Source organism: Tachypleus tridentatus, chromosome 7 (genome assembly GCF_004210375.1).
Source record: "Tachypleus tridentatus isolate NWPU-2018 chromosome 7, ASM421037v1, whole genome shotgun sequence".
NCBI classification, from domain to species: Eukaryota; Metazoa; Arthropoda; class Merostomata; order Xiphosura; family Limulidae; genus Tachypleus; species Tachypleus tridentatus.
In genome coordinates, this window is record NC_134831.1 from 157634345 (window position 1) to 157749995 (window position 115651).

Consider the following 115651-nt stretch of genomic DNA (forward strand, 5'->3'; position numbering starts at 1 on the left):
CTGTTCTTTAGTAACTAGTTTTTTGTAGCATAAAACCTGTATCTGATGCATCAGGTGGAACTAACTTGTTTAGATCTTAACGCCGACGATGGAATTTAAGGAAATTTTGAAGCATCGGCATTAAATAAGTTTTAATATTACTGTATTTTAAACATCTATTATAAAAAGTATCCAGTCATGTGTATCATAATACCTTAGTATTGGGTCTTACATCTTTAAACACTACATTCTTAAATTAGTCCTTTAGGGAATTTCTAGAACAAAAGTTTATGACAACAGTATTCCAACCACACAATATTTGTCATATTTGTTGCCGATGACGTGTTGTGCTCAATTCAGAGGTCTTTATTGTAGCTGCTAATACACAATAGTCGAACGACTGGAAACTTATATAAGAAGCTAAGCTTACGAAATACGACTACTAACCCTTTCAGATAAATTATAATGAATTACAATTTAAAAAATGTTTTATTAATAGTTGTCATACAGTTACGTTACATTCCAAATTACCTACTGTGTGTCATTTTAAAATGATAGCGTGAAAATACTGTTTTTACTAAAATCTTTTATTTAATGCAACGAATCAACACGTTGTAATACTTGTAATACAGCATCCCTGAACTCTTTATGTGTGTTTAGCTAACATACCAAGCAATAGATGTCGCTAGATTTGTTTGTCTAATGATAGCATTATTTGTTTTCCTTTTTGTTGTTTATTTTTCTTAAAAATATTTGCTCCAATATAATTTTATATTCTATTACTCACTTTAATTACATTTTTGTTAGATATATCTACTCCAACTCTTAAATAAAATAGATAACGCTCTACTGATAACACTACTCTCTAGTACATATAGTGAAGGTATTGCTATCTTGAGCATTCCAATTAACTAAAAGTATGAGTGGGTGATTAGGATACTCGAATCCCGTCACCAAACATGCTCGCCCTTACAGCGGTGAAGGCGTTATAACGTAATGATCAATCCCACTATGTTTTTACCAAAAATTAACCGAACACGAGCAGTAGGTTGTATTGACTAGCTTCTTTCCTTGTAGTCTATTACTTCTAAATTAGGGACCGCTATAGTAGGTGGCTCATGAATTTCAACAAAAACAAATAACATAAATATTTTAACAGTTTTAAACGAATACAAATTCAAATAATAAACTTTTAATAGAGATAAGAATACTTTAGAGCTGTAGGTTTCACCATAATAAAGTGTATGAATAATATAACGGTGGTAAATAATCTCCATTAATATATCATATTACACTGATTTTCGTTACTGTTTAAGACCTATGTAGGTCTGCTCTTTGAGATCGTTACGATATGATGAAATGATCACTTATGTTCGTCATGTTTATCCAGGAAATGGTTAGACATGGTTATTTTTACTGACTTTTAAATCTTCATTTGATGCTCCTCTCAGTGACGTTACCATAAAAGACACCTCCCTGCATAAAAAGTAACTGGGCCCTTTACATGTATTCCTTTTGTACATAATTTTTAAATTTGTAAGCTCTTCGCTCCCATCGCTTTTGTATTGGCTGTGGTGATATATGTACGCCATTGACTTCTCTAAATAAAATGTTTTGTGTAATTAAAAAGACCATAACAGTGGTTTCCAAACTGTGCGCCGCGTAATATTTCAAATTTATCGAAATATCGACATCTGTCAGACACCGAACGAACTACTAGCTTGAGGTAGTTTACAGTTTTAACATTAGATCGCGCTACATTCCTTTCTATGACGTTCTCGAATGTTTGATATGTTTTTGTTTACTTGTACTTTCGGTTACGCCATAAACTTCTCAAACTTTTTCGATTCTGTGTATAAAAAACCTGTCGACTCTCTGGGTCCGTTAGTAATCGAAATAACTGAAAGGTGTTGTGATCAAGTGTATGCGAGGTCAGGAGAGATTGAGTGAATTATTTTGATGATTTTTAGTCCTTGTGCATAAAAATAGAAAGCTTTTTGAACATTAATAAGAAGTGTGGGAGTGAAGAAAAGGATGACAAACCACAGACGGAAATATGACGATAGTTATCTAGATTTTGGTTTTAATTCGGTAGATGTCAATCATGAAGAACGTCTGCAGAGTGTATTATGTTTAAAAGTTTGGGTTCCAGAGTGCATGCTTCCAAATAAACTAAAACGCCACTCACAGACCAATCATTCTAAAATGGCTAGTAAATCTCTTGATTATTTTACTAAAATGTTAAAATAGTTGAAAGAACAAAAAAGTACATTTTTGAAACAAGCATAAATACCAAGCAATGATTTACTAGCATCTTACAAGGTGGCCTATAGGGTCCAGAAAAGTAGAAAGTATCACACCATCGCAGAAGAACTGATTTTACTGGCTGCAGTGGATATGATGAACATTATGGTGATGAATCTGCGGAAAGACTGCTTTAAAAGGTGTCTTTATCCAACAATACTATCAGTCACAGAATCCAACACATGGCCGAAGACCTCAATGATCAGCTAATTGAAAAATAGAAAGGGATAGTAACAAGGATGCTACACACGGTTTATGGATGGTGACAAAATTGTGGAATACCTTCTCTTTTGTAAAAGTACCACTGCAAGTACAAAGGCTCAAGACTTGTTTGAAATCCTTGACACTTTTATGTGTGAAAACATTTTAGACTGGACTAAATGCGATGGCGTCTGTACCGATGACGGTCGCTCTATGTCCAGCTATTATGGAGGATTGTAGGCATTCATACGAAGCAAAGCTCTTGATGTATTGTGGATCCACTTCATAATCCATAGGGAAGCCCTTGCGTCAAAGCACTTGAGTCTTCCACTGAACCTAGTCCTTGAAAGTGTGTTGAAGTTGGTGAATTTTATAAAACGTCGGCCACAAAAGACAAGGTTTTTAAAAACTTGTGAGGATATGAGATCTGAGCACACATCTTTGTTGTACTACTGTAGCTCGCGATGGCTCTCCCATGAGAAAATACTGTCCCGTGTATTCGAATTATGACAGGAACTCTACTCTTATCTCGAAGAAGAAGAACACGAATATGCCAAAAACTTCTTGGAAACTGAATTTTTGTCAAAATTAGCATACCCGTGTGATCTCTTCGAAAAACTGAATGCATTGAATCTCTCTCTGCTGAAAAGTAACACGCACATTCTGAAATTCGCAGTAAATGTTTCAGCCTTCAGAAGAAAGTTACTGCTATGGAGAAGAAAAGTGAATGAAGATGGTAGCAAAGATTGTGTCCTCCTATTGCAGCAGATTTGTTACATCCAACTAAAATCTGTTTTAGAGGAACACCTAACACAGCTCAATGACTGATTTAAAAATTACCTTCCAGAAGATATGGAGAGGTTTGCCTGGATCCAAGACCCATCTGAATTTACCTCAGCAGAAGAAGAAAATCTTATAGAGCTATTTTGTGACAAAACTTTAAAAACAAAATTTGGCAGCATGGAACTAGCTGCGTTTTGGATATCAGTGAAAGATGAATATCAGCTGATAGATGCTAGAGCTCAGCGAATCCTAATTCCATTTGTGACGACATATCTCTGCGAAGCTGGGTTTTTGGCGATTGCTGTGATAAAAAGCAAGTACCGCGTGAAAATCAATGTTGAACAGGAAATGAGGCCGGCGGTGTCCAAACTGATTCCAAGGTTTGAGAACCTGTTCAGTGTTCAACAGGCGCGCAATCCTATTCATAATTGTGGTTATTTAAAATATTAATGAAAACATTATTTCTACTTTCAATTTACGTGTATTATTCTTTCAAACGGCTACTAAGTTGTTAAGACATAAATACTTATTAGGTTGTTTGGACCTATATACATAATAAACAAAACTGTAAGATTTTTCTTTTTGCCTAGGGCGCTGTGAAAATATTGCTGAGATACTAGGAGCGCCGTGAACTGAAAAGGTTTGGGATACGCTGCATTACAATTAATCTACCAACATGGTGTTATTAGCAATTCCCAACAAAGGTCACTAGCGTCGAAGACTTTACTTTATTCTAGTTTAAGTTCCGAATATACATGTATATCTTTGAAATGTGCGTTACTAAATAAAAACATGTTTTGAGAATATTTTTACCATAATATGATAGACGTTAGTTTAATAAATTCAAAGGACTTAACGGTATGTTTTATGGCAATTAGCTTAACCAAATAATTCACAGCAACCTCCTTTTTTTCATTTAAAAAAATCAATCAAAGTACAGTTAACTTTCCGTCCACTAATGTCGAATGATAGCTATTCCTTTGTTCTGTGAAATTATAATAGTCAACTATAAATAAAATTAGTATCTATTTCCACTTTTGTCAGGTTCTACATAATGTTTTTCCAAACGAAAGATGCCACAGCTTTAATTGTCTCGAATTATGGCGCTTTTTGTTTTGTTTTATAAAACACATAAACATTAATACTAATAAATATTTTACCAATAACTAAAACATGTCTTTCTAGCGATATGTGTTGAAAATTCTAGATAGCGCTGCAATCAATGTCTCTGGTCACGGCGTTATTTAGTATTCGTTAAAATGAATATTAAATTACATGATGTTTGGAAATAAACTAAGATATATGGACTTCTCGTCATAATCAGTTTTCTTATGACACAATATTTCTTGAACGTTTATATACGATTTGGTGATCTATCTACTGTTTCATATCGGAATTTCCCTTGACTTATATGACCAATGTAATATTACGTAGGGCCTGGCATAGCCAGGTGGTTTAGGTACTCGACTTGTAATCCGAAAGTCGCGGCTACGAATCCCAGTCGCACCAAACATGCTCGCCCTTTCAGCCGTGGGGGCGTTATTATGTGACGTTAATCCTACTATTCGTTGGTAAAAAAGTAGCCCAAGAATTGGCAGTGGATGGTGACGACTAGCTGCTTTCCCTCTTGTATTACACTGCTAAATTAGAGACAGCTAGTGCAGATAGCCCTCGTGTAGCTTTGTGCGAAATTTAAAAAAAAATTATGTTAGAGAAGAAACAATAATATGTGTATTTATGTTAAACGTTTATTTTTAATTGCATCGTTAGGAAAGTATAATATTATACAATACAATTGGATCCTGTACTTCGTATTATCTTGGCTCACGTATAAATGAATGCATGAACAAGGATCCAGCTCAGGTCACGTGCGACGCATTTGCAGTAAATCCCACGTGACGAACAGGTCAGTTGTTGTCATAGTAACATAATTGATGATTTTACGCTATACAACTACGACTTCTACGACGAAACAGCTGCGCAGTACAATGCTTGTAGCCCCGTTCGCTGTATAATACATGTGCATTGCAGTTTTCGCCCTTACAATTTCTGCCACGCTTACCAGATGAAAGATAGACAGAGGTCTCTGGCGTTGCTGCGCTACCAGAAAGCGGCTTTATGAATCTGACTAGACATATATAAAGTAAGATTAGATACCTGAAAAGAACGAGGTGGGTCTCACTGTCACGTAAAGTGAGCCACAAAGGACGTAAAGTAGCTGAAGTGTAAGTATGCTTTTTTCTTGTACATTTGTGATAGACAACCTAGAAAGATGTTTTTAAGATCATATTACTTATTCATGTCTTATTTGCTGTAGTTCTAGGTGCGGTGGTAGTCTTTTAACGTAAAGTTGCACAATGGCCTATCTGGGCTGTGCCAACCACGGGGAATCACACTCTGGATTTTAGTTACATAATTATTTTATAGTAAGCAATCATGGATACGATTCTAGACTGTGATGTTTATAGTTTTTACCTCGTATAATTAACATATTTTAATATAATAGAAATGTTCATAAATCAGACATGAATTGTAAATATTCAATTTTAGTATTCTGTTATTTTTTATAAAACGACAAATAATGCGTTCTTTTTCTCCACAATTACTTTCATTTACGCATGTAAAGCAGAAATATAATTTTAAAAAATCATTTTTTTGTCATCATGACGCATATGTGTACACATAAATACATACATTTGTTATCGGTTCATACTACTAGATAAGGTCATTAACTTAGTTCCTTACAAGTGAATTATTTTCTATAGTTTATTCATTGTCTTACTCTCCCAGACACTATTAGTGACTTCAAATACATGCAAGGCGATATTTAACTGCTTTTAACTCAAATAATAGTTCGTAAAGTATTTATTTTGAAATTTTGCAGAACCCAGATTTTCATACAACGACATACAAGGACAAAAAAACTATCAGCATTTCTTATCTTGGGTCGGGTCTGGCATGGCCTAGCGCGTTAAGGCGTGCGCTTCGTAATCTGAGGGTCGCGGGTTCGCGCCCGAGTCCCGCCAAACATGCTAGCCCTCCCAGCCGTGGGGGCGTTATAATGTTACGGTCAATCCCACTATTCGTTGGTAAAAGAGCAGCCCAAGAGTTGGCGGTGGGTGGTGATGACTAGCTGCCTTCCCTCTAGTCTTACACTGCTAAATTAGGAACGGCTAGCACAGATAGCCCTCGAGTAGCTTTGTGCGAAATTCCAAAACAAACAAACAAAATCTTGGGTCGACGTAGATGAAGAAAAATGAATGTGTTTGTGTGTGTATGTGTTTCAAATGTGCTTTATTATCCTTGCGTAATTGTAAATAAAAGATTCCTGGCGGCGAGATAATACAGAAATCATTTGAAGATGATTTACAGTAAGTTACCTACTCTTTGAGTAGGCCTACTTGAGGAGTTCGGTAAAATTTAAAGCACACGGGTACATAACAGTTATTACCTTCTGAGATAAGTTGTAGATCAAAACGCTAATGGTAGATAGTTGGTGTAAAAACAATCTCTTTAAGTATATATACATATATATATATATTTAGAACCGATAAGATTTGTGTACTTTATTTAGCGATAATCTAACCTTAGGATTATATCTTGTCTCAAACGACTTCAACAACGAAGCCACTCGTTCACGTCGATAAGTACAATTTACACATATTTGAGACCGGCATGGCCAGGTAGTTAGGGCGATCGACTGGTAATCTGAGGGTTAAGGGGTTTGAATCAAGTTTACACCAAAAATGCTCATCCTTTCAACCGTATGAACATTATAAGTGATGGTCAGTTTTACTATTCGTTGGTAAAGGAGTAGTCCAAGAGTTGGGAGTGGGTGGTAATGACTAGCTGTCTTCTTTGTAGTCTTACAATGCTAAATTAGGGACGGCTAGTGCAGATAGCACTCTTGTAGATTTGCGCGAAATTCAAAACATTTTGTTAGTGCTACGTGCTTGCTACACAGAAACACAGAATTAAGCGTTAAATATTCCCTTTTCATTATTCAAGTTACAGTTACACGTTATTTTTGTGTCAAAGTATTTTCACACATACGTGCACAAGATGAGAGGCTCTGCACCATAATATTGGCCATTTATTAGAACTCGGGCACATTTCAACGACAAACAAACTATTAACCAATTACTTTAAATCGTTTCAGAAAAGACTAAATTACTTTTCCTCTCGTAAAAAAAAAAGCTTCGAGCAAAAAAGCCCCGTACACAAAAGTCTCTCATACGCCAATGTCTGTTCTTATGTAAAGAACTGTTCTGAGCAAACTTTCAACATTGTTCACGTTTATTTGTGTATGTACATAATATTATATACTCTTTATTAATTTTTTCTACAGGTTTCATGACTTTGAAGGTAACTCTTGAGGAAATAGTTTTAGTGATGATCTATAACAGGGGTGTGCAACATTTTTCGTCGGTGGGCCATATAACCAACTTCATCAATCAAGCGGGGCCACTTAAAAAACAAGCTTATTCGTGTACATGCACAATAAATTAAAAAAAAATTCTCAAAATGCAAGCAATAATATTTTATATTTTTGCATGAGTGATCATTTTAGTGCGACACTTGAAATTTAGAGTCCTTGCAGAGCTTGTCAATATCAGCTTTGACAGAAGTGGTTGCCACTCTTAACTGACTGGTCAAATGTTCATCAGTCAGCTGACTTCTACATTTGGTTTTGATGAGCTTCATTTTGGAGAAAAATTGCTACCAAAAAGGGAGGCAATTCTTTGTGCATGACGGACAATTTGGGAAACTTTTCACGTACACAGAGTTTGTAAAGTCTAGCAAACTGTTTTCAGAGAATTTCCTTTAGTGTCCATGTCAGCCTGCAGTTCAATGAGTTCCATTTGGCAATCATCAGGACTGTCTTCCACTGCCAAATCAAAGGTTGAGCGAACAATTTCAATCTAATTTCAGTTTGTCTGAAATCTGGAAATCTGTTTGCAAACTCATCACGCAGCTTTTGTACACTGGTTCCATATTTGGTGCAATCCAGATTAGGAAATTCCAGTTTCCTGGTTGCAAGACATGTAAAATGGGTCAATATGGCTCTTCTCAACTGAACCTGGAAAAGTTCCAATTTCTTCTCAAAAGCACAAATATGCTCAAACAACTTATTCACAAGTTGACTTTTCCCTTGTAGTTTTAAGTTTAAATCAGACAGATGCTGTGTAATGTCTGTGAGGAATGCTAAGTCATTCAGCCAGTTCTCATTGCTCAAGAAGTCCACATTCTGACGTTTGCTTTCCATGAAGAACTTAATCTCCTCTCGCAGATTCCAGAATCTCTTCAAAGTAGCAGCTCTACTAAGCCAACGTACAGCAGAGAAGTACAAAACATCTGAATAATCACTGTCCAGCTCATCTAAAAAAGTTTTAAATTGTCGATGATTTAATCCTCGTGTTCGAATATAATTTACGCATTGGACGACATTTTTCATGACTTCTGCAAAATCCAGAACTTTGGTGCACAAGCTCTCTTGGTGAATAATGCAATGGCTTACAACTACGTCTTGTGCTCCAATTGCAGTTAGAAATTTCTTGGTGAATCCATTTGTCCTACCTGTCATGGAAGGAGCACCATCTGTTGTAACACCACATAATTTATAAGGATTCAGTTCAAACTTTTCTACAACCTTAAGCACTTGTTCACAAATATCCTGTCCTGTGGTTGTGGAGGAAAGGCTTGCCATATCTAAAACTCTTCGAAAACATCAAAGCCTGCAGTAACAGCTCTGATGAAAATGACAAGTTGGGATGTGTCATTGATATCAGTGCTTTCATCCAAAGCTAGACTGAAAGCTTCACACGAATTCAATCTCTCTTTCAAAGTTTCTTTGATGTCCTCTGAAAGATCTTTTGTCCTGCGTGAGACAGTAAAGCGGGAAAGGCTAGTTTGCTCCACCAAATATTTTTCTCTGGACATGCATATTCTGTGAATATTGTTAAACAATTTTAATAAATTCTCCATCACTGAAAGGCTTTCCCTTTTCTGCCATACATTCACAAAGCTTAAAACTCAGTTTTGTCACCAGTTCTGAATTTTTCTTGAAAGTGGTAAAACACCTTGTTGCTTTTCAATGGATGTTTTAAATGTTCAATTTTGTCCTTTCGTGCCTGACCAACAATTTCATCAAACTGGGAGGAGTGCTTAGTTGCGTAATGTCGCTTAATATTGTACTCTTTCATGACTGCAATTGTAGTTTGACAGACGAGGCAGACAACACCTTGATTATGTGGGACAACAAGATATTTTGTGCACCATTCACTGTTGAATAACCTTCCCTCATCATCAATTTTTCGTTTCTTAACTGCTGACATTTTACTAGCCCTGAAATCAAAACAAAAATTATTCTCACGAAAATAGCAAAGTAGAAAAAAACATAGAATTTATTTACACATGGAACCTCTTATGGACAGAAACACATGTTTCTAAATTGGCATCCCGATCATAGCCTTCCGGTACTTAAATTAATTGAGAATAGCAAAATACAGTGTGATCTCGCCTATTCGCGGTTCGCCATTCGCGGCCCCGCATATTCGCGGGTTATGCGCGAACTGCGTTTTGTAGGTCACAGAGACTGAAAGGGCTTTTCGAGGAGATTTCTGTTGTATTTACTCAATCAAGCCGTTTTATCAATTGTCGTCTTCACCAAACAAGATTGGACTGCTATTGGCTGACTGCCTTAGCTTCCCCAACAACGCAAACGGCAAAGCACAGCCCGGTAACGCACGGTACAATTTAGTGAAATACATAACAGTATGCAATATTGCTACATTATTACTGCATCAATGAGTATAAGTATCATTAGTGTTTGGGAAGCATTTCATATAGTATATAATCGCATACATATACGTTTTAAAACTGCATCCAATATTCGCGGTTTTCGCTATTCGCGGGAGGGTAAAGAACGTAACCCCGCGAATAACGAGGTCACACTGTACATAGAATCAGATGCATCTGAAAGCAAAAATTTTAATAAATTCAGTAAAGTCACAACAATATGCTAAATAATAATCAATTTACCTTCAATCTCTTGTAGTAACTGTAAAAGGTAATAAAATTTTCACCAATAATGAATGACGGACAGCAGAGGTTAGGGAAAATTGTCGCCAGCGGGCGAAGGCGAGGTTCAGGACATGACGTTGAGTCGTAGACAATAGTGCTAGTGCACGTCACCTATTCATGCCCTAAGGAGGCCGACCAATCGAATTCGGCCTGCTCCTCTCTAGCAAAGATAATTTTAGAAGTTTGTCGAGTCGAAGCCTGGGAATCCCGTAGGATCGATGCTTTTAAAAATATTCCATTTGCGTTGGATTACAGATCAGGCCACATGGTTAGATTACAACAACTAGGGTCACACTAAATGGCTTGGCGGGCCGGGTTGTGGCCCGCGGGCCGCCTGTTGCACACCCCTGATCTATAACAAAAACATACCAATACCGCTTTTCAACTAAACATAAATCTAAATTAAATACATGTATTTTCCAAATGTACAAACATGTGTACATATGTATTATCATTGCTGGTGCTGTTTCACTTCAGTAAATTGTGGGGTTGCTGACGTCATGTAGATGGACGTAAGATTAAAGTACCTTAAACCGTTTTTCCGGTATACTACCTCTGTAATGCTAAGTAACATACTGTCAGAGAGTAAAGGGGTTCAGATTCAAAATTTTTGATAAAGTAAAAATATTTATTAGTGGGTGGGAAATTGGTACCCTCTCATAAATCATTCTAATTAATTTGTTGTTATAATCTACTGATCAAAACTACGAACAGAAGTATAGTAATCTAAATATAATATTTTAAATGTTCATCGCTTGGTTTGTTTTGAATTTCGCGCAAAGCAACTAGAGGCCTATCTGCGCTAGCCGTTTCTAATTTTGTAGTATAAGACTAAAGGGAAGGCAGCTAATCATCACCACCCACCGCCAACTCATGGGTTACTCTTTTACCAACGAACAGTAAGATTGACCATCACATTATAACGCCCCCACGGCTGAAAGGGCGAGCCTGTCTGGTGTGACGGGGAGTCAAACCCGTGACCATCATATCACGAGTCGAGTACCTTAACCACCTGGCCAAGCCGGGCCGACGTTCATTGTATCTTATCAACAGTTAAATGTATTTGATCCATTCACCATTTGTGATGTTTTAAAAGCTTTGTTAGTAATATAAAGACATCGGTGAGTATAACAGTATTGAAATATGATATCAAAGATAGCTGAAACTGTTTCTGTGCTTATTTGTAGGTGCTCCGAAATTTAACATACGTTCAATAGAAAATGTCTTCTCCAACGTCGTCTGTGTCCAGTTTGCCGGGGAGCCAGCAAGGAACGCCACAAAGACGGGTGAAACCTAATTCTTTTTTCTCTACCATTTCTGATCCTCACGAGCTGAAATCCATTAAAATTGGTGAAGATTCTGTCTACCATCAACAAGGAGGACCGATACAGAGCCCGCCTGCAGCGGACCAATCACCGAAAAAAGAAACTGATACAACGGAGAAAAAAATCGAAAAATCTCCAGAAAACACTTGTCTTGAAGAGACTATTAGAAGGGAGAAAATAGACGATATTGAAGCTAGACCATGGGCTGGTGTGAAGCCAATTAGGGTATTGGAATTTTCTTAATTATTTATTAAGTTTATAATCGGTGCTGGCCAAAAAACACGAATACACTTAAGGTCAATGAATTTCAGATGAACATTACCGACTTGATAAAATACACACACATACATAATTTGTAATGATTAAATTTTATTAAATTTGAATCGTGATGGACAAAACAAAGACAATGTGATGGATTCATACTTTTGTTGCTTTTCTTCGAATGGGCTAATTTTCTCTTCCTTTTATTTCGTTCCGCACGACATTAACTAAATATTTAGGTGCTGTAATCTGTAAGCGGTATGAACTCCCAATGTTCTCGTTTCCCTAATTTTCTAAGTTTTGTTTGAAAGTATTTTTTATGAGTTAGGGCATCAGAATTATCTTCCTAAAAACATTTTGTCATGAGGTCAAGTTGAACCATTTTAAAGGCCTCCTGTCACCTGTTTACAAACATTTTTTTTTTATAGTAGCTCAAATTTACAACAATTTGTTTATGGTACATCAGAGGATTTACTTGATACTTCAAAAACTGTAGCAAATGTGTTCCAAGTTGGAGCCAAATTCCTTATAAAGACACACGTCAGATTTTAACTTATGTCTTGGAGAAAACATAATATTTTCAGTAGCACTCTTTTTTATTTTAGCCTTGTAGTACTTGGTTACCATTTATTTGAAGCGCATAACGGCACGATGATCTGTTTGTGCTGGGCTCATTGCAAGGATCGAACCCCGAATTTTACTGTTATAAGCCTAATAGATTACTAACACTCTAGCAATCGTTCTGGGTTACGAATTTGCTGGTAGTTTGGTTCATTATTGTGTGAAATTACTCTGAAGGTAATATCAGAAAATAAGGCCTTGCAGTAGCTTTCAAGTCTACCCTAAATATGTACAATTTCTTGCGCTTTTATCCTTTTTTTTTACTCAGGAACAAACTCGTAGAAATTAGACTGTGAAACTCCTTTCATGCACGCACCCACATAAACCTCAGAAGTTACGCCTTAAATATATATTACTAGGGTTTTAAATAAAGTGTATTTTACGTAACTCTTCTCTTTCATTCAGAAAAACAGGAACTCAGTTAATTTTCGAAACTATATTTGCTACCACAATACTGCTGCACTGTGCTGGTGTTTAAAGGCATAGTACTATATCCAGAAGTTCATATAAATACATAACATTACTTTTATTGACTTCCACCATTTATTAACTTAATAAACAAACATTCCTATGGTTTTGTAGGAGCCGTAGTTTACTCGATTTCATAACTTTCTACATTTGATCAATATACAGGATGATGATAAAGATACCTCCAGATTAAAACTAATTATGTCTTAAAAGCAGTGTATCCTGATGGTTTGTTTTTAGTTTCGCACACAGCTACACGAGGGCTATCTGCGCTAGCTGTCCCTAATTTAGCAGTGTAAGACTAGAGGGAAGGCAGCCAGTCATCATAACCCACCGCCAACTCTTGTGGTACTCTTTTACCAACGAATAGTGAGATTTGCCGTCGCATTATAAGGCCCCCACGGCTGAAACGGCAAGCATGTTTGGTGTGACGGAAATTCAAACCCGCAACTCTCAAATTGCGAATCGATCGCCCTAACCATCTAGACATGCCGGGCCAAATCATGAGGGAATAAATTCCACTAAAATCATGTTTTACATAATGAAGTTTGAAAACTTTCAAGACTATATTTTTACTGTATATCTAAATTACCCTTACCAAACTAATCAATAATTTCCATTGCCAACTCCTAGGCTACTTTCTTCTGATCTAATAGTGGGATTTGGCCGTCAACCTTATAGTGCACCTCTGATTCCAAAGTGTGGAGCGCATTTTTATGGTAAGAGGCCGAGAACCATGAAACCTAAGGTTTCATCATCCTTGTAGCCTAGCCACTAGGTCATCAATCTACTTAAATTAGCATAACGACCAGAAGACTTCTGGTGACAATAAATATGTAAATTAGTATTACAGAAGCTAAAACTTCTCATTCGTTTAGAGTTTGGCATGGCTTGGTGGTCAGGGTGCTCGACTCGCAATTGAAATCCATTGCCAAACACGCTCGTCCTTTCAGCTGTAGGGGCTTTTTTGTGACTATAGATCTAACTATTCGTTGATCAGATTTGTTTCATTGTTCTTTGTTTCAGCGTAATCTACCTTCTTCCACAACGGTAATCGAACTTTGGATCTTAGAGTTGCAAGTCTGTAAATATACCGCTGACCTACTAGAGGACCATTGGTAGAGAGCAGTCCCAAAGGTGTTAATATTTGATGTTGACTAACTCACTTCTTTCAAGATTAACAATTAAAAATTAGAGATGGCTAGCAGAAATGGGCCTTGTACTGATTTGCGCCAAACCCGACAAACAAACACATATTTACATAATGTTAAATTAATACAAAACAAGTTACAACACAACAAAGACATGTTTAGACGTGTTCCAGTAATAATACAGCAAAGAGATGGTTGCTTGTCTTCTGGTACAGAGTAATAAAGACATGACTAGTCACAACAACAATACAACAAAGACATTATTAAACTGGTTCTCATTACATTTCTAGTCAAAGTTTGTTTATTTTCAATTTCATGCAAAGCTACACGTGGACTATCCGCGCTAGACATCCCTAATTTAGCAGTGTAAGACTAAAGGGAAGGCAGTTTGTCATTACCATCCATCGCCAACTCTTGGGCTACTCTTTTACCAACGAATAGTGAGATTGATCGTGATATTATAACATCCTCACGGATGAAAGGGCGAACATGTTTGATGTGACGGGAATTCGAACCCGCGACCCACAGATTACGAGTTGATTGCCCTAACCACCTGACTATTCAGAGCCACTAGTTAAAGTAGAAACATTCATGAAGCCATGTGTTATCACCTGCATCATGAATACATTTTATAAGCTCGTTGCGAATTAAGCCATACAGCTTTTTAAAATACTAACACTTAGGAGATTGTAGATTATTATCTGTTTTGGAATGACGTAAAAGGTCTTGTGGGATTTCAGACAGAATAGACATCACGAGATTTCAAACATTATACTGAATCCGTCTATCTAGAGATTTTGTGTTCCCGCCTATATTACCTGATTTCAGTACATAATCGTGTATCTTATCTATTACCCAAAATAATATTCAAACAAGAAAATGAAATATGAATGTTACACTAATACGCATTATGTGTTCTTCATTAGGCTCGGCATGGCCAGGTAGTTAAGGCACTTGACTTGTAATCTGAGGGTCGCGGGTTCGAATCCCCGTTGCTCAAAACATGCTTGTCCTTTCATCCGTGAGGATGTTATAATATCACGATCAATCTCACTATTCATTGGTAAAAGAATAGCCCAAGAGTTGGCGGTGGGTGGTAATGACTAGCTGCCTTCCTATTAGTCTTACACTGCTAAATTAAGGATGGCTAGTGCAGATAGCTTTCATGAAGCTTTGCGCGAAATTCAAACCAAACCACACAAACAAACAATTCTCTTCATTAATTCCATTACTATGTCATATTATAAACAGTGTATTCTGTAAACTTAATATTCCAATGCAGTTATGTGATTGACCATAAAACTTCCAAAAGAACCAATGTCCTGATTAAAAGAGTCTAATATCAAATTAGTAATTTATTACTTACTTTTTCTATCATTCTATCCTCCTTCTCTCTAGGCCCGGCATGGCCAGGTGGATTAAGACGTTCGACTCGTAATATGAGGGTCGCGGGTTCGAATCTCTGTCACACCAAACATGCTCGCCTTTTCAGCCGTGGGGCGTTATAATGATATGGTCAATCCCACTATTCGTTGGTAAAAGAGTTGGCGGTGGGTGGTGATGACTAGCTGTCTTCCCTCTAGTCTTACACTTCTAAATTAGGGACGGCTAGCACAGATAGCCCTTGAGTAGCTTTGCGCGAAATTCAAAACAAACCAAAACCAATCCTTCTCTCTATACATATACATTTGTAATTCTTTGTATACTGTCAAGTATGACATTATGATCATGACCTTGGATTTAAACAGAGTATTCACAAATTAAACGTTAATGCAATTTCGTCACACTATCAAGCCAGGCCACCTGCTGGTCACGTGACTCGTACCGCGTCACGAACTAAATGGCAATTATAATGTATTTTTCACCATCATTCTAAACACTATTTCACACCCGTAAAAAAAAAGGAAAAAAAAAAAATTCCATCCCACCATATAAGCTAAACATTTTATTCTAGTGGTAATGTTTTGGCAGCCACAAGCTTCTTTGCACATGATCCATGTAGACAAAAAACACACACACTTGCTGACCAGTGATGTTCACCTTGTATGAATTTTAGGGGGAGGTGGATAGAGAAAAGATTTAAGAAATAGTTTATAAAAACACAAGTACTTTGCCGGTAGTCTTTCTTTAAGATTATTTGCCATATAATGCAGCTATACAGAGGATTATAACACTGAAAGGATAGTGCAATCCGTCCTCCTGAAAGCTTTCAAAATTATTAATTCTGGATGGAGGATTAGATTCAACTCGAAAATGTTCAGTGCCTAATTGGCTACGAAATTGTATTTAAAATCAAAAACTGAAGGAAGGCAATAGGCTAGAATTTGTAACTCACCAATAGTTTGTTTTGCCTTTGAACTAGGCATGTATAAGTGAATTTTGATTAGCTATTGGTGTAAGTCCTTACAAATAACGTACTTTATAAAACGTAGAGTACAAAACTATGATATTTTAAAATTCTATAAATTTCAACTTTTAAAAAGTTATGATTTATAGCGTACACGAGGTTTAGATGTATTCCGATTATTCCAAATAATGTTGAGTAACCTATTTACTACCAAACATTAAAGGTAACGCATCGAGATTTAGGAACGATTCCGCAGAGTTACACAAGGAGTTGTCTCTGCTCTATCCACCAGGGGGAATCGAATCCCGAATTTCAGCGTTATGAGTCCGTAAAATCTCTGCTGTCCTACTGGAAGATTATCAGGTTCTAGGTCTAGGAGAGATCTGCACTCCTAACTCGGATGATTTGTGAACGCTGAACATCTGGTAAGCCTACTGTAAACACAATGGGTGATTTTACTAAACCTTCCATTACGTAACAAGCAGGTGATACTAAATGTGAGAAATTTGTATTATTTATTTAAATTTTGAAGAATACTATTATTTCTTCAGAACAGGGTATCTATTACTTCATGAAACAAAAACAAATATTCTTGGAATTTTTTATTTACGTTTACTGCCACGTGAGAGATATTTTCTATTCACGCACGCAAAATATAATTACATTTGCAGGTGCGCATACACTCATTATCCTTTTTTTTTTCTCACCCCGTCCTGTAATGCCACTGAAAGTTCACAAAGTCTTTAGTGAGAGCCTCGTGCAACTTACGTCGTGATTTCTGGCTCCCTTCATCCTACAACACTTAACCAATCAAGTAACATTTAGAAATATCTAATAGTATTGCTCAGTGGTAAGTAGACAGGTTTACGACGCTAAAATTGGGTTTCGATACCCGTAATAGACGGAACACAGATAACCTATTGCATAGCTTTGTGTCAGAAGACATTATTCCCATATAAATATTGTTATCAAGGATTTTATAGCAGAAACAGAAAGAAAATTTGTTTGTTTATGTTTTTTGAATTTCGCACAAAGCTACTCGAGGTCTATCTGTGCTAGCCGCCCCTAATTGAGCAGTGTAAGACTAGAGGGAAGGCAGCCAGTCATCACCACCCACCGCCAACTCTTGGGCTACTCTTTTACCAACGAATAGTGGGACTGACCGTCACATTATAACGCCCCCACGGCTGAAAGGGCGAGCATGTTTGGCGCGACGGGGATGCGAACTCGCGACCCTCAGATTACGAGTCGCACGCCGTAACACGCTTGGCCATGCCGGGCCTAAGAAAGAAAACAACATTATTTCAGTAAAGAAAGGGGTGATATAAGTATTCATTAGTAGAAATAACCATTATTAGAGTTAATTATTGAGTTTGAATATACAGGAACTGACTCAAAGTATTAAAGGAATTAATAGATTTGCTGTTTGCAAATGTATATTTTCAGTAGAGAATTGATTTTCATCATAGAGTCAGTAGACTCTGCTTGTAGGGATTGCCAATAAGCATAATACATAAATTGCATGCTAAAACATCAACGCTATAAGGTGCGAAATAAATGTTTTTTTTTTAAACTTGAACACCAGTGTAAGCTTATAATGATTGCATACCAACTGGTATTAATGCTTGAGAATTTTAAGATTGGAATTTTAAAGTTAACTTATTTCATTGTACTTAAAAATGAGTTTGTTGCCTGTATAGAAAATGTACAAGATCAAAAGAAAAACAGTGGACAAGTTTTATTCAATTGCAATCGAAGTACTTGCAATGCTAATAAAATGTTAATAGCTTTCGCATGTTATTCGGTTATGCATTGACATTTCTTTCAATTAGCTTGATTCAATCTTTTTGTTATTACGTTTACATCGTTGAATAAGATTGATCTTCGAGAATGTAGCCGTTGGTTTATAAGAGTGGTTATCGCGCCGGGCCGTGGGCTGCAAGGTGAAGGAATTCCGTCTCGATAGAGTTAAACATGCTTACGCACGTACAAATGTACATGCGTTATAAGACTTGCAGTCAACCCATTATTCAAGTCAAAGCCGAAACAAGCTCTTTTGGCGGTGAGTGCTGCGCAATGGCTGCTTTCTATCTACTAAGTTCCTCGAAGCGAGGGTCGGATATATCTGAACATTAGGATCTTCTGACCTAACCGTTTAGCTCATGTGTCGCATAAGATAGTAGTCACGTCGAAAAGATGAAATATTTTATTGTTTGAACCATGTTTATTACAGCTATGTTCAATGAGCACCAGAATCATTGTCTTATATCGAGAGTTCTAAATTAGATTTAAAGTTCAGTATGCGTATGTACGAACTGAATAAACTACAAAAATAGTTGTGTAAACTATCTAAGCTTAATAAATGTTATGGTGATAGTTTTAAGATAAAATAAGCGAGGATTTTCTATACTTTTTTTAGGCTTAAATAACTAAAGACGAATTTATTTACTGATATAATTTCCAGTTTTTTTAAAGAGTGAAAAGTCGTTATACGTTGTTGTTATCAGTTAAAACCGTTATTCTCAAAGACTCAGGCCTAAAGTTAATTTACGAGAAGGTGATATAGCTTCGAGTAGTACAGAAGTATTATCTTGACCTTACGAAACTTAGAAAATAATTAATTCGAATCGTTAATTAAGGAATTTTCGTACTGTTTGGTGGTTAAATTAAAAACGACTTATCTAATACAAGAGTGTTGATTTACTATAACAATTTAATAAAACAAAGTAAAATAATGAAATTCAAATAAACTCTACATGTTTCAATCGGACCATTCATCCACTCGTCCTCAGAACAACAGTAAGCTGTGGAAAGTGAAATGGAGCTCCATGTTCATTTTTCTTTTGAGGATGACCTGGTTATAAACTTTGCAATTTAATGCGAGTGTTTCTTAGTAACAAAATATTTGGGTCAGCACATCTACTCAGAGCAGATTCTGGATGTTAATTGTTACAAACAAATGCTGAAAGAAATATTAGCTTTTCTCTATAAATTTTCTGCAGAGTCGGTGGTACAAGATTTTCCAGAACTTCTACAGCATGACATTAGTTTCACTGCGCATCACGGTTTAGAAAATACGGCCATATCTACAAAGACGTCTTGATTATCGTTGGACTGATGCTCGTTCTTCTAAAACAGTACTGTTCATTACTCCAAGTAATAGTTTGTTTACTTGTTTTTCCGCCTGAGTTTCACATTTGAAAAGCTCAGTAGGAATAAATGTGTGGTTTATGACACACGCTTTTATGTATTACCGATGAATGGCGAGTAAATGTGTTATTATGCACTTCTGGATGATGAATTTAACGCCAGACGTGTGTTTCCATTTCACATTTCGCGGGAATCGAGGAGAGATTGTTGTTGGTGGCTGCTCGATGTTCCAGACAAGCATCTCAGCTCTGCAGCACACATTATTCACTGTTGATTTGGCGGGATATTCACGCCAATCATTATTCGTTTTATAAGATTCAAAATGCCTTTTGCCCGTGCTATCTTGACTCCACCTGTTCTGTCTATTTGTAACAGCGGCTTTATCTCTATAAATTCCATGCCGCAGCGCACCATGGGCTATATAAAAATTCTGTGAAGGCTAATCCATTACTATATGTGATATGTTATTGCAATACGTTTTGGGAATATATCGTAATTGCCTGTGTAGATGTTTCTCAAATTAAAACTGTTTATTCTGAAGGTCAAAAGATCGTGTTCAGTCTGTGATAAATAACAAAAAAGAAAAGAAATAATAAACCATATTTTTATATTATATAAATGTTATTTTTCATAACCAATGTTTCTATGATGTGTTTTTTTTTAAGTTGCCTTCCCCATTTGAGATGTTTATTCAAAAGCAAACTCATTTCAGATATCTGTCTATGAGCTTTAACGTTTTATATCTTAAATTTGAGTTTTGTTTTATCTATATGCATTTTTATGTACTTATTTTCCCTCTCAACTATTTGTATGAAGATTCCAATTAATAATATTTACACTTAGGTTTAACAGAAGTTAAAGAAAATTATGGAAGAGACGAAAATGATCACTAGATGTCGCGGTACAATAGCATCTTTCCATATAATTATCAAGATTCATGCATTTGACGGTAATTTTTCTCATCACACTGTGTAAATACTTTTAAAGGTTAACAGTGTTTAACTGTTACAAAACGTAACAGCAATCTGTGATTATAACCATTAATGTAGTAGAACTAGGATATTTTTAAAGCAAATACTTGTAATAAATTGTAGTTGGTTTGAAGTTAAACATAAAGCTACACAAAGGGCTATCTATAATCTGCCCATCACGGGTATCGAATCGCGGTTTCTAGCATAGCAACTCCGAAGACATATCACTGTGCCACTAGAGAACCAAAAGCTTTTATGATGCTATATAAATTTCTGATAATACATGAATTGTATTATGAGTCAAACATACTACACCACTTATATAAGTTTATATGAAAAATGGTTTATAATTATAAACAAATGAAATGATTGAAATGCGACCTAAATATATATGTATATATTTAATTAATATAATTAATATTTAGTGTGTGTGTTTTGTTGTTCTTGTTTTACTGGTACACCACTGATCGTGACTATTTATTTTCAATGTTTCTTTTATTTCCATGTTTATAGTTTGGCTTATCACTGATATTAGTTCTTTTACAGTACGTTAGTGAGCTTGGCTGCGGTTCGAACCGTGATATGCTGGTGATCATACTCTGTATTTCCAACTGTGGAAGAGTTATAATAGTGACAGTAAAATCCGTCATTTGGCTAAGAGTAATTGCACAGACTACTGACTAAGTGCCCACATTCTGGTCAACAGTTCTAAGTTATTGATGGCTTTATCTGACATCTGTGGATCTCTCTGTCTTGGCAATTTTAATAGATGCGTCACGTAAAGTATTGTTCAAGTTGGAAATACCAATCTCCAAATTACATTGGATTATCAGCATCGGAAATTAGTTTAAAATGCACAGGAAACCGTATTTAGAGGATAAAGTATATTTTTACACATCTTGGCCCAAAACCCTGACACTGAATTTATCCTTTGAAAAATATTTATCGTTTGTACCATTAACCAATGTTATCTCTAATGTTTTCAATCCATGTGCGTAATTCATTTTTTTTTACTAGTATCAAGACAATGTGCAGAGGTGCGCTACCGTTTTTTGGGGAGTGGGAAGTATTTTTAGACCACTGATCCTATTTTGATCATTAGGCCGCTTTGCATGTTGGTTACTTGGGCTTAAAGCCTATCGACTGCCAAAATCGTTAAGGTTCCTAACCATTAGTGCGCAGCTGTAATAATGAAGTGCGTGGCCGCACAGCTTAGAGGGAACACTGATCTGCACTCTGATAAAGAAGTGAAAGTGTTCTCCTATTATACCACATGCACTCAATGAAAAGTTAATAAACATACGGTATGCATTAATGGAAAAACAAATAAACATACTGTGTTTATTCATGCTAAGTTTGGTTGTTGTTAAGCATAAAACTGCACAATGGTCGATCTGTGCTGTGGCCACAAAGGGGATGAAACCCGGATTTTAGCGTTATAAGCCTTCAGATTTACAACTGAGCCACTAGGGGGTTTCCTTAAAAAGTTTGTTTTTGAATTTCGCACAAAGCTACTCGAGGGCTATCTGTGCTAGCCGTCCCTAATTTAGCAGTGTAAGACTAGAGGGAAGGCAGGTAGTCATCACCACCCACCGCCAACTCTTGGGATACTCTTTTACCAACGAATTTTGACCGTCACATTATAACGCCCCCACGGCTGAAAGGGCGAGCATGTTTGGCGCGACCGGGATGCGAACACGCGACCCTCAGATTACGAATCGAACGTCTTAACACGCTTGGCCATGCCGGCCTCTTTAAAAAGTAAATAAGTATGTTTATCACGGTGTTTAACTTTTTAAGAATTATTCAAACCAAGATCCATAAACAAATTCGATCAGACAGACATTGAAACTCATGATTATTGTTACCTATTTAACTTCGTGCATGTCCAGTACATCAGCAAACGATATGGTTTGTTTGCAATTAAGCACAAAGCTACACAATGTGCATTTTCCCACCTCGATAATCGAAACACGATTTTTAGCGTTGTAAGTCTAAAGATATTACGCTGTGTCACTAGAGAGGGCATCAACATACGAAAAATAAATATTTTATAGCAAACAAACAAACACACACACACGTAGGTATATAAAGAAAGATTGTTTAATGTTGGACGTAAAGCTACATAAGGGGATATTTGTGTTACACCTGCCATGGGTATCGAAACACGAGTTATAGTGTTATAAGTTTTCAGACTTAGCGCCAAACCACATAGGGAGAGAGAATATTTTGTCGCTATTAATAAGCATATAGTAGCCTTGAACATGTCCAAGCTTTCCACATAACTTCTATTAAGCCCAGTACGTAAATATACGTTTTAAAATTTACATTAAGTTACTGCTGCACTTTTTAATTCTTGATCTATTACCTTCTGTAATTTTAATGTATTAGTTCCTGTAATAATTTGTTATCAAATGATCTAAAAAAATCCTTGTAACAATATTTTCGTGAGACACGATTGCTGTTTCCATACAGTAAGAATCTTTGGATAAAAGTTCCTTAAATTTCTTTAAAAATTACATACGGGTTCTTGTTTTTTCATTCCCTACTTCTAAAATTTTATATTGTGCAGTTCGCTCCAATTTTACTATTACTAAAGTACGAATGCCTTTTTAAATATTGTTTCATTCAAAGCAAACACGATACTGGTTCGGAGACCAGAACATAGTTATTTTTTCGAATACCATTTCCAGAAAATCAATGTTGAAATTTGATATAATTCTCTAGTATTATCTGAATTATCTAATGATGAAGTAAGTCGTTCTGATGACATGCGATATTCCATGTTTTCAACTTTAAATAACCAGACAACAAAGCTGTGATCTTCAAAGAACTGGTTAGCTCGCTAGGTTGCTTTCTAACAGACTGAAAAAAGGATGATGTCATTTGTATTTAATCACGACTGGAGTCAAAAGTCAAAAATATAATACCTACAATCCTGTGCAGGTGTGTTACTTGCGTTGTAACCTTTCTAATAAATCTTCAACATGTGCTAAGGTGCTTCTGGTGAAGATTCGTAGTTCGTGTTTTTCTTTTCTTTTTCTTAAGACAAATGTGATCTGTGCCATTCTCTGATTGGTTCCCTAAATTATGCTGTAGGTTGGTGACTTTGAAGCTCTCTTAAGAAGTTTGTTCATTTCTAGCCAATCTCAAAGAAAACGTGCTGAAAAGGTACGAACATGAAGGAAGAAATGTTCACTGTTCAGGCACCTGCCCGTCTACAGGTAGGGTTATCTATATCCGTCTATATAGGTAGGGTTAACTACTCAGTCTTTCCATTTGTACAGGAATAAAAAAACGGAAACTGTTTCTGTTGATATGTCTTTATGCCGCGATAATTTATTTTGTACCTGGTAAAAATCAAACAAACCACCGGATGTTTGATGTTCTCTGATCCAAGAAAACAAGCAACCGTTTACCCATTGTGTTCACAGGACGAAGATAACAAACCTTTAAAGACAAATAACTTATAACTGATAAACTGCTGTTTTAATATGAGCCTCGTAGAAAACTGTTGTTGAAACGTCATCAGTTATCAATCTCTAACGAAAAATAACGATTATGAACGTTGCTTTAAATTATTTCTGTTTTACAATCAAAAGCTGATAAGCTGCAATTGTTTTTCATTTTGGCACTTTTTTATTTGGCGTCTTTGATTAATAAATATAAATTATGTAGGTTACAAAAATTAGTTAGATGTTTGATACAACTATACTATCATGTGAATTAAAAATGATTAAACTTATGCATACATGAGGTAGATAACTAACGTCGTGAATCAAACCTAAAGTAAAACATTTATACTTAAATAACTTTTTTAGAGATAATAAACTATTGAAATCTTAGGCAAAAATCGAGGACTTTTAATTATCTGTTATTTAACTTTCCCTTTTATGCGTTCAACTCCATGATAACGTTCATCACTTAAAATTCCTTGTTATCTGTTCTGCTGAATGATAAACGACATCATTTAAAATTATTATTTACTTATTCTACTGAATGGTAAAGTTCATCACTGAAATTTCATTTTACTTGTTCTACTGAATGATAAGGTTCATCACTTAAAATTCCCTTTCATTTTTATACCGAATGAAAAGTTAATCACTCATAAAATTCCTTTTTACGTGTTCTGCTGAATGATAAATAACATCACTTATGATTATCTTTTACTTGTCCTACTAAATGATAAAGTTCATCATTTATAATTCTCTTTTATCTTTTCTACTATATGATAAAGCTCATGACTTAAAATTATCTTTTACCTCTTCTGCTGAATGATGAGATTCAAGCTTTCATTACATTAATCAGTTAGCGTGAAAACACGACACAGGTCAGTGTACGAGAGTCCTTGTATACCTTGAAATCCATCGAAAAATCACCCATACTAGACTATACATTCCTCGGGACTCAGCACATGAAACAAAACAAAAACTCGACATACTAAGAAACCAAATAAACACAGCCATAAAACTATGCTCACCAGATAAAATTAACGATGAATTAGACAAAATAAAACAATACTTCATCAACATCAATAAGTTTCCTCCACAAACCGTAGAAAACATTATACGCACACACTTAGACAGAAAGCAAAATCAACCAACAAAAGTAAATATATCTCACGAATCAAAAAATCACGAAACCATATACTGCTGCATACCATATATTCCCGACATCAGCAAACAAATAACCAACATTTGTCAAAACTAGTAACAAAATATGACATTCCAGTTAATATCAAATTTATTCAAAAACCAGGCACAAAATTGAGGTCTATACAATGTAAAAACTACACTGACAAACACCACACCAACATTATTTATAAAATACAATGTGATAACTGCCACGATTTCTATATTGGAGAAACAAGTAGAAAAATGGAAACCAGATTCAAAGAACATAAAAGTCACCTTCACACGTTTTCGAACACTGCAAGTCAAATAAACACAACATAATCATAGAAATCACTCAAATACTAAATAAAGAAACAAACATAAACAAACGCAAAATTAAAGAAGCCTTACTTATACAACAACTTAAACCCAAAATAAACCAATATAAAGGGACGCCCTTATACCTATATTAAATATAATAAAATAAAATTATATATTCAAACATCTAACACCGCCCTCTACATTTTGACACTCAGTTACACAACCCCTTCCAAACATGTGGTCAGCTTCCGGTCAGTTACCTCTTTCTTTCTTTGTGAACCTGACGATGACCGAAGAAGGTCGAAACGTTGTTCGCTCTTCTACGTAAAATATTTTCTCAACCCAAACGAGCCGTTTTTGCATATATATTCCTTGTATACCTGAGCTATGTAGTTTAATAAACGTTGTCTTTAAACGTCACTACTTGATTTAGTTCATTAACATTAATCGCATTCGTTTAACAATACCTCATGAACAATATAGTAATAGTTTTGTTTTATTATCTGTGTACTTATTATGAACTTTCTTACCCATGAATGAACTTATTCCACACGTATAATTCTAATAACTTATTAATTATGGTGCTGCACAACTATATTAACGTTTAACTGAAAAGGGAGTTAAACTGCGGCTTTTACGTTACACTAGGTGTGGCTCAGAATACTTTTATTAGAGCAGTCATACCAATATTTATATACTATTAACAAACTGTTCAACGTGTTTTAACGCTTTTGTGGTAATTTTGTATCCGCATTACAATTTCTTTATGATAAAAATTAAGATAGTATTAATGTGTTTATTAACTCCAACAAAGGACTAAAGCTAAAGCATCAAGGAATATGTTGGTATGTTAACTTCTTGTTCAAGTGGTTTGCCTTTAAAGGCTTCGGTCGTAGAGCTTCAACATCAGTCATGACGTCAGAAAAATCGTGTCCGTTTATCGTTACATACCGAGACAGCTGTAAATGTATGTATCCTCATTTCTCATGTTAGAGACTGCTATAAGTAACTTCTGATCGAAAGTAATCTGTATATAAATCGGAACCAAAAAATAACTTTTAAATTAATCAGATTGTTACATTTTAGTCACGAGATTTGGCCTGCTTAAAAGATTTAATTTAGGCCAAAATCTATATATTAAGCTAACGATTTGTTTGTTTATTTTGAATTTCGCACAAAGCTACTCGAGGGCTATCTGTGCTAGCCGTCCCTAATTTAGCAGTGTAAGACTAGAGGGAAGGCAGCTAGTCATCACCACCCACCGCCAACTCTTGGGCTACTCTTTTTACCAACGAATAGTGGGATTAACTGTCACATTATAACGCCCCCACGGCTGAAAGGGCGAGCATGTTTGGTGCGACGGGGATGCAAACCTGCGACCCTCAGATTAGGAGCCGCACACCTTAACACGCTTGGCCATGCCGGGCCATTAAGCTAACGACCGAAAATAATCTCCATGAATGTAACGCGTGAATATAACAATGGAGTTGAAAATGAATTTTAAAAGTATAACTAATAACATTAAAGAAACTACCTTAAAAGAAAATGAAGCGTATTGTTGTTTATAAAACACAAAAAACCAGGTGTTTATATAGATTTGATAATAAATCTTCTGAACTACAAACGTTCTAAAAAAGAGAGATGCAACTAAAACTTCCTGCATATTTTAAAGTCCACTAACCACATATTTAATAAAACAATTTTAAAAAAAATGGGTGATAATTGTTGTTCTTTAAAATACAAGGTAATTTTCTTGATGTGAAAATTTTATAATGTGGCAAATTTTAGATAACATATGGGGTTAAACGAAAAGACAGAAGGATGCAAGGTTTCGGTTTATTCAGCACATGAAGAGGGTACGCGTTACATCTCTCTCAAAACCGGGTCCTAAAAAGATACGTTAGTGTCTCAATGGTCTTGAGTCCGACAGTGGATAGGGAGTAAGTTTAGGGACTTAGAGCTCTAAAATACGTAGTTCGGTTCCCGATATTTCTCTGGGAGTTGTGCTGAAATAGTGCTGATAGCCTTTTGTACAGCTCTGCCATAGAACTCCGGAGAGTGGACAATGAAATTTGTTGGGACCCCGGTTCAAATTAAAGTATTAGTTTCAAAACTTCAATGAATGAGAAATTAGGAAAACTTTTCACAAGCATTTTCCAATATTGAAAGAAAATATGCAGTGTTGATTATGAGAATGTAATGAATGAGAGTGAAAAATCGTTCTAATAATAGGTTGACCACATTATATCTGCTATATTCAGTGCCTGCAAAAGTATAAATTTTCATTATCTGATGTTTGTGTACAAGAGTACCTAAATCAAGCGAGAAATATGGTTATCATCTCATTATTAATAAAATATTCTCGAGTAAGAAGTTCTCTGTTTTCTTACTTTATTGGAACTTCGCACTAGAAAGGTTTCTTGCACTTTAGATACATATTCCAAAACTCCAGTCATACTAAGTGGAAAAACCACGTTACCGAGTCACATTCTTTTATGAAGTTTTGGATTCAATGAAACATGTTATTGATCCACCGATTGTTTAGTGTGTCTAAATGTGGAGTCAAATCCTATGTTGCAAGTCCTGGTGGCTTTCTATGTAGTCAACGTCAACTGTGGAATTCTGGTTTCTGAATACAAATTGTTTTCTTGATAGGTTGTTAAAGTCGTCAAGCCTCTAAAACAGAAAGAATTTTGTCATATTTTCTTACCTATGATAAAGGACAGAAATGTGTCCAAACATAGGCTTTCTTTTTCACTTGACTATAACTCTGCCAATTATTTTGGCGAGTACTTCTCTGTTGTAAAGCTTGTCAAGGGCTCTGTAGCACCACGTCAGAGTAGTGTTTCAGTATTTGGTGGTGTTGGTTAAGTGACTATATGTGTTATTCATGATCGTTTCTGGAATTACTTTACTCTTGATCATCAGTGAAGATAATTTTTCGCCCGTTGTTTGTTTAATGTTTTCGCTGTGTTTATCATGTGAACATGTTGTACGAGCTCTTAATATGTATATTGTTCCCTGTACCAATTATACAGATACCTATACAGAACATTTTGGCCTACACTATGATACGTACTTCTGTTATATAAAATTTCTCACTTATCATATATATAAAGACGGAACTTCTACACTTTCTAGCTGCATATAGCCGAGAAAATACATGTACAAATAATTTTGTTTCAGTATCCTCAAAATACATCATTGCGCAATGCTCCCTCATACACACACACACATCTTCCTTGAAGGCTCAAAGCGTTTTTTCCTCTGTGAAATTATCATTAGAAAGTAGACGTAACGGATCGAAAGTGTTTTATTTTTCTTTCTGATCTATACATGAAAAGGCACATGTTAAGGGACAGAAACATCATTCGTCTGTAATTTGTTGACAAAAAGGTACGTGTTACTGGATCGAAACGATGCTCTTCTGTGAGTTGTTATTAAGAAGAGACACGTTAACGAATTGAAACGATATTTCTCTATGAGTTGTTAATAAGAAAGTACACGTTAATGGATTGAAACGATGATCTTCTGTAGTTTGTTAATGACAATGTACACGTTACTGGATCGAAACAATGCTCTTTTGTGACCTACTTAGTAGAAGGAATGTGTTAGGAAATTGAATATAATTCCCTCTGTGACATGTTCATCAGAAGTTTACATGTGAGAAGACCGAAACGTCGTTTCTAGGTGTCGTTCCTTGACTGTCTTATCAGCAAGCTGCAAATTCAAGGCCTTTGCAACCTCATCACCAGTTCAATACTGTTATTAACTCGTAACAACATTAAATATCATCTATTAACCTGAAACAACAGTTATTCACCATTAACCTTTAATATCAACTGATATCATTCGTTATCCTATATTGAACACTGTAATGAGGAGATATCAAAAGAAAAGCCCCCCAGTGGCACATCGGTATGTCTGCGGACTTACAAAGCTAGAAACAGGGTTTCGATACCCGAGTTTGGTAGAGCACAGATAGCCCTTTGTGTAGTCTTGTAGTTAAATAAAATACAAAACAAAGACAGGTGGCTACAAAACTAATGTAGCATTGGATTGGTGGATTTGTAGAAATCAATATTATGTGTGTTTGATGTCGATGAATAGTGAGACTTACAAGTGAGAACCTAAATGATTTTTAAAGATGAAAAAAACAAAATAAAAACTAGTAAATAAATGGCCTTTTAACGGACGATTGAGGTTAAAAATAATGAAAAATGAAATCTTCGAGTGACCATCTACCAGGTGATTTAGGAATGAAAAGCGCGAATTACGACCAACAAAACTTGTTTTGGTTTTGATACAATGTGAATATGAAATCTTCATATGATCATCAACCATCGGATAAACGTAAAAATCATAAGAACACTAGAGTTACTGGTGGTAAATGTGATTCAAGTAGAGACAGATTACGAATGTTCATTTCGTATTTCCAGAGATGCCAACCATTACGATTTGAGCGTAATCATTACGATTTTGGTGTATACATTACGACTATACACTCATACAAACAAATATTACAACTTGTTGCAACTCCCAAATTATTATATATTAAATAGGCCTATACAATAAAGTGATAAATTGTTCCCCCAGAAAAGGTGTGAAAAGAAAATTTCTAGTGAGATACAAATAAATTTTGATAATAAATAAAAGACATAGTTCAAATGGCTACTTGCGATAATCATGTTTGTGCTTGAAATAATAAAAATATTTGTATCTCCGACGTCTACCAATATTTTGAGTGCGGTGCTCTTCCATACTGGGTACATGGGGAATCCATAGTTACGTCATCAGTGCTTGTCAGCCAATCAGCGCTCGCGTAGATGGGTATTTCTCATTTTCTAAGCGGCATAGAAACACCAATGCGATTGTTCACAAGATGGAGAAAGAGGCCTCGTTCACCAGATTGTCTTGTTTCTGACAAATCTAAAAGGACTAAAACTTTGAATCAAAAATTTAGGAAAGAGTATAGTGCAAAATATCCGGTCATTGCATCAAAAGTCTGTGACAGTCATGCGTTTTGTACAGTTTGTCACATCGATGTTTCTGTGGCGCATGGCGGGATAAACGATTGTTCCAGACATACAAAATCAGTATCTCACCAACAAATGGCTGAGGCGAAGACAAAAACGATGCAGATAACAGTTATGAGTAATAATTCAGAATATGAAACTATAAATACAGAAGAGATGTTCACGCAATTTGTCATTGTTTATGATTTACCCCTAGCTGTAGCCGATCATGCAGGACATCTATTCAGAAAAATGTTCTCAGACTCTGATATAGCGAAAAAATATGGCTGTGCTAGAACCAAAACTACAGCTATTGTACAAATGTTGGGTTGTGAAAATGACAAAATGATTTTAAGCATACTTACTAACAGTGTTTACAGTTTAGTCACAGATAGATCCACAAACATGGATGACTCAAAACTGTATCCAGTGGTTGTACGATATCTTGATCCTTTGCTTAGAAAAATTGTTTGTTCCCTTTTGACAATGGTGGAATGGAAAGAAGCTTCAATGGGAGAGAATATTTTCAAGCTTTAGGACCATGAACTGACAAAGAGAAAAATTCCATGGGAGAACTGTGTTAGTTTTTCTTCAGACAATGCCTCAGTTATGTCTGGTATAGGTAAAGGTGTGATGGGACACATATCAAGACGACAGTCTAGCATTTACCTCATGGGCTGTGCCTGTCACCTCATGAATATTGCTGCCCAGAAAGCTTCCAGAGAACTGCCCTGCCCAGTTTTTGATATATTGATAGATATCTACTATTTTCTGGACAAAAGTGCTAGCAGAAAACATTTCAAAGAGTTTCAAGGATTGTATGACAAAGAAACAAGAAAAATTCTACAACTTGTTAACACAAAATGGCTATGACATGGGGTGTGCCTCAACAGAATATTGGACATGTGGAAGCCATTGAAGAAGTATTTTCATTGTGAAAAGGAAATATTAGATTCAAAAGGATCTAAACGTCAGGCAGCTCAGTCAGGTAGCAAGGCTTTAACAGCCAGGATATCCTCTCAGTCACACAGGAACACAGTCAAGACATCCTCTCAGCCACACAGGGACACAAGATAACAGTCTCTAAAGGCAGACAAAGAAACATTTTATATAACTCAATATATGTTTAGGCAGTCTGACCTTGAACTAAAGAGGAAACAGTCAATGAAAAAAGAGAAGACGAAAGCTAGCAAGGAAGTAACCAAGAAAAGTTATGCATAGAGCAAGTTAGATAAGTTAACAGTTTTCTTGGACAACAAAATGAACTTGTTATTTTGCCTTTTTCTTCAGTCTGCAATTCCTCTATTTGAGCAAACCAATTTGATATTGCAAAGAGAAGAACCTTGCATACACATTATGCATAGAACTCTGATTACACAAGATAAAAATATACTTGTCAGATACATCAAGCCAGAATATCTTGAAAGCAACATCACTGAACTTGACTACTTACACAAGTCTGATGAAGCAGTTTCTATTGGAAATGTTGCCAAGGAATACATTGTTAAATATGAAAAGGACCTGGATCTGATCAGCTTCTACACAAGTGTCAAGAAATACCATATTGCAGCGACAAATTACGTGATGAAACATTTCTCTCTAAATGATGAACTTCTGATTCACCAAGTGGTTGCTGATCCAAAACTGAAAGTCAGCAAAGATTTCTCTTCTTTACGCTTCTTCACAGACAAGTATCCTGTCCTTGTCAATACACATGAGCACGACACTATTGACAAGTTGGAAAGGCAATATTTGAACTATCAAATTGATACTTTCTCAGAAACTGTCAGAAACACGTTTTGGGTTCAGCTGTCTGCAGTTAAGGATGGAAATGGCAACCAGAAGTACGACATTCTGTGTAGGGTTATGCTTGGAATTCTTACAATCTTCCATTCTAATGCTGACAGTAAAAGGGTATTTAGTTTAGTGACTAAAAACAAAAGCAAGTTCAGACCAAACTTGAGCACCTCAGTTTTGAACAGTATTATAACACACAAAATGTGTATGCAGTCAAATGGACAATGTTGTTATAACTCCTAACCATCCAGAGACATTTTCATGAAAGCAAAGGCTGCAACAGCTGCAAAACTATTGCAATAAGTGTCATAAACATGATATAAACTAGTCCTTACACAAAGGCTTTTTCTGCTTACTCTTTGTGCATGTTGAATGTTGTTTTACCAGTATGTTAGTTAGTTAGTTATCACCCTTAGATTCCATCTAGGAACATAGGGGCCGCAATCGCTTGCGGATTCTTCAACAAGTATTTAAGTGAGTAGGTTGTTAGCCCACTGCACCGAGCCGTCCCTAATTTAGCAGTGTAAGACTAGAGGGAAGGCAGATAGTCATCACCACCCACCGCCAAGTCTTGGGCTACTCTTTTACCAACGAATAGTGGGATTGACCGTCACATTATAACGCCCCCACGGCTGGGAGGGCGAGCATGTTTGGCGCGACGCGGGCGCGAACCCGCGACCCTCGGATTACGAGTCGCACGCCTTACGCGCTTGGCCATGCCAGGCCTAGTATGTTTGTTATTCTGAACTAAATAAAAGACATAATTTCAAAATATTTTTTAAAATTTATTTATTGAATACACAAAACACAGTCATAAATGAGCAATCTATAGCAGTAATAAATAATAATAGTTATAATAATAATATAGTAATAAACAGCTTAGAGACATTTGTCAGGCCTAGTAGCCGCAAATGATAAAGGGCTCTGTCTACAATCATTACGCTCAGTCATTTGAAATAGTTGGCATCTCTGTATTTCATTGAAAAAAGATCCCAGTAGAATACGTCCTGTAACTTTTCAGTAATTTGTAAATATAGTAAATTTTCAAGACTGTTTGTTATTAAGCACAAATCTATACAATATGTTATCTATATTCACCCCACTACTGGTATTTAACCCTGATGTTTAGCGTTATAGGTTCACAGACTTACCGCTGATTCACCGGAGGCTTTTCATCCACGAACGCCAATACATGTGAGGGCAAGGAAGGTACATGCTCATGCGTGTGTGTGTATGGGGCCTCTAACATATGACTTGTTCACAACATGAACGTGCATAATATTTGCTGTGTACATCTTAAGTTTTACTTATGATAAATTATGAGATACAAATGCTGTCTTTCAATCAGTTCGGTGTATTATATGTACATGTAGCTGTTTATAAATATCTGTTACCAGAGTCTAAATTACAATGACTAAAACTGAAGCTATAGTCTTTATGACGTAACATCTAGCTTAATTTTGTTATATTTTTTACCCTTCTTTTTATGATTCACAAACTTCTTCCCTCGCACGAGGAACATAATTTTCGCTGCCGGTAAAGCAAACGAATACGTGAAAAGGAAACTCGTCACTGAAATTATTACTAGAGGACAAACGGGAGAGACAGCTAGAAACCACCGCCTCCTACATGACAGTGCAACACCTACATTTCACAGGTTATAAATCAATTCAATTCTCAGTTTAGGACTAGGCTATATAATGTTTTCAAAAGATTTCCGCTGCTTGTGCTTTCTGACTTCTTCACATAAATCTCACTCATTGTTCTTTCTGTGATTATCGAATATTCACTAACATTCACACTATATTTGCCACGTCCAATGCCGATGAGGCCTTTCGTTAATACCAGAATTTATCATACTGGCTGGAAGTGGCCTTTGTTCACACGAATAAACTAATTTAAGTATTCCTAATTAACAACAAAAGGAATAGCCCGGTAGGCTTGAAGAAAACTTAGGCCCAGAGATAATGTTATCCTTTAGAATTAACGCGTGCGTGATATTACATCACAATAAAAATTGATAACAATATTAATATCACCACTCATCACTGTCGGTCATATCACAATGTAATATCATAAATATATGATGCCACTAAATATCATGTCCCTCTTCCTCCAGCTAGGAAGTTCGGCACCTTATGACTTGGTGTAATCGTTGTTTAAGACATATTTTACCGTGAAATAATGTGTCTTTTAACGATTAATCATTTGGTCATTAGTTAGTAGTCACCGTTTCTCTGACTTGGCTTTAACTCAGTTTTAATTTAAAAGAAATTGTATTTACCCACACTTGCCACAATCTAATTGTTTGGTACGTGAATTACATGAACTTTTACTGCAGAGTGAAAGGTCCAACTTCTGCCGCGATATCTCGCTTAACAAGCTTCATACTTTCAGCTGTTAGAATGGTGAGGATTGTGAGTAGCTTCATAGATGGTGGGTGCTGGTGACTGGTTATGGTTGCCCTTCCTTGGGTCAGCAGTTTAAAATTAGGAATGATTGTGCCTTGATGGTCTCTGTCATATACTGAAAATACCAAATATCTGTTCAACCGGCAACGCAAATGTAAAAAAAAGTTTAAGATATTATACAAAGGTAAACTCTGTTAGTCCTTTGGAATCAGTCGACCTCTCCATCAAATAAGTTCCACAAGAAAATTAATGAGAGAAACTTCATTTCCGTTATAAATCTTTAACTGATAAGCTTTAGCTCATTAGTTTGGTTTAACAGTTTTCCCTTCCAATTTTAATAGATAATTTTCATTCCTTTAGAGACGTTTGTTTGAATGAATTATACGAGAATTTTCTGAAACCATACTCTTTGATGTGCAGCCACAAAATACACAGAAATGTTGTTATTTCAGTTGATTTTCTTGTCACCAAACTCGGTTTCTTTGTTGTTAGTGAACTACCTTTTTCCTCTAAAATGTTTATTGCCATCCAGTTAATAAAGTTCCCCGCTGGAACAGCGGTAAGTCTTGAGATTTACAACGCTAAAATCAGGGGTTCGATTTCCTTCGGTGGACACAGCAGCTAGTCCGCTGTGGCTTTACTATAAAACACACACATACACACAAACAGTTGATAAGCTGAACAACTACTGATTTTCGAAAGGATGTCTTACTAATCGTTATAAGTAAGAATGATAGATTAAAGTAGCTATATTCATTACGGGATTAATTTTTGTTCTGATCAATATGGGTAACTTTGCTTTGACCAGAGTTAATGATAAAATACACAAAATTAAACAAAAGCAAGACAAAAGTCGCTATTCTGGATTCCTTATACATTTAAATTTTTGAGTCTAACATATTCTTTATATCTAACGTTTTAACCGATAGAGTGAAACTAGAAAAAGAAGAGGGGAGACAGAATACCAAACATACATCTTGCGAATTGCGGAAGTTTATTCTCATTACATGTTTTAACAAAATTGGTAGTTCCAAATTACAGTACCGATTTTCTGTCACACCAATCGCCACGTGTACAATGGCGTGCGAAAGATGTACGTAGTATAGCAGTCCTGATCAATGTAAAGCAATTACTTGAGGGTGTTACCATCGGTACTTTTAAGCACATTCGTTACCCCAGGATATTCAAGTGTTTGCAGTTTTTATCCACGTGGGCAGCACATGCTTTACTCTAACACCATACCATGTTTAACTCTTTACTATGTGTACATGTACAGAAGTATTTTCGTTTTCTTTTTACTTTTTGAAAAATACAAGTCAGTAACCATCCATGTCGTCTCCCTCACAAAACAGTCATAAAAATAAAAACGTATAAAAATTATATTTATTTTAAAACGTGTAAAAGACCTGGCCTTCAGAAATGGAATAAAGAAGAGATAATAATTCAAACACCTTTAACAGATCGATTCTACCATTTTACGTTTCATTTAGTTCTATAGAATAAAATAGGCAGATATGTGAAAAAGAAAAATACAACTTCCCTTACCGCGTTTCAAAAGGGAAAAATTATTACATAACTTACAAATAGTAAAATACCAGTAACTTCACAACTGCCACAGTTAAATATACAAGATTAGCCAAAGCTGTAATGACTTTACTATTTATTTGTTCACCTGAACTGCACATTATATAAATAACAGGCTTAACAACCGGATCTTCTGTAATTTGGAGCTGCAGACAAACAAAAACAAACATGAGTAAATATCATGTAATTATATATGTTAGTGTTTCAGCATTGCTATAAGATACAGTGTTAATGTGTAGTTTCTGAAATGAAACCAGGGGTTACGGTAATATTTTAAGGGGAATAAGATTTCCCCTAAATATTCTTTAACCTCCTCAGTAGCCCCCACGACCAACGAACAATGCAATATTTCAAAGCTGGCACAATTCATAAATATTGCGGTATGTGTTCCCACCAGATGTAGAGTGCAATTTACTTTATTTTTTTGTCGACCCCTTCGCAGACCCCTTACTGGGGAGAAGCTGGCGCTCCCTACGAAATGAACATTAAAAAATACATCAACTCGCTGTTGGCTTTCCAACTATATTGCCTCAATTTCGAAGATGGCTATATAAATAGAACATTTCCTTGCTGACAACACATAAAAACCTAGAGACTGAATAACCTTCAAACACGACTTCAATTGATGTTGTTTGAATAGAATGATGTCCTGACCTCGTGGAGACTGGTTGTTCTGCCTTGAGTACTTTCCATGGTGTGACAACTTCAGCTCACACTTCAAGTAAGAACGTCCCGAACAGTTGATAATTAAAGTATCTGCCAACCAGTAAAAAGGCAAAGACAACCATCCTACGTTCGATTGTGAAAATTATTCATTTCCTTTGCTTTTCATTCTGTGGATATATGAAAACCTGTTATCGAAACGCATAGTTACAGAGACTATATCCACATTTCACTTTATGTTTCTTCGTTTGTAGTTAAGCACACAGATACATAATGTGATATTTGTGCTACGTCAACCACGGGTATATACTCTTGGTTTTAAGCGTTATAAATCCAAAGACTTATCAGTGTGCCTCTGACTGTTTGTCTTTGGAGCAAAGTCATGTTAGGCTAACTGCTATATCCACTGCAGGAAATCAAACTTCGACTTTTTGTATTGTTAAGTCAGCAAATTCAGAGATGCCAACTATTTCAAATGACTGAGCGTAATGATTGTAGACAGAGCCCTTTCACAGTTTTAGTCCTTTTAGATTTGCCAGAAAGAAGACAATCTGGTGAACGATGCCACTTTTTCCAACTTGTGAACGATCGCATTGGTGTTTCTATGACGCTTAAAAAACTAGAAATACCAATCTACGCGAGCACTGATGACGTAACTATGGATTCCCCCACGTACCCAGTATGGAGAAGCACCGCACTCAAACTATTAGTAGACGTCGGAGATACAAATATTTTTTTATTATTTCAAATACAAACATGATTATCGCAAGTAGCCATTTGGACTATGTCTTTTATTTATTATCAAAATTTATTTGTATTTCACTAGAAATTTTCTTTTCACCCCTTTCAAGCCCTGGGAGAACAATTTACCACTTTATTGTATAGGCCTATATAATATATAATAATTTGGGAGTTGCAACAAGTCGTAATATTTGTTTGTATGAGCGTATAGTCGTAATGTATGCACTAAAATCGTAATGATTATGCTCAAATCGTAATGAATGGCATCTCTGCAAATATACTGCTATCCAACCGGGGACTTGTGCCACTGGCGGGCTTTTCAGAATCAATAATAAAAAAAAAAACTTTACTTAGGTATATTTTGAATTTCGCACAAAACTACATGAGGGCTATATGCGCTAGGCGCTCCTAATTCCGCAGTGAACAACTAGAAGGAAAGCAGCTAGTCAACATCACCCACTGCCAACTTTTGGGATACTGTTTTACAAAGGAAAGGTGAGATTGGCCGTCATATAATAATGCCACCATGGCTAAAACAGCGAGTATTACTGATGGAACGGTAAGTTAGTCAGCATCATAGGCCCGGCATGGCCATGCGGTTAAAGCATCCGACTTAAATCTTAGGGTCGCGGGATCGAATCCTAGTCACACCAAACATGCTCGCCCTTTCAGCCGTGGGGGCGTTATAATGTTACGGTCAATCCCACTATTCGTTTATAAAAGACCAGCTCAAGAGTTGGCGGTGGGTGGTGATAACTAGCTGTCTTCTCTCTAGTCTCCCACTTCAAAATTAGGGACGGCTAGCGCAGATAGCACTCGTGTAGCTAGCTATTGTGCAAAATTCAAAACAAACAAACCAAACAGTATCATAGCTTCAGAAATCTCGGCTAGCTCTACTCCATTTCACTTATAGAATATCTTGAAATTGTATTTAAAATATTTATTAACATTTAAAGGATCTTTGCATGGCCTGGTGGTTAGAACGCTCGACTTACAATCTATTGATCAAAGGTTTGAATCCAATCGCAGTTCACGCTCGTTCAGTCCTGGGAGTGCTGTAAAATGACAGTCAATGTCACTGTTCTACAAGTAGCCCATGAAGTACAAAGCAAACAATTTTGTTAGTACTGGGTGTTCGAAAAGTCACTGTGCAGTTTTGAAAGCAGCGATAACAGCATTCATTCAGTCTTTTTCAAGCCAGCAACTGATAGCAGTGTTTAGAAAATAAGAAGAATCCAGGCCTGTATTGATGCCAACGGGGATCACTTTCAACATTGTTTATAATTGTCATTAATATTTACCTCCTGTATTCTATATTGAAACATGTCTGTTAATAAATATATAAGTGCACAGTGACTTTTCGAACACCCTGTATATTATACTAAGAAAAACCTGCCACTTGGAATACATTATCACAAAATTTTGATATATATCATTTAAGCAAAAAATACTCAGGATGGAATTAAATATATTATTTTACAAACAAAAAGCTATATGCTAATAACTACCTGTATAATTTAGAATATTCAACTTTCAGATACTGTTATTATTATTAACGACATTTTACATTATAATAACAATGCAAACAAAATTCACAAATGTGTTTTTAAACATTTACTTTTATAATAACTTTTTTAATGACTACTACAAGTAAATTAAATATTTAGCTGAACTAAGGCTTAACGGAAAGAGTAATCTACATTGATCCGTTATCAAACTTTAGGGTTAGCTAACACACGGATGTCAAATCTGTCATTGTTGATATTATTATCATATTGCCTGGTATGGTTTTCCTGCAGAATTGCAGTAAATTCAAATACTCACAGATTTTTCGGTCCTGTACGATAAGCTTCTTATTTCGATCTGTCAAATACAATTTTTTTTTCTTGGAGCCGCAGTACGTACTATCGATCGTTTATCGTCTGCATGAAGATAGCATAGGATATACGATGTCCGGGGCGACAGCGGCGCTGCAGGGCCATTTTCTTCCATCAAGCACCACCAGAGCAGGAGTGGCATTGAACGCGTGCGTAGTCTGTTGGGTTTTGCCATATTAGCAATCTGTTCTTCTCTTATACAAATTAAAAACTCTCTCCTAGCTTTTAGCTATTGCTCTAAGATATAGGAAAATAATTTATGTGAATATAAGCTAGCAGAATACGTCATATTGCGAGTGACGTCATATGGGCGTTAAATTCTGAATAGCTTCACAGCTCTAATATTTGACGGAGGAGTTATCTCATTTCGTTATAAAACTCAACACCACACCATATAGTAGATTTGAAGTAAAAAAACAAACAAACACTATTTCATCTTTCTCTCAGCACTTTAAGTTTTCAAAGGTTGTTTCTCCACCTGTTTAGTACTGGGTCGCTTGCGTGTACCGGAACTAGAAGTGTATATACATTGGTAAAAGCGTGGGAATAACTGCACCCAAATTTTCATCCCCTGTCTCTTAGACCTGAGTGAACACGTGAAAATTTACATCATGTCGAAGACTGTTACACCAGTTAAGAAAGTTCCGATCCATTTACAGGTAAGTTACTCTTGTCCTATAGCTATCGACCTTAACTAGTGTATAAAACTCTGAAATTAATTTGCTATCTAATAATCCAGTGTAAAGAAAATAACAAAATCGAACAAATACATTGGATATCGTTATCATTATTTATTAATCAAAACAAGTTTATCATCAATACGTATATGCTCTGATTGGTTCTTTTTTTTTCAACTTTATCTACCTCAAGTAAGCTGGTTTCAGGTTATTAATTGAAAACGTGTGTTAGGTTTTAATTTATGTACGTGTGATGTACGATTACTAGGTGATTATTCTGCTTTCGCCACAACTATTAACATTCTACCCTTCTATGTTGTTAAATATTGTAAGAAAAAGAAATAAAAATGGTGAACATATTTTAATGAACTTCACACAATATACATATATATGTATAACTTCCAATTGATTGATTAATTTATGGTGTAAAATATCACATGACATTCTTAAGGTAAATGCTACAGCAAATGTCTGCGGCCCAACATGGATACAATAAGTCTTTTTCCGTCGAAAGAATAACATTTTATGTATGGTATACAAATCGGTGATATTCGTTCCATAGCGACGCTGCTGTTTATGTAAAAGTGAAAAAATGTATCTTTGAACATTCACATTTTTTTACTAGTGTGTATTTACCGTTAAGAGAACTGCATTAATCTAATAAGATAATTCATTGACATTGTAAACATTTTTATGTTTGTGTGGAAAATAAAAACCATTGACCAAACCGAAACCTTCCCCTCATATATGATGAAACCACGCATGCGCAAGCATCTCTTTGCATGAAAATACGGGGTGTAACTTAGACATTCTTAGACATATTGAGAGGTCATAATATATATATATCATTATCTTCAAAAATTTACTTAAAGCTTTACTAGTGTTATCCGCTATTAGTTTTGACTGTTATTAACACAGCTGAGTTAGGTGAGGATAAACTAAGCTTGCTATTTAGCAATATTTAATTCTTGTTCATCAGAATCTGTAAAACCTTGTGATCGCAGCGATTCAAAGTAAACTGTGCATGAACAGCTAATACGAATTTTTGTAGTAGCTAAACCTTTATATTTATTAATCGAAACTAATTGATCATTCATTGTCAGCTGTTCCTTGTCATTAGCGTCACTTGTTCTTCTCTGAATGTCCACAAAACTAAAATATTACTTTTTGTACTGCAAAATACAGGTCTGTCACGATTAACTTTTAGCTTAAAATAATATGGCTAAATTTTCAGTTGAAGATCGTTATAGAATTGCGTTTCTGGATGAAGAAGGAAATATTAAGTGAAACATCTTACGTCACTGAATTTTCAAGGTGTTGTATTTAAAATATAATCAACAAGTACAGGAAAACTTTATTTGTAATTAACAATTTCAGGAATGTTGACTAACAAGTAGGATAAATGCTTGAAGATAATATTCTTAAGGAATTGAAAGAATGCAAGTGTTGACTTGGCAATAGAACTAACAGAAGATAAGCGTTAACTTGGCAACAGACCTGGCAGAAATATGTGATGTTATAATTCATCTATCAATATTATGAAGGTTACTTTCGAAATCGGGACTTAAAGGATATTTTGTAGGAAGAAAATTTCTGGTAAAATGGGTGAACAAAACTAAAAAAAAAAAGTACACACAAACACTGGAATTGGACGACCTAACAATGCTTTGAATGCTTTGAACAGACCAGTCAAAATTTCAATCACTTAGATCTAACAGAAGACAGTATGTAAGATGACGAACAACTGAAACTTATAAAAAGCCTTGCTTGAAGGCAGCAGTGAAGCATTGAGAAGATTCAGTTTAAGTTTGGGGATACACATCCGCAAAGAGTGTTAGGAAATTTCCGAAAATTGATGGTACCTTGACTGCAGCAAGGCACAAACAAATTTTAATTCATTATGCTATTCCCAGTGATGCAAAACTTCATCTTACAGGAAAATAATGATAAAAAACTTATTCGGAATAATTAAAGCTTATTTGCAAAAGAAGGAGGAGGTTAGAGGCCTTCAACGAATTTAATGACCTTTTCAATGCCCAGATATCGATATCATTAAAGCTGTAAAGGACTAGTTGAGTAAAGAAGAATTAAACAAGAATTCTATAAACTTTTATGACCTTTAGAAGATCTTGAAAGAAGCGTGAAATACCATTCAAGAAGAGTTTATAACAACATTATTTGAAAGTTTTCCTACAAGATCATAAAAAATTTAAAGGAAACTATGGACATACTTGCTATCAGTTTATTTTAAGGTATACTGTGTATAAACCGAACGTGGTTATTTGAATAAGATTTCTCTTTCATAAAAACCTATTTGCACTGAACACAAATTCTAGTTTTTTTATGCACTATAGTAGAAAATTGCGAAATGTTTAATATTTATTCACAGTAGTATATGACTCATTGGCTTCTGGATTGAAATTACTTTAGTCTTTTTTTCTTTGTTGTTGGTGGTCATTTTAATTTCTGAAATAAGTTTTATTCTGTCAACAATTATTCATTGGATTCGGCTTCTACGTGCCTGTAATTCTAAAATAAAGTTATTCTATGGTAAAAATTCCAACACTTGTCACCCATCCGATGGTTCAGCGATAAGCACAACGCAGATGTAACTGTGCGCTTAAATTAAAAAAGAGAAAAACTTATCTGTGGTTATTTTTTTCTGTTGTTCTGCCTTTTAATTACGATTTAGCACGATATAATGAATTTATGTTGCTGTCAAGTTTATGCTGGTAGGTAAAAACTGAAGAGATCCTGTTACACTTTGTATGCAGTAGATAAGTTGGATAACTGAAGTACTACACTGATTAAAGCCACTAAATAAATATGGATAAGCTGATTTCTGTCAGATATTGCAGTTCTTATGTTCACTGAGAAGAATAAGGCAGTTTTGTAGATAGGTACGAATTAGCTTATTTTTCACCATAACGAAATATTACAATGCTTCTTAGGTCATCTTCAGGTTAACAAAGATGGCCTAGGGAGGTCAAAATGTTGTTCTATGGTTTATTAGTAAAAGTGTTAATACAAGTACCAGCTGTTCTGAATTGCATTTTTACTTCAAATGGGTTTCTCGTCATCAAGAGTTTATTTTGTAAATTTCTTCTATTAAGCTATCGCACTAACCTGTTTACATCTACTCTTATCAGATGCAGATTATTAACGCTTTTATTATCAATTGTATGACATGAACGAATAAGGTCGAAACGTTGTTCACTCCTCTGTTAGTGCTTTCTCTACCCATACCAGCCGTTTTTTAATTTAGAAGTAGATAAGTTAAGTATATCTTAATTGTAAAGTGATGGGTGTTGAACTCGTTAAAATATGAGTATTATTTTGTTTGTTTGTTTTCCAGATGTTCCACTAGCATTATCTATCAATAGAAAATGTGATGTGGATTCAGTTCATGAATACGATTCAATCAGCTTTACTTGTTTCCAAATATAGTAGTCAAGATTTAGCTCTAAAACAATCCTTCAGTCTTCATGGTGTTTTAACTACAAGATGTTTGTGTTAGCCAATAACCTTAACACTGTTTCAAATACAAATATCGTAGATCAGATCCTTGTGTAACCTAGTAACTTTCGTAATGTTTGACATTCAAGTGTAATGTAATCTTCTATCGTTCAGTAAACTCAACCTTATCTGAAGCTCAAACCTGCCTATTATCCAACAATTTAATAAATAGATAAAAAATTATGCAGAAATATTTGTAGTTATTTTTTATAGGACATCTGTTTGTTAACGAACTGGTAGGAACGATTTTGGCTTGGTTTGTTTTGAAATTCACGCAAAGCTACATGAGAGCTATCTACGCTAGCCGTCCCTAATTTTGTAATGTAAGATTAGAGGGAAGGCAGCTAGTCATCACCACCCACCGCCAACTCTTGGGCTGCTCTTGTGCCAACGAATAATGGGATTGACCGTCACATTATAACTCTCCCACGACTGAAAGGGTGAGCATGTTTGGTGGGACAGGGATTCGAACCTACGACCCTCGGGTTACGAGTCGAGTGCCTTAACCACCTGGTCATGCCATACAGTAAATGTATTAGACCGACAGTGAATTATTTAACATATCTCTTTCTATTGGGTATTGGTCCTCAAGTGAGGGTGAAGAATTTTGTTATAATCCTCTTATTGACATATCTTTTAATACTTGTCATTTTATCTATAGATGTATAACATTCCCCAAATCGCATAATCTAAAACCAAACAAAACAGCACCCAAAGTTTACAATTTTTCTCCACTTTAAAATCTCTTGGACTTCGACAATTAGGCCTAAAGTGATTTAATGATTAACTTAATTAAGCCATGAATCTGTGGATTCTTGCTTTAAGGCTAGATGCTTCATAAACGAGCTCCGAATGTTGGAGCTGTAAGTGTGTTATAGGTCAAATCTCACTACTCAGTTACATACAGTATCTTATGATCTAACGATGGGTGTTGTTGACTAGCTACTTTGGCTGTAATCTGTAAGTTTAAAATTAGTTACAGTTATGCTTAGAAAACTCTTTGTGAAGCTTTGTGTGAAAATTCTGAAAGAGAAAGTAACTTAACAACCGGCATTATTTTTGTTTCTTCATAAATAATTAAATAGGCAGTATGTATTTATATATTGTTTGTAACGTGGAATTATAATTCCCGACACTTATAACTGAAATTACTATTTTTAGTTCGTTTCTTTCTCAGGTAGATTAAATGCTTTTTTCATTAGCCTACGTATTTAAGTTTGTAAAAACGAGAAAAATTGAAAAAGATTAATAACAGAAAACGCTCTAATCATGTTGTAAGTGGCTAGGACTAAATATTTTATCAGTTCCTTATTGTTTATTACATTAATCGACTATTTTGTTATTCATTTTAAGCACTTCTTGGAAAATATGGTGCTTCACGTTCTCAATGAACGCACAAAGTGCTAAACAGTCAGCACTCCGTGCTGTACAAAGCGGTAGTCTTCATTACCTCTTCGCACATCATTTTATAAAATATGGTTTGCTACTCCCTCTTATATGGAACACGAGTAATGACGTACTTCATTTTCTAGTTAATTTAAATAATACTATTAATGATGATTTTTTTCCTTTAATATAGTTAGCCTACTTTTGATTAGCTCTTATTAACTATGTAATACAAAACTTCTGCATCACATGTTAAAGTCAGATTAAAACTAGCACGTTTTAAATGAAATCTTCCAGAGTTGTGCTATAAACCTGACAAGTTTAGAAGCTAAAAAATACCGCTTCTGCAGGTACGTATACCAATACGTCACTTTTTCAGTTCCATTTGCTGATATATAACTTATGCAACTCCGTATACTCTTATATAACTTACTCGTTTTATAACTTTTGCAGCTCCGTATACTGTCATGTCACTTCTGCAACTCAGTATAATGTTATGTAACTTCTGCAGCTGCATACACTATTATACACTACATGGCCAAAAGTGTGTGAACGCCCCTTCTAATTAATGGATTCGACTATTTCAGCCACAGCCATTGCTAACAGGTGCATAACATCAAGCATACAGCCATGCAATCTCCATAGACAGACATTGGCAGTAGAATGGGATGTACTGAAGAGCTCAGTGACTTTCAACGTGGCACTGTGAAAGGATGTCACCTTTTCAACAAATCACAAATCAATTCGTCAAATTTCTGCCCTGCTAGAGCTGCTTCGGTCAACTGTAAGTTCTGTTATTGTGAAGTGGAAACGTCTAGAAGAAACAGCATCTCAGCCATGAAGTGGTAGGCCACACAAGCTCCCAGAACAGTACCACCAAGTGCTGAAGAGCGTAGCGCGTAAAAATCGTCTGTTCACAATTGCAACGCTCACTACCGAGTTCCAAACTGCCTGTGAAAGCATCACCACAAAAACTGTTCGTTAGGATCTTCGTGAAATGGGTTTCCATGGCTGAGCAGCCGCACACAAGGATTAGATGACTATGTGCAATGCCAAGCATCGGCTGGAGTGGTGTAAAGCACATTGCCATTGGACTCTGGAGCAGTGGAAACGCGTTCTCTGGAGTGATGAATCACCATTCACTATCTGGCAGTCTGACGGACAAATCTGTGTTTGGCGGATGTCCGGAGAAAGCTACCAACCTGAATGCATAGTCCCAACTGTATAGTTTTATGGAGGAGGAATAATGGTCTGGGGCTGTTTTACATGGTTTGGGCTTGACCTTTTAGTTCTAGTGATGGGAAAATTTAATGCTACAGTATACAATGATATTCTAGATAATTGTGTGCTACTAACTTTGTGGCAACAGTTTGGGAAAAGTCCTAATTTGTTTAAGCATAATAATGCCCCCGTGCAATGAGCGAGGTCCATAAAGACATGGTTTTCCGAGGTTGGTGTGGAAGAACTTGACTGGCCTGCACAGAGTTCTGATCTCAACCCAATCGAACGCCTTTGGGATGAATTGGAATGCAAACTGCAAACCAGGCCTTCTCTCCCAACATCAGATAGTCGAGTGTTCATATACTTTTGGCCGTGTAGGGTATCTCTTCTGTAGCTCGGTATACGGGTATATCACTTCTACAGGGCCGTATTTTGATGTGTTACAAATCGATCTTTTTTTGAATGACTCGTTTCGTTTCACATTTGTGTCACGCTTTTAAAATATTTCACTTGACGATTTTAGCATCATTTGCAAGAAATCATTCTCTCTCGTCATCTAGTTTAATTTAGTATTAAACTGTTTGTTTTCTCTTACATTATATATACTTCGTACAAAATTATCTTTCATGGAGGAAGCGTGAATTAAAAATAAAATCTTAAGTGAAATATTTCATTATATATATATATTTTGGAAGAAGAAAACTGCCTGAGCAGAGGGCGTTGTTATGTTGTGATATTTGGTGCTTGTTATGCCAGTGCATAAAGTTTTTTCTCAAGGTGAAAAATGTTGAAGATGACGTGTGGTGTTTCCGCAATCTTCTATCGACTTTGTTTGACCAACCACTGTAAGTCACGTACAAGCAGTCACGTTATACGTAACAAACATTGAAGTACGGAAAATACGTGTTTCCGTACCTGATTTCTCTCTCCTTTTTGACCTTGAAAAACAAAATCCAGTTTAAATTATTGTATTCGTTAATTATAGGATTTTCACACTTTGTTAAAAAAATAACATACAACCCATAAGGTACTCTAGTTAACACAAGAGACGGAAAGAAACGCTCGGAATTTTTGTCTCCATTCAGTCTATCAACCTGAGGAAAGTAAGATGGTTCCTTGTTTCTGTTTGACACATATGGTGGAGATTTTAAACTTTGTACGTTATTTGTTGTTCCTAGAAGATATCATTTAGACTATTACAACAAGAACTGTCCTTCTTGGGTATCGTAGCAACCTTCGAGAGTTACAATGCTAGAGTCAGGAGTTCGTTTCCCCGGGGGAGAACAGACTGCAGACAGCAAAATGTGCAGCTTTTAAGAGAAACAAAAGGAGAAACGATTTTTGGAAACAAACGTCTGAAAAACCTGCAACAACAAAAAAGTTATCAACTGTTTTTATGCTTACATTTGTCACCCTAAACCTTTGGTTCAGATCATGTTCGTCTTATTCTTGCTGCTTACCCCTTGCTAACATAACTCGCTCGTGCATAGGTCAGTATCCTTCTACTTTCGATGGCTGTATAGATAACAAGTGTAAACACTGTTCAAGTGGCTATGCATATCATTATCATGTAGTTTTGTTTATTTTACATTGGAATAAATTATAAAGGATATAGCAGCCTCTTCCCATATTACGCATTGTTCATGATATATGTAGATAATGTTATCTATTTACTACTAGTCAGGAAATATTCCTGCAATAACTTTAGAGGTTGTTGTTATCTGTAATCAAGCATAAAGCTACAAAAGTTATCTGTGCTCTGCCCACCATGGTATCGAAACCCGGTTTTTAGCGATGTAAGCCGCAGACATAACTGTGCCACTGGGGAAGGGGCAACTTTCGAGGGATTTAAACCAAATAAGTAGCCAATCCTGGTGAAAGACTGAAGAAATGAGATGTGTTTTACTTGTAGATTTCTTGCATAAATCCGTATGTAAATTTTTAAAGCATAAAGATGAATTGGTGACAAGTTGAACAGTAAACATACTTTTACTTTCAGACCACATGGATATTCCTTGAAGGTTAACAAAACAGTTTTGTAAATATATATCGCCGGCTGTTCCTGCAATGTACCCTCGTAAAATAATTAAAGTAATTGTAAGTAGCCTATAACCAGTTTGATCTTTCAAACGGGTGGAACGTGAATAGTTAATGAGATGTAATGACTGCGTTTTGTTTTGTTTTTCATTTATAATAGTTTAAAAAATTTCAGGCCTTGAAAAACTACCGAATAGAAGTAGCGCGTGATTAAATGACTCGCCGACTTTTAATTTTCGTATTTTATCTGACGTTGGTATCTAACTGTGGAATATTGTTCTCATTTATTTTAAAGAAATACACTTGTGCAGAAAATGTCAACACCTTTGATGAGCTAGATATAAGAAATTAATCAACGTTAAACTAAACTTTATTTTCTGCGAGCACCGTTGTAGAAGTTTAAGGACGTTTACAATGACCCCAGAACAAGCATGGCCTAATAGTCGTCATCATGGTCTGTGTGTAGGAAGAATCCAAGGTTCTAGCTACGATGCTTAAGAATACGCTTTTCACTTTTATCTGTGGGTGCGTTATAAAGGTGACAATCAATCCCATTATTCAATTGAGAGAAACTAAACAAAGCTCTTGTGGTAGCAAGTGACATTAATTGGAAAATGGTTAAGAAGTACCTAGGCTTTGTTGCGCCTGAACTTAAGCCCATGTGCGCATGAGATGCCATTCATATTGAAAAGTCAATATTTTGAAAACGTCGAACTTACAAGACGCAAATACAAATATTCAGTATCTTATGCGTTTAGGCTTTTTTTAGCAACACCTAGCGTGCAGTTTAGAAAATTAAGTGTTTCAGAAATATTGGGAGTACTAAGTACATATATTTTGAGCAAAATGTCACAGTTTCGCCCATACTAGCACTGAAGGATAATTATTATTCCACTTTAGGTGACATGTCAAGGAATTAAAGACATTATTTTTAGTTACATTATGTGTTATAAAGTTATAAAAAGCGAAACTGCTTCAAAGTCGCCTTAGCCGAACAGTAGAGGACCTTTCAGGTGTGGAATAGACACCTGTATATCAAAGTTTATGCTAAAATAATAATCTTAACTCCAGTTCAACAATTATTTTGCTCGATGGTATTTTGGAATTTTTTTTTGCCATTTTATAATTCGCAACGAAAATGTTTTTATCAATATTCAAAATTACACTTCTGTAGGGTTCTCTGGTGTCTCGCCTGTAGACACACATTTATCGATTTATTTTATAGACTAGAATTCTGCCTATCCCAATATAATATAATTATCAATATTTTGTTTTTCACGTAATTCTTTTCTCTTCCTCTCATTTTATTAATACAACCTCTTGTTCACAGTCTCTTTTGACTCCACAGCATGCGATGTGAAAACTAATGGAACTAAGCTTTGAAAATAGCTGCAGGCGAAGTTTACATACGATTGTAATCAGCAGATTGTAAACTATTTAGGTCAGTGTAAAGTAAATGAAGTGGTGTAAGAAGTAATGTTTTTGGATAAATGCAGCTCTTGCAAAGAAGAACAACATAATTTAATGAGAAGTTTAAGAGATTAAAGCACTAACTACAGGTCTGGGAATATTGCTGTAGTGTCTTTAAACGTTATTTTTATTCTAAAACATTTTAGTTTTTAAAGTATATTTGTTTCAAATTTACGAAAGTTTTCTGCTGTGACAAGACTTGGGACAAGCTTGTTTATTTTGAAACGCAGAACGACATAATGTATTGTGCCTATCACGGGTATCGAAACCCGGTATTTATTGTTATAAGCCACCAAATTTAACGTTGAACCATTTGCGGACATCAGGTGAGCCTAATTAGGCTCGGAATGTACGATAGGCTACGACAAACTACTCTTATAACTAATATCGTCATTTTTTGAGAATTGTTGTCAAGCTTATAAAAATAAAACAAATAAAAAGTAAGTTGTAGTTATTAAATATAAATTGATTTAGACCAAGAATATTAGCAAAAACATCGTTACTTCATCTGATGTGGCCTGATAGGTATGTATGTATATATATATATATATATATGTAAATGAAACTATCTGGCCAACGATAGTAAAATAAATAAATTTTCTTCAACACGGTGTCTCCCAACTAAATATGGAGATTTCGCAATCGTAAACAATGGTAAAAAATTAAATCAAATTATACGGTTTTTTACAAACCAAAACTTAGATCTTATTTTGTAAGTTTTTTTTGTTTGCTTGTTAAAAACAAGCAAACAAAAAAAACTTTTATCCATACAACTTTTTATCCATACAACTTGGTCAAATATTTCCTCAGTGAAAACAAAACAGAGTGTATAAATTAGACTCTCACGACCCGGAGAGTTTTAGGTTAAACAAATGTACATTAGCTTCTCGTTTTTTTTTATTTACCTTGCTATTTTATCACAGTCAGGTAATGCTTAGATGAAGATTTGGGAGCATTCAGCTACCCACGTCCATTGAAGGTGCCATTACCAGCTTTGAAAAGCGTTTCGCGGTTTACTTCATCGTTAAAAGAGTAAAGAATGATTAATTTTCAATGTTAGAGATATTCGATGAAACATCATGCTGTTCAAACTTGAGTTAAAGCACTTTGAGGAAATGCTTACTTAATCCTATACCAAGTGTGAAATTCTTCTCGTCCGTATCTGCTACGCAGATCATTACTTGTAAAAATTAGTTAAGTAAATGTGACTGAGATGTATTGGAGACAAAAACGTGGGCGTATATGTGTATGTATGTGTGTTATATATAAACAGCTGTTTCCTTCATGATATAAGTTGAAGGAGTCATATTGAGCCGGAGGTGAAAAAAGATATGTGTCTTTTTGTTTCCGTGTAAGCATGTACGTGGACGTGTTCTCACCACTTGTGTCTGGCTGGGTTTACATTGTGTAGGTCAAAACTACAAGCTGTACCACGCACATTATAACTTTGTTTCGCATAATGTTTTCGGAAAGAAAGTTTGGTTTGAATTTCGCTCAAAGTTACTTGAGGGCTATATGCGCCAACGTATATTTAATTTAGTAGTGATAGACTAGATGGAAGATAGCTAGTCAACACCACCCGCCGCCAACTCTTGGGCTACTCTTTTACCAAAGAATATTGGGATTGATCGTACATTATTATAACGCTTCTACGGATGAAAATGCGAACATATTCGTTGGGTCGGATTAAAGGCAACTGATGCCCTAAGCACAGCCCAACAATGGTGCCCCCCTCAGCCCCTCCATTGCTTAACTGACAAAACATTAAGACTCAATATGTGCTGAAATTGAAATAAAAGTTTGAAAATTTGTAACCCTTCTTCAGTTTTCTTCCAGGCCAGACCACACAACAATATTAAATAAAAACTTTTTTATTTTATTTATTTTACAGAATTGGAATGGATCAAAATCAAGCAATAACTGAGGCCTTTCATTTAGAAATGATGAGGGAAATCACTTCTTTGATTAGTGATAATTAAAAATAATTATTTTTACCTTACATATGTTTTCACTCTGAGTTAACAATTCTCATTTTGATGTTAACAAATTCACACTTTGACGTTAAAAATTCTTACTTTGATTTTCACAAATTCCTACTTTTATGTTAACAAAAATGAAAAATTTAGTCAAAACCCTTTTATTCAAAAAAATTCTTATTTTAATATTAACAATTTCTCATTTTGAACTTAAAACCCTGCAAGCAAATTATTTACTTACACCTTAATATTTATTTAAATTATAAAATGTTTTCTTCGAGATTTTTTACTTGCAAAGTCTTTGATCAAGTCCTCAAAATTAATTTGGTGTAACAAATCTGCTTCTATAGCTAGCAGAGAGAAGGTATCCAGCCTGTCTTGTCGTATAGTTGTTCTTTTGAGATTTTTAATATTCTTGAGTTGAGAAAATGAATGCTCAGCTGTGCAATTTGTGACAATTAATGTTAAAAATATACGCAATGCAATGTTTACGTTTGGAAAAGTAGACTCAATTTTTGTCTTCTGAAATTATTTTATAAAGTTCAGCACGACAGTTTTTACAGTTTCTGTTGCACTGAACTTACGGCGCACATTTAAGTGAAACTGCTGAAGCTCGTCAGAGAGATTAGTATCCAAGTCATCTGAGTAAGCATCAGTTAGCTTTGGGCACTGAGAGTATCTTTCAGTTTCAGCAGATGAAGTGACATCACTTGGCACATCACTAAGGAAAGAAAATATGTTTGTATTTCTTTGTACACCTCTCCTCTTCTTATCTGGGTTTCTAGTTTGTTAGCAATAGTGTAGAAGGTGGTGATACAAAATTTATCTCTGGCATTCAGATCTACTTTTTGTGCATCTCCGCCATTGAGTACCTTCTTTCTGACACGCTTGCGAGTTTAAGCTGCATTGTAATCAACATCTGGTAGTAGTTCCTTTGCAACTGCTTCAAATCTTTCAAAGTAATTCCTTAAAATGTGTTGTTGGTCAGCTAATGACCCATACAGATCTGCACATGTTTTTAAGTTCACATCTTTATTTTGCAGAACTTGACTTGCTTTATGAAACTTTTGCAAAATCTCATCCCACATGATCAACATCAAAACAAATTCTAGCTCTTGCATCTTATTTGCAATACTGTCTGCTTCTATTCTAGTGTCTCCCTTTTGTGACTGGTCTTCATCCAAAATATTAAAGAAAGACTTCAAAATTGCTGTTGTTGCCATAGCATGTGTTTCCCATCTTGTATCAGAGAGGGATTTGAACACACTTTTATTTCCAAAACAAGCTTTAAGAATTTTCCACCGGCTGGGTGAGGCTGAAAAAATATAGAGCAAATGTACTGCAGAGAAAAAAATTAACTACCACTTGACATTAGTCAACAGTGCTTCGGCCTACCAAATTTAGTGAATGAGCTGCATAGGGCACATATATGGCAAACTTATTTTCTTCTAAAATATTTTGCTGCATCCCCCTATAATGCCCAGACATGTTAGCAGCATTGTCGTAAGACTGATCCCTACGTTTTGAAAAATTAAGCTTGCAAACTTCACGTAAGTACTGCAATACCTGGTTTATCATTTCCACACAGGTATGGCTTTTTAGTTCCAGAAAGGTTAAAAAGCGCTCATTAGGCCGCTCGTCTTTTAAGTATTGAATTACAATACTTAACTGATCTATATGTGATAGATCTGGCGTCGATTCAACTGAGAAGCTAAAATAACTAGAACAATTTACTTCATCAATAATGAACGCGTGGACCTTCTGAGCCATTGGTTCAATGAAATCTCCACATGTGGTTTTGGACAAGTAAGAAATATTTCGAAATGTGCCTAAACCTTGTGTGCGAGTTAAGTATGTTATCACAGAGTCTCGATGAGTAGTGCTTCTTTCATGATGATCAATTACAATAGTGTTTCGCCAGTCACTGAATCCTTCTCTTTCAACAAAACGCGAGGAAAATTTACGGGCAAAAGGTTTATAAACAAAGCAAGAAACTGACCCTGTTGATGGTGAATACAATAACCGCTCTCTCTTCTATTGCTCACTATTGGCCTACCCCAAAGAAAAGTTTTTGCGAACCGTATCTCGTTGGTTTGCCACTATTGAAAGTCCGCAAGACTTGCCAAATGGCCCATCGTGGTGTTGACAGTCAGTGGGTCCACAAGGAATTCAATAAGCCACATCATCAGCAGAGAAATCGAGACATAATCCTAGATCTTTTGCTTTAGTTTCTTCATCTTTTGTAAACTGAAGCATTTTCCCATAGTCCAGTAGATTTTTATTTTCAGCAATTATTTCAACTTCACACTGTCTTGAAGAGCAGCTTTCATCAACATTAACGCGAGAGATATCTGGAAAATTTACACGCAAGGTAAGATCAGTTGTGAGACTTGAGCCACATTGTGACACCTCAAATCAAAACATGTACTCACACACGAAGGTTTTTTTTTTACAGCAAGTTGTTTGAAGCCAAAAAAATTACAGCTCACAAAAGCTTCAGTGAGAAACATTTATAAAAATATTACAAAACACACATAAATAATGCAATACTGACGGAAATAAAACTGAAACAAACGAGACAATAACCCAAATATAACGTACGAAAACAGAAGCCGAAAAAAAACGTTTGTTTGTTTGCTTTGAATTTCACGCAAAGCTACTCGAGGGCTATCTGCGCTAGCCATTCCTAATTTAGCAGTGTAAGGTTATAGGGAAGGCAGGTAGTCATCACCACCCACAGCCAACTCTTGGGCTACTCTTTTACCAACGAATAGTGGGATTGACCGTAACTTTATAACGCCCCCACGGCTGAAAGGGAGAGCATGTTTGGTGCGGCCAGGATTCGAACCCACGACCCTCGGATTAGGAATCGAACGCCTTAACACGCTTGGCCATGCCGGGCCATAATTAAAGGAGTAGTTTGAAATCGATGATTATCGCAAACCTTTTCTTACTTGAAAGTTAGTTTGAGAGCCTTAAGTAGGTATTTCTTTTTAAGTGTTGTTTTTTTTTTTTTTTTAATTAAGCACAAAGCTACACAATGGGCTATCTGTTCTCTGCCCACCACGGGTATCGAAACCCGGGATTTAGCGTTGTAAGTCCACAGACATACAGCTGAGCCATTGAGGGGCTGTGAAAAAAAAAACAACCAAAAAACTAGCCACGTCTCTGTACACATCTGTCACCATTTCGTTTGACTTATTTTTCTGTAGATGTGACTGAATAAAGCAGTAAAAGGTAAAACAAAATAGTTCCACTGCCTGTAATTTCTTACAATTAGCCACAACAGAAGGAATGATTAAGAAAACGCTAAAATCTGCGCTTCGATTCCCCTCGGTGGGCTGAGCAGATAGCCCGATGTGGCTTTGCTATAAGAAAAACACACTCCTTACAGTAATCTTTTGCAAATCAATGACTTCAGATACATATTTTAGTAGTTTCTCGAAACTTTAGTCACTCACCGAGCCAAAGAAAACGTTATTTAACAATGTAGAGTAAAGTCGAACACGGCAGATAAGGACAATTACAAAAATATCGGCTAAAGTTGTGTGTAGCAGTGAAAGAGTTAAGGGCATCATAACTAGGGGCAAAACTCTGTGGTGCCCTAAGCACGTGCTTATTTTGCTTAATAGTTAATCCAGGGCTGTATATTCGGTGCGAAGGGAGTTTGCGATGGCGAATCGAGGGCAGTATCCACCAGGCCATTCCAGGCTTGAAAAAGAAATAAAACCCTTTAATATGTGACAACAACAGAGGGGAGGATGAAAAATATATTACATCACATTATTCTGAAAATACTATTTGCATGCCTGTTACAATATGTTTATCTTGTGGTAATCATAAAGATAAATGCCACACTTCACTCTACCATCATACTCTTCATAATAGCAACTATATTGTTATATGCTATATTTTTAATATGGATGTTTGCTAGAGGGTGCTTTACGCTAAGATAAAAAAGTTTATAAAAATTAGCCTAGAATCTTCTAGATGACGTCAACAAATCTAGTACCTTCAACGAATATCTATCTAGAAGTGAGATATAAATACCAGTGAGTAAGTTAAGTAGCTGCTTGTTACGAATCATTGCAGCACTCATTAACTATTGTTTTCAGTTCGTAGAATGCCAGTCATTCAGTGTAGTATGGATTGGTGTTATCGCATGTTTTCAGTTTGTCGATTGATTAACCGTGAATAATTGTACAAACAAGTTTATTTTTATGTTAGTTTTGTACCGTTAACGAGACCTTTCCGCATGAACGTCATTTGTAAACGTAGGCCTACAAGCTCAAATAACATAAGAGTGAAGGCAGCTTGTAAAAACTTTATGGAAGAAAGAACCTATGTTTATAGTAACGTGGATTGGACTGCGAATTATTTTCACCAGAAAAGAAAAAAAAAAATTTAAAAGACTCGCCAAATCAAATAATAACGTAACAACAATATTATGAAATTAAAAAGTTGTACTGTTTTGATGAAAACACCACTGACATATAAAGAAATAAAGAAACAGTTTTGAGCAATAATTATTTCGTATAAAGAATAATAGCTATACATATTACAAATGAAAGTATTTTATAAGAAGCTATGTAAAATGCAACAGCCCTATAGCTATTAAGATTTTAAGAGATTATTTGTATGGTATACTAAGAATTAACACTGCACTAAGGTTGTAAAAAAAATTACATAGAAGCCTATAATAATGTTGTAGAGTATCGAATGCTTTCTTAGTATAATGAATCGGATATGAATGCCACCCCCTTTCCCCCCTTTAGTTTTAACTCTACTGTTTTTATTACAGACTGTTTTAGTCGTGTCCTAGCTACCACATTTTGTATTTTCAACTTTATGCGGTACCTTATGTGACACTTTGACTGAATAGACATGTTAAATTACCCAAGCTTCAGATTCAATATAACCCCTTATTTAAGACTAATAATCATAGAGAAAGGGTTTTAACTTCTTTACTCACTTCCCCTGAGAAGAAAAGCTAAGGTATGTACTTATAAAAGTTATTACACTTCCTAAAGGGGGTGTTAAGATGTTATATTTTACAAAAGTCAATACTTCCCCATTTTTGAGGGATTTCGTTTGGTTAATTTATGAAATCACACGTGTTATGTGCATGTATACAACCTCTGTTGCGATTTTTTATGACTCAAACTTAAATTGACCATTGGGTAATTTTGAAAAGGGCACTCAGTATATGAGGGTATATGCATATGAGTGTTTTTGAGCACTTTTTTAGCGTTTGTACAATAATATACATATTATCTTGCCATTGTTTTATAGATTTGTTGTGTGAGGGTTCTGATGATGAGTCTCAGTACCAATAAAAAAATAAAATAAATTAACGTGCTGACATCTAGTGAGACGTCATGCAATATGACCTGTTCATTTATTTTATGGTGTTAGCATGTAAAATATTTTTATTCCGAAACTGAGGATTTCTTATTTATACAAAGAGTAATATTTTTCTTGTAGGTTTGAGAGGTGTATCCCTGTTCTGTTAAAAGAAACGAACAAAATACCAATTCATATTATTTTATTAAAATGATTTGGCTGTAATAGTCGAAAATCCATGTCTGCAGATCAAGTTTCTTCGTCATATTGACCACGATGTAGTTCAAATAACACTTTCTCTTAATAACCTTTTCGGACTCACAACACTAGAAACCGAGTTTTGATACCTGTGTTGTGCAAAGTACAGAGAAATCATAGTGCAGCTTTGTGCTTAATTTCAACAAACAAATATAATAACTTTTTTTGTAAACGCCGAACTAGTCAGAGAGTGTTCATTTCTAGGATTCTGATTTTTGTGTATTGTAGCTATGGGTTTTTTTTTTATTAGAATTTATGTATGGGCATACCTGATTTCGAACTGCTAACCAAACGATGAAAAATCTCTTACCAGTGACTAAAACATACATGGGAACTGTTAATCGAATAGTGTAATTATAAGTTCTATAACTAGCCTACACCTGAAAGTGCAAAAAGCGTGTTCAACAGTATTACTTTTCGAATTTCGTAAACAGTAGGCTACACACAGTAATAAAGTAATCAATAATTTACAAAAGAATATCTCTAAGACTTTAACACGTTTTCTGAAACTTCGTTTTACCGTTCTTCTGTTTTGTCAGTCGAATCTTTCTTTCCATGTGATGTGAGGTTTGATAACTGATACTTCGAATTGATTACCTCTCATATTAACATACTTCTGTTGAATTAACTTCTTTCACACCCTCTGTTAATTTAACATTCCGTCTATCACATGCAAAAGTACATGCGATAATACTGAAATTATTTTATTTCTCCTTTTTTTATTTCTTTCAGAGAAAATATTCACTTGAATAATAATTCAAAAGAGAAGAAAATAAAATAATAATAATGATTAAAAAAGAAAATAATAATTATAAAATAAAAGCCTATCTGCTGTATTGGCCAGCTTGTGTTACATTTCTTAAATATATGTTAAAAGGGAGAGGTATTTAGTACCACCGCAGATAATCTAACCCTGGATTTTATCTTTGTAAGTCTTTTAATTTACCGCTACCCCACTAGTGATCATTTTCTTTTAGTTCTATTAATAAAACGTAAGATTACTTACGTTATGCTCATCAGTAAAATAATGTTAGTAATTCATCTAAAATTAGTCATGTCTTTTCTATTGCCAAAGAAAGTGGGGAATATTAGTGCAATTTCAAAATATGAATAGTAGCTTAACCATAAGCACTTTGAATAAATTGTAGTAGACTTTTGATGAATTTTAAATTTTATTTAAAATCCATCCTCAGTTGAGTTGTTGGTATAAGAAAATAATGCGCCGCCTTTCCAAGCAAATCATAGACGTTCTTTCTCGCACTTTCATATAACCTATTTATAAAATATCTTGTGTAAATTATTTTTACATAGTACTTGCTGTTACTTGATCATTTAATTGTAGTAATATTTGTACAGTAGTTTTATAGCCTTTTTTTTTTTGTTTATTTGGTTTTTACTGCAAATGCTCCTGTAATCGTAGGTGCGCGCCCTATAGTTTACGCCTCACCCGTGAGTGTAAGTGTAAACAAACCAGCTCAGTTACTATTGAACCAAATGATGAGAGATACGAAGTATACTTAAAATAGTGTGCAAAACTGGCTTTCTAATTTCAGAATTATGCATAGTTTATATGTAAATATTTACTACGATAAGTCACCAACACAGTCTAAGTAACTTTTTAAAAGTGGCGAGTATTTATTTATACAATAAAACGAATCAACGGAAGCTAATGTATTTCATAATATTTATTGGTATTCTTGGTTGTACAAAAACCACAGAAAATTCCAGCTGTTTTTAAGCAATAATTCCATGGCATCGTCATAGTTGTAAGCCCTTGTATATTTTATACATGACAAAACGAAATTTACTAAATTAAGATATTGCTTGTACGTGGCACCATCTACCGGACATTTGTTGACTGAATTAGCGTGTTACTCGTCAAATAACAGAAACACAAAAATGTTTATTTATTGTTATTTTTGTCTGTGACGGAAAGCCACACAATGGACTACCTGCACTGTGTCCGCTGCAAAGAATCGAATCTGGATTTCAGTATTATAAGTTTGCAAGTTTACCACTGACCCAACGGAAGTCAGAAACATAAATAAATCAGGAAGTTAGATTTTTTGCAGAAATTATCAACCAATGTTCTATGGTAATTTTTAATAGATATAATTCTCAGCTTAACATGAAATAGAAAGTATAAATATAAAGTACAAACATTTAGCTAATAGCTCTATCATCTCTCAACCGATTTGAGACCTAATTACGTTTTTGGAGTCAGAAGGTCAAACTCTTGAAGATTAATTTACTCTAATCATGCCTAAAATAATTTCCATTTAAGGGTAGGCTGGAAAGGATCCTGATGAGTAATAAAATCGAATTGGGTATAGGCGCGTCCCACGCTTGGTATTGCTGGCGCACATCAGTGTAGCTGATAAAAACTGAAAAGAATAAAAAGGTGTCTTAGATTAATTTACTCTAATCTTCCATGAAAGAATTATTTCAAGTGCCGTGGCTATTGAGGACTCCCTCTTATTTTTGGCTTTTCATGGCTGCAACCATAACTGTAACCTTAAAATATACAGCTATGTATACAGTAGAACTGTATGAACAGATATATGCTTATTATTTTGGACTCTTTAAAAACACGAAAAATATATCTGTTTATACAATTATAATGTATATATAGTTTACAGACTTACCTCTGATCCACCTGGAAACGATCTTTTTGAATAGTTAGTATGTTAACAACCTTGTTAGTAGGTCTATTTTATTGTGTAAAATAACGTTGAAAACTTTATACGGGTTTATACTTCACTTACTCCTTACCATGCAGTGTATAGCACATTATAAAAATATTAAATTTACCATATTATGTTACCTCTTGAGTTAAATTGAGATCTTGAACAGATAAAATGAAATTTGATTTGACTTTAGTAAGCAAAAGGACATTTCCATTGGCTCGTATACTGGAAATCAGGGTGTGCTTAATTTGTTATAAGAAACAGAAATAAATGTTTGGTATCTTTTACAACTTCGTTTAAGAAACAATGATAAGTGAAGGAGGCATCAGTTTTAGTTAAATCACAAAAGACAAACAGCAAATACTGTCCTTAAAATTAAGTGTAAACCAAAGATCAAAATGTATGACACGTCTAAAGCGTTGGTTCCGATCGTTAATCAATTAAACATAGAGAACAAAGAGAGGGCAGCCAAATATGTCCATCAAATACCAGTGGAAAGTGTCCGGAATAAACTTTAGAGGGATTTCAAAAAGTCTTAGGCTCTTCAGAGAAGGCACACACACTGTCAGACTCACTCTTCTTGAATGACAATGCGGTATCCATTATTTTGGACTGTTTATTCAAAAGTTGAGAATAAATATATGCGTGTAAAGTTTGAAAGTTATGCTAGTTTTCGTATTTTGTTTTCGTTTTAAATAAGAGATAGACTTTGGTCGACTGTTTGTGTTTGGGTTCCGAAAGGTCTTAAAGTTTAAAGGTAAGTCATTTGATTTTAATGTCAAATGGGAATGCATGCCAAGTTTGAAGATTCTATCTCTGTAACTTTAACGTTAAGCCTACTCTAATAAATATTCCTTTGAACATATTCTCATAAAGACAAGAAAATAGTAATAGTTTGAAAATACGCCTTGCATTTCCAACGTTAAGGGTCAATATTCGTCTACAGTAGTGAACATTGAGCGGACGAGAATGTATGCAGGGTTGTTATTGGAGCCTAAAATGGCGCGGGCAGATATTTGAAATCAGGATGATATATATAAAGAGAGATGTACAGCAGTTAGTCAGTAGCACTGGGAGAGTATAACCAGGCTATCACTCTATTGACCCAGGCGTCACCGGCCCACCTAAATGTAGGACAAGCTCGAACGCTCACTGTTTTCGTCGTAGTAACGTTAAGCGGAAAAACTATTTCAGTCTGATGTTGACGGAATTAATGTTAAACGGTCATGCATGACTATCCTGAAATCTGTACATCTTGTGGATGTCACAGAGAAATAGAATAGGATCAGGGAGTGAAAGAGAGATCTTTAAAAATAATAATAGTTGAATGAATTTGGAAATTTATCGCAGAAGCCGTATACAATGACTGCTTCTGTCTGTTAGTATTCTAATCGTAAGCCCAATGCCCATGTATCAAAAAACACACTAATTCTTTGCTCTACATGTCTCTCGTACGATCTTTAATCCCCGCTTAATTAAGAAAAGCCCCCAGTGGGCCAACGGTAAACCTAAGAACCTGCAACGCTAAACTCCAGGGCTCGATTCCCGGCGGTGTACAAAGCAGATAGCCCAATGTGGTTTTGCTCTAAAACAAACACAACAGTTAACTGTAAAAAAATGTCTTTGCACACTAACAGATATTTCGTTTTGTATCATTTTTAGATACAGATTCGAATTTTCGTAAAGTTAAACCATCAAGATACATTATCTGAAACATCGATTTATCATTACATCTTTAGACTCTGTTGTTCTCCTAACAACCGAATACACGTACAAGAGTTGGGAGAGTAAAAACACTACACATGTACTGTTTCTACAAACATAATTTTAGGACAGTGACAAAACGTTCTCCTTGAGGAGAGGCATCCCTCGTCATCAGTAGAAGTTTAGCTCTATATGTAGTTTGGGTGCCAAGGTTTATTTTTAGCTTAATTTAGTCACTGTGCTCTAAAACCGTATGCAGGTGGTACTTCACTAACACTACTTGTTCGTCGTTGTATAAGCACTGCTGATGTTGAAGAATATAGAAAACCATGGAACCAAGACGAGCAGTAAGTTAATGATTTATATCATGGTTTCTTCGTCAAACATCGTGTTTTGTTTTCGTTACTAATATCATCTAACACTTTGTGTCTCAGCCTGATGGGCGATAACTTTACTTTCGCTTAACGGAGGAAAGTGTGGAAACGCGAACTATAACAAATATAAACAGTTTTACAACTTCATTAATAGTGTTTTCGTAGGTTCAGTTGATGTTATTATAACCTGACACTGAAACTTGCAGTATCGAATCAAGCCGAGCTTTTTACTTCCTATTGAAACACAAATAAACAGTATGGTAAAAAAACAGTTCAAACACACATTGATGTGTTGTTACGGATATGTCCTAATTTTATCTTTCCTAGTCATTGGCATTTAGTTAATGTAGCCGAACAGTGAATCTTTGGGTTCATGGTTTGCGACCCGTTACCACAAAAAAAGTTTTCCGTTTTCGTGGGTTGATTGTAAAAGTGACGATCAGCTCTCATGGTTCGGTCAATCAGATAATAATGACTTGTGGTGGGTACTATTGACTAGTTGCCATTCCCACATATCCTGTTAGTTCAAAATTACGAACAAATATGCCTAGGTAAATATTGTGTAGCTTTGCGCAAAATTTTGAAATAAACATATAAAGTAGCACGATATTTTATGTGAGAGTAAATCACATTTACAAACAAAATAACACAGAAATATATGCATATTTTTAACTACTGGTAGTAAAAAGTAATCGGTCCTGGTCAACACTCTTTAATTAAGGAAAATAATGGTTGTGGTTTAGGGTTGAGATTGATTTACACAATTCGTTTCATTTTCTTAACATATTTAGTTTGTGACGTCACATTTTGTAATTAATCATATGACCTCTTCTTCTGGCTATCTAATGTAACATTGGCGTATCCCTGAGGGTCCATAATTCATGACCCGGTATGGCCAGGTGATTAAGGTACTCGACTCGTAATCTGAGGGTCGCGAGTTCGAATCTCCGTCACACCAAAGACATAGCCTTCCCTCTAGTCTTACACTGCTAAATTAGGGACAGCTAGCACAGGTAGCCCTCAAGTAGCTTTGCGCGAAATTCAGAACAAACCAAATCAAGCCCTATTTCATTCCTGATAAAGTTGGTGTTCTTTTTTTGAAGTTTTAAATGAAGTTTTGGGCAACGAAACCGGGAGGGGAATGACGAGGGACATCTGTCCACAGATTTATTGATCTTTAAGTTGGAGATAGAGACTTTTAAATACGTCTCTATATATAACAGGGAAAGGAACTACTGTTTTAACTTTGAATTTAATGGTCGCTGTTAAAATGGCAAATAAGATGCCCTCAATCCCCCAAATTCAAACTTATTACACCGCTTATGGTTTTGAGATCCATGTCTTTAAAGTGAAAATCATGAAACAATGATAAAGATAACCTATTTATGCTTTCCACCTATTCATATCTTTCTGTGTATAAGTGTAATAATTCGATATATCTCAGCTGATATTCAGGAATGATTCACACACAAACACATATAATTATATGTATGTGTTTAAAGTGAATGTCTGGTGTTTGTTTACGAAATCATAGTTATAACTAGCGTCCATAACACAGGAATAAGTTTGCTTCTTCGTCTAATTCAAGGTTGGTAATCTCACCCCTTCAGTAGCGCATTTACATAGGGGCTAGAGAGATCTCAGCCCCAGGGCCCATGGTCTTAATGGGGTCCATTGATAATTTTATTATATGAAAAGTTACATGGATGTAGGGCCCACTAAAATTATTAGCCCTTGGTTTACACAACCTTAAATCTGCCACTGACACCTCTTTGCAAAAATAAAACATTCCAGTCTCAGTTTGTTTGTTTGTTTGTTTTTCCCGTTAGGCGATAGTTACTTTCGATGTGACGTTATACAGTGTTCAGAAAATACAAATTCTTTAGTATTATGAGCTAAAGGTAGAAACACAAACAGTTACTTTACTTATACACTAGATTCGTATTGCTAAATATAATTTTGGCGCTGTTGAGGTATGAAGAGACCACACGTAAAAATCATGATAAACTTTATTTTCATACACAAACATGAAAGTTAGTATGAAAGCTCAACACAAAGTTTTTTTTTCATATAATCTTCGCTTTCAATGTAAAATCCAGGATACGATTCTCCGCGGCAGACAGAGTGTAGATAGTTCATTGTTTAACTTCGCATTCTATGTGTATTATCTGTCTATAATGACTATCTACATCTCACCATGACTACTATGTAACAGCTGTATTCAAATCTTAAAAGCCTAATCTTAATTATGCAACATTTGTTTCTTCCACAACAGCCAAATACTCATCACTAAAATACAAGCGTGTTGAAACTGATTAGAATAAGTCCTAACGTTCAGTCAACTCTTCCAGTGCACTTCAACAGTGATGTCTTGAACATCAGCATGTTAAGAGTATTTAAAATGTATAGAACATGTTGAGTAAGTCTGAACTTACTCAAGTGTTTCAGGTTCTGTGTCGACAATAAGAATTTGCCTTTAAGAATTCACTACATGTGTAAGTGTGATACAAAATAATTCCTGACCTTAAATACAGGTTTCAACTTTTATGTTTTACTTTCGTACCTACAGAAAACATATACATTTTTCTTTTATGTTTCCTCACGTAATTCAGTTTCATTTTACCCAATATTATATAATTGTTTCTTTGACTGAAAGCAACTTATTTTGACATGAAAATAAGCGATAAATATACTTCCTGTAAACTAATAAAAATATTAATACTTTACACTTCCAAGAATAAACCATTTTACAAATCATTCGCGTACAATTGATTTAGGTAAAACAAAACGAATGATTGATTACTTTAAGGTCTAAGTTTATGTCAGTCAAAAATAAATAAATGTTCTTCTGTTTGTGTCAGAAATCATTTGTAGTTCTGAGGTCAAAATTTTGGAAATAACATATTTAAAATACTCGAGACCGTAGCAGAATAAAACTCGAGTTATTGTCACATAATTTTTAAAAACGTTAGAAATAATGCGTTTAGAATACTAGTACCCAGCTGGGACAGCGATAAGTCTACGATTTATAACGCTAAAATCAGGAGTTCGATTTCCCTCGGTGGACACAGCAGATAGCCCGATGTGGCTTTGCTGTAAGAAAAACACACGTATCCAAATACTAATACGACGTTTAGACAGACGAATTTTAAATTAAATATGTTACAACGTCCGTTAGATATGTGTTCAATATAATCATACTGAGCGAGGATTCGTGGTTCGAGTGCCATTGCTGTAAAATTTTCTTCTACACTTTGGGGGCGCTTTAAGAGCGATAGTCAAATCTCGTAATTCAATTAGAGTAACCTAAGCAAGGGTGTTATGTAGACATTCTGTTTGTTTATAGTTAACCACAAAGCTACACCAAGGGCGACCTGCGCTAAGCCCATCACGATTGTCTAAACCCGGTTTCTAGTGTTGAAATTCCGCAGACATGTCGCTGTGCCACTAGGAGGCAAATTATTTATCTCTTTATATAAACGTAATTGAAATATGTTCGAAAACAGGAACAGGTAACGCTGATAGTCTTTTTTGTAGCTCTGCAAGAACATTTGAAACAAACAAAAATTAATTGCATTAGAAACTATCAGGAGTGAAAAATGCTTTAGTAAATTATTAGACAATCATTGAATCTTGAGAGATTATTACTTGTATTTATTCTAAAAACGCGATACATGTAAAATTTAAACCTTTTTTTACACCATTTGTAAAAATATTACAGTATTTCTACATAGTTTCTTTTCTCGATTATGAATATGTTTGTCAAAAATTTTATTATTTAAAATATTATGATAATTTTGTTTTTATAAATTTGTATCATTCTATTACACAATCATGTGATAACAACATTACAGTTTTGATAATTTGGCTCACCGTCACTATGAGACACGCATGTCACAATGTGACGCGCGTCTAAAGTACAAATAAATATTCACGATAACAAACAAATAGAATAAGAAAACGGTAAAACTTTGGAACTTTCAGCAAGTTGGCCTATCCTTTTCAAGGGTAAAGAAAGAATGCCATAGCAATACAATAATATTGATTCCTATTTTATTCCCCTAAACTACCTTTTGAGAATTAACGACTTGCAAAAGCTATAAACACAAATTTGCATCATGTTATTCATATAATTGTAAACATTAAATTCAATATGTTGTAATTACGAGTAACGATAGAAAGTGTTAACGTTTACAGTAATAAAGAAAAGTCGAAACAAGTTGGAACTGTAATAAGTGTTTGTTTGTTTTTTTGAATTTCGCACAAAGCTACTCGAGGGCTATCTGTGCTAGCCGTCCCTAATTTAGCAGTGTAAGACTAGAGGGAAGGCAGCTAGTCATCACCACCCACCGCCAACTCTTGGGCTACTCTTTTACCAACGAATAGTGGGATTGACCGTCACATTATAACGCCCTCACGGCTGAAAGGGCGAGCATGTTTGGCGCGACGGGGATGCGAATCCGCGACCCTCAGATTACGAATCGCACGCCTTAACACGCTTGGCTATGCCAGGCCTATGTAATAAGTGTACAGTGGCACTGTTAATGTATGTAGACATCTATTGACAAGGAAGTGCACTATATATTAACAAAGTTAAGTGTATAATTTATAAATTGAACTTACTGACACGTATAAGAAGAATTCCTGTCGTTCGTCGCTTACAAATAAATATTAAAAATAATACATACAGCACGAGGTAAATTTTGATACCAAAATTTGTCTAAACAGAGTGTCTACAAACTACTTTAACAAACTTACGACATAAGTAAACAATTTTGTTAAGTGTTTGAAATCGTGTGTGTGTATATGTATCTATATATATATATCAGAATTTATTTATTGCTATATTTCTGCTACTTTTGTATTTAATTTAACAGAATTTATTTATTGCTATATTTCTGTTACTTTTGTATTTAATTTAATATTCTTAACTATATTACATGTATTATTTATTAGAATGAAACTAACGTTTTCCAAGAAGTATACGAAGCCAGAACATAGAAATGTTTTTATTCATTTCTATTAATACTTTTTGAATTTGCATGTTTTTCTAACATCGGAAAGGAGTCGAAACATTTAATTCTACAAACATCTGTTTGCACAGGTGGCGCTCGAAATATTTATTTGGAATTGTGAAATTACTAAGCAAGGTAGGGATATGTTTGTGGGAGGTTCTTGATTAATCATTTCTTAGTCGGTAGGCCTAAAAGCTAATGTGAAAAACAGGACGTTTAAGCAAAATATCACTGATATTTAAATATTAAAAAGTAGGAGTCACTGTTAGCGTACATATTCGCATTACATTGAACCTGGTGAAATTACGATTGCAAATATTAATCGAAAACACTTGTGAGTTGCATGAAAAGTTTCGGCCATAACCTTATCAAACAGTTGTTTTGATAAAAAAAAAAGAATAGCAATTAAAGGGTTAACAGTTGGTTAGACAGCTAAACACATACACACACACACATGTTGACTATAAATATGCACTTGAACTTTAACCATTAGTTTCAAACATGTGACTGCCTTATTATAATGTGTAGAAGTTGTTAGAGCCAAGTACTCTTTTTAAGAACTATCAAAACTTGGTATTTGTATTTCACAGTCTAATAATAAACTATTAGCAATACATCATTGTTTTTAAACGTAAATTGCATCTATTCTATGAGAAGATAATAAGAGTGTGCCACTCAGGTTTCAAATGAAATAAATTACCTATTGTCTACTACATCATCATTTAATATATGTAAAACAATATACTCCACCACCCCATAAACAATTAAAAAAACTACAATGTATCACTATCGTCTGGCCTATAGGGACAATATTGAGCATTGCCAAATACATCTTTCTTTAATATACGTTAGACAACACAGCTTCCCTCTCCTAAAAAGTGAATAAACTACAATGTTTCCAAAAGATCTTGACCGTAAGGACAACATTTTTCATTGTCAAGTACTTCATCCCATTATTTTAGGCTATATTATTTCACAGGTATTAATATAAATGTTTTCAATTTACGAACTTGCAAAGCTAAAAATTCTGAATTCAATTCCTCACGGTAGACAGAGTTCAAATTGCACATTTTGTTGCTTTACTCTAAGAAAGCAATGAAAATAATAACCTTATGAAGTTAAACGTTTGGAATGTCTTAAAGATGCCTTTGCTTGATAGTATTCATAGAATGTTTTCATCATAGCGACTGTGTACAGTGCCATCAGTGGAAAGTACAGAAAACAAGATATTTTTCTAACTTTCATCAACCTTGAGTAGTAGTTAATCTTATAAAAGAAAACTTATCATATGCAAACGTTTTTTATATAGTGATTTTTCCCTCATGGTAATTTTATCAACTAAACACTTAACAGAAAGCTACAAATTCGCACATTAATCATCCATCCAGTCTCTAAAAGTTTATAAAGCTAATTGAGGTATTTTTTAAACTTCTTGATATTAAAATATCTAGAAACATGAGTCCTTATTAAACTCCTAAAAACCCTTTTGGAAGCATATTATTATATGTAAATGACAAAAACTTAATGAAGTTACTTTTGTATTGTTGCTGTTGGGTTTGATAGGAAATCAATAAATATTATTTATTGTTAATTGTAGAGTTCCCAAACCCGGCTACTAATCAAAGGAGGGAAGATTGTCAATGATGATTTAATGTTTGATGGTGATATTTATGTAGAGGATGGAATTATTAGGTAAGTTTACAATTTCAGACTATTCTACATTTCAATAAACTAAAGTAGTCTTCCCTGTTTGTTTTTTTATAACTTATTTATTGTGCAATCATTTCAACGTTGTGCTTCTTTTAATTGTACGTGTATATATATATTCTGCATCTAGTGATGTTGAAATACTTGTAGTGAATATAATCTTAATTTTACAATCAGTATATAAGATTCTTAATAGTAGATTATACACTGGATTTTTTTTTTTTTAATTTTAGAAACTACGTTGCTTACGTTGAACGTGTTGTAAATGTGTACTATTCAGATAAAACAATGTCCGGCGAGTTCAAATGTCAAAGCCCGGTGGGTTAAGGCGTTCGACTCGGAATCTGAAGGTCGCGGGTTCGAATCCCAGTCGCACCAAACATGCTCGCCCTTCCAGCCTTTGGGGCGTTATAATATTACAATCAATCCCACTATTCGTTGGTAAAAGAGTAGTCCAAGAGTTGGCGATGTGTGATGATGACTAGCTGCCTTCCCTCTAGTCTTACACTGTTAAATTAGGGACGGCTAGCGCCGATAGTCCTCGAGTAGCTTTGCGCAAAATTCATAAAACAAACACTCAAATATCAAGCAGGTTCCGGAAGTGTTATGAAGATAATAAATTGAATACAACTGGATGGGAGGAGAACTAACAAAGACAAGTGAACAAATAAACTCAGATCATTAATATTTGAAATACTTTAAACCTCTATTGATTATTCTTCAATTCCTGGGGTAAAGGACAAAATTAAAATGAAAGCAAAAGATAAAGTTGTGTGGATAACTCGCTTTTATAGTTGGACTAAGGTCCTCAATGTGTTATCCCACAGTTTCCCAAGTAACATGCTTTAATTACTTTTCTAGCAAACTTAAGACAGTTTGTATAGGTTCTTGTATCATCTGTTTAAAAGGTAAAATTCGTAGATATCATACAGAAACTTATCAATGCTAGCTTGAAACCTACTAGCTGAGCTTGCCATGTGTAACCATTACCTACGTAGATGGATTAACGCATGTTTACGACTTTCCACTTTACATAATGACATGAAAACGTCAGCTTGAGAATGTTGATAAGCTATCTTAGATAATTTACTATAGATGTTATATTAACAACTATTCCAGTTGTGCCAAAAACACCCCTTCCTTATTTAATGAATGTTGTTCCGTAAGACGCGAAAAGACAAACTTGGATAAGTTACAATGAAGACTAAATTGACTCGCCTTACTGAACACTTTGTACAGTTTGATTTTGAGCAGAGCGTTTAGGGCAGACGTTCTTCGACAGGAAGTAAAAACTGTGTTACAATGGAATTGGGCTAAACAAGTTGTTGAAAACTAAGAAAATACTTAATTTAGCGAAGAGAAAATGCTTGAATAACAACAACTTTGTTGTGAAATAATAATGAAATAAAACTTGGGCAATATCTGTCAAAGTTCGAAAATGTTTTTTTGGTAATAATTAAAACTATTTGAGAACGATAGGTAAACATTTTTCTTCCATTTCAAACAAACAATTAATCGCGATTTGACTTCATAAATACTAAGTCACAATCTACAAAATTCTCAGCTGTAAGATAATTCTTTACCAGTAAAAATAGTGGTTTATTCAGGTATCATTAATTAACTAGTTTTCTGTACGTTCTAGAACAATTCCTTGTCTTTCACCCAGTAAAGAAATCACATTGTTACAAATATTACAAAGTAGTAGGAACCAAAGGCATTACAGTAAAATTATTTTTGCTGTTATACCTTAGCAATCAGACCGAATTGCCATATTTATCTCACTCATACTTTTAATTAGGATTTGTAAAAAAAAACTACATCAGGTAAAATAAAATTTTGATTCTGGAAAACTGTACACATATCACCTGATTTATACAGTCTGTTGTAGATTTTTACGTTGTATTAGAGAGCAACTCATACAGTTCACTTCAGGAAGACTGGTATAAATATCACCAACCTAAAGCTGCAGTATTGCTCAAAATAACGTTATGCCAATTGTGTACATGAGTGTAAATTCGCTTAGGAAGTATATCAGTAAATATATGTAAACATTTGCTACAAAAAACAAACTGACATCCAAAACATAAGTTAAAAAATATGCAAGATACCGATTCCAGAAAAAAAGTTCAAAATCATACCAAGAGTCAAAGGGTGGTACTATGAGAGAGAAAAGGAGTTATATGGATACTTCAATTTTTATGTTCTAACAATTCAAAGTCTTAAACCACATACATCAACTGTTATTCTACATACGTCCTCATCATCCCATACCAAGTTGTACAGGATTCTGTATCACCTGTTTTAATGGATGAGCTTTACAGAAGTCCATACAAAAAAAAGAACAAATGACAACTTGAGACTTACCTGTTTGTGATATAAATCTTATGGAGTTCCAGAAAGTTTTTTCATGAAATATAAACATTTCTGCATTGAATTAGTACGTATTCATGACTTTTATAATTCTTTTCACCTAACTACATGCACGAAAAAATAGCTGAACACATCTTTCGACAGAAATATTTTAAACTGTAAAAAATTAATCCACTGGGCACCCTAAAATAATGGTACCAACTACTAATCCTTCACATTATTTAACACAGCCATGATAACAGGAAATTAACTTATTTCACATGCCCGGCATAGCCAGGTGGTTAGGGCACTCGACTACTAACCTAAGGGTGGGAGGTTCGAATATCCGTCATACCAAACATGCTCGCTCTTTCAGCTGTAGGGGCGTTATAATGTTACGATCAATCCCACTACTCGTTGGTAAAAGAGTAGCCCAAGAGTTGGCGGTGGATGGTGATGACTAAATGTCTTCCCTGTAGTCATACACTTCTAAATTAGGGGCAGATAGCCCTCATGTAGCTTTGCGCAAAATTAAACAAACAAACAAACAAACAAACAAGCAATCAATCTTAATTCACTGTTTATCTTATATATGGTGAACTGGTTTAAGTAAGGATTATACAATAAACAATACGTAAAGTACCATAAGACCTCATTCCAGTTGTAGTATCTTTATCTAAGAAAAAATATTGACTTAATTATTTGGAAAAGGTTCAAGGAGAGCTACTAAAATTATTCTGGGGACGGAAAAGTTGTTTTACAGAGATAGGTGAAGATCTTTTGACTTGAAACGTAAGAGATGACATTATGGAAGTGTACAAAATTATCCAAGTAGGGTTGATAGGATAAAAGCATTTTATTTCTTTATGTTGTATTCTGATGTAAGATAGTTTTAGCCTTATAACAGGGTGATTGAATTTTAGAACAAGCTGCCATCAGTAGTAGTTGAAGCCGGCACCTTACACAGTTACACCAACGAATTTTTGAAAAGTATATACGTGTGCTTTCTTATAGCAAAGCCACAATGGGCTATCTGCTGAGTACATTGAGGGGAATCGAACCCCTGATTTTAGCGTTGTAAATCCAAAGACTTATCGCTGTACCAGCAAGGAACCTTGAAAAAGTGAAGGTTGGGTCTAGACTTTTTAGTTTTCTGTTCTTTAGAGGTGGATGGTGGGTATAAATTTATGAAAAGAAAAATAAAGTTATATTAATTTAACATTTGACTCTATAGTTTCTTCCGGAATAATCGGTACGAATTTCAGAGCTTAAATTTTAGCAATAGGCTTGAATTGGCTTAGCTATATCAGTATAGACAATTTGATTTTTAGTATATTAAATTGGTCTATTTTAATACTACATATCTATTAATTAATTGTGTTTTTTGATAACGACTCTGTAATGTCAGTATCACATATACATATAAACATGTTTCAGACTACTTTGATATAGTTAAGATAATAATAATAAGTGTGATAATATTTAAAATTTTATTATAATGTAATAATTTAGAAATTTCGCGCAGTATGTAGAAACAAAGGCACATTATAACTACTATAAGCATTGAAGCAGTCAGGTAATGAAAAGTTAAGAGTGATCTGTGAGCAATTCGTTCCAGTACTAACAGTGAAACTTATCGCGATTATTACGTTATTCAGTCAAATAGCCAAGTAATTCAGTAATTATTTAAAGTTAGAGATACATAACACTATTACCAAAGTTTCTTTTGAAACGTTGTCAAAGAACTTAGGCTTACAACTTCTGCAAATTGGAATGTAGCCAATACTATTGTATAAGCAAACGTTTCTGTAGGAATAAATTCGTTAGCATTGTGTGGACTGTACGTGCCATTATGTTTACCTAATAATAAAATACAGCAACAAAAATATCGTCCAACCTTACAATACTTGAAACAAGATGCATCATATCAACCAAACGTTTATTATACGCAGAAGAAGAAAGGTTGTGCTGAGGATTGAAATGATCAAGTGATGCCTGATAAACTATTAACTGTTCTAGTACTATAAATACAACTAACTTTACAGAAACTAAAATTGGTTACAATACTGTACCAAATGCACACAATAAGTTTTCATCAACTTTTTCGTTTGATTCTTCAGGCAAGTTGGTAAAGAGCTCATCGTTCCTGGAGGCACTAGAACTATTGATGCTAAAGGGAAACTGGTTATTCCAGGTAAGATATAACTGTAAACTATCTAACAGCACACCATGATTTTTATTAGTGAGTTGTTGGAGTACATATAAGTTAACTGTTTAAATATATAATATTATAAGTTTTACCTCAACTTTAAATTAACCGCCGCCTAAAATAATAATTGAGAACTAATAAATCTGATGTTTGAAGTTGTTGGAGATTTCTGCTTTCCAAGGTTCTAAAGAAAAGACAATTTTAATTTAATGTATTGAATTGTCAATAAATATTTTTGTTTGTTTTACCATCGCGCATTGCCATTTGTCTATTACAATTATGAGTTTGTGAAATAGTTATCTGATATAATAATTTATTCCGGATACTTGTGTTTCAACTGCAGCCTGGATTGGTTAAATAATCTAAGCTCTTACCTATTATTTTATTATGTAGAAAGACAATATAGAAAGAAATCACAAAATACTATTTTTTATCAAGCACATAGCAGTGAAAAAAAAACTGCACTTTTTAATATAATAGAAAATATGAATTCAACACATTATACCAGAAAAACAAAGTGTTAATAGAAACTGCACAGGGTATCTGCTGATGCATGAAATAAGATAAGCTATTTTTAACGCTATATGAATAATCTGTTTTTGAAATAAAACTTTTTTATTTCTAAACGTGATTAAATTTATATAGTAGGATTACAAAATATTTTATGATATTTTTTATTTAACTGCTAAAACATCAGAGTGAGCAAAATCACAGGAGGCTGAGAAAATAATGAAAGCAACTAATCAACCCAAACTGAACATACCTTGTTACATATTATGATTTATCTTGGACGAACTTCCAACCTACAATGTTATGTATTATAATTTATCTTGTACAAGTCTTCAATTTATTATGTTATGTATTACAATTTGAAATAGCCTGAAATTTGAACTTGGAATATAATTGGATGTTGGTATGTATCAAATTTATGATATGTCTCGTGAAAATACTTAAATCCGAAGATAATTCTCTGAAGTTAAACAGTTTATACATTTCGAGTATTATGAACTAATAAACGTTTACCATAGTTATAGCTTCCGAAGGTTTAGTTTATACTAACTGCAGCAAACCAACAATAAAGATCTGTCTCTTGACGTGTCAGTTTATAAACGTTAAGGCGAGGTTCTAGAAACTTTAGTTGGCAAAACTATTTGATGATACGCTAGTGCTTTAGTAAAACATGTTGTTGACTCTTTCACTTGAGAATCTTCTACAAATTTTATGAATAGTCGGGAATTTCGCAATACACGTTTACCCGTACACGTTACATGCAATTCTAAATATATATTTAACTGGAACAAACGTTGATATTGATATGAATATATTATAGCAAATCCGTCCCATTCGCCCGGCATGGCCTGGTGGGTTAAGGCGTTCGACTCGTAACCTAAGGGTCGCGGGTTCAAATCCTCGTCGCACCAAACATGCTTGTCCTTTCAGGCGTGGGGGCGTTATAATGTGATGGTCAATCCCACTATTCGTTGGTAAAAGAGTAGCCCACGAGTTGGCGGTGGGTGGTGATGACAAGCTGCCTTCCCTATAGTCTTACACTGCTATATTAGGGACGGCTAGCGCAGATAGCCCTCGAGTAGCTTTGTTGAAATTCAAAACAAACCAAACCGTCACACCTTTCCTCTTGAGAAATAAATATTGGTGTTAGACAATTTTGAAATCAGATATATATATATATATATATACATATACATTATGATACACTAAAAAAAGAATTATACAACTTCAGTAATCGTGACAGTATGTAACACAATCAATATAACCTTGGACATGAAAGTGCATCAACATAAATAAATTCTATCATTTTAATAAAGGCTAAACACAATCACATAACTGAAAGATTCATTGAAAACTTGAATAGTAACAATACTTTTCCAGTTAAGTTTTTGAACCAGTTGTCAAGTATGACAAGTTTTACAACTTGATACAAAGTGTATCATAATTATTGCACATGTCTTGCTGATACCTGAATGACATCCCAGGGGGAAGTCATGGGCAACTCTCAGTATTTCTGAATGATATGATTTGGGCACAACTGTTCGGTAAACTATGGCCATCTGATGATCTACATTTTCTCACATTCATCATTGTTACTCACTAAAGAATTACCAGTAGAAGAATTATTCATATGTTCCCAGTCAGATCCAAAAAAATGTCTGAGAAAATTTTATAATGTCGTCCTCTGAACATGTGTCTATCATTTGTTTTTGGCCTAATTTCTTAGCCTAAGTTCAAGTCATAGAACGCGAGGGAAACACATCTGGATTCTTCTCCACAACAAAATCGTCCTTAAATGAAACTGTGATCGGCTCGCTAACCAGATTGAATTCAATAACAACTTCCCCCAGCCACATTATTTTCGAACAATAATGATACACCCTCAATTGGTAGATTAGGTTTTACTCCAACCACAGTTGGTCACAAAACTAGTGCAGTTGCGAAATATATGTTATGAAGAGGAACATTAACAAAGCCACCCTCAACACCTTGAGAAATAACAGACTTACCAGTGGCAGAACTCGATTCTGAAGGCAATACATCTAATAATAATGATTGTGTGGCAGGTAGAATACGTATGTGTCTTGGGTTAGCAGTGTCATTTGTAAAATACACAGAATTAACAGACACAAGAAGTCTAAATTCTTCCCTAACTACATTAGCCTTTTTATCAATGCCCATATCAACAACATCGGGTTATCTGGTAAAACTACTTCCATATGTGAACACGAACGCACTGGGTGTTGCCTCTTTTTTAAAAAAAAAAAACGCCAACAATTGAACATAACATGCATAACATGACCAGGTTTCTTACAAAAATGGCAGACAGACCTTGATGGTTTTGAGAAAGTTTCATCCCGACTTTCAGGAGATTTTTTTAAAATCCTAAACCTTAGGGTAGTGAAAAAAATATCGGTGTTTACTAAAATGGTAGAAACTTCTTTTTATGCAAAGTGGTTTTATGTGTTGAAGTGTAATCATCGTAAAGAGTAACTGTTTCTTCCTATAGTGTTTCAATATTCTTTTCATCCAAGTAAGTTTCAAGGGCATCACTTGCACACCATTTTAATTCCTTAATTAAACATAATTATATTAGTTTACCGAATCTTTTGCCAGTATGAAGAGAATTCTATCATAGATCAATATAAACTTCTTTATCGTGGGTGAATGCCATATAAGTTTGGCTATCTTGCTTGAGATGACCTCGAAACTTTTCGCAATAAATCTCCGGTACTAAATTATGTGCTTTTAAAACAGCTGCTCTAACCTCATCCGTAAAACATATATTGTTGATTCTTATACTCGAGAATCTTCTACAAACTAAGTGAATAAACGAGAATTTCACAATATATATTTAACCATACACGTTACATGCATTCCTAAATATATTCTTAACTGAAACAAATATTGATATTAAAATAAATATAAAATAGTATACTTCTTCTTACATGTAAGAATTTCTAACATTGGATAGATTTTTCTTGGATTATTTGATAAAATAATATAATATCCAGTTCATTTAATGAAAAGTAGGGCTTCTTATTTTTACTAACACCATTCTATAAGATCACTGAACAATAAACCAAATTCACAAATAAATTTGAATAGTTACTTGTTAAATGCTCGGCATGACCAGGTAGTAAGGAAGCTCGACTCACAATCTGAGAGTAGTGGATTCGAATCTCCATTACACCAAACATGCTCGCCCATTCAATTGTAGGGGCATCATAAATGTCTGTCAATCCCACTATTTGTTGGCAAATGAGTAGCCCAATAGTTGGTAGTGAGTGATGATGACTCGCTGCCTTCCATCTAGTCTTACACTGCTAAATTAGGGATGACTAATGTACATACAGTTGTGCAGAGTAAGAAAACTTTTGTTGGTTCAGTTAGTTGAAGAATTGATTGTAAATATAACTTTTTGCAACTGAAGAATAAACAAACTAGAAATAATTGTAAAAAATCACTTTAGTAATAAGTTAGAAATAGAATAAACACTATGAAAAATAAAAATTGACTCTAACATTTAAAAAAAATACTGAACTTAAAAGAACAATGAGTTTATTGACACGAAAATGAGAACTGGAGACTGAAGGTGAGAAAAAGTTTGTATTAAACGTAATTGAAGGTTACCTTAAAAAATAAAATAAAAAACTATCATGCACAGTTGAAACAGTCAATGACATAAGATAACACAAGACATTAGAAGCTGAAAATGAAGTTCATTGAGCTCAACAAAGTTAAATAATATTTAACATATTACATATCTTTCAATAGCCTACTAATAGCTAATCACAAAATATACATAAGATTCTGTATCCAGTAAGTCACAAGTTGCACACAGCACTGTAGAGCCAGTCTATCATGAAATGTTCATAGTACTGCACAGTCAGTTAATCATATGTGATAGCCTTAAAGTAGATTCACACCAAGAGTGATGTTAACCCTGGTTACAACGATTGTGTTATTTCAAAAGCACAAAATTCCTATAAAAACAGGTTTAGGACTGTTAAGTAAGGAATAAATCGAACATGGGCAGTAATGGAAAATAAGTAAGCATAAATGTAATTGGTAAAAACAAATATTCTTTACTTACCAAACTCATTTGGCTACTTAGGTAAAAAAAAATCATGAGAACTGAAGAGATTAAGTGAATCAATGTACATAACTATACCAGTAACCTACTAGAGAAACAAAGAAAGTCAGGTATCTCACAATTACATAGACTACATGTTTTAGCCAATGTTCTGCAGGTAATGTTAAGCCAACTTGTTTGTACAGGTTTTAGCATCGTCAGTTCAAATAGACAACTCTTCACAAAATCCATAAAGAAACATGAACATATAGTTTGGTGATTAAGAGCAAAGGCTAGAGTATGTGATCTTTACCTGTGTAAAATAACTAACATGTTTACAACCTTTAGATAGCTAGTAAATGAGAATGTCATACCAAAATGCAGGTGCTGCATGGAAACTTAAAGAAGTACAATGTAAACATACATTAACAGAAGTAGATTCTATAATAGTTATGGGTTGATGAAATTCATCACATTTGAATCATGAAAATCATCACATCATCTGTGTGAGATAAGAGATACATTCCTGATTAGTTCCTGCCTAGCACCTAAGACTAAATATAGAATAAAAGCTTCAATAGATTTCCTGATTTAATAAAATAGAAGTAAGAAAATCTAGAAAGAATTAAGAATAAACTGACTCTAACTTTCAAAAAATGGTTGGCCAAAATTAAATATTTCTTAGAACAGTGTTGCTGTATTTCAGGTGGCATTGACACAAACACCCATTTCCAATACCCCACTATGGGTACCAGAGCTGTTGATGATTTCTACCATGGAACCAAAGCAGCATTAGCTGGTGGAACCACCATGATCAGTGAGTACAAAACAGTACATAATTTCCAAAAATGCTCTAACAAGAATGTGTATAAGAAGAGTTTGGAACAGTATGGTGATACTATTCAATGTAGATATAAAAAAAACAACATGCACAGTTGTGTTCAACTAGCAGGTACTTGATAATATAGTTTTCCTAATATTTATAAGTAATACATGATACAAGAACATACCAACAATTTATATGCATCACCCAGTGATAAATCAAAATACAACTGTTTTATGATACAGATAAACAAAAGAAATTTCATGTATTGCAAAGGCATTTTTTTACTGTTCAAGTTAATAAAAAACATCATAGTTTATGCCAGTTGTCCATTTGAAGATTGCTGTGATAAAGGCCATCTTGCATATAAATTATGATGTTAGTGTCTCAAACATATGTTTTTCATCATGAAATTTTACTTTATCATTGCATTGTGTATATATATGTACGTATATATTCAACTGGTATTATATACGTATATATATATATATATAATGTTTTTTGAATAACTGATATCATACCTGTCATTTGTTTTTGTTTTGTTTATTTGTGGAACACTCATTAAACAGATATTATCATTGAATCAATTTATTCTTTTATTACATAAAAGTTACACCTTTTACAGTAAGTAAGATTGGTATTTCAAAACTGCTACAGTGGTCTGTGAATTTATTACTAGCTGTTTGTGGTTTCTTTATTGTAAGGTTAAATGTATTTACAAACATACTAATTTTTTTCTCTCTTTGATTTCACCTCATAACTTTGTTAGCTATTCACTAAATTCTGATTTTTAGTTGTCCTTCATAAAAGATTTTATTATTGTTTTTCTGTAGTGGACTTTGTGGTGGAAACTACTTCTTCTTTGCTGGAATCTTATGAAAAATGGAGAGGCTGGGCAGATGAGAAAGTTTGCTGTGATTATGCTCTTCATGTTGCTGTGACCTCTTGGAGCGACACCATTAAACAGGACATGGAAATACTCACAAAAGAACATGGTTTGTAAAATCTTAAACCCAGGACTTTTGTCATTTATATCTCATTTAATGTTAGAATGAATAAGTGGGATAATACCAGTTGTGTGTAAAGACTTCATTAAGATACATTTGTTATTGATTTCATTAAATCCTTGCTTGGTATATTGTGTTATACAATAGACTTAACCAATACTTTCTCCCTGTACATAAATAATGCTTTCCTTTGTACTAATTTGCTATTGGGTTGTTAATTACTTTCACATTTTGTTTTAATCTGTTTGATTTAAACTGTTATATGGTTTAGCAGAATGCATTCGTGATCTCTAAAACTTTTTTTTTTGTTTTATTGAGCTTATCCAAAGTCTACAGAAACTGATTAATCCCTTTTTATATTGTTATGAACAAAAAATATTTGTTCATTCAAACTAACTTTTACAAACATTCTGTACTTTAAATTTACAATAAATATAACTTGATTTATCATAAGGTCAAGCTTCCATAACGTTTGAATAGGATTAAATGTTTACAAAGGAAAGGTTATTTCAAACATTTGTAAAGAGGACACTGGTTATGTTGCCTCTTTATTTATTTTTCAGTTGAATTTACTTACAATGTTTTGCTCATCAGATGATTCTCAGCTGCAACATTTGACATAACTTGAGGGTGGGTTTAATAAAAATACTTAAATTGTGGCCTCCATTGGATTGTACTTTGTTGGTGAGGTTCTTATAGTGATCCATTCTTTAGTAAAATTTACGATTTCACCATTATAAAGCTTGATTTGTTCTTTTATTAAATGTGAAATTGTATACATAGTTGTTTTTATTAATACAAACATCCAGAACTAGTCAATTCTGCTATTTTGTTAATTGTAGCTGCGTAATTAGCAGCAAATGCTGCTGACTTATTGTCTTTCCTACAGCTAGCTGTTTTAAATTAATGATGGCTGTGGGTGAACCTCAGAGGTTTTTGACATCATCATTTAGTTCATGTGTTTTATAAAATGTTGTTCAACTTAGAAATACCAATGCCAAAATTATAACTCTTGAATTTTGTGTTTCAAATGCCAAGTTTCATTGGAATTTAATACAAAAATGTACTATAACTTTTTAAAAAAAGATGTAACTGTTATCTGGATTATTTACAGTTCTTGAATTTATATAATAAACAGTATGATGGAAGGTTTTCCATCAGTTGTTATTAGTATTGAGGTTATTTAGCTTAAAAGCATAATCATATTCACTTTAGAATGAATATAAAAAATGTCAGTTTATCAAATAATACAGTTATTTCACTTTTCACTTGCTCTTCCTGTTTCAAAATACCTTAATTAGTAACACTTTCTCAAAGTAATACTAGAATGCACGTGTTTTGTTGTATTGATTAGTATGATTATTGGAAAAGTGTTAAAATTAGTTTTGGTTCACAAAGTTATTTCTGGAATGATTTGAAGACTTTTTAATATTGTTTGGTTACTGAGCTTAAAACTGTTGATATATTTATGATACATAATTAAAACTGTTAAAATGTTCATAATAGATAATTAAAACTGCACATATACATACTGGCACCCATAGTAAGAGAAAACATTTTATGTGGCTTGCATAATGTAGTTGTCACTTCACATGACATGCCTAATGTGGTAACCATTTCTTCATGAATTATTTATTGTGGTATTTTTTTATCTCATTTCTCTCTGTGGTCAGAATTTTAGGACATTTTTATGATTTGTTCATCATTTATGAATATTTTGTTTATTCAGTGGGAACATTAATGCTTCTCCTTATCATTTCTTTCAATAACACTTATTAAGTGTCTTATCAATTGTATTTCACAGCACTCCTAACCACATTTCAGGTAGTATCCAGTCTATTTTCTAATAATTATTTTCTTTATTTCTTCATTTTTAAAGATAACACTGTTTCAGACATCTTATTCAATCGATCCCAAGTATCAACATGGGAAAATTGCTGACTATTGACACAACATCTAATGAACTTATTACTTATTTACATAGAGTTATGTTAAGTTACATATAACCATGTGCTATAGCTATTATGACAAAAAAACAACAAAAACACACAGCACCACAGGTGTCAATCATTTTGTCTCATTGTAAAATAGGATCACTTTAACTCTATTAGTTGTTAGTCAGTAATTATGCAAACTCAAGAGTAAACCCTACTAAACAACAGAGGAAAATATAAACTATTATCATAATGATAATTAATGAAAAATGAAGGATTACCACATCATAAAGCTAATGTAGGCATAATGTATAACACTGATTTTATAAATACTTTTCACATGTGTATCTAGATCACATAATCTCTCCAGTTGTTCATGATAATAATAAAGATACATCCATTTTATTTCTTGATATTTCCTAACAGTTTTTGTAAATGTGAAATTCTGTTTTTCTTCAGGAATAAATTCCTTTAAAATGTACATGGCTTATAAAGGTTCTCTTATGCTACGAGATGAAGAACTGATTGAAGTGTTCAAGGCATGCAAAGCTTTAGGAGCTATAGCACAAGTTCATGCAGAAAATGGTGATATAATACATGAAGTAAGCTCATTTCTTATTCATTTTAAATATTCTTTTTTACAGTTGACTCAGAGGATAATTCAGGGTTAATCAACTAAAGATTTTTCTGCTCTTTTACAGTCTTGTCACTAGATAGTTTTAAATTCATCTCAGGAACTAATTTTCAATTTTTTTCAAATTGTGCATAATGAGCTTTAATGTTGTTTATCAAATATCATTGATCAAATCATGAAGAATAACTTTAGATTGCAGATAGTTGAGTATGTGATATTAAAAGTATTTTTAATAAACAAACAAGCAAGTCATGAGACAATAATAGTTGGTATGAAGTCATGGTGGAATGGCATGTATTAGAACTGCATTTTCATAGTGTTTGTCATTTTATAGATGTATGCATGATGCCACTGAAATTGATCACTTTTAGAAAGGGTATGTAACAGCCCTTTCCAAAACAAAGCATTCATGCAATCAATAGTGACCAACTTGGGACATCAAAACTATACAGAAAGAGACCTACAACAAGTCATACTCTAACTATGGTAAGTGAAGTGCAGGTCCTGTAACAGATGAGAATTCTTGAACACAAATGTCAGTGGCAAACAAAAAACCATCCACATACCACAGTATGCTATGTGTTCAAGCTGGACCTTTGCCTGGAAAAGTGACACAAGTCATATGTACTCAAATTACTGCCACTGCATATCCATTCAATCATTACATATCACAAACAGTTGGTGAATGAAATAGGTCCTCACGAAATCCTATACAAAGAAATTCTGGTAAAATCACTGGCACAGCACCTTTGGGTTTCTTTATGACTGAAGATCTGAAATGGGCGCTTGGCAACCATTGTCCTCATGCATAACATATAATATAAAATGCACGAAAGAAGGAAAGATCATTTTGGGTATGACAGACCTGTGCTGGAGATGTCTGCAATGGAAACTATGTAGCAGGGCTGTTGTTGGAGTGCATGTTCATCAGATAAAGCATGAATAGACATGGTGAGATGGACTGTAACAATGTGTTGAGACTCGAAAGTCATTTTGATATAACATGCTCCTCCTCCGAACAAGTATTTATGGTGATGTTGGGAATTACATAAGACTACAAATATATTTATATTAAAGCACAGCTCAATATTACCATGTACTTCATTGTTGTTTTTTTAAATTAGTAATATTTCTTAGGTAGTTTAATTAATATAATGCCATTACAAATTATAATTTTACAATAATGTTTTATAATAGGAATGATTAATAATGTTTACCATATTTAATATGTTAAGTACTGATAATTGTATTTTTTAAGTTATTACTAATACCTTTTGATGCACCTAGCTCTGAATAAAATTTGATTTGTTTTTGGTTTTAATAACCAAGCATGTTTTAAAAAAATAATGGTACACTAGTATTATGTAACAAAATCTTCATATATCTGAATGTTTTTGCTGTCAGGTTTCATCAGCTTGAGTGAACATAAAAATAAATAGATAACAGGACACAAATGATTTAGTTGCTTGTTGTCTAAGGATGAAGTGTAAAGTAAAATGGAAAAAGTTAATGGATAAGTTATATTTTTCTTACTTTATATTTGTTTCACAATATATAATACATTACATAATCTTAATTTGTTATAAAATCTATTGCAAAAGCTGAATTGCATAAACTTTTTATTAGTAACAACATCTGAAATGAAAAACAAAACCTGAAACAGATTACCAAAAATAAGTTTCAGAGAACTGGTTTTTCTAAGACAGTGTTCATGTATAGGTTAAGACAAATAACAAACTCTAGCCAAAAATTATTTTTGTAGCATTGAAAATGCAATGGGAAAAAGCTTAAAAATAAACAGAAATTTACAAGAAAAAAGAAGAATACTAATTCGTAAAACAAATTTGCTTCATATGTAATATAAATGTTCAGTCTGTCTCAGTCCCACACATGAGCATTTAACATAGTACAAACCAGTGTAAGGCCCAGTAGTACATAGTAGTAAATAACTTTACATAAATCAGTTACATTATTCTCCAAGTTCATATATATATTTACTTAAATGGTTTTGTGAAATAAAGTTTTTAATTATACAACTCAACTGATATTCTAAAATGTCACAATATGTATAAATTTACCACAGACCCAAAACTAATACACTTTCAAATTGTTCATTATTCATCTGAAGAAGAATAGTAAACTATTTCAAAGTGCTCAAGTTTTGAATACTTAAAAAAAAAATTGCAATGTTTATGTGTGATTCTGTGTGCTTACTTTTTAACCAGAATGTATAAATTTATCACATACATGTACATGGTAGCGAAAGCTAGTTGTGAAAAAATTAATATTTTTACGTGCCTTGTTTTTACCTTATTTTTCTTTTCTGAGCATTAAAAATAAGTATTTGTATCATTAGAACAGGCTAATGTACTATGAAATATATTATTACTTGTACATATTATACTATTGAGTGGATTCGTTTGGATTATTTGGTAAACATATTACAAAGTATAGTTCAAACAATTATAATGAATTGAGTGATTTATTCAACAGCATTTGCTGCAAGATATGTTCAATGGTAGGCCTAACTTGACAAATAATGTTTCAACAGAAATCACAAAACTAATGTCACCTAACCAACTAGTTTTGCAAATTAATCACAAACAATGAGACTCTCTTTCTAGCTGACACTGAACTAGATCACTCATCAACTCAATAATCTGCAATTTTTATATCATTACTCATTTTCAACTCATTGCACAAAGTTTCTAGATGTTGCATCATTATGTGATGATTAGCTCCTTCTTGCAAACAAAGATCTAAATTAAAATATTAAAGATATAACTTACAGCATTTTGATGTTTGCAGGATCTTCTGTATTATTCATAAAAAGAAAAATGTACAAATTCAAAGCTATTTAATGATAATAAAAGCATTTTATTTCTTTGCATTCTACAAGCTCTATGTGCTTATATAATTAATGATAATTAAAGTTCATCTTTACAAATAAATTGTATGCAAACAGAAATTCATCTTGTTAATTTTTTTTCCTTTGTACTTCACTGGATACACAAGATTTAATTGCACTGATTACTTGTTAACTCACAGACTCAGTACTCATCTGCATTTTACATAATGTGTAAACTCTTCTAAAACATTTGGGAAAATTCTAAAGATCAAACTACAAGCTCATGGCCTGGCATCAAACAAGAATACAAAAAGGTAAATAAAATCTCAGCCTATAACACTATATGATATGGACTGTCTGTGCTGTGCTCACAATTGGTATTGAAACTCAGTTTCTAGCATTGTAAATCCATAGACATTTCAACCTGCCACTAGGGAGTCTGCAACATTGTAGTTTCAAATTAACTATTTTAGAAAATTCAAGCAAATAATGAATGGTAATGAAAGTAATAACCCTTTGTCAGCATAACTTAATGATCTATATTTCTCTAATTCTCTTTCAGAACCAAAAAAAACTTTTGGAAATGGGTATCACTGGTCCAGAAGGACATTTATACAGTAGAACTGAGGAGGTGAGTTATATTCTTCATATAAACACTTTGGCAATTTTTTCATAGAATTTAAAAGTCTACTGAAACTTAGAGTGTAATATATATTATCTTTCAAATGGACAAACTTACTTCGATTTGGGTTAGAATATATTTCCCATCACAAGTGTACTTAGGTTAGAATACAAAGGACTAAGTATATAATATGAAAACAATTTTTAACATACAATTCAACAAGTTGTATGGTGACCACAATCAATATAAGGTCATAATGTAACACAGATATCAGAACTGTATTTTGACACTTTGTAAGCGGTATTATACCACTGAAAACTGGTTACCTTTTCTGACACAAAATATTTTTGTATTTAGATTATAAACATTTGCTCAGACAAAGAATTTAGAATTCCAGAGATTAATCTATTCCTCGTACTTAATTATATTATATCATCACATTGGAAAACAGGGGAACATGTATCAACTTGGGATGCCAAAACCATTCATAAAGAGACCTGCACCCTAGCCATGATAAACAAGATGTGACACCAGACGAGGATCTGTGGACACAAAGGTCAGCAACAATAGCAATCCATGTATCTGAGACACAGTGGGATGTGGCATAATTAAGAAGGATCTCCTTCAGAAAATAATGCCAACAAGATGTAATTTCTTCAAGATAAGACTGCCAGTCATAATTCTAGTTCAACCGTTTCATCCCTCAAGTAGCTAGAGAATAAAATGGGTATTCTCTTGCATATGAAGATGTATCCATTGAGTAGCTAGATGAAGTAGATATGGAGTGATTTCTCTGTCATTAAATTATTAAAATAAGTGCTGGGAATTCATGATTCTCATACACTAGATTGATTATGGAAAGCTTTCAGAGAGAAATGGCATGAACATGACACACTTAATGAAAACTTTTAGGAGTATAAACTATATCAAGGAGCACAATCATCAGTTAGATTAAGACTGAACATGACATTACACACTGTAACAACTTATAGGTCTAGATCATCTTATGTAATTTTATAAGGATTTTCCCTATATAACGAGGGAATTTTTTTGTGTTGAAGTTATGTATGACTAAATTAAATTATGAAGCTGATGAATTCATATAGCTGCTGCATTGAAACAACAGATTAATCCATATCATGAATATAAACTTTTAACAAATACTATTACAACTGAAAGAGCCAATAAATGAAAACAAACTTTGGATGGGGGCTTTAACCCAGAACTTTGACTAACAGAGCTAATGCTCTATTCAAAGGAGCTATTCAAGAGTACAAGTCATCCCCATCTTCCTTCGTTCTTAAGGGTTTTTGACTATGAGCATGAAATTTCAAACTGCAGTATTAGTCCAATTCCAAGACAATGTTTTTATTAATAATTATGCTGTAAAATTCATAGTCACTTTATAATTGCCACCTACCCCCTACCCATTCCCTCTACTCTAGCCTCTTTTATTCCTGTAATTTCAGGTAGCACTTGTTTCTGCATGAGTGCCAGATGTCTGTTCAAGATCATCATTAATTCTTGTAACTCACCACCTTGCAGGTTGTGTTGTACTGATTTTGCAGACATAAAAAAGGACATTATAGCAATTATTTTTCTTTTCTTATCCGTGGTTTCTGAAAATTTGAATCACCTTACATTCAAGACTGCCCTATAATTGGGCCAAGATAGTACTTTGTGTTGATGTGGTCAAGCAGCTAGTGGGTTAATTTATCATCATTTGAGAATTCTCCTTATATTTTTGAAGATTAAATTCTATAGTTCAAGATTAGTATCTGAAGTTTCAAGAAAAATACAATTATTAAAATCATTCCTGATATTAGATTTCCTCATGTCAACTTTGGGTGTAAAATTTATTTCAAGTAAGTATTGTTTCAATGTTGAAATCACACCAAGCTTAATTTGTAATTTAATGGATCTTTTAGATATGTGTCTTGAATATATGTTACTATAAAACTATTTTTCAATAACAAAAAAAACTAAAGTGAAATATAAGCTTAAATTTTTTTGATGGACTTTTAAGAAGATAGATGCAAAGTTTAAAAAAAGTACTTTTGTTGATCAAGGATTTACTGGCCCTAATGTAACTTATTAAATAACTTGTGAGGTTATTTTTTAACCCATACCCTCCATAGAAAGATTATTTCTTGTTAAACAGGACCAGCAAGAGCACCGATATTTTACCATATGAAACACTTTGAGCATCCACAAGTTGTAAAATATCATAAAAAAATGCAATCTTCTGTTCGTGCCCTAAATATTATGCAGAGCCATTTTAACATTTACTGTGTTTTTTTTTGTGTAATAAAGTAAGATTTATATTTGCTTTGGCATTATTTATCAAGTTTGTCTTTCTTTAATCAGAGTTGGTTATATTGTTTTAACTTTCTTTTATTTTACTTTTCAGGTGGAAGCTGAGGCAACCAATAGAGCTATTGTCCTTGCAAATCAACTCAACTGTCCACTGTATATTGTTAAAGTAATGAGCAAGAGTGCAGCAAAGGTTATTGCTAGAAAAAGGGAGGAAGGTAAGCCCTTAACGTAATTATAACCAATAAGAAATATTGTTTTAGTTGTTATATTTGTTTTAATTATTTCTCTTTGAGGTTAGAACATAAAGCAACTATGTGTAATAGATCATGATAATCAATAACAATTAGGTTTAAGATTTATTTTTATGCTACTGTACTTTGTTCTGGTGCATCCAGACCTGACTGTTTCATTGATTTAGTTTCAGACTGCTGTAGTTTGTCTTGATGCTTCAAGACATAGCTATTTCATCGATTTAGTTTCAGTCTGTTGTAGTTTGTCATAATGCATCCAGACCTGGCTGTCTCATTCATTTAATTACAGTCTGTTGTAGTTTATTCTGGTACTTCCAATTCTGGCTATTTAATTGGTTTAATTTCAGAATAATGTAGTTTGTCTGAATGCATCCAGACCAGGGGCTTAGATTTTTTACACCAGATGGGGGGGGGATGATTTTTGCAACCGCTTATGTGGACTGTTGAATTTGCAAATTGGTAATCTTTGATTACGTGAACCTGAAATCTGTAAACATGCAGTCACAGAGTAATCTTGTTGCCACGATATTTCAAGGTTTCCATGTAGGTTTGTATAAGTGAGGTGTTGTGAACAGTTTTCAAAATGTTAATAGAATAAAGACAAATGTGTCACAAATTAACTGCCACATGAATTTATTCCTGCACACTGCACAGTATAAAAGATGGCCATTATACTTGACAAGGTTATTAATAACTTTCATTTCATGAATTACGTTTTCAAATATTAATAAAATTAGTAATAAAATAAGTTTATATCTACTGAAAAACTGTTCATGTTGTTTAATAAAAATAATTAAAATATCCTTGCAAACTCTTGAAAATTACACATCAATACAATGTAGCACATAATTATTCATACTTTTCATTGAAGTAAGATTCATTTAGTCCTCTAGTCTACATGTTTCTAAATGTAGACCTACTTTGTGATGATCTGTTTATGAATTGTTTCATAAGCTCTTCTATATTTATTTTGTCAACCTCACCTTTGTTGAGGCGGCACTGAGACATAGTTGACCTTAACCACGTCTTCAATCGTCTTAATGCAGAAAAGCTGTGTTCACATTCGCAGCTGGATACTGGACATACAAGCAAAATTTTCATGAGAAGAAACACTTCTCTAAACATCTGCTGGCTTGTTTCATACATTTTACAGTAAGTATCCTTTGCACCTTTTAGAGATACTGCTTTTGTTGTTCCTTTGAACATGGGCAACTGAAACTCGAGCCGTTGTGCAGAAATTTCTGGATAGAAGTTTATAACCGAGTTGTCAATCTTGCCAGATGTGATCATGTTCTCAAGTGCCAGATATTGCCTCAAGTCATTGTTGTCTGCATTGAATCTAGTGGTAAGATGTTCTATGACTGTGTCTATAAATTCAAAATATTGGCTTCTGTAGTAATCTTTAGCTGTTGTAGAATGGTGTGCTGAGCCATCACCTGTGATCCTTCTGGGGGGTCTGCAAATGCATGGTAGTTCAATAGGCACCAGATCTAGGGAAGTTACCTTTTTCTCAGCTTCATCAAATATCTTGTTGTAATTTTCCTCTGTTCACCATACCTGCTGTTGCTCAACTGTCATTGCAGATGCTTCAGTCATGCCAGATACTGTCACTGATTTTGCATGGAATGCACATTTTAGTTTCTCTAATGCAGCTAATGGATGCTGACACATCAACAATCCTGAAACCATACCCCCACCTAAAATGAAGGGGGGATGTATCCTCTCCATCCTCCCCAAGATCTATGTCCCTGATCCAGACTTAGCTATTTCATTGATTTGGTGTAAGTATGTTGTAGTTTGTCCTGGAGCATGTAGAATTGGGTGTAACTGGGACTGGATTTCTTTATTTTACATAATATATTAGAGGGTATTAAGTTATATCCATCAGTTTTGTGAGGAGTATAGAAAAGTTAATAAATAGCAAAATGTCTAAAAGTCTCTTCCAGACTTTTTTTAAATAATAGTAACTGTTATTATCGTGTGAAGAAAAAAAAAGATAAAAATAAGTAACAGTTGTGTTTTATTTCAAAAGTGTTTATTAACTGAAATGTGAAAATATAATCTTCTGCACATACAAGTTTTGATGTTGTAAATCTGGTAAATAATTTGTTACGTTAGTATACTTATTATTTTGAGCAAACCAGAAATGCTTCCTTGTCTTTCACATAAGCCCTTCATTTAAAGGTCTTAATTTAGTAAGAATATGATGATTTTTCATAGGATGTGTGGTTTTTGGGGAACCAATTGCTGCTGGACTTGGAACTGATGGAACTCACTACTTTAACAAGTGTTGGCGTCATGCTGCAGGGCATGTTCTCTCCCCCCCACTACGACCTGACCCATCAACCCCTGGCTACTTGATGGATATGCTAGCAAGATAAGTATCTACATTAAACTGAGAATATACCTTTCTCACATCTAAAGGAAAGGCTGTTATTAAATATTTTTGTCTGTGATGCTTATAACTATATTATGTTCATTTATATTGTTTACTAAAAAATAGAGAAGCAGAACTAACAGACAAAAGGTAAAATTATAGTGATATTTATATATATTATGAGATATGATTTCCATCACAGTTTCTTTTTTTGATAAGATGTAAAATACATCAATCCCAGCAATGAAAATGTGAACATTTCTCACACTCACTCTTTGCAAAAGATACTAAATATTAGTTTTCTAATATTTCTTGAATTGACTTCATTAGATAAAAGGACAGCATGACTATTAGAATTTGATGATGCACACTCGTTTCATAATTGTTTTGTTCACAAACAGTTTAATACACATATATTTTGACATAGCTTGTTGTATCATGAAGAATTAGCATATGTACAAGTTTGCTGTAGGTAATTTAGAGCTAACTGTAACCTGTGTTTCTGTGTGTTTAGCTCAAGTATTCATTTACAAGAGAAAGAACATTTTGCATTATAATTTATTTCTTAAAAAATAAAGGACAAACATCAGATACACATAATAATAATATTATTATTATTATAAAATGATTTAGTGAAATTGAACTATAATTATATATAATGTATAATTTGCAACTTTCTAAAATTTAAAGAATTCTGCAGTCTTCCAGTGGCTCAGCAGAAAGTCTGAAGGCTTATAATGCTAAACCCAGATTTCAATAACCATGGTGAGCACAGTACAAACAGCCTAGTGTACAAACAAAAATGTTTTCTGCAGAGCTAAAGTTTTATTGGCTGAAACAAATATATTTTAATCTACAAACTTAACAACTTGAATCTAAACTGTTCCTCAGGTTTAGTACATGTCTCATTGAGAGTGTTTACTTAATACTAGAAAGACAGAATATCTTTAAAACAGAAAAAAAACATAAAATTATTATAATTATTTATTTATTTGCTTTTTTTTTTCTCTTTATTTTATTGCAAAGTTGCTTTGTTGTTTTTTTTCTGTTTATTTTATTACAAAGTTATTTTGTCCACTGTGAGAAAAGAAACACCAGATTTTAGTATTGTAAGTCCATAAACATACCACTGATCCACCAGGACACTGTTTCTCTGCTCATTCAAAACTTGTTGAAAATGGTTTTACTATGAATTCTATATTTTGACATGTCTCTGTATGAATTTTGTTCATTTTCAACTTGCTTTAAAGTATAAAAGAAATAATTGTTGTTTTGTTTTACTTTTCACTGGTGAATTACAGGTCACTGGGACAAACAACTGTACTTTCAATGCCAACCAGAAGTCCATAGGTACCAATGACTTCACCAAAATCCCAAATGGTGTTAATGGTGTTGAAGACAGAATGTCTTTGGTCTGGGAGAAAGGAGTCGTATGTGTCATTTATACTTTGTAGCTTGATGAAACCTTTAATAGATCATCTTATGAAATAATATAAAAAATCAGCATGTGTAAGGGCATTGTCTCATCTTCTTTTCTTGAAGTGATTACAGGATATGTAATAGAACATTATCACGTTCTTCTTGTAACATGTGTGTTATATATTATAATTTATATCAATTGAGTCTCCAATTTATTATGTTAAATATTACAGCTTGAAATAGCCTGAAAGTTTAATTTTAATGTAGCAGTTAACTAAATGTCAATATATATCAAATCTATAATAGTTGCCAACAAGATTGATACAAACACTTTACTTTTTTAACACAAATATGTTTTAAATTACAAACAATATTACAGTTTATAATATTGGTTATTACAAATAATAATTTATATATAAAAGTTTTACAAACTTACAAAAAATATATAGAGTTTTCTATCTGGCCTGGAATTGAATATTTTATTGACAGTTTATGGTGAGCAACTGAATTCCTTCCCCCCGCTAGTACAGCGGTAAGTCTACAGATTTACAATGCTAAAATCAGGGGTTTGAATTCCGTTGGTGGGCTCAGCAGATAGCCCAATGTGGCTTTGCTATTAGAAAAACACACACACACAAACATGCAAATGAATTTCGAGTGGTTATTATTACAGTTCACTTAACAGCTAGCTAGCTAGTTTTCAATGAGCACACATAAGTTTTTTTACCAATGAAAATATCTAATGTCCTTTTAGAAACACTAACATATGAAGTTAAATGGTTTATTGTGTTCAAAATCTATGAACGTTCTTGAAAATTTGTCTGTGATTTCCTGATTAATAAGCTTTATCCCAGTTTTAGCTACTAAAGTTTACAGTATACTAACTGTAACAAACTTACAATATGAACTCTCTCTTTCCATGTTGCTACCTTTTATAATCATTAGGCGAGATTCTCCAAATTTCTGTTGCCAACAATACTGGGAACAACTGGTATTTTACATACACACACAGCACATTGTTAATTCTTATGCTCAAGAATCTTCTACAAATTTAGTGAATACTCAAGAATTTCAAAGTATGCATTTAACTATATAAGTTACATGTATACCTAAATATAAATTTAACTTATTCAAATGTCAGTAAATAAATATATAATAGTTAATTCATTACATCTTCTTTTCTTGAAGTTATAACAACATATGTAATGGAACACTGTCAGATCCTTCTTCTAGAGTTGGTAACAGCACATGTAATAGAACATTATAACATTCTTTTTCTGAGTTGACAATAGTATCTGTAATAGAATGCTATTACATTCTTTTTATAAGGTGTGAAACAACATGAATAATAGGATATTTATCATATTCCTTTTTTAAAGCGAGAAACATGTTTGATAGAACATTATCACATCCTTTTTTTTAAATTGAAAAACAAAATGTGTGTTAGAACATTATCACATCAGTTTTCTAAATTGGAAACAACGTGTGATAGAACACTATAACATCCGTTTTTTGAATGTGAGAAACAAACAACAATTATTTTTCTAAAGTTGATAATAGGATATGTAATAGAACATTATCATGTTATTTTTCTAAATTGGGAAACAACATCTGTGATAGAACATTATCACATCCTTTTTCTAAAGTGAGAAACAATATGTGTGATAGAACACTATCATGTAGACTGAGAATTTAAAGCACTTCTTGTGCTGTTTCTTTTGATTTTGAGATAACATTATGAACTCCATGATTCCAGCATCTAGAAAGATCAACCACAATTGAACTCAGATCACAAACAATTTTTAAATAGTACCTAAACCAGAAACAAAAGTTTTCAGAATAAGAATAAAGAAATCAAGAATTAACTAAGACTGAGGCCTACAAACTAGCAATATCTGTCTATTAAACTACATTCCACAGAAACTTTATAAAAAAGACCAATTTACTACAAATAAATCCATCCTTTAAGGCCACAGTACTGTCTTAATTTCTCCCCTTGTCACACAATAAAAAAATATAGACATGATGATCAAAAGGCTAATAAAAGACCAAAATATGTCATTTTAAAATTAACTAAGGGAAACAGCAGAAGTCTGTGGAAAATCTAGTTCTTTTCATGAGATGATGATAAATGAATTACATTCAGTTATAGTATTGTAGTTTAAACTAAAACGTTTTTATAAATTATTTAGTTATATCACTTAGTCATTACAAACATTGTACTTTTCAAAGGGGTAGTTGCATGCATGGTGCTATAATTTAGTCTCTGATATTTTAAATACATACATGCTACTGTATAAAAACAAAGTTTTAGTTAACCTACTTGGTGTACAAGTAAAAAAACAAATGACGACATTAGTGATGTCGAGAAAACCCACTTGTAGAGAAAAATATATATGTAAAAATGGCTTATTTTAGTTGAGAAAATGTTTTATGTAGAGGAGCGAACAACAAAGAAGGTCGAAATGTTGTTCGCTCCTCAATGTAAAAAATTTTCTCAACCCAAACGAGCTGTTTTTGCATGTATAAATGACAATATTGATAACATTTTCAACATCAATCAAGTTGATTATATTGATGCATCATCTTTTTCATAGTTAACAGAAGGACCAAGGGACACAAATATAAATTTTGACAGTGTATGAATCATCTTCATCTAAGACAGCTTCATTTTCTAACAGGGTGGTTAGCCTTTAAAATGTGTTGCTTTCAGATGCTGTAGAGGCAGTACGTTTAAGTGAGTTTAAGGAAAAATTTGATAAGTACATGAATGATAAGAGCTGGCATAAACTTTTCTATTAAATTTTATGTAATAATAGTTTAGTTTAGTTTAATTTAGAGGATGGAACAGCTAAAATGGACAAATAGATTCCATGTTGTTCCAAATGTTTATGCTAAATTGCTAAAAAAATAAAATAAAAAATATAGATGTTAAAATGATTATATTTTTCAAGCAATTATATAAAGATACACTTTATTTCAAACAAAAGTTATTAAAATTTCCTAATTAATATCTGCAGTATTTGGCTTTTAGTTTTATTGAATCTTTTTTCAGGGTGCAATACATTGTTAATTGTTGTTTTGTTTGAATTATCTGAAATTTTAATTTTTTATATTTTTTTTACATTTTTCTGATTCTTGAAAACCTATGAGTGACTAGATAAAGAATATAGTGTTTAAAAAGGTAATAGGCCTAATACTAATGTTTTATGAAAGGCATAATTATAATCTTAAATTTGTGCAGGTAACAGGCAAACTAGACCCTTGTAAATTTGTAGCAATCACTAGCACAAATGCTGCCAAAATATTCAACATTTATCCTCGAAAGGCAAGTAAATCTAATTAATGATTTTGTTTAGATATAATTTTTGACATATCTAAATATACATGTTTAGAATTATTTCCTTTTGATATTAAAATTAGATTGAGTTATATATAACTCTCTGTTGTTAAATTATAAATTTACATTTAATCTTTTCACCCATATCAAATTTATGAAATGAGTTGATGATGTGTTATACTCTATATAGTAAAAGGCAATACTTAGAATTTAAATAACTTAAAAATACCTGAAATCTAACATGTTTTAGTTCTGTTAGTGGAGTATGTATAAAATATAGTTTATAACATTACATTTATTGTAGCTTTTGAAAATTAAAAAAGAATATATTTTTGATTGTTTGTTAGTAGTTAAGCACAAAGCTATATAATGAACTATCTGTACTATGCCAACTATTGGTATTGCAACATAGTTTTTAATCTTATAAGTCCTGCATTTTTGAATACATACTTAGGTCACTGAATATTTAGAACTGTAATGATAAACATGTAAGGAAAACCTAATTATTCTTTCTGTTCTCTAACACGTAAATTTTTCTGTTTTATTTTAACAATATTTCTAAGAAGATAACAAAGAAAGATTTGATGATTTTTGTATATTTTGAGAGAGAAATAAGATATTTGCAATTTGCATTCAAATGATAAACCTAAATTCTGTTTACTATGATGTAAAGATGATTTTTTGTTTTTATTTTAAGATAATTTCAAACTTTCATTAGTATGCTATAATTTTGAATGATAAAGACAAGAAAAATTTAAAACTAATGGTTTAATAGTGGTTATAACTCAGCTTGCTAACTATATTATTACACTAGGAAGATAGCATACATTATTGATTACATTTTTTATTTCTTTTTAGTACATTGAATGTGTTTATTATTCTTATCCATTAACATCATAACTTTGACTAAAACAGGATTTTCTATTCCTTAATGATAACAAAGAAGAATAATTGTAATACTTTTTTGGAATAAAATAAATATTTACTATAGTTAAAAAGTTGCTGTAAGGCAAAGTCAGTTGTTTGTTTATCCAGTTTGAGAATACACATGTATAATGACTTTTTACTTGAAGTTACTATATTCTTTTTTTTTTCTAAATTCTTTCTCATTTATCATGCTGTATCTGCAAGTTTCATTATAATTATTTTACTTTAGCAAAGAAATTTTTAATAAGGAACTGATGTATGTACATATATATTTTTTTAATTTACTGTTTGTTAAGTTGTACTGCAGAGATGCCAACTATTTCAAATGATTGAGCATAATGATTGTAGACAGAGCCCTTTCACAGTTTTAGTCCTTTTAGGTTTGCCAGAAAAACACAACAATCTGGTGAACGAGGTCTCTTTTTTTTCCATCTTGTGAACAACTGCATTGGTGTTTCTATGCCGCTTAGAAAACGAGAAATACCCATCTATGCGAGCGCTGATTGGCTGACAAGCACTGATGATGTAACTATGGATTCCCCATGTACCCATTATGGAGAAGCACCGAACTCAAACTATTGGTAGACGTCGGAGATACAAATATTTTTTTTATTTCAAACACAAACATGATTATTGCAAGTAGCCATTTGGACTATGTCTTTTATTTATTATCAAAATTTATTTGTATCTCACTAGAAATTTTCTTTTCACCCCTTTCAAGCCATGGAGGAACAATTTATCACTTTATTTTATAGGCCTATATAATATTTTGGGAGTTGCAACAAGTCGTAATATTTGTATGCATGAGCATGTAATTGTAATGTATACACCATATAATGATTACGCTCAAATCATAATGGTTGGCATCTCTGGATTACTGGTATTGAGGTCTGACTGTGTGATAAGACATTTTATTTTAGTGTTATATTCTACAGTATATAGATTCCTGTGATTCCTTAATGTTAGTGATAAATTTGTCAGAAGTATTTTAGTATTTTTTTGTCTTAAAAATTAAAGGACCTATTCTTTTCAATCATTTTAATATTACAAGAAACTTAAATCCATCATTTAACATGGTTAAATATTATACACTGGCATATACTTAATATTTCTATTTATCATCAAATTATTCTAACCTACCTGCATATTCAATAATAAGTATTAACTTTAAATTATGAAAATATTTTGATTAAGTTCTGCTTCTTGTGTGTTTTATTCTGTATTCAATTATCTTATTTCAAGTTTTAGTTGTTAATTAATTTAAAATACATTTCTTTCTGAGTGGTAGATAGCATTTAAAAACAAATACTAAAATGTTCTTTTAGGGAAGAATCCAAGTTGGATCTGATGCAGACATTGTTATATGGGATGCAAATCAAGTGCGTACTATCTCAGCCAAGACCCACCATCATAATACAGACTTCAATATTTTTGAGGGGAAGAAATGTCATGGAGTACCTATATATGTTGTCTCACAAGGTCGTGTTGTGGTTGATGAAGGAGAGGTAAGTGTGGTTAATTTTTCTTTTCTCACTTTTTCAAACTGAAAATTAATTGTTAATAAAGTAAACAAGGATTTTGTTTCTTTAAATATCTTTATTGGAATTGGTTTTAGTTTTACAATGTATGTTAAAGTTCATCAGATTTGGTTGAACTAGATTTCATAACCACAGCAGTTGCTCTTCTGATGAATAAGAATTTTCTTTCTTAGTATTTCCAAATTTTAAAAGGATGCATATGAATAACTTCTTTATTTCAAGTAGATGTAGACATGCTTACTGCCTATGTAGAAACATACTGAGGAGCTATCAGCCACCTTGATTACGATGCCTTATGGATAACTCCAACAAAACATTTTACAATTATTTTGTTTCTTAAATTTTTTTTCAGAGCTTATTTAATTTATTCTGTTTTTATTTTTGTTTTAATCTAAGTGGTTATGTTAATGTAATTTGTATAACTAGTTACAACATGTTAGAATTTTTGAGTTTGTTATCTTTACCGCTGCAGCAGTTGTCTATGTTAATGACTGATTGATATACCAAGATATTTGGTAGTATATCTGTAATAGAATTGACTGAAATCATTTAATCTCACACAGAGTCAAGTCTGGTATCCACCCCCAACCCCTATCATGTTTGGTGCACCCAAAAAGTGGTTGTATCCCTAGGTTGGCAACCATCAGTCAGTATTACTGACTGGCAAATGTTGCTTGAGAATTACATGCACCAAATCTAACCAAAATGTATGCAAAAACATTGAACCAAATAAGCATTTGTTTAGTGTTTCTTAAGCACATGCAGTTGAATTATAATATTTAATATAAAGTCTTTCTAGTAGTAATAATTTATAATTTTCAACTTTTATGACTTGTATCATATAATTTGAAACTGGCCCAAAATTTACATTTTCCCATGTTGGAGGGTCAATAAACATGTTTTATATTTTTAAAGTTGTGTTGTTGTTACAGGAGATAGTTTGCACAACTGAAGTTACTGAGTACATTACAGATGTTTGTAAAGATAAACTAATATCTTGTATAAAGATAAAAATGTGTGTGTTAATGGATAATGAAATTCAAGTTGAAAATTGAAAACATTTTTAGTCTGTCTTACTGAACTGATAAAAATTTTAAGATTTTTAAAGTGCTTTTTTTCTATTTACTGTCCAAGTGCTAAAAGTTTATCAAGGATGGAGTTTAATATTTTAAATAGTTTATATGTTGTAAATTTTTTAAACTATAACATTTTCATTAATGTCAAAAATTGTGCTCTGAGTGTTTTTCACATTTCAGAAACTTAATGTGTACACATCTTTTTCCCTGTCTTCATCAGCTCCATGTCAGTCAAGGTGTGGGTCGTTTCATTGCTACACCTCCATTTTCTCAGTATGTCTACGCTTGTATTAATGAGAGAGATCAGGTAACATTTTTTATTATCATATATAAATTTTGTTTACACATTTTTGTGAAAGAAGCAACTGTTTTTATCTTATCTGATAAATGAAATGATGATTTCAGTTCTTCAACAGATATTAATTGAAAGGGATTAAAATCAGGAAGAGTGAGTAGATATGCATATTTTGATACAAAATTACAAGAGGAAGAAGAATAAATACATTCCTGGTACTCAAATTTTGAAAACATGCAGCAATGTGTATGATTTACTCAGGTTTATTTATCAAATAGTAGGTTTTATATAGTTATATAAGTAATTTTGTCCTACAACAAGGAAATCTGCTGTTTTGTATCTTTTTTAATCAATTTTCAGGTAATGTAGCCTTAAGACAAGGGAATTTGGTAATCATCTGTGTAATTATTGTGATTGTTTTAGTATAAAAGAAGGAAATTCTGTTTTTGTAAATTGTAGTTTTACTTGTTGCAGCTGTAAAACAAGGAATTCCTAATAGCTGTAACATATATAACAGTAGTAGTATTATATGGTAAAATTCTAACTTTTGAGTTTAAGTCCTTAGTACAGATATTTTAAATCAGTAAGCACATTAATTAGTTTATTGGAGTTGAGTGTGGCCTAGTTGTTACTGTGCCCAGACTATAAGTTCAAGGATTCATGGTTCACAATATCTTGCTGCATAAAAGTGCTTCACACATTGTAGCTGTAGATGCATTGTGAGAATGATAGTAAAATATCACTTTGATCAAGCAGGAGCATCTAGGCCCAGCATGGCTAGGTGGTTAGGGTGCTGGATTTGCAATTTTAGGGTCACAAGTTCAAATCCCCACCAATCCAATTCACTCTTTCAACCATGGGGGGGGTGTTATAATTTGACAGTCACCACGATGGGTGGTGATGACTAGCTGACTTTCCTCAAGTCTTACACTGTTAAATAAGGGACAGCTACTGCAGATAGCCCTCGTGTAGCTTTGCATGAAATTTAAAAACAAACAGGAGCAGCTCAAGAGTTGCTGATAAGTGGTACAGATTTGCTGACTTCTCTATAATTTATCTTTTAAGAACAGCTACAAGTAACTTTGTGCAAACTTTTGAAACAATCAAACAGAATCTAGTTTTATTATCCAGCATTTATTTTATTCTCACAGGTTACATGTTATCACAATACCATCATAAGAAATTAGAGGGGGGAGAGTAAGTTGGAGGCTTGAATATCGACTGTCTGCACATACTCAGTGAAATTTGCTGTTTAAAAAATAGGGAATAAATTAATTACTTTGGAATATTAATATTAATTAGTATTTTTATGTATATATTTTAATTGAGAAACATATTTGTACTTTTCCAATAAATTATTGTACAATTCCAAGTTTATAAACTGAAATGGAACTTTTTATTCTTACACAGATAAAAATGTTTTACATATAATTATATATTGTAATTGCTTAACTAAAGTCAGTAAGAGGAAATAAAGGTTATGATATAAATGGTGTCAACAGTACTCAAATTAATGAGTAAATGTTACAAGTCATTAATTAGAATTTGCAAATGCTCTGGAATTTTTGGAATTTTATGTCTGAAAAAGACACAATTTCTTTCATTTAACTCTGGAAAAATAGTACTCCTACATTAGACACTTTATAGTCAAAATTCTGTAATATCTAATCCTAACATAAATGGTTTGATTGTTGCTCTTAATCATACACAACTTTTTGGGTCAGAGGCAGTTTGTGCAAATTGAATGGGTTTTACATAATGATGTGTTTCTGTCATTATCATTTGTCATAGTGAATGCAACACACTCCACAAATCTCATTTTTGATTGCCAGAACAAGTCTTTCTATAGATTGATAAACATACACAGCACATTCGACACACATAACACAAATCATTGTACTGTCAAAGAAAACAGTATGCATTCATATCATCTGAAATTAGCTGACAAGGCTGAAGGGCAAGTGCATATTTAACAAGGGGTGGCTCAAAAAAGTCTGAATGCTATATGTAGTTGAACCAAGATTTGGAAAAATACAATCCAAGATCCACTTTATATGTGAAGACATTCAATATTTGAAATTATCACAGTTATACCACTAATTTGTACTATTATCACAAACAATAACTTACATTATAAAAAATTGAAATTAATGGTAATAGTAGAGGGGCACTTAATAGAATGCATACCCCTATCATGCAGTGTTTTAAATTTTTAATTTCCCTAATTTCAGAATTGTAAAGTTTTCTCTCTTGGCATCCACTTTTTGTAATTTCCTTTTCACCACTTTTGTGGTTTATTTCAGTTCCAGTTTTGTCCCCACAACCATACGTACTAGCTTTACCGGATTTCCAACGACTCTTGTCACATGGTTAAAAAGCCAGAAAAATTGTGATAGTTATGGAACATTTTACTGTTTTTGCATATTATTATTCTGTGTTATTTTGAGGACTATTCAGTGAAATAAATTTTTAAGAGTAACCAAATGTTAAAAAAAGAACACTTTTTGAGTTAGTTAAGGTTAAAAGAGGTAAAATAAATAATAATATAATAGAAATTTATTAGTAAGTACACTCACAAGCACCTTGTTTACAGTGTAATTTGATAGCATTATCTAACCAGAATATTTACCAATGATCTAATGCATAATGGCATGAATTTAATAACACATAGTTTACAGTGACCTTGACATTTGACTTTGATCTTCCAAAAAACTAAACACTTCTAAGTTAAATCACGATCCATATGTGCACCATATTTCATCCAAATCTATCCAGCTGTTTATAGAAATCTTCACAGGAATAAAAACATAACTTCCATCTACCTATTGTGGTAGTGGTAATTAATCCAATAAGAATAAATTACCATTCATTGAATATTACTTCACTTGTATATGAACATCAGCTAATAAGCAGTCTTTGAATTTTTAAAAATTTTGCAATGGTGTTTATATTACATAAATCCCTTAACCATCTTTGATGAACTTAGAATTACAATTATTTTTTAAGAGAATGGTGTATGTGTATGTTTTTCATATAGCAAAGCCACATTGGGCTATCTGCTGAGTCCAGCAAGGGGAATCAAAACCCTGATTTTAGCGTTGTAAATCTGTAGACTTACCGCTGTACTATCAGGGGGCTAAGAGAATGATACTTGTTCAGCTATACACTGTCAATCCATACCATGTAACAGATTCTGCTAACAATACATAAATCTTTTTAATATTTATTGGTAAAATATTCTGTATCTTCCATAACACTGTTGTTATGGATCTTAATTTATTGCAAATAATGTTTATATGTTAAGACCAACGAAACACATTATCTATAATTAGCTCTAAGTATATCTTAGTATGAACATTTTCAACATACCTATAATCAGAATACTGCTTATTTTCTGCAAATAAATGTTAGTATTTTGTATTACATCTTTGATCATGACTTTGTAGAACGATTATATTAATAATTTGTGTATTGTGAGTGAATTATTATAGTTTTTCTTTTATCAGTATTCATATAGATTTCATTTATATTAAGCCAATACTTTAGTTTATTGAAATCCTCTTGTAAAATGTCTTTGTTAATTTTCACATCAGCATAATTTATGGTTAAAGGTGTATCATTTGCATATTGCTGTACTCTTTAAACCTGTATTTACAATATTACTAACACAAATTAAACAGCGTTTGACCCAAAATAGAACCGTTTGGAACATCATGTTTTATTGTTATTTGACCTCTCATTATTTCTCTTATTCTTGTTATTGCAATCCTGTTACTCAAATATGTCACAAATCCATTCACACTAATAATTGTAAATATAGCTGTGGTAGTAATGCTCATTTTGAAAAAAAACAAACTAGTACTTATATATGTGTTGATTTATGTAAATAATCAAATTTGTCATGGTTGTAAGTATCAGGGTTTTTTTTTTTTGTTTTTTGCACATATGAAAACCCATATATTATGGATCATCTTTCATGGATCATGCAACTTTGAATGACATGATGCCTCACTTTGAATTGGCTATTGAAGGACTAAACAGAAAGAATTTGATGCAGCTCTCAATGAATGTTTCCAATGTAAATCTAAAACTCCATTGATCAGTTGATGAAAAACTATCAACATATTATGACAACTCTTTTAGATGATGGCAGTTGGAGTATACACATACTTCATGGCACATTCAAGGATGGTGCTACTGCTTCAACATAGTCTGTTCAGAATCTCTATAGATTGTTCAAAACATTTACCAACATGAAGAGAGGACTTTAAATCAGTCACTGGATAAAATGTTTTTCTCTTAAGTTTTTTTTATCATAGATGGGCAGAAAATGTACCAAGAGTATGGCCAAACATTGTACAGAATGTTACAAAAGTAATGGAAAAAAAAGGAGATAAATCCTAATACTGATTATAAGATATTGTTGTTTAATGTATCAAAGATAAACTAACCATTCTAAAGTTGTTGTGATTCACATCCATTGCTAAACTGATAAATTTCTGTCAAAAAATGTCCAACAAAGTGTGGAATGTTGTAAAAGATTTGTTCCTAATTTTACATGGACGAACAATTGTAGAAAGAGATTTTACTAGCAACAAGGATATTTGAAGTAGAACATTTACATGTACAATTTCTCATTTCACAGAGATTAATCCATGATCATATTAATGTCATTGGTGTAAACCATAACATTAACATTAACGTCTCATTTCTAACTTTAACAACATCTGCAAGATAAAGGTATATGGCCTTTATTGAGGAACAATAGAATCAAAAGAATGGGCAAAAATTGGTAAAAAAAAAAAGATGATACCACTGCTTTGCATAACTTGGAAAAGAAGTTTGCTGAAAAGACAAAAACCTAAAAGAAATGTAGTGTTCACACTATGAACATGTGTAATATTTCATGAAAATTAAAAAATAATTGTTATCCATGGATTTGTCATTCTCTACCAGGTTGTCTGTAGACATTGAATCAGAATGTGTAATTTCCATCTTGTTTTGTTCTTTCTGTTTAATAATATAAGTTAATTTATATAAATAGTTCTAGTTCTCCTGTTATAATCCTAGCTGTTTGATTAATTACTCCTTGAAAATGATGCAAATTGTTCTGGAAAGAAAAATATTCTCAAAGATTAACAAAGAATGCTGTTAACAAAGATACACACTTCAAGGGCATAAAAAATGTTGATTTTATTGCTAAACAAAGCAATTTTTGTATAAACGATTTAATTTTATCATACACATTCTCTACTGAGCCTCATTTCTACCTGTGAACATGAGATGTTTGTTGAGTTAAAGTAAATGTGTAAGCTGTTTTACATTCATTAATCTCATATATTATTATTGTGTTGTTTATCACACAGAATCTGTATATTTTTTACTTTTGCCTGTTTGTCTATAATTATTTTATTTTTGTTCAGGTCAGACAGCCACAAAAAGTGGAACGAGAACCATATGAAGGTCCAGTTAATCATATAGTAATGGATGGCCCTAGACGGGAGTTTGGGAAAGATGCTGGTCTTAGTCAACAAGCTGAATTCCATACTCGTCCACCAACTAGTAGTGGAGCTCGCAATCTACAGGATTCAACTTTCAGTATTTCAGGTACAGAGGTTTTTTTGGCAGAGCTGCTTCACATGTTGTACCTGAACTAAAAGTTATTGAATTTGCTGTATTCTTGAACTTTTATACCTTGAATTATAATATTGTTTTCTGCACCTTTGTTTCCTATTAATTTACAGATAGGATAATAATATGGAGAAAATGCTTAATAATAAGTTAAAATGTAATAAATGTTTTTCTACATATTAAATACACATCTTGAATTTTGTGTGATACATGGAAAAGTTCACCCATTATTTCTAGAATCCTACTTTGATGGAATATATTTAGGGTTCTATTGGAAAATGTCAGGATTAACAAAAATAAAAAGCTAATTACTCTGTCTCTAAAATTATTGCCCAGTGCTTTCTCCACCAGTGGTCATGATTAATCTGATGGCTATGATTATATTTTATTACTCACATCACAGTTTCCATTATAACAGTCTACTTGATAGACAATAAATAAAGGTTATGTAAGAAATAATAAAGTGGAAAATATGTTTGAAGCAGAACACATAGGAATAAGTCAACACAAAATTTTAGCTCAACCTCTTAATATAACAAAAAAATGGCATTTTATAAAAAAGTCAAATTTAAAAACTATGGTAGTAATCTACTTACTTTATGACATTTCTGGTAAACATTCTTATTAAGTCAAAAACAAGTCGATCAGTTAATGACAATTGCAGGAACATTTTGAAATGAAACAATACATAAAAATAGAATGTAATGCGAGATAGAACTATGAGAATCAAAGAAGATGGTAAAAACAATATAATAAAGCTGGTGATTAAAAAACAATATTAAAAATTATTAGAAATCTAGACAACTTTACATAGCAAAGAGCAGAAATAACCTAAATATTTTAAGATAATAAAATATTGTGTGGTTTGTTGTAAAATTTGCACAAAGCTACATGAGGGCTATCTGTCCCTAATTTTCTAGTGAAAGACTAGAGGGAAGACAGCTAGTCATCTCTACTCACTGCCTACTCTTTTATTAATGATCATTGGGATGGACTGTCACTTATAACACCCCAAAGCTGAAAAAGTGAACATGTTTGGTGGAACAGGGATTTTAACCCATAACCATCAGATTGTGATCAAGTTCCCTAACCACCTGTTACATAAGTTTTCTTGTGTATGTTCAAATGACATTTGGCTGGTTCTCCTACATGCATTTGATCAAAGCTGTTACAAGTGATACAGTAAATTAAACATTTAAATGTATAAGTGAAATGGCTATTCACAAAACACACTGATTTAGGGCCTTTAACAGATGTTCTATGATCAATGTAAGGGCAAGTGTTGCATTTTTATTAAAGATCAAGATAAACCTGTGGCTCAGCACTTAACAATACTGATCATCCTCCTGAACACCTTTAAAGTACTTTTTTATGTCATACTTCATCCAGCACCTAGAAGAACCATAATTGAAAATGAAATAATTTTTGAGTTGAGTTACTTAAATCCTTTGTTATTAACGAATGGTTCAGTATTTGATATATACTTTTAATACCTTTTTTATCATAAAACATTTAAGTATTTCCTTTTTTTTCCTATATAAAGTTGTTCTATATTCCTAATAATTTTTAATACTTTTTAATCTCCAACTTTATTATGTTGTTCAATTCTTATGATTCTATCTCACAAACTGTTTTTGTGTATTGTTTCATCTCAAAATATTCCTCTAATTGTTATTAACCAAAAGACTTGTTTATGGCTTGAAAAATAGGAGCTTGCTTGAAGCATCACCAAGTAAAAAATTACTACCAAAATTTTTAAAGGCGATTTTTTTCTAAAAGTCTATTTTATCATCTTTGCATTTTCGTGATTATTTACTCTTAATATTACAGCTTTAAATGTCAGAGAATTTCTAGAAATTACAACATTTGGAAAACAAAAGGAAGTATTAAACAAAGATGAGAGATCATCAAGACAAATCATTGAAATTTGGAGAGATGTAATATAAAGGTTAATTAAGAAATTTTGTAAATAACAGTGTTATGGAATATCACATGATATGAGAGAAAACAATTGTATTCATGTAACTCCTATACGTCATGTTGAATCATAGTACCTGCAGAGCATATTTTTAAAGTGGAAGTTGTTGACGACTATAATAAAGTTTTCAAAATTGTGTGTAATGTTGATTTGAATTATTTATTAAATACGTGATAGACTTTCCATAGCCTCTACTGTAAATAGACATTTCATTGACTTCATAGACTATATTCAGACAAATGAAAAATCTTGACAACAATGGATGCAAGTTCAGGTGAATATACAGATACATATCAAAGAAAGGGAAAACATGAGTGATTTCATTTTCTATAACTCATAACAACATTGCTATGGACTTGAGACATATGACTTGATTGTTTATCATGACCTAACCATACTTTTTGGCACCCAGGCTTTACAGTACTGGATGTTATTTTTGCATATGTGTTGTCAATGCCTTCAATTGGTACTAACTATAGTTTATGTTTTACTTTACTATTCACTTTCTAAAGTTTACATTTCTCATAATATGCATAAGTGAATCAATCTTAAAGTCACACAGAAACATTTCTTTTTGTGAACTGTAGTGGGAAGTGTTTATACCCTCATGGTTGGTAACAAGGTCCCTGTTTCTTGTCACAGATGAGGACTCATTCACTGTTACAAGAAATTCCATCTCTTACATTTAAAGTACTTCTCTCATGTTTTCACAAGAGCAAGATTTTTGTTTGATATTTAATGATTTTGCATACAGTTGATTTATATTCATATACAGGTAAGTTGTTGGTAGCCACTTTCTGAGTTAGATAATTTTCTGAATGACCACTAAAAGAACTTTATCAAGGATAACAATAATCATACATATCATGGAATGATATTTAAGTGGCTTTTGCATTCTTATATGTAACTAGCCATTTTCCCTTACCTTGCTGTTCTTTAAGTTATCAATAGTTATCTTTTAAATTAGTCTAGAATCGGCATTGCATCTTTTTGCTAATATCCTAGGAATATCCTACCTCAGAAAGGGCTGTGACATATGCCTCTAGATATAAGCATTGCACTGTCAAATAGTTGGCAATTTGTCACAAACGTTATAAATGTATAGTGTAAAAAACATGTTGCTAATCACAGTGGCACAGCACTTCATTAGTTACGCAAATTGTTGTTTTATGCAAGATTAACCCTCCATACTATTAGACAATGAAACAAGTGTAAATTGCATCAACTGGATTTAGATTTAGATCATTTTCTTCACTTGCTCTAGTATCTTTCATTGCAACTGTAATATCTTAAATGCATATCATGTTTTACTATGTTAATGTTGGTGACCTTTGTTCTACTTATATGAAAAGTTGTTTTTGTGTATATTCCAGGAGCACAGATTGATGACAACAAGAGCACTCGCTCTCACATTAGAATCCAGAATCCTCCTGGTGGACGTTCCACTGGGTTATGGTAAATTCAGTATCTTAAATGCTGTTATAAAGTTTCCAGTTGCTCTACTCAAGCAAATGAGTTTTTTGTGCTTGTAATTTAAGTGCACTTCAAAATAAAGATATGTCTACATTGAATAACTGAGGAGACATGAAGATGTCACTAAAGGGAATGAAATATTATTAATTTACAATTAATAATTGATGAATGTGAAAGCTGATAAAAGTGTAACCTTTAGCATCTAAGTTGTCAGGATACAATAAAGGAGTGAGGTGAATTAATTTTAAAGATATTTGATGCAGACATATCTTTGTTGCATGTTGCAAAAATGCTTATATAATACTGTTTCACTGTCTATATAAGTTACTGCATAAGTATCATGAAATAATCAAGTATGATGCCAGGTTGGGTTCCACAGACCACAATGACTATTTGATTAAACTTTGAGTTATTGACAAAGAAATTTTGGGAAAGAAGCCTTTCAAGAATGGCAGTGAGATTATTCCCATGCTTTTCAGTGTGTAGGATTTCCAATTATTTGAGATGTAATTTTGACAAAGCTGAAAAAAAAGTCTGTGTTTTAATTATATATAAATAACTTTTTAAATCCAGAAGTATTTCTATTTGATACTAATACTGCCAATATTTTGCCATGCTATGCCAGACTGACAATTTTGTAAAGCTTTTTATAAGGAATTACAAGTCCTTATCAGAAAGTGTAGGTCATGTGTTTTGTGAAAATAAAGATAAATTATTAAATTATGTTTACTTAATATCTATCTTGAGAACTTCTTATATATTGATAAAAGATAAATTAATTTTCAGATTATCTATTCTAAAGTAGAAATGTCATACAGTATTTTGTAGTTGATGTATAACATTTTATGGAATTCAAACATCAGTTAATATAGCACAAAAAAGAAGTAATTACATGAAGTTCATTTGAAAGCATTTTATTCAGTTAGATACTTTTACTTGTACAAGTTAAAATAGTCCTATTACACTAAGTTTGACATTAAATACCAATTCAAGATAATTTATTTCTAAAGTTTTTAGTTAGATTAACTGTTATGTTTAAACACCACTTCTCATCTTTTATTATATGACAAAATTATATTAAGCTTTGCTACATAATTTACATAAATCACTGAAGCTCACACTGTTGAAAACATCTAAGCGTTCAAAGTTATCTTACTGGCGAACAACTATATAATAAGCAAAGTGGATGAGCCCTAAAGTATCGATTGGACTAAAAGTTTGAACCATTCTAGTTGAAATTCTAGAATATTATTCTTATAAAAGCTTCTAATCAAGTGATCTTTATGTCATTCAAATCATGTGAAAGAAGAGCTGAAATTTCTGTTTTTGTCTTTCTACATATATTTTAAAGTTTGCTACTCTTAAATATCATTAGAAGAATAAAAAGAAATATATATAGGGAGAGCAAGAAAGAGAGAGAATATAATGTTCAAACTTTATATTTGTGGAATAACCTAAAATGTAACAATTTTTGAAATAAATAAGAGTATATAGAATATCAATTATCCAAGAGAAGCTGAATCTGCATTTTTTGAAACCTACATCTTTATTTAGCATGGATATTGGTTTGAATACCAGCTGTTTTAAGAATTTTTTTCATCTGATGATCAGTTGAATTAATGGTTTTAGGCACATAACAGAGTGAAAGTTTAGAAGCCTTAAATTAGACTGCTATAATTTAACAAATTATATTCATAAGTTTAGCTGTAAATGATTTGTACATGATACATTATTTTGTACCATATATTTTCTATGTGAGCAATCAGAACAAATATTTCCTTTGTAGACACTAAATAAAAATTTTTACTCATTTTTTGGTTTCATTTAGCATCAAGATTTTGAGGCACAACATTTATTTCTACCAGTTTTCTTTCAAGTTTTAAGATTATTAGACAATTTTATAGTTTTCAAGATTAATATGTGATCTATTTGCTAATTAAACTATTAAATTATTTATTAGAGATTTGTCTGTATTTATTATATTATTATGTCATATGGTTGCTTTTGGAACATGTTAGATGAATAGAAAGGATTCTTTCAGAGTAACTTAGATCTGAGATTTTTTTAAAACAAATTCGTTAATTCATTCTTGAAATAATCGAATTAAATGACTCAAGAAAAGATTCTAAGAAACTTATCAAATTACATCTGAATAGTATATAATTTAATGATAAGAAAAATAAAACATCATGCAACAGGTGAGAAGCATGGTTAAAGCCATCCACTTACTATAGGCAACACTGTGTAACATAATCAGGAAGAATATCTACCCAGAAAAGAGACATAAGGGATATGTACACAGTTGTTTCCACACCATATATGTGCAACCACTGAATACCTGAAGCAGCTGAATAAATATGATCTCATAATATTCCATATAAAGAAATACCAGTCAAAGTGTCAGGTGGAGTACTTATGGATTGATTTATGTGCATTAGGACTGTTAAAACAGGCACTGCAAAATGAAAATACAGTAAATGGTTTATGGGAAACAACAAGAAGAAATTGTGGATTTAATATGACAGACTTATGATGGAGTAATTGCAATAAAGACTGCACTGCAGGTTTATTGGCATGATTTACAATCATCAGGTAGAGTATGACCTGACATGAACTATAATAACATGGTAAAGATACTAAATTATTTAGCTGTAATGTCTTCATCCTCTGTGTTAGATGACACTTGCTATGATTTAGTTCTGCATCTTCAAACTGTATCACAGGCTCTCATCAATCAAGCTAGATAGATGAGTTTAAGTTTTAGTTAACAAATATGAACTCAGACACATCTTTATTACAATACTCTTTCAAACTGCTTGGAGAAAAAAATCAATAATATTTATCAAAAAACTTGCAGAGTGAAAAATAATGTGGAAAATAAAATTACAAGTACAACTTGAGCCACCTTAGCTTTGAGTAGATGCTTAATAAAAAAAAATTAAATTAATAAAAATTTATAACTCAAACAAAAGATTGTGCCAGTTGTATCAAGAAATAAAATATTAAAAATACAGCAGAGCTATTAGACAAGTACAGAAACAGAACGTCAAACAAAGGTGATTGAAATCAAAAAAGGTAGCAAATTCCAAATACTTTATCAATAATTTTTTATGCTTTTTTTTTTTAATATTTCAAGTTGTGTATTTTCACATTAAATGCTACAACTTCAGAACCTAAACCTCTGATTTTCAGTTTTTAAGGGGTACCAAAAATATTCGAGATGAAAAAGGAAACGTAATGTATTATGGTTATGAATTATGAATAATATTAAATTTGAAACATATCATTACAGAAAAAAGCAAGCTTACTTCAGTAATAAAGAATAACATTTCTACATCTAAGAATATGTTGGACCATGTATATTATGGAAAATTACCATGTGTAACTGTTGAATTTTTTGGCATTTCTAGCTATAAAGAAAAATTATAACAAGGCTGGTGTGCTGAGGTATACAACTCTTTGAAATACAGATTAAGAGAAACAGCTTAACATTAAATAAAAACTAAAATAAATTTAACTTGCTGATTATTAATTTGAGGATTTGTATAGAGAAAATACTTAATTATAATTAGAGTTCGTTTTGCCTTCACATACAAAATGTGTCATTTACTATAGCAGCTTTTTAACAAATACAATACAAAGAGCCCCTCGCTAGTACAGCGGTAAGTCTCCGGATTTACAATGCTAAAATCATGGGTTCGATTCCTCTCATTGGGCTCAGCAGATAGCCCAGTGTGGCTTTGCTGTAAGAAGAACACACAATACAAAGATGCACCCTTATATGCGAAGATGAAAGAATCTCCAGTAATGGCTGCTGTAATTAGTTCCCAAGTCAGTCGGAGATAGAACTATGAGGTACAAGTTTATACTTGGGAAAAAAAAACTACTCAAGAGCCATTCTATGAGCTACAGCTAAAAAAAAAAAAGCAGCACTTAAGCCAAACTTAATATAAAATTTAGCTTAGTTGTTGGAGTTATAACAAATATTTTGCAGGTTTTTAACTTGTTAACCATATTTGGACATTTTTAAACATTATGAACCGAAATAACCTTTAAAGCTTAACCACTTATCCTAATGGTTAAGGTGTTTGACTTTAGACTGAATTTGGAGCGTGCACGCTATAAGTTGATCAGCACAACAACAGGTGTGTTAGAACAAGACTCCATGTAGCGTGTTGAGGGAAGCTACTATTACTACTTTAGCACTCATTTTTACCTTTAATAACGAAATACCCATCATTTTTCGTGATGACAAGAAAACCCACTTGTAGAGAAGGTTCACGATGACCGAGGAGGGTGGAAACGTTGTTTGCTCCTCTACTAGTGCTATCTCTACCTATACTAGCCGTTTTTAAATATATAACCCATTATTTTTGTATATCTTAAATACACCCAGTGGCTCAGATGTAAACGTAAGAGTTCATAATGCTAAAATTTGGAGTTTGATTTCTGTGATAGAAACACCAAAGATAACCCATTATACAGCTTCAAACAAATAAAAGTGATACCACAATAACATTCATGGCAAGCTAGGATACAAAAATTAATGATAAATATCATTTCTAAAATGTGCAAATATGTATTTCACCTTTAACTTTTTTCTACTTTATGTGTAAATGTTAATCTATTTTAAGAGGTAGGTGGTACATGAACTGTTGACATATTCTAATCATGTTCGTCAACTTCTTCCAAAATTAATCATTGATATTTACAATCAATGTAAATTGTAAACTTTCCACATCTGAATGTAAAATCCAACTTCCAGTCTCTTGAAGTTGAAAATAAAACGATTACTTAGTTTAATATAATAAAAATCTCGAAAACTTTTGAAATCAACTTAATAATTATAAATATTTATTAAACGAAAAAGTAATTTTGAATAGTTTACACTTAAGTTTTAAGTCATAAACATGTAGAGAAAATGTGAACGTTACATTTCACTGTTGTCAGTAAACTTTAAAGTAATGTAACTGTTCCACGTGTAGTTCAACTCCTAAGACAACTTTTCAGAAACAACAGCATTGGATTTTCATACTAAACAAATACAAGTGTATAATTACACAAGAAAAGCGTCACAAAGGGGTTGATTGACGATTTTGAATATTTAAGGTGTTTTACTTTATATTAATGACTTTCAGCACACGATTTGATTGAAACATTCACATGTCGTTATTTTATACATGTAATGAACGGAACTTTATTAACTTAATTTTATATACTTATGTATATTTATACTATTTGTACAAAAAATAAGGTTCAAAGAAATTTAGCTTTAAGAGTCTGGATTTAGAATATAAAACCAGAACGTTGAAACTTCCAACAGCATACAACTAACTTGTTGACTAAAACTAAAGCGTACAACTAATTAATAAAGGCGTTTATTGAATGGAAAATATAATTATAGTAAAATGTTGATTTCCTTCGTTTGTGTCACCAGATTTATAACGCTCAAAATCTAGTTACGATATTCATAGTGGAAAAAGTATAGATAGCTTATTGTGTATCGTGGTGTTTAACGAAACAAGCAAATAAATCCTTCCATCATTACAAGTGGTATCTTCGTGATTTAATGGTAAACTTTGGAGCTTTAAACACTAGAATTCGAAGTACGATCCCTGCAGAGAAAATAGCCAACTACTTTAAAGCAAACCCTTTTCATTTATGAAGTGTCATATTTGAGTAATGCTATAAATATGACAATAACACTACGACTGATTTAAGTATTTGCTACCTAATCTTCTGCTGTGTATAACAAGCTTGTTTCACTTCAGTCTGTCATACATGAATATTTCAAATAGTGACGGAATTATGCCCCCGCGATTGTTTGAAAGATATGACAAACTTAAGAATTGCCAACGAATAGAGAGACATACAATTTAATATGCTTGAACTAAAAGCGGTTGCGCTATTGTATTTAATTATGATATACATCAGTTAAACTACTGAAATTATACATCAGTTAAACTACTAACTACAGTTATATGGAAGAAATATAGAGGACGCAATTTCTTTGTGTGTCTCTGTGTGTGTGTGTGGGGGGCATCTTTTGCAGATACGCCACTGGTTTGAAATTAAATTCTTCAATGTTAAAACTTTTGACGATTTGTTTTGTTCATTTAGTGTGTTTTTTTTTCTTTCCAAAGATATATTAATTTTCTAAGTTATGGAAAGGTAGCAGCCTTAATATTTCCACATCATAGCTGTGAGAATCTAGTTTAATTTATTTCCGATTACGCTGTTACAAATTAGATTATTTCTTCCTATCAGTAATAAAAATATCCTTTTTTTTTCTCTCAACAAAAAGACGTAGGCCTAGAATTTAAAGTTTAAAGCCGTTAAGTTAAAGGAATTAGAAAAGTTCCTTCTTTGTAGTTTATTATGGTAATTAGATTCGCTACTCTTATAAACGTTTACAAATTGAAAACTGTTACTACCATTCATTTAACTCCTTCCTCCGTTGGTACGGTGGTAAGTTTACGGATTTACAAAGTTAAAATCAGGGGTTCGATTTCCCTCGGTGGACTCAGTAGATAGCCCCATGTGGCTTTACCATAAGAAAACCCACACATTTAAATAATTTAAATTATTTCAGTTGAACGACAGTTTCTTTGTCAGGATCAAAAAGGCTTAATGGTTACTATCTAACAAGCAATTGAGTAACAAGCAGTTTTTTGAATAATATTTTTCTTAACAAAGATACAAACACTAATAATCGCGTGCAAAAGCTTCGGTAGCCTTGTTAAGGTTTTCATTTTGAGAGCAATTAACTTTCCTCTCGGAAATACTTATTTCGTACATTATTTAAAAGGAGTGATCAATCTTAATTGAATTATTAGGTTAATTCAAATCTTTACTTCACAGGTCAAATATGAAATAATCTTATTTAGTGGAGTGTTAATTAAGATATCTCAAAGGAGTTGGTTGACTATTCTGACTGTTTAAGGTAATTTTCTTTATATTAATAATTTTTAGCACACGATTT

The 115651-nt window shown here is 33.3% G+C and overlaps 1 protein-coding gene across 4 annotated transcripts; it reads left to right on the top strand.

Annotated features, from left to right (window-relative positions):
- Positions 1–5325: 5325 nt before the first annotated feature.
- Positions 5326–110479, top strand: LOC143256996 (dihydropyrimidinase-like). 4 transcript variants are annotated; one of them, XM_076515023.1, is made up of 16 exons: positions 5326–5492; positions 11538–11900; positions 68928–69022; positions 73507–73580; positions 78887–78997; positions 79837–79998; positions 82404–82546; positions 85989–86057; positions 88459–88579; positions 90836–90992; positions 92281–92422; positions 95656–95739; positions 98004–98183; positions 99513–99599; positions 105011–105194; positions 108570–110479. In XM_076515023.1, the coding sequence occupies exons 2-16, from the start codon at positions 11571–11573 to the stop codon at positions 108653–108655; spliced, it is 2025 nt and encodes a 674-aa protein (XP_076371138.1). In that variant the 5' UTR covers positions 5326–5492; positions 11538–11570; the 3' UTR covers positions 108656–110479. The 4 variants fall into 4 exon arrangements, with proteins under 4 accessions (XP_076371138.1, XP_076371140.1, XP_076371139.1 ...); XM_076515025.1 differs by lacking the exons at positions 5326–5492; positions 11538–11900 and adding an exon at positions 23738–23868; XM_076515024.1 differs by lacking the exons at positions 5326–5492; positions 11538–11900 and adding an exon at positions 39764–40325.
- Positions 110480–115651: the final 5172 nt, after the last annotated feature.

What these genes read in the sequence shown, in the direction of transcription:
- LOC143256996 (XM_076515023.1), top strand. Translation starts at nt 11,571, where the DNA reads ATGTCTTCTCCAACGTCGTCTGTGTCCAGTTTGCCGGGGAGCCAGCAA. An exon ending in TATACAGTAGAACTGAGGAG is followed by an intron (nt 86,058 to 88,458) that starts GTGAGTTATATT and finishes TTTACTTTTCAG; the next exon opens with GTGGAAGCTGAGGCAACCAA. An exon ending in TTCAACTTTCAGTATTTCAG is followed by an intron (nt 105,195 to 108,569) that starts GTACAGAGGTTT and finishes TGTATATTCCAG; the next exon opens with GAGCACAGATTGATGACAAC.